The sequence below is a fragment of the Cibotium barometz genome, chromosome 40 (assembly GCF_041138505.1).
Source record: "Cibotium barometz isolate CiBa-2024 chromosome 40, ASM4113850v1, whole genome shotgun sequence".
NCBI classification, from domain to species: domain Eukaryota; kingdom Viridiplantae; phylum Streptophyta; class Polypodiopsida; order Cyatheales; family Cibotiaceae; genus Cibotium; species Cibotium barometz.
This window is the reverse complement of record NC_141085.1, coordinates 18,216,658-18,338,112: the sequence shown is the minus strand read 5'-3', so window position 1 is coordinate 18,338,112 and position 121,455 is coordinate 18,216,658. Positions and strand designations below refer to the sequence as shown.

General features: G+C 43.3%; 1 protein-coding gene across 1 annotated transcript; it reads right to left on the bottom strand.

Annotated features, from left to right (window-relative positions):
• Positions 1–27,496: 27,496 nt before the first annotated feature.
• Positions 27,497–101,761, bottom strand: NPU (ATP-dependent helicase/deoxyribonuclease subunit B). The gene is made up of 9 exons (XM_086779345.1): positions 101,560–101,761; positions 100,940–101,002; positions 100,793–100,848; positions 100,363–100,456; positions 71,403–71,463; positions 53,774–53,855; positions 51,084–51,139; positions 50,904–50,967; positions 27,497–28,041 (listed from the first exon to the last, which is right to left on the bottom strand). The coding sequence occupies exons 1-9, from the start codon at positions 101,680–101,682 to the stop codon at positions 27,981–27,983; spliced, it is 660 nt and encodes a 219-aa protein (XP_086635471.1). The 5' UTR covers positions 101,683–101,761; the 3' UTR covers positions 27,497–27,980.
• Positions 101,762–121,455: the final 19,694 nt, after the last annotated feature.

Here is a 121,455-nt window from a genome sequence, read left to right as displayed (position 1 = left end):
TAATTAGTAGGTAGGTCAATTGTTAGCATATGAGTGGTTACTTATAGTCACCGCCCTATACCACCTTTAGCCCCTCTCGTTGATTGAAGGGGTTGCTAACATTCCTTGGCTAGACCTACGATCTCTACCCCAGCTCTACCTCTCTACTGCCCATAGTATGTGAAAGTAAGGAGCTCTTTGGCTTTACCTTTGTAAGTGAAGTTCTCTAGCATTTAAGCATTGTCTTTGAAGGCAAGTTTAGCATCAAGTTTTCTGATCTGTCACTAGTTTTCATGCGTGTTAAGTTTATAATTAGTATCAATGGGACATAGAGACGCGTTTCTATTTTACGGCGGTGTTTGTGGCATACAGTTTGTATATGACAGGTAAAAGTGTATGGTTGTTTGCCATTTTACTTGCTCGATTGGATACTTATCTTTTGTAAGATAGTGCTGGAACATATAAAGTGGCTTTCCTTGAGCTTATTGACAAATAGGGAAAGTCTAAGGACTTCGTGTATATACTTGCTTAAGACTAGTAATAGTGGTTGGACTCTTTTGAAGTTTGGTTCTCCTAGTGTGAAAACTAGTCAGATGTATGTGAGTGAGTTTTGACACTAAGTAAAGAACATTCATTTCCTTGCAATACAATATTTGTGAGCTCTTCTCTTTCTTTCTCTTCTCTTGCTTGCTTGTGCTCTTTTTGATTCTTGCATGTTAGAAAGATGCTTGTTTGAATAGGTTTCATTACAAGTGTTTCTCTTTATTAGCTTCTTTCTTATCCACCTTTTGTGAGAGAGAACCATTGTGAAGTAATACTCCTTTTGTTGCCATCTAGGCATATAGAGCTATATCTTCCCCTCCTTAGCAAGGAGTGTTGTGTGAAAATGGAGTGAGGATCAAGATGGACAAACTAGCGTGTCCACATCAGAGAGTTGTATTGTGGTTTAAAAGCAAAACCCGGCAACACATGATCTGGCATGGCTTTCCTATTCTACTAGCTTCTTATCTTTTGTGAGAGAACCACCACGAAGTATATAGACTTTTTGCTTGCATCTAGTCTTAGAGAACTCTATCTTGACGTCCTTAGCAACAAGCATTTTAGCGTGACAACGGAGTGAGACGAGCTAGCGCACTCACATTGGGGAGTTGCACTGTGGTTTGAAGGCAAAACCCAGCGACACATGATTTTGTAAGACTATGGTAAGCTCTTATATATTTGGTGTTGTGGATAGGACTAGCCTAGCGTTTAGTTTCTTTCATCCATTCATTCCAAGCCATTGGAATTACCCAATATTGTTCGATGTAAGTTAGGAGGTCACACTTTGAAAAACATGATTTTAGCGTCTTGAATGTGATTAGTTTGTTGTTTTTTTAATTTTGTTTTGAAGCTTATTTGTATTAGGGCATTTCATTTTTGTAACTAAAAAATGGAATGCTTTGGTTTCTTGGTGTTTTATATGATTTTGGAGTCTGTAAAGTTTAGATTTCATTGCATTCAATCAAGAGTAGCTTAGCAATTGTGATTAAGCGTGAAATCCATTTTGAAAATTTAAGTATTATTCTTCATTAGGTATGGATTAGAATGTGAGTTTTTGTTTATGCATTTAATTTTTTTAAATTATATTTTTTGTGGTGTTGAAATTGCTAGCTTACAAGTATACTAAAATAATGAAAAGTAAATAAAAAATACTTAAATCAATTGTATAATCACTATTAATATAGATTAAGAATCTTAATCATCACTCATCAAGTTAAAAAGCCAACACTTAAAAATGAAGCCAAACTAGCTCTTAGGTAAGCTCACAAATTCGTGAAAAAAGACGTAACTCAAAGTACGAGTCAACTAGACTTGTCTAGAGTTATTAATTAACTTGAAGGCTTGTAAGGATATATCTACTCATATTCTTTAGGAAGAAGAAAGAAGAATTATAGTCATAATCAATCACCCATTATCCATCCAACGGTTACCCCAAATTGAATTCACATCAAAGGTGGAACGGTGTCTAGCAAGTTTGAAATTGATTTTTGAAATTAGACTATATATATATACTTATTTTATGTTTTAATCTTTTTTTATTATTAGGCTCTTGTCTCTAGGTTCATTCTTGTAGATTCATGTCTCTAGGCTTGTGTATGTGAGCTCGCATCCTTAAACATACGTCAACAAGCTCATACCTTTTTTATATGAAATAGGCTCACATGCGTTTTTGTGAACTAGAATTACGTCACGACTAGTGGACGCATGCATGTTGGTTTATGCCTCTAGACACACCTATAGACTCACACCTCTAAGTTCACACCTCTAGATTCACACCTCTAGAGACGGAAGTTAGCTCTTGCTTATAGACTCGCCTCATGCCTTTTAGTACAAACTAAACTCGCAAATTTTATTTTTATGACTATTACAAACTTTTATAAATTAGAACTATTGTACACATACTTTTATGAAATAGACCTATGAGACGAGATTGATGTGCAAGTATTAGAATATAATAATACTTTAATGCCTCAATAATTACAAAGATCAAGAATTTTCCTAGAAACATTGTAGTCAGTGGAGGTTGTTTAACAAGACCCAATGGGAGAGAAACTGAGGATCTTGGAGAGGAGGAGCAAGGCAACACCATCACCATAAGAAGGAAATCTTGGAAGAGAATAATAATGCTAATTTGGAAAATTATAGAAAATAGACTAGTAAGATGATCAGAGGTGTTATACCCTTATCCTACCTCTCCTAGGACTCTATTCATTCAAGGAAAGCTAGAAAGGAATGCAATGATCATGGGGAATTTATGTTGTTCTCAAGCTTGGTCCTCTTGAATTTCATAAGCTTGACTTATTATTGAAGCTCCATTACATCCAAGATGTCACCATGTTAGTTACATCTTCCACCTCTATAAGAACTCACACACCTCACTCTCTACTCTCTCACACACCTCTCACTCTATACTCTCACACACACAAGGACAACACTAGACTTAATTGGCACAAAAAGGATTGTGTATTGAGAAAATAACTTATATACACAACTATCCTTTACACTTGAATGCCTAAACCCAATTAACTAAAAATCTTGGAGATGGCCAACTTCTCAGAAAGTTTATAAGTGTAACACTTCTTGACTTGCTCTCACATGTAGGAATTTGTCTATGATTGAAACCCAAATCACCAAAGGGCATTGCAATAGTGATTTTTGTGCTCTTGCAGCCTTTGTTGAAGGGTCTTTGAAAGTATGGCAATGGTGTCCAAAACCTTGTGCTGCCGATCATATCCTCAAAGGTTGTGTGCATGTAAGCTGGTAGGCAATACGTTATTATGCTTGGATCTAGACCTTTGTTCATGTCAAATCGGAGATTGTTGAGGTCATCTTTCCTTGGGTTGAGTGATTAGCACCACGATTAGCTTCATAAATCTATGTGCATGGAGATAGGGTTAGTGTGTAGCAAAGAACATAGAGAAGGTTTAAGGAGGAGGGGCCCAAGGAATCACCAATAGGATAGCCAAAGAAGAATTTCTATCAATGAGTTATTTCATTCTTAGTTTTTTTTTCTTGTGTCTCTAGCCTAGTGTTTCTTGCCAACCTTTACTATGGAGTGATCACTTGTTTTTCATGTGTTAGCAATTTGTTGGGAGATTACATCTTCCCTTTCTTGGCTTGTTTGTTAGTAGTTTGCCATATTTCTTATTAGTAAACTGTTTTTGCTATAGTAGGATAGGATTTATGCCTTATTTAGTTTAGCTCTTGCTGCAGTTGTCTCTTTCCTTACAAGAGATAGTTGTGTGGTCATTCAAGTGGGCAAGCACATCTTGGTGGCTTTTTAGCTTATCTTGCTTTTGTGGGTGTTGGGCCTTGTGTCATCTTGTGTAGGTCTACTCTTGGCATTTAAATCTTGGAGAGATAGGGCATGGTCTTTATTATGTCTCCCTTTCCTCTTGTATGGTTTTGCAATCTCCATATCGAGGGAGTCTTTAAGTATCTCTAGCTCTACTATCCAAATTTCTAGCCAATTCTTCATGGATGTGATGATGTCTTCTGCCACTGTGAGCTTGGCATGCATGGACAAGCCTCTTGAGTTGAAAATCATGATGATCGGCATCCTTATATTCTTCCTTTAGACCTCCTCCTACAATTCATGCACTTGTTGTTCTTGGGCATGCAACTCTTGCTCTTAATGCATGTGGACATGTCTTCTACCACCGCTTGGCATGCACTTGAAATGCATGGCAACAAGCCTCTTCCTGAGACTAGGAAAGATATAGTGAGTAGCACATTCATGTTTTGGCTTCAGAGAATGTTCCACACATTTAATTATCTCTTGGAGCATGTATTCCGAATTTAGATGGATTGGTAGCTTGGGCATCTCTTGGATTAGAGGCACCTTTGGAATACTTTCACGGGAACAATTTTCTTCTCTTATTCGTTGGCTCCTTTTTTGAGCCATTTTCTTGCTCGTCCTCCTATCATGCTTCTAAGTGGTACTGGCTTTGCTACCTATGGTAGATACATGGGGCATGTTCTCTATGAGTGCATATTTTTCAGTACCTAGGTTGTGGATGGGGCTTGATTGGCTTTCCTTCCCAACATAGCCACTAGGGTATTAATATCTATAATCAATTCCTCACCCTCTTGAATATGCAGAGAAGATTTGAGATGATAGAGTTTTAAATTATTGAATTGGCACACGCAATTGAGTATGATTTGCAAAACAAGAGAAAGTCAGTAGATACCACAAGTAGGCGACAATGGTGACACACTGATGACGATGATTCACTTAGTCCTCTTCTTGCTGTTACTATTGCAAAACGGCAATGGTACATAAGAGCATGCACCTAGGAGGCACATAGGGGGAATGGATGTGACAAAGAGATGGAGGTGACATAAAGCAATGGTAATGATGGCAACAACAAGCATAGAGTGACAGAAACAGAGATGAGGAAAGGGGTGGGACAGTGTCGACCAAATTTGCTAGTGGCGCGGTGAACACTAGCCAAATTTGTTAGTGGCGCGGTGAACACTCTAGCCAAATTTGCTAGTGGCACGGTGAACACTCTAGCCAAGGATGGTGCGAGGTTGACTCTCCCCCTCTGCTTGTGCCACAAGATGGGGTGGTGTGAGTAATGTCTCTTTGGAAAAAAAAACATAAATAAAGAGTTAGGGCCCAAAAGATAAGCTTTACACAACATAAAAACCTAAACACATGTCAGCATGGAATTGGCCCAAGATAAGTGACAATTCTCATGCATGAGAATGCCATCGACATAGGTGATTTTTACGCACTTGGTAATCCTTGAAAACTTTGTGTGATGATGATTTGACATATGCAAACCACATTTGATGAAAAGTATATATTATGATAAACTGGAGTGGATTAGGGAATTATGAGTTGAGACTTGAAAATGCAAGAGTGATTTTCATGCCTTCAAGAATGCATTCTCATACCTAAAAATCCAATGAAGTGTATGTTTGATGATTGGAATGGTTAGAAATGTAATAAACCCGTCAAAGTGAAATGATGGCCTATTAGTAGGTTAGTTTGATTTTCACGGTCGTGAGGATCATGATGAGAATTGAAAGGATGCTAGTATTTGCATAGTTAGAGAGTCATCTTTATTACCATGGGGCTAGATGTTAGTCCTTCTCTCGCTTAGCATGCTCATTAGGATTCTCACAATCATGAGAATCATCATGATTCTCACAACATGAGATTAACTTGTTGGATTCTATCCTTGGTGTTAGTACCCTCCCTTGTTAACACTTTAGGTAGCTTCCTCGAGATGACCTATAATCCTCAAGGCCTGAGATTGTAGTAGGTTTTCATAATGTGAGATAATTTGATGTTTTTCAAAGTTGGACCCTTCTCTGGATATGTTGAAGTAGAGAGATGGGGTCTCTGCTTCATGCACATTGATGGGGTCTCTGCTTCATGCACTCTTCATGCCCATTGATGCCTTGAGCGCTTTGATGGAAGATGCTAGTGGAGATGGGGTCCCTGCTTGATGCACTCTTCATGGATGTTTTCCTTGAGCTTGATGAAAGATGCTGATGGAGATTCTAGAGCTTTGTTTTAGAGAACTTGAGCTCTTCTTCCATCCAATGTATCAATGTGGCCATAGACACCATGGTAGTTTACATCTACCTTTTGTTTGAAGGTGGGTTCTTTTGGTTCTTCCATTTTCTCGTGCCTCTTTTGAAGTATCCATGAGCCTCCTCCCCAATACTTTAGCCTCTATTACTATTCTTAAGTAAGTATGTATACAAAGTCCTTAGACTTTCTGTATTTGACATTAAGTTTAAGGTAAGGCCATGGGGTCTCTGCTTTATGCACTCTTCATGCCCATTGATGCCTTGAGCGCTTTGATGGAAGATGCTGGTGGAGATGGGGTCCCTGCTTGATGCACTCTTCATGGATGTTTTCCTTGAGCTTGATGAAAGATGCTGATGGAGATTCTAGAGCTTTGTTTTAGAGAACTTGAGCTCTTCTTCCATCCAATGTATCAATGTGGCCATAGACACCATGGTAGTTTACATCTACCTTTTGTTTGAAGGTGGGTTCTTTTGGTTCTTCCATTTTCTCGTGCCTCTTTTGAAGTATCCATGAGTCTCCTCCCCAATACTTTAGCCTCTATTACTAGTCTTAAGTAAGTATGTATACAAAGTCCTTAGATTTCTGTATTTGACATTAAGTTTAAGGTAAGGCCATTTTATATGTTCCAGAGCAACGTACCCATTTGAGTGGGGGTGGTAAGATGGTGAAGCGCCTTATGCTTGGTCGGGCATATAAAACCATGTTAACCTATGAAGTGGTTAACACCATGGGTCAAGGAATTCTCGCTAATGAGTGATGTATAACTGTTGGGATTATTTCAAGAGATAGCTGCAAAGCATACAACGTAGAAACTCACACCATGTCAATGTCTCTAAAGCTTGTAACAAAATGCTAGTGGTGAAGACGAGGATCGAGAATATGAGCCCCTCCCAAAGCCTTCCAATTCCAATGATTGGATTCACATTCTAGAAACCATATATACTTTTCCATAGAAGTTTGAGTTTGGACAAAGCTAAATCACATCCTTTTTTGTGCTAGATGTATTTGAAATAGAACCAATAGCAGAGCTTGCTTACCTTGAGCTAGAGTTCCCCTAGAAATGTGGCCTGCCTTGGTTGACATCGGGGCTAGCCATAACATTTTATCTTGGGAGACGTGGACCTTATTAGGCCATTCACTGCCACACATATCTGTTACAGCAACTGCCATTACCTCGGTAAACAATTCCCAATCCATGGCCCCATTGATTGTTTTGAAGCTAATTTTTTAATTAGAACTAAACATGTGTCTTGCAAGTTTCATGTGACCTCCCACACAGGTACAATAAAAGAGAGCATCATTCTCATGAGGGGATAGATTATAGCCACTAACTGTGTAATCAGTTTAGCCACTAACTGTGTACAATGCCCATGAAAAGACCTAGCATCCAACCATTTAGCCTAAAGCCTACCCACCATGAGTGAAGATATGCCAAGCTGGAGTCTCATGTAAGGGATTTTTACCCACAACCCCACTGGTTAGAAGGTCAAGGCTTCTACGATGAAATCCGTTTTTCTGTTTGGACCTTAAAGGCCTCCCGGCTTGCACGCTCTTATCCAAAGTCAAAGAGAGTCAGAAGTAGCCTCCAACCCCAGTAGCCAACAATTCGGTGGGTCCCAACTAGGCTGTCAGAAGCATGAGGCTTCTATAAAGGGAACCCCTACATTTTGGATCTGAAGTCATGAAAACCCCATCACAAGCCTTTACGACCACACTATCAACAAACGCAAGACCAAAGATGGAGTGGAGACCAAAATTCATGCTTTTGATGCGAACCCAAAAGCTTAAGTAGGAATGGAAGAGCAATGGCACCTCAACTCATGTGTCGATATATCACCTCTCCTCCAGAGAAGTCAAAAGAGTCCATGGACACTAAGTAGCAAGAGGCAATTCCTTGTCTGCATGCAATGGCTCTATCTAACGTTATTCCCATCGAAGAAGAGCCACCTATGGTGCCAAGCCCCAAAGAGAGCTATGCGCCCAAGGTTCAAAGGGATCTAGTACCCGATCAATCATACATACACATATACCCAAGAATGATTAAAACTTGAATACTAAAACACATATTTACTCACATGTGCACTCACATACATGTATTTAGACGTATATACACCTCCCACTATCCACACACTACACCACATGTACACATACATTCACCAATGCACTCACAAACTCACGCATGTGCACACGATGCACTCAAACAACCACGTGCACACACCTACATGTGCATACACTTTTACTTATGCACACATGTGCTCACAAACGTACAAAATTTGAAAACCTAAATACCTGCACATGTACACCCCCTACACCACACACATGCACACACACACATTCACAAACGAACTCACACACAAAATACACAACACTGATTCATGCACACCCTTTGCACACATGATAACATATGCACATACACGCATGCACGCACAGTGCCCCCACCTCCCCGGGGTTAAAATTTTGAAAAAGAATCCCCCCCCCTCCCCCCTCTTTCAATTTTAATTTTTATTCATGGTTTTAATTTTATTTTTTATCTTCAATTTTTTATTTTTTAAAAACCTTAATTAATTTTTATAATTTATTTCAAAAAACCCCTTATTCTCTCTCTCTCTCTCTCTCTCTCTCTCTCTCTCTCTCTCTCTCTCTCTCTCTAATATATATATATATATATAAGTTAAAAATGGATCAAGTGCGTGTCAAGCAGGGGACGTGGCCGTGGCCATTGGGCCCGCCACGCAACGGCCGTGAGTCTCGATTGCCCACGGCTAATAAGCCCCGCCTTTGCAAGCCTCTGCCTCGCAGCTCCGCGACCTTGAGGTCGCAAATCCAATACAACAGAACCCAACGGTAAATTCCCTTTTATTGCTTGTTTTGCCTCCCAAACTGAGTGATTTAGAGGACAACAGAAGATAAAGATGGTCAAGCTAGGTTTACTTGCAGGTGCATCGTCCAAATAGTCCAAATGTAAAATAACCCACAAGTCTAAAAGCAAATCCCAATAACCATAAACCCAAATCAACTTCCACTTACAAACAAACCCTTGCAAGTTTTTGGTTTGCACTCAACCCCATTTTACCACCTGCACTTAAGTCGATAGATCCGGGTAGTCCGCCCTACCATGTGGTCTATCCGACACCATTCCACGCACCCATGCCTTCCTCTGGTTAAGCCCAATAATCTCATTTGCACCTCGCTCTCTAGACATCCCCCAACATCAAATCTCATTCTCGCAAGCCGCATCAATGCCCCATGATAACATTTTGTATGCTTGCCTTCGATTCGATTGTTTTCTTTGGTATATCAATTACAGTGGTGTCAAATCCATTGATCAATGAAGCAAAGGAGAAAATCATGCAGGACAAATTCTTTGCCCCTATTGCTACCGTCCATCCTCTCTTTCCAGCCATAACTCACAAGTTCGTCCCCTCTTTTCAACCATAACTCACAAGTCCATCCCCTCTTTCTAGCCATAACTCACAAGTTTGGTGTCTGTACGCTCACAATGACTACTAGCCTTCTAGCCCCTCTCTCTAGCCAAACTCACAAGTTCGATGTATGCACACTCACAATGACTACTAGCCTTCTATCTATGCATGTCATGCTATGACTACTAGCCTTCCATCCATGCATGGCATGCTAAGACTTGAAGATCCTATCTTGCCCCAATCAAATAGGCATCCAAATTGCCATCTATAGAAGCCTTCATATCCTTGCACTACAATGGAGATCTTACCTTAATCAAATGGACATCCAAATCACCATTTATAGGAGCCTTCAGATCCTTGCACACCAAAATGGAGATCTTTACACAAAGTGGTGATTCAATCAAAACCAGGCTCTATATCTCCCTTCAAGGCAAAAAATTTACCTTCAACCATGCTAATTAAGCGAAGTAGAGATGCCCAAAAGTTTAAAACAACCGTGTACCCAAGGTCGACATTGTCGGACAATTTCACCCCCCTCTGCAATGCTTTACTTCTTTCTGTGGCCATTGACATTATGCTACAAAAGTTCAAAACAAGCCACGTACCTAAGGTCGATATTTTTCAACAATTTCACCCCCATGTGTAATGCTTCACTTCTTTTTGTGGACATCACCATGCTTCAAGCATGAGGGCCGATTAGCCACCAACACTTGAAGAAGAGGCTTAAGAAATGCTTGGATCCATTCAGCCATGTTTGGCAAGCCACCCCCATAGGTCACAGTTCACCAATGTACATGCCATATTGGTTGTCTTAAATTCTTCCATTCTCATGGATAACCTGACCTCATTCACAACTGCCTTATTGGATAGTCTCGCTACACAAAAATGCTAAATTTTCTATTTCAAAGAATCATAGAAAGTAGAGGAAAATCGTTCACGACGTGAACTGTTTTTTGCAACTTCACACTATGAACCGCTCCCGGCATCAACGCCACGATTAATGTCGCAATTCATGGGATTACCTTGCCAAAAATAGGTAGCCTTGTCCTGACACCACGAGTTTTGAAAAAATTAAGAATTGTGAACGTGCAGAAAATCGTTCACAACGTGAACTATTTCAGAGCACTTCACGGCGTGAAACATTTTCATTTCACGACGTGAACCATTTTAGAACCCTTTACAATGTGAACCATTTTTAGTTCACGACATGAACCAATTCCTTTTCACGAGACATAAAACCTTATCTCTTTATGGCGTGAACTTTTTTTGCAATTTAATGCCTTAATCAAATCAAACTTACGAACTTGGTAGAGTCAGATTAAGGCTAAGGAAGTCTTGAGAAAATTAAAAAACATAACAAGGTAACGTGGAATCTGAGTCCAAAAGCAAAAAGTTTAAACACGTGAAAGTGCAGAAAATCGTTCACGATGTGGACTGTTTTCTGACACTTCATGTCGTGAACTGTTCTCTGCAATCTCACGGCCTCAGAAACAAGTCGACAGAATCTGACCAAAATTTAATTGGGACAGCAAAATAGCTTATCAAACCATATATACATGCACTTAAGGTCCAGAAAGCTCATCAAAGAACGACCTTACTCCTGACGATAGTGCATCAAATCACCCAGGATCTTCTTATCAAAAGAGTGTGGGTTCAGGCCACTCAGTGTAAGCACTCATTAAGGAATCTGACCACCGTTGAAACTAGCAGCAGTGAAGAATCCATGAAAGAAGGGCTGTGATACTCTGGATTTGGGGAAGAGGAGAAACCACCCTCCCCAACTAGATCCACAATATCATTGATATATCTCGAGGATTTTTGGGTGTCCGAACCAGCTATGACGAAGATGCACAATCTGCGGGCATGGGTCCGTCGACCAGCACTAGACTTGGTCCAAGGCAAGAAGTACCTATCCAAACTTCAAATTCAAGGCTGAATGAGAAGAGACATGGAAAGTGCAGCCAGGACTGGTTAAGTATTTTTCCCTTCCTTAGAGGAAGTAGAGTTAGATCTGAAAAGGATTGACATGGAACGGCAGCTATGAGAATTGAGCTTAAGTAAACAAGAGCTCGATACTCAAAGGGCTAGAGCCAAACAAAAAGAGATGGGAAGTGTAAACTTACCCCAATCATGGGGTAAAGAGCCGGAAATAGTCATGGGAAGAAGTGAGGAAGAAATTCCAAACTTAGAACCCATTAATGTGACAAGCTCAAAGCGCAGGAAGGGTTTGTAACCCTAGAAGAAGAGGATAATCTACCAAGAGCGCCGGACAAAGTGGAAGACCTTCTGTACACCAAAAAGTACATCGAACAGATGATCAATCATCCTATGTTCCTGCACAAGACATGGAACTCTTAATTTTGCAAAGGCGTAGAGAGGCGGCTAATGATGAGCTATTCCAAAGTGAAGTGGCAAGACCATCCCATAGACCGGAGATGCCTAGAAGAGCCAACATAAGAAGAGGAAGAGGTCTAGGTAGGGGGGAGCAATCCTTCAAAGAACAAGGGTGGATCCAACCATCGATCTTAATGCAGCCACAAGGATGGATCTATTGAATATGGCTATGAAAATGGGCCAACGAATGGTCAAAGAACTAGGCGCTACTCTAGAATCCCGACCCTCCCAAATGAAGCCACACATCATTTCCAAGCTCGTTCAAAAATTCTATGTGGATGGGGATTCTATTCAACATGTAAAGATTTTTGAATCCACATGCGAAACCTGCAGGCCAGTTAGTGATGTAACAATGATTCATGCTTTCTCACTGGCCCTAGAAGGGAAGGCACATCAGTGGTTCTGAACACTCAAACCCGAGGAGAAGGTTAACTTCACATGTCTCAAGAATGTGTTTGTGCCCAGCTTTGCCAGAAGTGGCGACAGATGGAGTCCTGTGGCACAGCTACACAATATCAAACAAAAGGAAATGGAGTTGATGAGACTATGTGTCTCGACTAAAGCACTTAAATTCAAGGTGCAAACTACGGGAAAGGTTAACTGACGATCAGTTATTACCTTGCTTTCGAAGAGGAGCTAGAGACCACAAGATGCATGATTATCTAGTATTAGCCTGACCGGTTGCTCTAGATGCATGTTGCAAACTAACAATTAAATATGAAGATAATATGCTGGAATTGCCACAACTAGAAGATGTCATATTATCCTTAGCAACGACTTTGCGTGTTTCAAGTCACCACACAAGAGATTGGAACTCGGAGTAAGCAAGTTGGAACTATGACTATGGACGAGCTCAGTAATGCAATACTAGAGAAATTGAAGGTAAAGGAGGGAAGAGAAACATCTGGACATGGGCATACCCATCTTTACCCCCGTAGGGAATTGGTGTGGTACTCTATGTGCAGATTGAATCACACTACCACACCAAATGTCCACAGTTAGGAGCAAGGCCACTAGTCTATTGTGCACACTGTGTCAAATTAGGGAATCATGACACTTCCATGTGCAGATATCCAAGGTTCCAACAATTGCACAGTTGTCGGCACCTAAAGCTCCATTGGCCTTACCAATACCACATGTGCAAATCACTGCAGCTGTAGGACAGCCCAACTTTTCCTATTTACCTAGGGGGATGTTTCGGGTAGTACTGGACACTTCACCTCTACCACCACAACCACCACCACATGCTAAAATCAACCAAGTATTGGTTGAAGAGCCATTAGAAGATATTGATATGGTGCATGAAGTAGAACTTAGCGGAGAGTACTACGAGGAAGTTATGGAGATCGCACTAGAATTCTATGTCCTACGGAATAACATGCCAGTATCTATGTTTCAAACCACGGTACAGTGGAAGGGGAAGGACATAAACTCAAACATGAGGATAGGACTGCTTATCGTCTCCCCACTCACCACCAACAGAGGTGTCTTTGAATGAAAAATGTTAATGACCTCTACTACATCAAGGTCCCGACTTACCCTGCTACTACAGTCACCACATGCTAATTCTTCCACCTCATCATCCTTGTCCCCCCACCAAGAACCAATGGACAACCAAAAAGGCACTCGTCTTCGATCTCAAACAATGAAGGTCCCAACTTCTACTAGAAAATAGATATTTACAATATGGTCAAATACTTCCACGGACACAGATTGTTCACTTTGAAGACATGCCAAATATGCGGTTCTGGAAACCCTTTGAGATCGTGCATTGATCCGATCATTAGCTTTCTTGTATTCATCACGTCCTTGTATATGAAATGGGTAGATCTTTGGAGCCAATACTAGTTTTGGCAAGTCTCACCTCATGCTTGGACCCATCTTCTACTTTCGAAAGTCTTCACAGAAGCAAAAATTTGCTACAAAATCCTCATCCCGAGATGCAGCACACACAAGTTACATAAATACCGAGTTACAGTTTTCATTGAAAGAAGCACACCTTTAGCCCCATGTCCATGCACAACACCTCTAATACATACATGGGCTTTGCATTTAATAGACATATCTAACAGGAATCGACACCACTATCTCAAAAGCACCTATGTTACACCTCATCAATATTCGTCCAGGTACATCTTTGAATGTGAACCATGGCTTGGTCCATCACTTGGATCCTCCTCAAATCACACTAACTCTTGATCCACCTTGCCTCTATCCCCAATGCTTGCTAATGGCAAATCCCCGAGACACATCAGAGGCCATCTAGCTCCATTATAGCTATGGGAAAATCCCGCTGCCATGAATCAACAATCTAATGATCTTGACTCCCCGAGAAAGGGATGTTGAGTAAATGTTGAAGGAAGAAACAAAGAGAGTCAAAGAAAGCACTTGAATTGGAGAAATCTTTGAGTTCGAGGAGTGTACACATAAGGACACACCTTCCAATGCATGTCCCACCTACACATCACATTTCTTTTCACATCTTGCATCTCATGACACACACAAAAAACATGCACCTACAACTAACTTCGTCAACACTAACCCTTCAAGTACATCCCTAGATGGGGGGACAAAGGCAGACACAAGCCTGTCCCATGGTACGAACTATCGCCTAGAAACCCTCAACTTTGCACGTACCTCCAACTTCCATACATACAACCTCTGCTTTGACAAGCAGACCTGAACCACCACCTACCCACCTAACCTCGTCAATGCTAACCCTTCAGGTACATCTCTACATGGGAGACCAAGGATGCAAGCCTGGCCCATTGTAGTACAATCCATCACCTAGGAACCCTCAACTTTGCAGGTACCTGTAAAGCACTTTCATGTATACAACCTCTGCTTTGACTTCATTTCCATAACCTCACCATGGCTAATGTATTCACCATGAAGAAGCCTAATCTCTAAGCATCATATTGTGAGATTGGGACATAATATATGTCATACCAAGCAAACCCGAAACACCATCCATGCAAAGTATTCCCTCCTTGGTGATCCTAATGCTTATTCTTTCACTCACAAGGTGCAGACACCTTCTACCAACTACCTAATTTTGAAGGGTCCAAGTCACATCCTCAACAAAAGGGGACTCGCATGAAGAACTTCTACATCACCTTTACCTTTTATGCTTCCTCACCAAGGTGCCTATCACCAAGGCTATCCAAAGCTTAAGACCACTATGCCATGCATGCGACTACAGACCAATCTTGAACCATAAAACTTAACCCAATAGAAGCTTCACCAGTGACTTGGGTGTGACAAGGATGTGGTCATCATTAGGAAACGGGGCATGTTAACCACTTTGTAGCTTAACATGGTTTACTCGCTTGACCTATCATAAGATGCTTTTCCATCTTACCCATTTGAACAAGCACTTATCTTTTATAAGGCGATGTGCTAGAATATATAAAGCAGGTTACCGTGAGCTTAATGTGAAATAGAGAAAGTCTAAGGACTTCGTGTACATACTTACTTAAGACTAGTAGAGGCTAGACCATTTTTAAGTTTGGCCAGTCTAGTGTGAAAGCTAGTCACTTGTATATGTCATTTTTTTACACTAATACACAATCATTTCCTTGCAATAGAACTTGTGAGCTCCCCTTCTTCTCTACTCTTGTTTGCTTGTATATGCCATTGGATTCTTACATGCTAAATGGATGCTTGTTTAAATAGGTTTGATTGTAGGTTTCCCTCTTCTATTATCTCCTTCCTTATCTGAATTTTGTGAGAGAATTACGACAAAGACGAATCTCTATTTGCCTCCATCCAGGCAAAAAGAACTCTTCCTACACCCATTGAAAAAAAAGCATTCTAGTGTGACAACATAGTGAGGACACAACGGACAAGCTAGCACACGCACATTGGGAAGTTGCAATTGTGACTCTAAGGCAAGACCCAAGAACACATGATTCAGCAAAGCTAAGGTAATTTATTAACTTGAACATATGGGATAATTCTTTTCTACTTTTAGGTCTATTTTTGAGAACTAGTTACCCTAGCCTATATAAATGTGATTGGTTTCCCAATAGTGAACTAACCTTTCTTCTCTCATGTAAGGTCTTACGATGGTGTATGGCCCTCTTCTTTGGGAATCTATCACCACGTCTTAATAATTGCATCGTGGAGGATGCCTGATGGTTTAGTTGTGTTCTCATCAACAAGCTTGACCACCCACCATGAGGCTTGTGCCTACAAATGGTGGACTTCCCCATACCTCCTAGCAATCCTTAGTGATTATGCTAACACCAGCACCACCATCCAAGGTTACCAAGACTATCATTCCTTTGTAAATGATAGCAGCATTCATTTCATCTCTTTGAAGTAGTGCCCTATCTTGTTCATGGAAACTTTTTTTTTCCTTTGGTTTTGGTTCTGGAGGGAGGGTGCTCAATGTGACATGGTTCATCCTCCTCCTCTTCGGGTTCAAATGTGTGGGCTCTAGTGTTCCTATTCATTCAATCAGATAACTGCCTCCAACATTAAGAATTCTTGTATACAAGAGAGCTTATTAGGACTCAGACCTCTAAGGAAAAAAAAGCTATGAGGCCTACTATGTCCCTTAGGCGAGGTACTTGTTGTGAAATTATAACATCATCAATCACATCTCAAAAAATGTTATGGTGACAGTGATGATCCATGGAAGGCTAGCATTCACCTCCCACTAAGTTCTCCTTCATTGCCTCTAGCAAGGCCGGATTCGGATGTATTGGTTCCAAGAGAAAAGGCTTTAGAATTGGCTCTTAGTAGAGCGACCTCTTAATAATGCTTGTTACATATTCAATTAAGACCTTTGGCACACTTTGGGTTTCCCTCATAGGCTCTATCATTATCTCTAGAATAGAATAAGGGATATGCGTAGGCAGAGTCAGTGGTTTGTACTTGATCACTTTCTCAAATACTCACTCTAGTTCAGCTTTCTTGCACCTTCCTGAGACAAGCTCTTGGGATTGTCTAGTTCTCTCTTTCTCCATTAGGATACTCTTTTAGTTGTTTCGTGAAAAGGTTCTCATGAAAATCCATGGGGTTCTTCTCTTTGGGAAGACTTGGTTTGAGCGAAAGATCGCTCATTATTGTCTCTGCAGAGTAGGGAGGCAGCTTTGGAGCTCTCGCCTCAACTACTTTTAATGGTCACGCCGCCATCATTGTCTTTGACCATTGTCGTGCGTTGTGTTTTTGTGTACTCTTCGATGTTAAATTCTTTTGGACCTCAAGTTCCAGTGTTTTAGTCTTTTCCAAAAGGCTTCTATGTAGCCTTTGGGGCTTGCCCCACCAAGCTCTTTAGCTCTTGGCTTCAAAAGGTTTTCATGAAAATCCATGGGGTTCTTCTCTTTGGGAAGACTTGGTTTGAGCAAAAGATCACTCATTGTCTCTGCAGTAGGGAGGCAGCTTTGGAGCTCTCACCTCAACTACTTTTAATGGTCACGCCATCATTGTCTTTGACCATTGTCGTGCATTGTGTTTTTGTGTCCTCTTCGATGTTAAATTCTTTTGGACCTCAAGTTCCAGTGTTTTAGTCTTTTCCAAAAGGCTTCTATGTAGCCTTTGGGGCTTGCCCCACCTAGCTCTTTAGCTCTTGGCTTCAATGTTGAAGGTTGAACTTTTTGCTTCTTTGCTGCCTTGATGTTTCCTTGGCTACCTCCCTTGTCTTGGTTTGGAAACTTATGATGGCATTAAGGGAGGCTATATGAATAAGTTCTCCTTGCATGCTTAATAAGTTCAAGCTTGTTGAAGTAACTCAAACTCTTGCCATTAGGTTGATTGTCACATTGTTGGGATAATCCTTAAAAGCATGCTTGAATCCATACTTGTAAAGTGTGCCTCTATATGGACTGACATTAGGGTTTGACACTGGTCTCAAGGATGGAGTTAGAATACCTAGTGCGATGGCTCTATGAGAACACTTAGCAATGCGGTGCAGACTCTTGCAATGGAAACACTAGATAGGTGGCATGTCTAACATCTTATTGAAGTCTCTAGCCCTTTATTGCACCATGGCTTCTGAACAAGGAGACATAGTTAATGGCCAGGGACTATTATGAATATCCATATGAATCGTATTGCTCATATAAATTATAGTTCTCTTGTTTCAGACTCTCCAAGTTGCTTCGTAAAGTCACCACGTACTGTCGTACTCGTGCGGTTCTAGAAGGAGCTGGTTGGGGTGGTAATAACAGAGGTCGGTATGGCATTGGCGGCAATCTATATATGCCTCTCCGAAAAGTGTTTTGATAAATATGCATTGGATTATGTGCCAATTGAGAAGTATTCGGTGTGGGTGGTAGAACTAACGGTTGCTTTGGCATCGAGAGTATAGGTTGTGGTGTCGCGTTTCCCTCGATTGTATCGTAGTTTCCATGGCACTTGCAATGAGCATAATACTATTGTCACCCAGGCCTTAGAACGAACACTCCATGCTTGTATGATTACAACGCATGGCAACAAATTTCACACCAAGACACATCTCTTCGTGGAAATAAGTATGGGTGTCTAGCTTGAGGAACTAGCTAGGGTTGTGTCCTTAAGGTTTCCCTTGGAGTTGGCGATGCCACTATTGGCTATTCAATTAGAAGATTTTTTACGAACTTATCCATGTTCATTTGCTTGACTCCAGTGCTAGTTGGGCAACCTTAGCCCGTTGAGGCTTTCATCGATGATGTATTCCCTCTGTTGGTTTGGGTGGATGACTTCTGTATCCTTATCTTGTAGGTTGTCTACTAGGTCTATTGCCTCACAGACAACACTCATCAAAGATATAGTGTTTAAACTTGTAGTTGTTGGGAAACATAGGCTCTAAGTAAATCTAAGGTAGTTTTATTGATAATCTTAATCTCCATTTTTTTAATAATAGAAGATGTGGAAAAGTCTAACTTAGTTCCTTAGTTCGAAGAAAGAGCAATCCCAAAATTATTGCAAAACCTAGTGTCTTTGTCCTAAACAATGACCCTTGGTAAACCATGATGCACAAAGATATGTTCATGGCTTCTTGAGAAGTCAAAGTCTTCTTATACAAGATAAGAAATAGGTGTGCTTACTCAAACGGTCCATTATAGTCCAAATCATATTGTTATGACCAAATATAGTAGGCAACACATTTTTTAAGAGGGCTTAAAATGCAATTTCATAACACTCCTAGACTCGCTTACTATTTATGAAAACTGTTATTTTTGGTAAGTGGCCTAAATGTAATCAAATTTTCTAGGTGAATAGATGAATCCTTGCTATCCCTTAGACCATGCTAACCATTATTTTCCACAACCTCCTATTTTTTGGCAGTAAGCACTTGGTCCCAAATTGTGTGTGATGATTACCCCTCTGACTTTTTTGACCTTTGACCAATGTTGTTGGTTAACAACATCTATATTCCTGCTATGATTTTCTTAAATAGCACAAAATATTAAATAATTTAATATTTTATTTCCAAGCATGCAAACACATGCTTGTGTCCTTTCCACATCCACACACATAGAGAGCCAGATTTTATATCAAGTTAAATCATCAACATAAGTTTTCTCATGTCAGCATGTATAACAAGAAACACTAGCTTGAGAATAAGCAATATAGTTTCTAATTTGACTCTATAGATGATAAATACATTGTTTTTAAGTTAAAAATTAAGTGAAAGTGAAATGATAGACATCGATCCTCCCATTTTAAACTATACACTTTCCATGATATTGCAAACATAGAGAGTAAGTTTATAAGAAGTTTCCTAGAGAATCAATAATTAATGGATCATGATGTTGGATGACATTTAAATACCTTGGTGCACTTTATTCCATTCACTTCTGTATTTTTGACTTCTTTTCATTTTCACTAACAAAAAGCATTACTTACCTCCAACGTGCCTTTTTTCCCATTAGAAGTGACGATATCTAAAAGCTAGAAAGGTGTATTTCTCCTATGCTTTTTGTACTTGCAATAAAAACTCTAGAAAAGTGTATTTCTCCTATGCCTTTTTGGACTTGCGATGAAAACTCTAGAAAAGTAATTCTTGGAAAAAATTACATCAATCTTATATGAATAGTATCACCTATCATATGCATGAAAACATTACCCACACCCCTAAATTTATTGTTATAAAAACAAGTAACGTATGCAGAAGGTCTTGCATAGGCCGCCACACAAAAGATTAAAGGTTAGTGTTCAAAGTATATATAGGGATCATTAGTTGTTGTCAATATCAAGATTAAACTTTAATCATTCAAAATAACAATGGTTAAAGTCTTAAGCTTTGCAATGCATTTTTATATCATTACTTAAAAGCTAGTGTGCATTTTTAGCATCAATTATGATATTAAATGATAAGATAAAATTGAAGGGGAGAGTAATTATTTTGAAATAAAAATCTTATCTAATATTAGGAAGGTAAAATTGCCTAGACAGAAGATGCACATGAGATGGAGATAAAAGAACAAGTAATATAGATAATGCAATTCATATTTGATAAGTTTCAAGGTAAAATTACCTTTAAAAAAGAATAAGTTTTTGGTGTAAAGAGAGCAATCAATATGAATAGTATTAGGGAAGCAGATAGCTTAATCTTAATAACTAATTTCAAAAGTATAGCCTCAAACGTTACCCATTTTTATGTTTTGTGATGTTTTAAAGAAATTCTAAATAAGCATAATTAGCTTATTCCAAAAATACTTTCCATTGTGGTTATTTTTACCACAATGTTTGCATGGCTTTTTCGAGTAACAATAGTGATCACAATATCAATATGATATAGAATAGACATTTTAGCATGATCAATCAAAGAAATATAGCATGTAATTCAAATTTATATGTTTGAAGTTTTATCTCCTTATTTTTGCCACTTTCTACAGCTCCAAATACAAATTTCCTTCAATAAGCTTATTTCAATTTTGAAAGAAAAACAAAATATGAAAGATGTGGGAACAAAAATCATTGCAGTTATGGACATTATAGGTCTATAAGGGAAAACTTACCCTCCTTTTGATTTGATATTGACATCATAATCATATCATTATCATTTTTGTGAGATAATGAGAACGATGATAAGATGAGATTATATTGAGAAAATGTAGAGGTAGCTTTACACAACATTGGTAATGAGGTGTTCGTAAACTTGGTGATGATCAACTTAAAAACTATATCCAATCACATATTTATCTAGAATGAATAGCTCTATTAATCATTGGTCTACCTATAAACATTAGGAATTCGAGTGTAGAAAACATGACTGCCAAATTTGGTGACCTTAAGGACATCATTATAACATGATTAGTGATTGAGCAAGATATTAAAAGTGTTAATGATAATACTTAATCACAATAGGAAATGTAACATGGTGGAATAAACTCTCACCCTTTCTGATGGAGCCTCTTATATAGGCTAAAAGTACAAAGCATATGGCATCATTAATGACTACATGTGTGAAGCCTAGAGTGTCTCCTATATCAGCTTCATGATTCTAGGGCTAGAAGTCAACAATGTGGCTCCATTTAATGTTGTGGAATCAATCCTGATGCCACTTGTTCTAGGTGCCTTCTCTTGGTGATTATGTGAGCTTTTACATGAGTAAATGCCAAAGGTTTGAGAGCCCCCATTAACCTTAGTGTATGGGCATGGATATTGGGTGTATCTTCCTACAAAACCCCCAACCAAAATCCATGACAATGCTACATCCCCCCAAGCTATGATGGCACTCATTAGAATTACTAGTTATGTTTGTAGTACCATTCCCATAGATCTTACCAGCTATAATGACAATGCTTGATGGTCATGTGAGAAATCCTATAATGATTCTCACAAAGCTTCAAGGTTGAGTAGTTATGTTTAGAAATGGTGGGGGCTTTGACCTTAGGCTACTCAAAAAGCCCAATTTATTTTAACAAAGTTAGCCTCAGTTGAGGCCTTTTCCTTATGTTCTTCATCTTCATTCGAAACTTCACTTGCAAGGTAGGATTTTTGACCCTTATTTCTAAAAATAAAATTCCTTCTCAACATGATTATATTTCCCACAAGTCACACGAATTCTTTGGAAAGTCTCTACTAGGTCCATTATGTGATACTTTGAGGATTCCCTTTTTTTTAATCCACCTTTGTCAAATCAGGCCTCATCTTTCATGTAGTGCCTTTGCTTCACCTTCTTCTCTTCATCAAGTAAAGAAGATTCCGCATCCACTAGTTTTACAGAAGAAAGGGTAGCGAGTGTGGTAACAATGTTACTATATGTCAATATATGCTCTTCATCTAGTTTAGATGAGTTCAGAGTGAGTCTCCTAGATTCATTTTTAACTCAAAGAACTCAATGAGAAAAGATGGATTTTAGAAATTTTTGCTTGAGCTCCAAACAAGACATCTATCTTTCTTCACCATACTCAAGATTTCAGTGGAAGCCAAGGCTCTTCAAAGGTAAGAATCAAAGTCACACTCTAATGTGCATCCACTCTTATGCCAGTAGGCCCAAAACTATCTCCAACTACCAAAGGCTTCATTTAGTGTTCTTCTTGGAGCTTCCCATTCAAAAAATCTCCAAATCACTTTAAGCTTCAATAATATAAACAAGGTAATCAAAATATTAATACATGTCTAATTTTACTTGTAGATAATTTGCATATAAGTAAATACCATAAATGTGGAGGCTCATCAATATGTGGTTAGTAGTCCTTGAAGAAAAATTATAATATCTCATCAAAACATAAAATCATAAGTAGAAATGTACAATTTACAAGAGGGAAAATCAAATCATGATAACTTATATGTAGACACTCATTGATAATATGCTATCTCCTACCATATTCAAAAAACAACATAAAGATATGGAATATAGTTTAATCTATATATTTTTGGTCGTTCAAATAGAAGATCCCTACCATTCACTTTTGATTGCATATTCCCTTAAGCACATCGTCTCTTTTGCCCCCCTTATCCATAGCATAAACTTTTTTTAATTGTTTCTTTCAATATAGCGTTAAATTACAATCATTTTCCTATTCAAAATAAAATGCAAGGCACCTCAATGATGTAATGCTCGCAAAACTGGTGACATTTGAAATAGTTTGTATTACACTCTTTCTTGGGTACTTCTTTCAAGTCCTTAATGCCCAAAAATAATTTACAGCGTGCAAGATAGCATGTCGAATGCTAAAATAAACCAATTTTCTCTTCAAATGCCTTCTCTTCTAAAAGTTATTTATTTTTAGACTATTAATTCTTCATGCCAAACTCCTACCTCATGAATTCATCATTGAATCTTTTTATTGACCATAAATATTATGATGTGTTTCTAATAGTTTAAAATATGTTATAGTGAGATAAAGAAGTACCTTATTCATTTTATTTATGTGATGGACTTAAATTATTGTACTCGGATAATTCTGCTCAATCTTGTAACGAATCCAATGCTTGCTCATTATTGGTGCATAAACTATGGGGAAGTGGTGAAGGTACAATGGAAACAAGCTAGGTAAACTACCTTCAAAAGTAGCCCTACATTTTTCAAATCATTGTGCCTATTACCATTGTGGAAGCTAAAGTTTTACTCACAAGGAATAAGAGGTACGTCTCCAACAGCACTAAAATGAAGTTCTAAAAATGAATCAAGAACTATTCACAATAAAAACCTGGGTAATACGAGCACAATCTCCTTCCAAAATATGGGCACAAGAGGTATGTGTCCTTACACTTTCCAAAATAAATCAAGAACTATTTATCACAATAAGAATATGGGCAATATGAACTCAATCTCATTCTAACAATATTAGGAATATAGTGGCCTATTTAAAGAAACCACAAAGAATCTTAATCAACAAGCATATTGTAAATTTGAAAGCTCTAAAAGAAGGTAACTTGAGTATAATGCATGGGCATGTACATACATGTGTGTGCATATGTGCGCAAACACATACACACACTACAAGAATAAGGGGAATGTAATGACGCTTGACAAGCTTTGCAAAAGCTAAAGAGGTTGTACTTTTTTTGTTTCAAGTAAATAGTTTGATTTAGCATCACAAATTATGACTCTAGAAGTGACGCGCAATAAACATAGCATCATCGAAATCATGCATTTTATCCCAACTAAAAAAGTATGGAACTTGTCAAAATTATCAAGATTTGGATTATAATAGCTTCTCATATCCTCCCAACCTTCATTTCTCCTCATCCTTGCCCTCCCCAAATTTACAATTTAGAGGCTCTTAATCTTACTCTTAGTAGGATCTCAACTTTCATATTGATGTCTTAGAGGATGTCATGGCTTTGATGTGAGATGCAATGGCGGAGCATATGTGACGATAGAGCAGATATGCCATTACCCATGCAAGAGAATCAAAATAAGAAAGTTGTGAGTCAATTGGCCATTTTTACTCTCATGCTTTCTCCATTTGTTCCTAGTGGAGGTGAGCTCCTGACCTTAGAATGGCTTCAAGCCTTTGACAAGATCTGCTCACCTTAGATGACTCCAAGCCTTCCAACAATGGTGTCACCCCTAATACTATGGATGTCAACACTTACAAGAGCTCCCTTGCCTTTCTCTATGTAGTAAGGGTTAAGGTTTGGTTCTCATGGAATGTAGTTAGGAGTAGGGCTCCAATCACCCAAAAAACATGACATCTTATGTGTTTTAGTACTGATACTCTATCTAGGTCTGTATTTGGATAATAAAAAGATGTTATATTCGTAGTTTATGGCCATATAATTTTATAGTGTGCATAGTGTTTTCATGCACATCTCTAAGCATGCATAAAATATTAAGTTAAGGATGCATTTAGGCTTACTTGTGAAGCAGTCCAAAATCTGGTAACATAAGCCAAGAGATTAAGGCCAAATTGCCAAGGGTTTTCAAATTGTCTTGGCCGTTTTCTTATTCATTGTTCACTAATTACATGAAGACACAAGAAGCTATGCTATTGCTTGTATGCTACAACCACCAATCAAAGAGAAGAGTGAACACCATAAAGAGAGAGATTGTGGCACCACAAGATTTGATGCACGACTCAAGAGCTAAGGGGTTTACATGATTTTTTGCCAAGATGCCCACTAATCTCCTTTTGGGGGAAGCTATCAAGCCAATTATAATGGTTAATGATATCCCCTTGGGGCAAGCTATCAAGCCATTGATATCCTTTACTTCCTCACATTTCTACACACTAAATCAAGGGATGCCATCATAGCATAGAGGGAATTTCCATACCAATTTTAGCCATTGAGTTGTGATTCTGAAGAAACATCTCAAGATGATCATAATGTAGACAATTTTAGCCATTAAGTTGTGATCATGTAGACAAACATCTCAAGATGATCGTATGCACATTCCTCACTCTTATATTAGCATTCTTCAAGAACTTTTTCAATCTGTCACTATTCAAATCAAAGAAGATGAGCTTCTAGTTGTAGTGTGTGTCTCCCTTTACCATCATATCCAATAGTAAGAGAAGTTGGGAGAAAAATGCCTTAGTTTTAGTGTGTCTCTCCCTTTACCATCATATTCTCTAGTAAGAGTAGTTGGGAGAAAAAGGCCTTAGTTGTAGTGTGTGTCTCCCTTTACCATCATATTCTATAGTAAGAGAAGTTGGGAGAAAAAGGCCTTAGTTTTAGTGTGCGTCTCCCTATATATGCCAGTGTGATTGTCAACCTATTTTTCCAACTTTTCTTGAATAGGATTTCCATCATTGGTTTATACTCCAATAATTCCTTCCTATCAACTACTCTTTTCCTTCCTATGGGTATGTAGGTAATGGGATCGTGCTCAAGGGAGCTCCCAATAGGCCATCCAATCAGAGATTTGATTTTACCTTCTTTTTTCCTCACTTATATTACCCTTAGCTTGGACATGCCCTTCTCCTTTTTATGTGGCTAATATACCTCATAGTCTCCAAGAAGCTGATGATGTGTGATTTTGAAGAATTCATGCTCGTATTGCCCTCTCAATCTTATTTTGCAGCTCTTTCTTCGTAAGCCAACAACATGCAAGGCTATCCTAGTGGCATCATCTATCCATGTATCCAACATGAATTGTCTTTGCTTATGATCCAATGGTGCCTTCAGCAAAACTTGATGTATCCTCTCATGAATAAACATCTCCCAATTGGTTCTTAGCTCATTTGAATAAACATCACAATTGATTTGGAACTTTCCATTTTGATTAAGAGATAAAGAGTCCCATTGCTTTGTTGTTGTTAAGCTTGACAATGACCTCTTTCTCTAGACTTGCCTTGGGAATATGATCCTCTACCACCTCGTGGACCATATGAAGGCTAAAATATCTATCTATCCAACCAACCATGTCCACCTCCTGTGTGTCCTCTAGATGACGATCTCCACCTGCTTCTTGCACCTTTGTATGTAGAATGTGTGGTCTCTTGCATGCCAACTAGATAATGTACCTAATCCAAGCTGTAACACACCCACTTGTGTGTCCTCAATGAGAATCTCCATCTACTTGTCACACACCTCTATGTAAAATGCCTTGTCTCTTGCATGCCCACAACTACTAGATAATGTACCTAATCCAAGCTTTAACTCTTCCACAATAAGCAATGAAACCAACTCTGCGAAGTCTAGGGTAGGGAGTCACCACCTCTCATTGTGATATCCTACCCAAGAATTTGAGTGGCACAATCTCACTGTGATATCCTACCGCACTATAAAATGAAAAGCCAAAGTAGCTTGACTACATTCATTCAAAAATTCAATCCCTCTTACTGTAAACGTTCTTGAGTTTAGTTAAAATAAGCATATGGTTGGAAAAAAATAATTATTGTTAACATTCTGCAAACCACTTGTGTGAGATCAACTCTAGCATATGATGTCAACCTTGTGCTCACCAAAATGAGCATTTCAAGTGACCTCACATTATAGGCTTCAAAACCTAGATGTGTGCTTGCATTGTCATAATTGATAAAGCATAATCATGTACTCTAAAAAATCATAAATGTAACAAATTCTAATATAGGTGTTGAATTTAGGGATTGTTGAACTTTTTCATCGAGTAGAGAATATAGCATGTTACGAGAGACATTGAACACATAGCTACATGCATTATTTGGTTGTAGAACTTTTTTAGTGCTAAGTAACACAATTCATACCTTTGATGCTAATCTAAAAAACCTACAATCATATTTAGTGCTAGTGAAAGTATAACCTATATATTTAAAACAAGTCAATATGACTTTCATACAACTCAATAACAACGAAAATACTCCCAATACAATTTCAAAATGTTGTCTCCCTCATTATATTTTTTACTTCTACAATCTTAGATAGTGCTTATGGATTTCAAATGGGAGACCAACAAGTTGTATAGAAGAGTGTGAACCCACAGTACTCATGTTAAGCATTTTTCATCTAGGGATATTGAAAAAAGTATCTAGACTACTAGTCTTGAAGGGTTCAGTTATTTACAAGTTTTTATAATTTACATACTATGTAGTGTCTTATGACAATGAACCAATAAACTTGCATAAAAGACACTATATTGTTAGCAATTATTTACTTCAACCTCATAAAAAAGACAACTTAGAGAAACCTCTACATCGTTAAGACTCAAAAGGGTATTAGCTCTGTGTCAGAAACGAGGATTATGGCATGTAGTATGTCATTTTTGTAAATCAAGTGAGAAAAAAAAGCAAGAACTACAAGGTGGTTAAAGTCATGAATGTAAGACTACAAACTGCATTTTGTAGTAGAGTTTACCGAAGGTCAGCTAGTTCAATGGCATACAAGTTATCCCACACATCAATGTAAATATAAATCCCTCAAGCTCTACTGTTTTACAGAAAAATGGCAGCAGAGGATGTAATGTACAGCACTCATAACATTTTTCCATTTCACTCACAAGCACATGGAAAAGGACTAGTCTACCATCAGTGGCAATCTGATGGGTTATGCATGGGTTTTGATAGGAGCATAACCAAGCTCATGCTACCTGGTGTTTAAGACATTCAGAGGATCAAAACATACACATATTGATGCTTTCTTGTGTGTGATCAGACATCGCAATGTAGTGTGTGGTGTAGACGTCAATAATCTTCAGCAAAGGATATTTGTTTTTCACAACAGCTTTGTCTATGCATGACCGCAAACCAAAGCCAGCATGAAAAACCTTTTGCTGCTTGTGGCCGTTACAATCACTCCACCTTAGCCTCTTCCCCAGGCAAGCTGTTATTGACAACCGTTTCCTTGACAAACCTGTTAAGCACAGAAATACAAGTAAAACAATCTGTAAAATAATTACATGACATACAAGACTGTGCACAACTTTTTCTAAAACCCTATAATTGTCCATCTTCAAAGTCTGCTGCTGTTAAGCTTGATGACAGTCTTGGTTTAATGTGGCCTTCTATATAACAATACCATATAGTTGCAGAGACTGAATACGCAACAGTTTCCCACCGTATAGGTATTTCCAGAGGCTCTCATAGGCCCATTGGGTTGGTAGACGCTCTCTCTCTCTCTCTCTCTCTCTCTCTCTCTCAATGGGTCCAGTTCCTAACTGAGATCCGGATTCAAATCCCATTCCATCCACTTCAACGTTGTGGATATGGGTCATTCCTAGTCTGCTGCAAGGTGGTCAGAAACATCTGTACATTCGTTAAGTACGCCACGCTTTTTCAAGTTTGAATAGTTTAAGTATAAAATATGGTCTATTGAAAACAATTGTGCACACAACGTGTGCAGATGGTATAGGAAAGCATATGGGATGATTGGATGGTGCACAATGGTAGAGCAAAGGACCATGAAGACCTTTGCACTGAACATTTGGCCCATGGTTGGAAGACCTTGGCTCCTATCCTAGCTCATGTCTTTAAAAGGGCTCTTTGTGAGGGGTTTCTCACATCCTGGACTACATACATCACTGTTCCCATCCACAAGGCAGGAGATCTGTTGGGCCCCAATAGCTACCGAGCCATCATGATTGGCAATATGTTGGCCAAGATTTACAGAGCAGTCTTGGAGGCTCAGATCAGATCATGGGTAGAGGAGTAGCGACAGAGGGCCATAGGACACGCAGGATTCAAGAGGAATTAATTGACCCTAGACAATATCTACCATCGAGAAGGCAAGAGTGCTTTGACACAGTCACCGGTTGTTCGCTCTCTTACAAGAGCTCCACTTCCCACCAGAAATGATGGGGCTAATGACCTTGTATGAGTCAGTGAGGGGCAGGGTTCAGGCTCCAGGCGGCATGTCAGGTGAGAATCGTAGTACCATTGGATCAAACAGGGCTGCCCACTCTCTCCCACTCTATCTGGGCTATAAATTGATGATATCTCAGATTTTATCAACAAATTGGGAGGTGCAGGATCATAGCATAGCTAGCCCAGACAATAGTCCCCATTCTCTTGTATGCAGATGATGTAGTCCTTATCTCAAATTTAGCAGAGGGGCTGCAAAGACATCTGGATGAAATTCGAACTTTTTTTGTGGAGAGGGATCTTTACGTGAATCTTGGTAACACCAAGATCATGCTCTAACATCCATCACAGATTTCTTTAGGCCCTCCTAGATGACTGTCACACATGCTCCTCAGCCGACCCACACGGCGTCAGATGACACAATGAGATCCACGACAAGGCACCAAAGACCACAACAGGGACCTGTTGTCTCCTTGTACACATGAAGTCATCTGACGTATTACTACAGCCCCTTGATCTGTGTTGGAGGAGGACAGCATTATTAGCTGCGTCTTGCTAGACTATCTCCCATTCATCCCCACATAGTGACATATTGTATCAACCATCTGGCTCTCACAGCACTCTTATCTAGTTTCTTTCTCCCATGACTCAATAATCACATGGACTCATTATACTAGTTTTTGGTCTCAAAGACCCTTGGTGTTTCGTGAAATGGTGTTTTATATTATATGTAAAAATGTACATCAGCCACATGGCTCACACAGAACCTATGCCCCCCCCCAAAAAAAAACCCCCACAAAAGATCCTCTAAAGGATCATGACCATGCAAACCTGTACACTAATAAGAAAGCCTCCTAGCCAAATAAGCATCCCAGATAAAAGCATCAAAGATGAGCCAGCCGAGCCGCTGTAGACCATAACGAAATAACATCTGCATCCAGTAGCTGAGCTGAGAGAAGAGAAGAAAACTGCCAAAGCAGCAAACCGCGGATACGTAGAATGTGCCCATGTATTCCAGACAAGGAATCAAAGATGAACCCATTCCATGTAGTCCAAATATGCCAAAGTCCTGTCCATCTAAGGAAATGGAATATCACAAGGTGACTGTCCGAAGTAATGACTTGAGGACAAATCCCAAATATCCACTGATGAGCCGAAACAGTAGACCTCTCTACTGCCTCCCAAACGAGAGAGACAAAAGACCAAATCTGACGGGCCACTCGACAGATGCATAACTGTTTCAGTGCATGTCGTGCAGAAGAAGCAAGAGGCCAATGTAATTTTACGACGGCTGAGCTGATCCCGTGTAGGTAACCCTCCCACCAACATCCTCCAAATGAAAACCTTACCTTGGTAAGGGAGTTTAGACTGCCAACCACACATAAGAGTTTTTTGCTACCATGATTTAGACTTGTGCAATCCCCACACCTTATTGGCCTTGGTTGAAACCCAATCTTTCTTTGATACGAGCTTATGATAGACTTGGTTAGCTGAAAGTGATATCAAGTCACCAAATTTACATAGTGCCCAATCAAGCCAAGGCTGATCTGCAAATGGCCGAGGCAATGGAGTAAAAGGCTCAACTGCATGCATGATGTCAACCCCTAGTGGCTCAAATGTCCAAGGAACCCTAAAGTGCTGCCGAATACGATGAAACGAATATGGCCTGTCACGACCAGGTATCACAACATCTCGGATTCTAACCAAGCCTAACCTGACCATGCGGTTGAGTCGTATGCGTGAAGCATCTCTGTCTGGCCAAACAATGACACGCGACTCCACAAATGTTTCGAACTGCAAAGAGTTCAAAAGTAGTCTTTCATGACCAGGATCCCACCGAGCCAATAGTAGAACTTCATGCCAAGAAAGGAGAATATGCGATAAAATGTGAGATGAGCGAATACGGACAGGATGAGCCGCATTCACAATGTCCCACCATGAACCCTGCACACGTGTCTGTCCATGTGACAATCCCTCCAACTCAATCCAGTCAGGAGCCATGAATACCCAAGGCTGCTCCTCCAAACACATATCCTGAAAAAGCGCCCACCTACGCGCCACCATATGCGAGCAGACATCCAATAAAGCAGCCCCACCCATTCTTTTGGGCGTCGTAATGTGATTCCAAGCTATCCATGTTTAACCCATAATATTTCCTTGCCTCTTCCACAGCATAAACCGAATGGGAGCAACCAAACGGAGAAGAGATTTGTGCGTCCAAGGTAGCAAAGGCAAAAAATAGGAAATAATGCTAAGCATAATAACCTGAGCTACCTTAAACCTCACGTGCATAGGCCACCCTTGAGCTTTCCAATACACAAATTTATCCGAGATCCGAGCAGAAATCCAAGCAAGAAGCGCTTGGGGGCAAAAAATAGGAAATCATGCTAAGCATAATAACCTGAGCTACCTTAACCCTCACGTGCATAGGCCACCCTTGAGCTTTCCAATACACAAATTTATCCGAGATCCGAGCAGAAATCCAAGCAAGAAGCACTTGGGGGTCCACATCCACACCCACCGGATATCCAAGATGACGAACAATGTCGTATGCACCACACGGCCTTGCCACCCTAATGCCTCAAGATCAAATTCCGTGCATACAATGAGGGCTGATTTTGTTGAATTTATTTTCAACCCAGAAGCCAATGCAAAATTATTCCAAGCTTCCATTGCTCGATCTATATTGACTTTTTCGGCCCTGAGAAACATAAAAGTGTCATCCGCAAGGGCTTGAGCAACCAATTGCTTGCCATGAGGGAGATGCAAACCAACCACTTCACCATGCGATGCCATAGCATCTAGGCGAGATAACATAGGATGAGTGGCAATGGCAAAGAAAAGAGGGCTAAGAGGACAGCCTTGCCGGAGAGAACGGATGAGAGAAATACCATCCGAAAGTCCTCCATTGAGCATAATCTGCCTGATAGAGCCAGAGCCAAGTAAATGCACCAAATTAGCCATTTTGGGACCAAAGCCCATGGCTGTCATTAACTGAGAAAGGAAAGACCAGCTGACATGATCAAAAGCTTTTTCAAGATCCAGCTGCACCATCACAATCTCTTGCTTCTTTGCCTTGGCATAATCCACTCCAATTTGAACATTAAGAATATTATGCAAAATATTCCTGCCATGCACAAATCCATATTGATATGGATGAATAAGAGTAGGAAGCACCTTCTGCAAGCGATTGGCAAAAATCTTTGTAAAGATTTTATACATAATACCCATAAGTGAGATCGGGCGCCATTGAGCCAAAGAAGTAGGCGAAGGGACTTTGGGCAACAAACGAAGTATGCCCAACTTCCAATCGGCAGGCATATATCCCTCATCCCAACCCTTTGACAAGTAAGCGTCAAAGGCTCTGCAAGCTGATCAGCATATTTTCGGAAAAACTCATTTGTCAAACCATCCCAACCAGGGCTCTTTCCCATGGGAAGTTTGGAGAGAACAACTTCCACTTCCCCTTGAGTAACAGGAGCATCAAGCTAAACCGCCACATCAGGGTCAACTTAATATCGTACTTCAGCAAACAATGACTCCCTTGCAGCCAAGACAGCCGTCGAGACATTCTCTCGAGGGACAAGCAAATCTTCATAAAACCTGATGCAATGCTGAAAAACCTCAGAAGGTTGAGTAACAAGGTTGCCTTGGGCATCCATCAACCTAACAATATTCTCACGCATATGTTTTTTATGCAACTTATCATAGAAGCGATGAGATTGACAGTTAGCATCCCGCAAAGCATCAAGACGTGCAAGTAGTTTAAAGCGAACATATTGTGCTTCCTGCACCCTAGATAGCTCCTTTTTCAGCCATTCTATGGCATCCACAACTTCATCATCCATAGAGTCAGTAAACATGAATGCTTGCAAGCCCTTTAAAAGCGACTCAAGAAGAGCCACATGCTGTTTTTGTATAGAGGCATTAGCAAGACCATAATGCCGCGCTAATTTTCGAGTGTTGGTAAGGAATACTGGCCAAGCATGATAATCAGCCATGGACACTCTTGTGGAGAAATGTCGTATCAACTGACGCATATAAACATCAAAAACTTCATGCTCCAAAAAAGTGTGATTTAAGCGCAAAGGCAAGCGTCCCAACAACAAGCCTTTATATGCATCCACAAGATGATAGACCATTTCAAACACAAGCGGCCAATGATCCGAGAAAACCTATTGCTAATCAACCATCATAGTAAGAACCTCTGGCAAAAAGAGATCTTGATGTAAGTGCCTCGAAACTGTTGTGAGGCATAAGTGTAACCACATGTCTTGTTTTAGCGACCTTGCTGCAAAAGCTTCCCACGCCATTCTCTCCGGGCTATCCATTACAGAATGAGGCGACGTGGCTTGCTCCTTGGAGACACACATATTAAAGTCTCCCATCACAAAGCCAGGATGAGAGATTGAAAGAGCACACAAGTCATTCCACAGCAAACGGCGTACACGAGCATTATTTGGAGCATACACCCCTAACAACCATAAAGGCGTATCATCCCAAACAATTTGTATCACTAGAAATCTTCCATGAACATCTTGAATCACAAGAGAAGGCTGAAACTGCGAACGAACAGCAAACATAACACCTGACTGCGAAGCAGAATGTCCGCTGTAGAAAACATGAAACCCCTTATATATATAGGCTTTGCCAGCCAACTTATGCTGCTTATGTTTAACTGCACAGAAAACATCCCAACCATGACAAAAAGTTGTACGCCAAAGCCTGAACTGCTTTTGGCGCGAAGAAATACCCTTTACATTCCATTGTACAATTTTCATAAGCCTGAACTGCTTTTGGCGCGAAGACATTAATCTCTCTCTCTCTCTCTCTCTCTCTCTCTCTCTCTCTCTCTCTCTCGTATTCCATGATGAGTTAACATGGACAGTTTTGTATCACCCCAGTGAGATAGCTATGTTTATGTTTTGTTTCTGTTTTATTTTCCATTCCATGATGAGATATGCCATGGACATTATTGTATCACTTGATCTCATAGGCCCTAAAACCGGCCTCTGGTGGAAACCAAAGTGCAGTAGACTAGCAGTCACCCAAACCAATTGTAGTCCAGCAGATAAAACAAATAAATGGGAGCTAGAATGCTCCAACACGAAAAGAAGAACGACAGTTGTTGGCCCCAAAGCTTGGCGTCCCTTTCGGTATTTCTTTATTCAAATTCAATGGAAAAGTTTAAATGAGTATAACATGGCCATTCATGGCTTGTACGTCTGCATGTCCAATCTGCCAATCCTCTGGACCTCTTAGCATAGAGGTTACACACAGCTTTGTGTCCCAAAAACACCACACTGCTATCTCCTCTAATCTACCAAGACACTGCATCCATGAGGCCTTGAATATGCATCTAACTGGCCCATGCACATAGCCACAAACTCAGCCATGAAAACAGTCCACAAACTCTTCCAAATCAGTCCAAAAACTTGCCCTGTTTCCACCCTCCAAACTGCCAACCCCTTCCTTCCCCACCCCCCCCCCCCCCCCCGGAAAAACGATCCTTCTATTAGTTAATGAGAAAACGCCATAAGGCTACAAAGCTCACCTCACAAGGAGGGATAAAAAACACACAGTGAACACCTGAGCTCCACCCCCGTGGCTGGCCGCTCTCTGGGGGGGGGCTACCTAGTAGTACATGTGGGAGGTGAGAAAAGCCAAACTGGAGGCCTATAGTGCCAAGTGACATCCTCGCCCCTCGCGATGAGGAAAGGGCCAAGCTACCAAGTGCGGAGGAAAGCCTTGCGGCGACCTCTCATGCGATCCGAGTCGCCCTGAAGTTTCCCCCAGTGTCCTCTCAAGGTGTGTGTGATGTCCACCCAGAGGGCCTGTATGACCTCCGCCGGTGGAGTCGCCTGGCGGTCAATGGCCTCCCTGCATTGGGCTCTCCATATGTGCCAAGCCGTCATGCTGCTGATCATCTCCCATCTGTGCCCGACCCCCTCCTGAGGGATTGCCGAAGAGAAGTCTGGCGTCGGAACCACCGCCATCGCCCTGTCAGAGACTTGGATGGTCGCACTGCCAGGGACGTCCTCATATCCAAGGGCCAGGCCGCTGTCCGTGGCCCAAGCCACCGCACCCCACGTCACCAGCATCTCACCTGGCGAGCCTGCAAAAACCATCCTGAGAGCGCGCTGCCAGACCTGCTGTGCCTGTGGGCAATCCCATAAGCAGTGCCGCTGCGACTCCTGTGCATGGCCGCACCGAGGGCAGGACGTTGGGTGTCTGCCAAAAGCTAGCCAAGCCCCCACAGCCAGTCCTCTATGCACTGTGAGCCAGAGAAAAAGCGTCACCTTCTGGGGCCGGAAGCTGGCCCAAAGGCGCTGCCAGAAGTCCCTAAGAAAGGCAAGGGAGAGCCCCTGTCGCCGCCAATGCTCGGCCGCCGCCGGGGTGCTCGCTATCCTGTGCCTCTGAATCTGCCGCCCCAGCCTCGCTGTGTACTGAAAAAAGGGGATGCCTGGGCTGGTAGGGGCCGAGTAGGGATCTCGCCAAAACCACTCACCTGGATCCCACTGAAGGCGAATAAGAGGCCTGCTGTCCCAAGCCCATAATCTCCAAGAACAGTCCTCCCCTATCGAGGCCGGTGAGGGGTCTACATGCCACTGTCTCTGATGAAAGCCGACCACCCGCACCCTCTGAAAAATACAACCCTGGAGCTCATCCAAATCTAGTCGTGTCCTCTGAAGCTGGCCACCCTCTCCCACCTCGAAAGTGAGTGGGGCGACTCTCTCCGCTGTGCCGCAGACCGCTAGAAGGATCTCATGCCGAGTAAAGACGCCAATCCACTGTGGAGGTGGAGGGTCCTGTACTGGGGTCCGCCACTCCCGGGGGATGGCCGCCTCAATGTCCTGTCTCATCAACTCTCTGCCCCTTATCCCACTGAGTCTCCTCTCCTGAGCCTCTAGAGGCAGCTGCTGAAAACATATCCAGTCGTCTAGGGACTGGGCTGGGCCGGAGCTCAACGGGCCCCACGACACGTGAGACCGCGATCCAACCATATGGCCACTGGGAAGTCGAATCAAGGGGTTCCAGATCAATGGCTGCCTCCTCAGGCGCTCCTCATCGGTGCCCGGGGGAGTCTGGAAGAGTGACGGCCTCAGATGCGCCCAGGCCCTCAGAAGGCTAGCTGCAAAACGCTCCTCGAAGCCAAGGCCCACTCCTCTGGATCGCTGCTCTGTAAAGATCCACCTGATGCTGGGGGTCCAGGGGCCGCTAAGAGAAGGAGTGGGGCTGAGCATTCTGGAAACAAGAAACTCCTTCCACGGCTCAGCGCCTGGTAGGAGGCCACGAACCACCAACTTGCCAAGCAAAGCTCGGCTTTGGCAAATAGGATCAACAATGCCCACGCCGCCTCTCTCCCTGGGCTGAGTGATCACAGCCCATGCCACCTTGGCCCTGGCGGGCCGCCCGTCACCACCGGACCAAAGAAAGTTCCTGATGAGCCTCTGCACCTGGCCAATGCACGCCCGAGAGAAGGCCCAGCAAGAAGTGATGTACCACATGGTAGCAAGCAGAACCTGGTTGGCCACAACTACTCGGCCAGCCAGAGATAAACGAGCGGTACTCCAATACAGAAGCTTCTTCCGAATGCTCAGAAGAAGGGGGGCTATCTGCTGCTCCGGAGATATGTCAATGCCCACATAGCATCCCAAATAACGCACTGTAGTGCCGGGGGGCAGCCACTGAAAACCATCAACTGGCCTCCAAGTCGGGGGGGGGCATAGAACTGACCCACAACCCACACGACTTGCGCCAGTTGATCAAAGCGCCCGAAGCTCTGCAAAACCTGTCCATGGCTGAGGCGAAGCGGCGGAGGTTCTCCTCTCCTCCCTGAAGATAGACAGCAGTGTCATCCGCAAACTCCGAGTCTAGGAGCTCCTCCGAGGTGCGGATGGGGAGCCGGAGGCCCCGCAAACCTGTATCCTGTGCCGTCAAAAAAGTGCTCATGGCCGCCGCCACAAAAAGAAAAAGAAAGGGCGCCAAGGGGCACCCCTGCCGCACCGAGCGCGAGAGCTGGAACCTCTCTCCGCGCACGCCCTGTATCAGCACCTGGCTATGAGCCGATGTGTAGAGTGCAGAGACCCCACGGATCCACTGAGGGGGGAAGCCCATCCTCTCCATAGTGCCTTCCAAGAAGGCCCAGTCCACCCGATCATATGCCTTCTCGAAGTCGAGAAGGAGCACTGCCAGATCCTCCTGCCGAAATCTAGCCAAAGCCGTAGCCTCCCAGAAAGAGAAGATGTTATCCAGGATGCTCCTATCCTTGATGAAGCCTGTCTGCGTGGAGTGGATGATGTCCGGAAGGTGAGGCTGAAGCCGCCTGCTGATCGCCTTAGCTAGGACCTTGTAGGCCGTGCCTAGCAAGGTGATCGGTCTCCACTGTCTAATCTCCAGTTTGTCTCCTCCCTCTTTGGGGATCAAGTGAATCAACCCCTTTGCCATGCTGTCCGGCATGACTCCCGACTCCATAATCTCCTGGAATGCCAATCTGAAACCCCTATGTAAGAGACCCCAGTACCTCTGGAAGAAAGCCACTGAGAGACCGTCCTCTCCTGGGCATTTGCCCCGAGGAAGTGCCTGAAGAGCCTCCTCCAGTTCCGTATCCGAGAAGGGGGAGAGAAGGGAGTGCTGCAAATGGGCCAGCACAACCGGTCTCGTGAAGCTCCAGACTGCCTCCCGAGCCTCTCTCACCCTGTCATCTGCTGGCTCAGCAGAGAGCAGATCCCTGTAAAAATCTGTGGCTATCGCCCGAACCCTGGGAGGATCCACCACAACCTGGCCATCAGCCTGCCGAAGACGCCTGAGACCCTCTCGTCTGAAGCGAGGCCCTGTCGCCTCAAAGAAATCTCGAGTCACTCTGTCTCCAGCCTGAGTCCAAAAAGAAGCCCGAGCATGGAATCGGAACTCCACCCTCCTCTCCTCGATGGATCTGATCTCTGTGCGAGCTGACTCCATCTGCTCTGAGATCCAAGGGCTCGTAGGATCCCTCTCCTGGAGTCTCTGAAGGGACGCTAGACTCCTCCGCAGGCTCCTCTCCTGCTCTCTGAAGGCCTCCAGACGGTCCAGGGCAGCCTGTCTGAGCACCCGACTGATCTCCTGCAAGCCCCTGGCAAGATCGCTGGTTGCCGATCCTCTCCTGAACTGCAGCTCCTGCCAGACCTGCTCAACTCTGGTCGCAATCTCCGGCTCCTCTATGAGACAATCTGGAATCCGGACGCTCTAGCCTCGCTCTCCTCTCGTAGGGTCCTCGATCTGGAGAAGCACTGGAAAGTGGTCTGAAAACGAGGAGCCTGCAAGTATGCCCACAGTGCCACCTCTATCACAAGCCCACTCATCAATGTAAAACCTGTCGATGCGGGAAAGGTTAACTCCTGTGGCCCGTCTATCCGAGCGCGAGAAAGATAAACTCCCCTGCAACCTGCCAAACTCCGGGAGAGTCCACGGATCTTGGCCTCTCACCTGCAGCACTAGTTCCTCCCAGGCAGCGAGCTCCGGCCCATGAATGGTCTCCTGGCTGCCCTCCATCCTGTCCTCTGCATCCTCCAGCATGTTGCAATCCCCCCCTAGGCACCAGTGGTCTGCCAAGGGGAGGGACTGCCTAATGGTGCTCCAGAACTCGGCTCTCCCGGTCGCCCCATTAGGGGCGTAGAAGTTGAGGAAGCCAATGCGGTCTTCCCCAACCCGAAGGATGATCCACTGCAGGGTCGAGTGCCAGAGTCCACAACCTCGGATAGAAGCTGCTCGCTGACTGAGATGCATACTCCACCCTGGTTCCCCTCGGAGCCATATGCCGGTGACCAAAAAGTGTGACTCCTGCCTGGCAAGATCTTCCCGCAGGTGCGGGTACGCCCGACAGAAAGGTGGTGCTCCTGGATGAAAAGGATATCTATGGGTCCTCCAACGAGAGCCCTCTGGATCTCCTAGCGAAGTCTGCCCCGACCAATGTAGCAGCGATGTCCACCGAGACCCTGGATGTTCCATGAGAGGATCCTCATGGATGAGCTATGGCAAGTGAAGCAGCCGCCACTGGCTCACCCCTCTCAGCCGGCCCGGATGATCTGCCCTCCACTCTGTGAGTCTTGGGCGCCGGCTTGGAGGGAGAATAGTCACTGTCTGTCCGGGTGCGGAGTCTCTCCAAAAAGAGGGTGACCTGTCTCTGTGTCCAGCCCCACTCCGCCTTCGCCCTGTCCAGGGCATAGGCGTGAGACCAATCCTCTGCATATATGTATCTAAAGGTAGGCTGCACCCTCGGGGCGGCATGGAGGAGAATCAGTAGCACCGCCTCAACTGAGGTGTGGACCGGATCCGCCCGCCAATCTCCTATACCAAACAAGCTCATGCGGGCTGAGTGTAATCGGGTCTGCAATAGGTCCGTGAGCCCCAAGTCACTGAAGTGGTGAGAAAACTCCAGTATCTGATCACGCAAAACTTCCTCTACAGAGTTGCAATCCCATGCTGTGTCTGGGGCAACACTGAGAGGAAAGGAGAAGGCCACCATGCTGCTCACCACTGAAGGAGAACGAGAGGGATGGCACACCACGCAAACTCGCAAGGGCGCGACCAGTGTCTCAAACGGGCCAGCATCCAGCTGGAGGCACCTGAAAAAAACGTAATCCACTAGGAGCCCCATCACTCGCGGGGGCCCCCCCGGGGAGGCTGGAGAGAACTCTGTGGCGGGCGAAGCTAGGATCGCCATCTCCACCGGCCCGGAGTGGCGGTGGAACAGCCGCTGGACTGAACTCTGGCCTACCCAGCTGCGCTGCCCCGGGGTAGTGGCTGCCAACCCCTTCCTCTCACAAAGGGCCAAAGAAATGACTCCAAAACAGTCACGAGCCAAAGAGAGACTTAGTTTGACACTTCCTGCAGTCCCACCTGCTCACAAAGAGAGAGAGAAACTTAGAGTCCTTGTGTCGCTTTTCACAAGAGAGAGGAGGCGTGAGAAAAGCTCTATTCTATCCTACCCTCCTGTCTTGCAGCTGCCTGCAGTCCAGCACCTGATTCAACGTGAGAGAGAGAGAGAGAGAGAGAGAGAGAGAGAGAGAGAGAGAGAGAGAGGGAAAACTCGTGGGTGAACCTGCTGTCCAGCCCTGCACTCCCTCCTACAGTCCACGCCTCTGTGTCCAGCTCTGCCTGTATGTACAGCAGCGCAGCCCGACAGCCAGCCTCTTGCCAAAAGCAAAGGAGAAAGAGAGATTCAGCTAGCGCCTGTATATACTGTGACGCAGCAGCCAGAGAGCCTCCTTCCAAAAGCCACGAGAGAGAAAGAGATTCAGTCTGCACCTGTGTATTCTGTAGCGCAGCCCACCAGCCCCTCTTTCCCAAAAAGAGAGAGAGAGAGAGAGAGAGAGAGAGAGAGAGAGAGAGAGAGTGCTAGTCCAACTCTCTCTCTAAAAGAAGTGTAGGTCCCCCAAATTAGCCTAGGGGCCACGATGCTCCAAAAAAGGGTTTTTATAAAGGTTATACACCTTTGAACCTTTTGTCCCCTCCACACATGGGGTTGTCCACACACGGGGTTATAAACATTAGTTCCCTTTTGTCCCCAAGTATGAACCTTAAACATATATCTTGCTCACCGACCACCATGCTCACACTTATGCTACACAAATTCACAGGGTCATGACATACCCCCCTCTTGAAAAATGGCAAGCGTCCTCGATTGCATTCTGGTGATACAAAAAGACATCCAAAGCAGAATCACACTGATAACGAAGGCTGCCCAATACAATAAGATATCAGCCATGAGAAGTGAAAAGTACAATATGGCAAGATCAACGTCCCAATCTCTCTGTGCCGTGTATATGTAGCAACATTCACTGCAAACCAATGGTGTAGTAATAGTCCAAGTTGTATACCATTGTGAACCATACACAACCACAACATCCAATGTGACTAGTACACATATATCATAGAAGTCCCATAGGCAGATGTATTGTCAGTACCTTCGGGTGAGACAAAAGCTGCACCAAGCGACCTCTAGATGACATCTGAGCCTGTTTGTATCAAGGGAGCGGAGGTGCTACCCCCCTCTTGAGCATCAGGCAATGCTCCAGACCTATGCTGTGCTGAACCTAAATGAGCCGTAGCAAGAGTCCGTTCCAACTCAAAGATATCAAAATAAAGCTGCAATACCTGAGGTGAATCTGCTAAGTCACCCTCCTCCATCCACTTCGCATCCATCGGTGAACAATTCTTGAACTTCACAAGATAGACAGGAAACTTTACCTCGTACCTTTCTTTCCTTATGTGCAAGTATCTGCTCGGGAATAAGAACCTCATCAAGTTCCTCAACTTCCGGCTGAGCCTCATCTGATACATCCTCAGGCACATCTCCTCAGAAAGGTCTAAGTAGACTCACATGAAATGCATTGTGAATCCTCCAGTGATCTGGTACCTTCAAACGATAGGCCACCTCACCAATCTTTTCCAATACCTGAAAAGGTCCATAACATCGCATGCTCAACTTAGGGAATAAGCGCTCTTTACCCTTCATCTTTTTGAGCCTAGCTTTCTCAAATCGCAAAAGAACCCAGTCACACAATGCAAACTCTAATACACGCCTGTGACGGTCTGCTGCCTTCTTTTGCTTTTGTTGAGTTTTTTGGAGTGCCAACTTACTCTCCTATAAGCTTCATCCGAGTTCTCCACATACTAGTCAGCCTGAAAGATCTTATCCTTTGAATGCAAAATGGGTGGTACCTTCTTCCCTCCTTCCACAATCTCAAAAGACGCCTTGTCCGTCAAGGTACGGATGGTGTTGTTATAAGCGAGCTCCACCAAAGGAAGATACTTTTCCCATTGTTGCTTGTGCTCTGACACATAGCACTTGAGAAGATCTAACAATGTGGAATTAGCCTCTTCCGACTGCCCATCTGTCTATGGATGAAACGATGATGAAGACTTGAGAGTTGTACCCATGTTGTCAAACAACCCTCTCCAAAATAAACTTGTCATCCGTGGATCACCGTCACTAATGATAGACGAAGGCATGCCATGTTACTTGAAGATGTTCGCCATGAACAACTTCACCATGTGATCAACTTTGATCTTCTTACGCACGGGAATGAAATGAGCCTGCTTACTGAACTTGCATATAATAGTCCAAATGCCATCATTCCCCGTGTGTGTCCTCGGAAGATCAAATATAAAATCCATGGCAATGCTCTCCCATGGTCTATCTGGAATAGGTAAGGTTGAAGTAACCCTAGTGTCTTCTGACGGTCAAACTTCACCTTCTGACATACGATGCATTGCCTAACAAAAGCATCAACATCTCTTCTCAAGGTCGGCCAATAAAAGAAAGCCTCAAATGCCTTTATCGTGGCCTCAATGCTCCTATGACCTACATACGGTGGAGCATGACTTTCAATCATAACCTTGAGTCGTAACTGCCTGGTAACACATAGTCTACCATGCATCAACAAGAAGCCATCCCTGAGAGTATAATGATCATGTGGCTGACCCTCAGACATCTGATCATAGACCCTACCAAAATCCTCATCTTGGGCATACTGCTCTTTCATCTCATCAAGCTCATGATGATAAGCAAGTGAAACTGCTGAGACCTGTGGCTTGCGTGACAAAGCATCTGCCACAACATTCTCTTTGCCTTCCACATGTACAATCTGAAAGTGGAACAGACAAAAAATTGACCCCATCTCATATGCTTCTCAGAAAGTTTAGTTTGCGTGAGAAAATAACGCAAGGTCTGATGATCTGTCTCCACAGTGAAATCAACCCCAAGTAAATAGTGTTTTCATGTAGAAAGAGCATGAATTACAGCCAACATCTCTTTCTCATAGACTTGTAAATACTTCTCGGCATTCTGCAATATACGACTCTCATAGGCTATCACATGTCCTTCCTGCATGAGAACTGCCCCAATGCTTTTCCCACATGCATCACACTGAACAACAAAAGCCTTTCGGAGATCCGGTAGTATCAATACGAGATCCGATTGTCTCCAAAAAAGAACCTGGATGGGTAATGCAATACCAAAGGTCTCCCATTGTAGCGTTTATGACTAAGGGACCGTCCTTGCACAAATACGAGTAGTGCTCTAGGGTGATAGGTTTAGGGACTCCTCTAGATCAAAATGGCCATGTCCAAATCTTCTCCCTCGTACATAACTTGAGAATCTAACTGTCTAGCCTCTACCTATACCAGGGATCTCCAAGTGATGTAGCAAGATTCTCTCATTCTACCAATCAAGTGTACACTACCAGTCTACCTCGCCCGATTTTTTAGGTCTCTCAACAACCCCATATGGAATACTGAGTGGACATGAAAGTTGCGAAGTATTGCGAGCATTTGGGATCTTCATTAAGCAGGGTTTCTAAATTTTTTTAAAGCATTTGGAGTTTTTTTTTCAAGGGAGGGGAGGGGGGAAACCCCTCGTACCGTACGATATCGTACGGTACCGTACCGTACGAACCCATTCGTACCAGTACGAGAAACAACTATGCTCCCCGGAATAAGATCAATAGCATGATCTTCTAGCCTTTCCGAAGGAAGTTCTCCTGGTAATGACTCGGAAAAGCAATCTTGATACTCACGTAGGAAACCAATCCTATCTTTATCTAACATTGACAAATTAGATTGAGATTCATCATCTTTTGCATCCTTTACAAAACCAAGTATGCGGAAAGATGCTTTTGCATTACTGATGAAATGGCCAAAGCCGATACAATAGAAACAGATTCCCCTTTAAGCTTTACATCCAAAATATGCTCTTTATCTCTATGAGTCAAAGTAATCTTCCTATTGTACGTATCCACCACTGCATGTACTCTATGACACCATGGCATACCCAACAAAACATCACACCCATCAAGTAGCATGATATAGAATTCCTCATTGTCCACATAACCCTCCCTACACATGAAGCCTCAACTTCCCAATATTAGGGGTAACGGGTTCTGCATACTCAGGACAAGCCATATTAGCCTCATACAAAGGCCCCATCTCCTTTGCACGGATCCCCAATCTACCAGCCAAATCTGGTGAGATAAAGTTGGCTCTAGCACCTGTGTCAAAGAAAATCAAAGCATTCTGATCTCTAACTTTGCCCCATGCCCTACACAACTCAGTCTCCTCATTCCCCAACAAGATCAGGAACTAACCCTGCAGAAGGCTTTGCTTTCTTAGACTTGGGCTCCCCCTTAGTGTCAGAGTCCTTTGGGACAATTGAAAGATATTACATACGTAAATTTACAAAATCCTTGCATTCATGCCCATAGTAGGCTCAACATTGCCAGTTCCCACATCTTGCATACCATGCAATCTTGCTGATCCTCCCATGTTTCCAAACATACCACTATGCATACCGGGCTACATACCCCCATACATGTTTCCTTGCATTCCGGGCTGCATGCCCCCATACATATTGCCTTGAATTCCAGGTTGCATACCTCCATACATGTTGCCTTGCATACCATGCTGAAAATTAGCTCCAAAATTCCCTTGCATTCCCATGCCTTCCTGAGGGTAACCCCCAATCATAGATTGGAACACGGAACCACCACCAAAATAGCCTGGATGCATAGATTGCTATGGAGGAATAGGTGGCTGTCTGAAAAAGGAACTCTGTGGGTTTGCACAATAAGTGTTCTGCATGTTAGAAAACTGTCCAAAAGCCGGATCCTGTGGGAAGGCACCACTATTGCCCTGAGGTGGGTTCCTAGAACGCACCTTCTTCTTCTTCTTCTTAGGCTCAAAAGGGACCCTCATAAATTCAGCAAGGGACCCTCATAAATTCAGCAGGATCCTGTGGGAAGGCACCACTATTGCCCTGAGGTGGGTTCCTAGAACGCACCTTCTTCTTCTTCTTCTTAGGCTCAGAAGGGACCCTCATAAATTCAGCAAACTTCTCAGTTTGTGTGAGCTACATAAGCACATCCACTGCCCCTGCCAAACGGGCTTTCAACTGGGTATCATCTTCCTCTTTACTTGGCATATCTTCTGGTTGCGTTACATCCTCATAACGTTCATCTTCTACAACCTGTTCTCCTGCAAGTTCATATCCTCAGATTCAATCCTCTCAGGACTAGTCTCCTGCTCTTCCTCATCATCATAATCATAGTCATCCTCATAGTCTGACATCTTGCTAAAATTTTCAGCAACAACTTTCCTGGAGACAACCACGAGCTCACCCCCTTAAGAAAGTTGGTGATGGTCCCGACAACGGAACCTTGAAACCGGCCTCTGGTAGAAACCAAAGTGCGGTAGACTAGCAGTCACCCAAACCAATTGTAGTCCAGCAGATAAAACAAATAAATGGGAGCTAGAATGCTTCAACACGAAAAGAAGAAGGACACCTGTTGGCCCCAAAGCTTGGCGCCCGTTTCGGTATTTCTTTATTCAAATTCAATGGAAAAATTTAAATGAGTACAACATGGCCATTCATGGCTTATGTTTGCATGTCCAATCTGCCAATCCTCTGGACCTCTTAGCAACGAGGTTACACACAGCTTTGTGTCCCAAAAACACCACCCTGCTATCTCCTCTAATCTGCCAAGACAGTGCATCCATGAGGCCTTGAATATGCATCTAACTGGCCCATGCATATAGCCACAACTCAACCATGAAAACAGTCCACAAACTCTTTCAAATCAGTCCAAAAACTTGCCCTATTTCCACCCTCAAACTGCCAAACCCTTCCTCTCACAAAGGGCCAGAGAAACGACCCCGAAACAGTCACAAGCCAGTGAAAAGAGAGACTTAGTTTGACGTTTCCTGCAGTCCCACCTGCTCTGCCTGTATGTACAGCAGCGCAGCCCAACAGCCAGCCTCTTGCCAAAAGCAAAGGAGAGAGAGAGATTCAGCTGGCGCCTGTATATCCTATAGCGCAGCAGCCAGCCAGCCTCCTTCCAAAAGCCACGCGAGAGAGAGAGAGAGAGAGAGAGAGAGAGAGAGAGATTCAGTCTGCGCCTGTGTTTTCTGTAGCGCAGCCCGCCAGCCCCTCTTCCCCAAAAAGAGAGAGAGAGAGAGAGAGAGAGAGAGAGAGAGAGAGAGAGCCTGCTTAGCCTAGGGGCCACAATGCTCCAGAAAAGGGTTTTTATAAAGGTTATAAACCTTTGAACCTTTTGTCCCCTCCACACATGGGGTTATAAACATTAGTTCCCTTTTGTCCCCAAATATGAACCTTAAACATATATCTTGCTCACCGACCACCATGCTCACACTTATGCTGCACGAATTCACAGGGTCATGACAAGCCCATTGGGTCTTTAGTAGACACTTAATATATCTTTCTTTCTTTCTCTCTCTCCCTCTCTCTCTCTCTCTCTCTCTCTCTCTCTCTCTCTCTCTCACACACACACATTCTTTGTATCATAGGCGAGTTGTTCCCTTGGCACTTCCTACGCTGTTTTTGGCTTTCGGCTCTAATTGGGGTTTTCATTATGTTTTTTCCATGATTCTTTCACTTCATGAACACGCTGTGAAACTTTTGGTCTCATAGACCCTTCGGTTTTTGGTAGACATTAATCTCTCTCTCTCTCTCTCTCTCTCTCTCTCTCTCTCTCTCTCTCTCTCAGCCCGCAGGAGACAGAGGACACCTGCACACCCAGATTCAGCTTTTTTATTCAGTACTTTTTCATTTTGTTGGGATGACAGAGGATAACCCCATACAGGTACTCCGATTTGTCTCATAGGCCGAGTTCGGTCTTTTGGAAGACGTTAATAAAATCTTTCTTTCTTTCTCTCTCTCTCTCTCTCTCTCTCTCTCTCTCTCTCTCTCTCTCTCTCTCTCTCTCTCTCTCTCTCTCTCTCTCTCTCAGCCCGCAGGAGACAGAGGACACCTGGCTTTCGGACACCACGCCTATACCAGAGAGAGATGACAGAGATCAGAGCTCAGTTTCACAGAGAGGGTGTGGAGCGACAGGCTCGCTTCAGAGCAGACCCATGCATGTTCTTCAAGGAGCTGTGGACACCCCCTTCATTGATGTATACCATTTTATACCCCCAACATGGTACATGATGGAGCTAGCTAGGTTGCATATCATGATTGTATACTCCATGCATATAGCTTTGCATTCTCCTAGTAGACGAGCTCCATCCCCTCCCCCACTCATTGTACTTATTGCACACCCAAATTCAGCTTTTTAGTTCAGTACTTTTCATTTTGTTGGGATGACAGAGGATACCCCACACAGGTACACTGATTTGTCTCATAGGCCGAGTTCGGTCTTTTGGAAGATGTTAATAAAATCTTTGGGCAGGCCTACTCCATCCTACGTGCTAGGCACCCCCAACCCAGAGCACCGAGGATCTCCACCACACAGAGGCAGATCCATAAGATTCTCTGATGACATGACATACCTCACCATAGCCACATCTGGCATCACGAGGCTTATAGAGTTATGTTTCAGTTTTCACTTTTCAGTTTTCATGTTCTTTTTTAGTTTTTCCATGTCACTGTGTACCCATGGTATCATTGTACTATTCAAGTCTCATAATGTTACTTCCCAAGGCTAACCAAGGTTAAGACCTTCAAGTTAGGTTAACCATAGCCTAGGGGTTAGGCATCTTAAGTGGGGGCTTTTATGAGACATGTGCTATATTTGACTCATGGTTTATAGGAGGCCTATATAGGTGACTTTATGAGTCAGTTTGAGGGAGAGCTCTCAGGTCCTGGACTCGAGGCCATGAGACTACTCCGTGCTTACATCCGATGGGTGTGTACTGGTGGTATGGGACGCTAAATTAAAGAAGTTACTTGACTCATTTCAAGATGTATTTCCTAAGGAGCTACCATCGGGTTTACCACCCGAAAGGGCAATGGATTATTGTATTGATCTAGTCCCTGGTGCTCAGCCTATTAGCATTCTGCCTTACAAGATGAGCCAAGCTGAGGAAGATGAGTTCACTAAACAACTCGCAGACTATTTGAGGATAGGTAAGATCCATATAAGTAAATCACCTTGCGATGCGCATGTGTTTCTTCAAAGAAAGAAGGATAACACCTGGCGAATGTACATTACAAGAGACTGAACGAAGTGACAATCAAGAACCGCTATCCTCTCCCTAGATCAGATGACCTGATTGACCGTTCAGTAGGAGCGAAGTATTTCATGAAAATCGATTTACGTATTAAGTACCACCAGATACGTATTCATGAAAGGCACGTCGAAAGAACCGCCTTTCGGACTAGGTATGGCCATTATGAGTTTCTCGTATTACCTTTTGGGTTAACCAATGCTCCAACAAATGATAAACAATCTTTTTCGTGAACATTTAGGGAAGTTCGTGGTGGTGTTTGTGGATAATATTTTAGTATACAGTTGTACTCTTGACGATCATGTTCGACACCTCAGGCTTGTCTTGATTATTTTAAGACAGAATCGATTGTATGCTAAATTTAGTGAATGTGAGTTTTTCATAACAGAAATCATTTACTTAGGACACGAGATCACAAGAGACGGGTTGACCATTGACTATCACCAAGTGCAAAAGGTTTTGGCTTAGCCAATACCGCAGACAGTGAGACAACTTCGTTCTTTTCTCAGTTTTGTTGTTTTTCTTCGAAAATCTATGCACGAGTACTCTCAACTCACACTTCTGATGACCGACTTGTTGAAAGGTAGTGGACATAAGTCGAATCAACCTATCACTTAGAATAACAATTTGGATACAGCCTTCAGACTTTTGAAAGATAAAGTCAAGGAAGCACCTACCTTAGTACTGCCTGATCCTAGTCGGCCTTATGTTCTTGAGACCGATGTGAGTGACTATGCAATCGAGGTTTCTCTATACCAAGATGGTACACTTGTTGCTTTCGAGAGTCAAATGCTGGACAACACTCAATCTCGTTGGCCAACTCTTGAGAAGAAGCTTTATGCTCTCATTTACGCTCTCAAGGTTTGGAGGCATTATTTATATGGCTCCAAGTTTGTGGTATTGATTGATCATTAGTCAATCAAGTATGCATGTGATGCAGATGATTTGAGAGGACGAAGAGCTAGATGGGCAGAGTTAATGCAAGATTTTGATTTTGAAATACGCTATCGCAAGGGGTCCATGAATAGTGTAGCAGATGTGCTTAGTCGGATAAGAGATGAATACTATCGTTCACCGAGATTTCCACTAACTTATTTTAGTCATTGAGAGGGCTTTGCAAGACTGATAGTTATTTTGGTCCATATTGGTAGAGGATCCAAGACGGAAGCTCATTAATTGACCAAGATTCAGTGACTGAGTAGTCTACGATGCAGGCTGCGGGAGGCTAGCGGATGATTCAGAATGGTTTACTGTTCCGTAATGACAAAATTTGTGTACCGCAGATCCCGAACATTAGATCCAAGATTCTTAAGGAGTGTCATGACACCCCTTCTGCTAGACACCCTGGGGTACACAAGACATTAGCTTTAGTGAGACACATTTCTATTGGCCAAAGATGAAAGAGTATGAAGAAGATTATGTTCTCAAGTGTCAAATTTGTCAAGCATATAAAGCTAAACGCTTTAGGCACGCGGGGTTATTGCATCCTTTGCAAATCCCCGGTAATAAGTGAAAAAGTATATCCATGGATTTTATTACAAGATTGCCAAGAACACATCAAGGCCATGGTTGTGGTAGACCGCTTAAAAAAGATGGCTAGATTTTTACCTGCACGGAAGACTGTTATAGCTACGCAATTAGCACGACAATTTATCGAGCAATTGTTTAGACTAAACGGTATACCGCAAGACATAGTCAGTGATAGGGACTCGTTTACCAGTGACTTTTGGAGGCTTATTTTTGAGAAGTTGAAAACAACTTTGAATCTGAGTTCCTCAGATCATTCTCAATCCGATGGCTAGACTAAAAGGATAAATCGGACTTTGGAGGACATACTTCGTGCATGTCTCCAAAAGACATGGTTCATAGGAGGATTATCTTCCTATGTTAGAATTTGCATACAATAGTACTAAGCATACGAGTACAAGTTTTAGTCCTTTTATGCTTATGTACGGATTTCAACCTAGATCACCTGTTACCATGGGATTTTCAGGACTTCAGCATGATGCAACGCGTACTTTTTTGCAAGACATACAAGAAATATTATAGGTTGCAAAGGAATCTATTAGAAGCGCTCAAGAAATAGACAGATTTTATTCTAATAGACATCCTTCACCGAGAGAGTTCTCTAAAGGAACGAAAGATTTTGAGACTTTACGGGTAGGCCCATCTCCGAAATTATTCCCTAGATACTGCGGACCATTTTGGATTAAACGCCGGATTGGTTCAGTTGCATATGAATTAGACTTGCCTTCTCATGTAAAAGATCATCCCGTATTTCATGTCAATAGACTTAAGGAAGTACTGGGTGGAGCAGACCCAAGGTGGTTCCAAACGTAGTGAACGATACTTTTAGTACGTTTGGAAAACGTGCTGAAAAGCTTCCAAACATAGTTAACACCCTCCTCGATATATATATATATATATATATATACAAAATTTATAGTTTACTTACAAATTTTTGAAATATGAAGTTCGAAGATTCATCAATGAACACTAAAGCACGTTCATTGACCTGCGTCTGTTTCTTTAACATATAAAATCAAAAGTGCACGTTCACTAACATTTCCAAACGGTAAGTGAACATTTCAAACGTTTGGATTACATCCAAACGTCGTTTGGATACAACTATGAGCAGACCAACTAGTTACTCCTCAAGAAATCGTAGATGTCGAGGATATGACATTTGTGCCGCACGAACCGGATGTTGTTTTAAAACACAATTTACTAATGGATCATATGTAACATTTGACATACAATTTATTGATGGATCAACATTCTCTGGTCTACTAGACCCTTGGATCCTTTGTAGATGTTAATACAATCTTTCTTTCTTTTTCTCTCCATGCACTTACATAGAAATTAATTCAAATCAGGATACGAAAATGACCCATAAGAGTGAAAGAAACAAACCTTGCCAACTTCTCCTTAGATGATTGGAGTATATGAAGAGCAGTAACAAGTGTCAACGTGAATCCTGCAATAACAAGTCATCTATCACAGAAATTAATTTCATCCCAGTTTCCTTTGACTCTAAAGACAAATCTCCCTTCTAAGTTTTGAGGTTCATTGAAGCACGAACATGTGCCTTACCTGAACCAAAGAGGATGTAGAGACCTGTTTCTACATCAACAGTTGATTTCTCTTCCCTGAAAATAGAGAACAAAATATAACCAACATATCTCTAAAAGGCATTATGACTGAAGATGCTTTGAGTCAACAAAAACCCACTGAAACGACAACTCATGCTGCATTATGTGAATCTTCCAACCCAATGTAATGCTAGTTGCACACATGATGGGTGCCCATCAGCCCCCTTTTACACAGAAAATGAGCATCTAGCAATTGATGGGACAGGCACTTTCCCTTCACACACTGAAATTCGGTCTCCCTTCTGACTGCTAACTAGGCAGCCATGTTGTGCCCAAAAGTGAGAAAATGGGTGGCCAACTCCAGCCAACATTAGCAGCAACTAATCATAGTGCTGTGCATCCGTAATCATCAGGAGCCCAGCCTGTTGGGCGAAGACTGTGGACAGCAGGGGGTAGTTTTTGGGTTCCTTGTCAATAATAAGGCTGCTGAACAGGCTGATGTGGGGCCTGCACATGATTACTGTGTGTAAAGGGGAGCCTTGGCCTCGACGCCCACACCCCACTAGTACATGCCAGCACTCACACCCATAGGATGGGCAAGCAAGAAAGGGTGCCCAGGCTGTGTGTAACCGGCTACAATCAATGGGAACTTCTTTTAATAATTTAGTATATTTTTTAGGAAAAAAGATACACAAACATCATTGGAAGGCATTGACTTAAAAGCACGTGAGAAACGAAGAGAAAATATCAGCACAAAGCATCACACACACACACACACACACACACCATGTGCACAAACCACATAGCATGCATCTAGCCCATGTGACCCCATGACATCACTCGCACTCATAGTCACCAAAAATGTTTCGGGGTTTTTGACGTTTCGTGGTTTTTGAGGTTTCGGGACAAAACGTTTGGTCCTTCGGCTAAGAAACGCGGAGGTTTCGTAGTTTTTCTTACATAAATACAATAAATTGGTTTAGAACTTGTAGTTTGTAGAATTATTTGTAGGCCTACCTAGTGCTAGCTAGGCGCTTAAAATTTGGTAAAAGCTTAGGCAATTGTGGTCACAATTGGGCAATTGGGGAGTTGTGGAATTGTGACTCCTGAGAAATTGGGCAATTGTGAGAAATTGGGGATTTATGAGAAATTGGAAAATTGAGAATTTAGGGAATTGGGAATATTGGGAGGAGGAGGAGGAGGAGGAGGAGGATAAGAAGAAGAAGAAGAAGAAGAGGTGACTACAGATGAGAGAGAGAGAGAGAGCCCAACATTTTTTTTAAAACACAGACAATTCTTTTTAAAAAGACAATTTGTTTTTTTAGAAACGAAAAAAAATCCCGTTTTTGAAACGTGTTTCGGCCGTTTCAGGGTTTTCAGCCCAGAAATGCATTTCTATGTGACAATGCTCGCACTACATCATCCATGGCCTCATTGGTCCCTACATTCACCTTTCCTCACCCATTTACAATGCTTAGAACAAATACACCAATGCAATTCATGCATTTGGAGTATCCTTGCCTCCCCGTAATCACAATTCAAGAGAACAACCTGCCTCCTCTCACTCATGATTTGTTGATGCAAACCCAGTACTTCAACACTAAAGGCATCATGGTGAGCCATATTATGGAGTCCATTGTGCAAAGAGCCAAAAAGCCAACAAAGACAAAGACAAGCTGGTTTCATACATACTTCCTTTACTTTGGATCACAGTGAGGGTACTTATTGAGACAACATCACAAAGAGGGTACTTATTAAGATGGGGAATTCTCTGTCCTAATAAGTATGTTTTCACAAGACTTTTGGTACTCTTCTACGCAAAAAGCTCTTCAATGGGCTTCCACAAGCTTGACTCACCTGAGCTGTGATTTGGGTTGCAACAAGTTCAATAGTTGCATGCAACAGAAGCGGCAACGGAAATGGATGATGTCTCCACAACGGAAACGGCTTGAAACTAGGGAATGGCACATCTTTAATATAGTAGATGTAATAGAAATGATGAAAAAAGTTGAGAGAAACACGGATATATTATAGTTTAAAGAGATAACAAGAAAACTTGGGAATCAGGTCATATTAGGAAACAGGAGAAACAGAAATAGAAACAGCACCTCCAAAGAAACAGAGTTTCTACAATTTGGCTCGTTTCCTATTACTATGGCAACAACCCTTTATCAACAGGTTACTAATTGTGTCAACTCTAGAGGAGATGTCCAAGGAGACTAACCGACCATTGGAGTTGAATAATGATAAGATGGCTGATTTTATTGAAGAGTCACAAGGGGTTGGTTCACCATAAGCTAATGCACTCTATGCAAAGGATATTGTACCAATTTCTCTTCATTGGAAGGGCATCACAAGCAATTGGTACATATACACCGTTTGTGAGCAGCGAATAAACCTAAATAAGAACAATGCAATGATCTTCCATACCTCTCAGGGTGAGCAGGCATATATTAAAATACAAAAACCTGCAGAGGTGGTAGATGACTTCACATATCTAGGGGTAGTCTTTTCTGACCTCCGACCATGGTTTTCTATTAATGATTAGGAAAGGAGAGGAATCGCCAAAACATTTTGTGCAATATAGGTCCTTGGTAGAGAAAAGAACTTCGAAGTCAACCTCGACAACAAAAGGCTAGTCATATTTCCAAATACAATCAAGTCATATTTAATTCCAATGACGGTCTATACCATTGATATTGGACCAGTATATGTTTAGGCCAACTCTGGACATCCCAAAAGTGTTTCATCACAGCCTCATGTTGCTTCAAATCTGCAAGGTCAGGAAAATATTAAAACTTCAGTAAATGTAAAAATTAAAATTGCAGATAAAAAACAGAGCTTTGAAGTTGATTATACACGAGTGAAAGAAAAAAGCATAATGTACGCATGAAGAACAAAAGCCTCAGATGGGTTTATTTTTAACTTAGAGTAGTCAGTCGTAAGCGTAGTAATTTCATGGAAACTGCATTTCAAGGACCGCGTATCCGCGAGCTGAGCCAGAGTCTTCATCATTGCACGATTGGACGGCAAGCTCTATGATTCTAGCCCAAGGGTGCACCAAACATATGAGGGAAAGGGAAAGAAAAGAATGCATTTCAAGGAATGCTTATACACGAGCTGGGCCAAAGTCTTCATCGTTAAAATTGGGACAGCAAGCTCTATGATTCTAGCTCAAGGTCGTGCCAAACACATGAGGGAAAAGGGAGAAAAAAAATGCATTTCACAGGACCGCTTAAGCACGAGCTGAGCCAGAGTCTTCATCGTTGCAATTGGGACAGCAAGGATTATTTGATTGTAGGCTACCTGGTATTTACCAGATGAGGATATGAGGGAGTGGTAGCATGGACGTGGCTACCTTCATGAAACTAAATCACTTTATTGATGCTTTGGCCCCCGTGTTACAAAGTAAGGTTCAAGGATGAAGGCCTGCCACTCTTCAAGATGCAATTCGGATTGTCAAGGAGAAAGAGAAAAAGATGCAGTTGGCTTTGCATCCTCCATCATTTTTTGAACCAGCTCCTACGCAAACGCAGGTTGTTGCTCCTCCAAGTGAGAGTTCAGTGGATCATTTGGTTAATAAGTTTGCTAGCCTTCGAGTTGAGTTATTGCAGTACCGACGACCCAGAAATACCCAACCTAGAGAAGGGGGGTAGCCCAAGTGGAGTGTTTTCATTGCTGAGAGTGTGGCTTTGTGCGGCACAATTGTCCAAGGCTCTTGGAGGCCAATCCATCTCCTATGCCAAGAGCTAATGTCTTGGGTGCGCCAAACACATGAGGGAAAGGGAGGAAGAAAATGCAAACAGGAGTCTCAAAGTGGCCCCAGAGCTAGTGGAAGGCAAGATGGTTTGCAACTCTCAATTGAACCGAACCCATCCTAACATAAGCAAAGGAAAATCCAAAGCAGAATGAATTGGAGCTCCCCCCATTGCTGCATGCCTGTGCAGTCTCGAAGTGGCCCAAGAGCTAGTGGAAGCTAAAATGAAGGGATTTGCAAATCTCAATTGCAAAGGCAAATTCAAAGCAGAACGAGCTGGAGATTCCCCCCACCCCCTTTCTGCATGCCTGCTCCCTGCATCATCACACCCCCCTCTGTCCTTGCCATAGGCATCAACTTTGCCATTGCCTTCCCCTTCTCCGCCTTCCATGCCCTTGTTTCCGCTCCTGCCCATCCTCCTCTGCTCCCCTGTGCAGCCTGCCTTCCTCTGCACCGCCCCCAGCCCCTCCTCCTGTGCGCCATCCCACCCCCCCCCCCGGCACGCACGCCCATGCGGGCCTTCCTCTGCACTGCTGTGTTGTCCGCCTTCCTTTTCGATGCCCCCCGTCTCCCCCCTGCATGTGTGCCATCTTCGTGCCCGCCTCCACCCTCCTCCTTCGGGCTGTCCGCCGCATAGTCACAAGGGAATGGGAACGTTTTGGGGAACGGATGACTGTTTGGAACGGGAACGAAAAGCTTGAATAAAAGGGAACGGAATCGGGAACGCCACATCATTGCATAAATGTGTTTATAAATTTACTTTATATATCTGTAAATGCTTTGGAAAGAGGCATAGTAAAGAAAGAACCTCAAACCATCTCAGTAGTGGCCATGATAATGCATAGATGTGTTCTACATGATACATAGTTCACTTATATTTCTTACATGGTCTGCGGTGCCATTTTGGAACGGGAACGGGAACGGCTATCTCTATGGAACGCGTTCCCCCGTTCCAAGAGCTTAGAACGGCGTTCCCTTGTGACTATGGTCCGCCGCCCCTCTTCCCCCTTGTTACATCTCTTCGAGCTCTCCTCCGCCACTTTCCCTTCTAGCCACCCTAGCCTCCCGTTTCCTTCATTTCTCTCTGCCCCCCTTTCTTCTCCTTCCTCCCGCCCCTTGCCGCCGTCGTGCTTATCACCCATCCGCCACCCCCCTCCCTCCCCCTCTCCTTTCTTCCCAGCAGGTTTCTGTCTGCCTACGGGCAATATTCTTCTTCGGCAAATGCAGCGCCTTCTGGTCTTCACCTTAGCAGGAGGACACCATGGCAGAGCCGCTCCATCATCCCCGACAAAAGCCACCGCCCTTTGCCATTTTTCTGAAGCAGACCTCCAGCTCTTGGTTTCTACAGTATCCTCACTTGTGGCTTCTTCATTGGTATGCAAGATTGTCATGAGCCACCCAGCGCTTAGACAGATTCGGTATTACTGCCCTCATTGGCCAGCCCGGAAAAATAACCGACATACATATTCTTGGGCACGGCTTATCCCAGGTCGAGGCCACTATTCGTGCGATGCATCATAATCACGATACAGAGCACTAAGCCTTTTTTCGCTCGATGGCACCCTGGTTCCGACCCCTTAGCAGGTGCATCCCGCTTCCCCCTCACAATCTGCTTCCCATGACTCTGAAAAGAGTATCTCCCCCTCCTTCCATTGATAGGCCAATCAATTGGACAAGTTTTGGAGACCCCCCAGACTGTCGCTTCTGTGGTAGCCACAGCAACAAGGATACCAATCATTCAGGTTTGTGTAGCCTTTCCGGAGGCTCTGCCCCAGTTCATTCCGCTACCCAGCCTTGAGGAGGTCGACCCAATTACACAACAGGTTGAGTATTCAGGCCTCCCTGGACAATGCTTCATCTGCAGAAAGATGGGACACCTGGCCAGAGCTTCCCTTGACATCATGCCGCAGAGGACGTCCTATAGACCCGCACCCGCATCCGCTCTGTGACTCTCCTAAAGAGGAGATCGGTGGTCAGCCCCCCCTTTTTTCTAACCCCGCCCCAGGTGTCATGTGCACAGTGTGTATCTACCGTGTGCTACACGCACGCAAGACTAGCTTCGAGGTTTGGGGAAGCTTGGAGCGAGGCAAGCTGATTGATGAGCTGAGTTAGGGATAAACTAACGGGCGGGCGCCCAAGTATGGACGGGTGGACACCCAAGTGTGGACGCCCGATGACCGGCCAAGAGCCTATGAAAGGGTGGCCAAGGTTAGTTATTGAGATATAGAGAGTCTCACGAGTTTGTGAGAGCTCTATGGTCTTGGAGCCTGGATCTAGCGCAGACGTGCACCTGCTTTACGCAGCCGAGGCCGGCAGCAATCTCGAGGCCCGTGAGGGTAGCTTCGTGTGGCGGTATGGGACGTCGCGAAGAGGAGATTGGTCGGTACGTCAAACTAGTTAGCTCAGCTCGTGGCTCGGTGGGGACAGCCAAGACTATGGGCTTGCCCACAGCTGTCATGGTTGGGAGGTGAGTCAGGCCTGCACCCCCTTATTATTTGTTTGTTTGTTTGCAGGTTTCGAGTCTCGTACCAGGAACGATCACGAGGAGATTTTTGGGGATTTGACAGTGGTATCAGAGCATGCCTCGTGAATGAGCAAGTCGGTAGGTAGAGAAGATGAGGTCGAAGAAAGGTATGTGTTCAAAAAGCTTGCTGTTTTTTCTGTGCATACTGCTGTTTTCAGATTCAGTATGTGTTTTTTTCATCAAAGAAACCCATGATGATGGAGATGGTAGTCTAAGAAGGGTTGTTTGCTTTTCAAAGAAGAGGAAAGATGGTTTTGAACTGTATAAACAGTTTCAGCAGAGAGAAAACAAAAAAAAGGAACATGTTCGTTTGCTTTTGATTGAACGCAAAAGAGAGAAAGAGCGAGAAAAGTATTCGGTTGTTGATGTGTGTCGTTTGTACTGCTGTACTGGTTGTAGGCGCAAGTGAGTAGGTGGCCAGTAGGCTGGCAGGCGCCTAGGCCAGGCGGGCACGCGCCCAGGCTAGGCCTACGTGAGGCTGGCGCAGGCCAGTGCGGCCAACTCTGCGAACTAAGGCGCCGACAGGAAAGCAAGCACCGACAGTACCGCAGGTGACGACAGCAGCTACTCTATCGGGTATGGATACCTTGGCCTCTACTTTGGGCCCCAACATTACTCCGGAACCGTAGGGACGAGCAAAAGCAGCGCACCAAGGAGATCGTGGACACTTGGCTACATAAGTGGCAAGTTCACTTTCAGTTTCATCCATATGATGATAAAGATCCACTTAGCAACAGGTTTCCTCTCAGGCAAAGCTTTGCTTTGGTGGAAGGAACTCAACCCTAAGCCAACAACTTGGGCACAATTCGAAGACATCTTCAAGAAAAATTCCTCAAGAAAGAGGATGATTATGATGTTGTTGCCCGGTGTGATGTTGTTGCCCGGTTTTCAGCTTTGACCATGACCTCGCAGCACCTCACTTATGAGGTCTACCTCCAGAAGTTTAGGGACTTGCAGATGAAAGCTACAAAGATGGATCCCACTACTCTTTTGGGGTTCTTCGTAGCTGGTTTACCAGACTCATATCGTTTACAGGTTAAAAATAACAAATGCAAAACATTGGACGAAGCCATTCATTCAGCTCGTATCTATGATGATACAATTATCTCTTCCAAGTCGAAACCCGTTACCGAGCAGGGGAACAAGCACAAACGCAAGTTCTCCGCACCTATGGCTAACACGACTGAAGGAAAGTCTTCGGACCAACCTTCGAAGAATTCAAGTTCAACACCAGCGAAGAAGAAACGACTCCTTAGGGCTTTAAAGCTCAAGAAGAAAGGACGTTGTTTTATCTGTGAAGAAAAAGGACACATGCGTAACGAGTGCCCAAACCAAAAGGGTGCCAAGACAAACGCAGGACCCAAGCCAAAGGCAGCTAACCAGTTGTCTTTGACAGGTACGTCAATTACTGTACTTTCTCGCCCTAGTACTTGTTCTGATTGTCTGTTCAACTCTAAAGTCTTTGGCTTACATGATCTTCTCCGCGTTTATGGAGAAGTGAATGGCCATAAGATTCACATTCTTCTAGACCCTGGCAGCTCACACAACTTTGTTAACCACAAACTTGTGCAGAAATTGCGTATTGATACGACACCCACCGATCATACCTATGAGGTACGCCTACCTGCGGGAAGGCAAGTATGGGATCGAAAGGTGGAGATGCTTCCAATCCAGATTCAGGACTACAAAGATACTCTGGAATGCTATGTAATGCACCTAGAAAATGTAGACTTGTTATTAGGGATTGAGTGGTTTAAGACTCTTCAAGTCCAGATAGATTGGTCTAGTCATATTTTTTCTTTTCAACATAGGGACACCAAGTATAGTATTTAAGGTGATTGTATACATCCCTCTCAGGGACCTCTTGTAAATACAATTGATTTTGAAAATATAATGGATTCTTTTTTGTATACCGCTTTCCATTGTGTATTGATTCCACTTGCTTTCTTTCTCATCCGTTCCATGGATGTAAATGAATTAAGTGTGTTTGAAAGCAAAGAATTACAGAAGATACTTGATTCGTTTCAAGATGTATTTCCTAAGGAACTGCCATCAGGTTAACCACCTGAACGGGCAGTAGATCATCGTATTGACTTGATCCCTGGTGCTCATCTTGTTAGTATTCCACCTTACAGGATGAGCCAAGCTGAGGAAGATGAGTTGGCTAAACAACTCGAAGATTATTTGAGGATGGGCCAGATCCGTCCAAGTAAATCACCTTGGGGTGCACCTGTGTTGCTTAGGAGAAAGAAGGACAATACCTGGAGAATATGTATAGATTACAAGAGATTGAACAAGCTGACCATTAAGAACCGTTATCCTCTCCCTAGATCAGATGACCTGATTGACCGGTAAGCAGGAGCGAAATATTTCATGAAGATAGATTTACATAGTAGCTATCACCAGATATGTATTCATGAAAGGCATGTCGAAAGAACCGCCTTTCGAACTAGGTATGGCCATTCCGAGTTTCTCGTATTACCTTTTGGGTTAACCAATGCTCCAGCCACTTTCCAGCAAATGATGAACGATCTTTTTCGTGAACATTTGGGAAAATTTGTGGTGGTGTTCCTGGATGATATTTTGATATATAGTCGTACTCTTGAGGATCATGTTAGACACCTCACGATTGTCTTATCTATATGCTAAATTAAGTAAATGTGAGTTCTTTATGACCGACATCATTTACTTGGGACACAAGATCACTTGAGATGGATTGAGCATTGACTATGACCGAGTTCAGAAGGTTCTGGACTGGCCTATACCGCGAACAGTGAAACAACTTCGTTCTTTTCTCAGTTTTGTTGTTTTTCTTCGGAAATCTGTGCGAAAGTACTCTCAGCTCACACTACCGATGACCGACTTATTGAAAGGTCGTGACGTAAGTCAAATCAGCCTATCACTTGGAATAACGATTTGGATATGGCCTTCAGACTTTTGAAAGATAAAGTCAAGGAAGCACCTATCTTAGCATTACCCAAGTCGGCCTTATGTTCTTGAAATTGATGCCAGTGACTATGCTATCGAGGCTGCTCTATTTCAAGATGGTAGACCGGTTGCTTTTGAAAGTAAAAAGCTAGACGACACTTAATCTCGTTGGCCAACCCTTGAAAAGGAGCTTTATGCTGTGATTCATGCTCTCAAGATTTGGAGACATTATTTATATGGCTCCAAGTTTGTGGTATTGACTGATCATCAGTCAATCAAGTATGTGTGTGATGCGGATGATTTGAGAGGAAGGAAAGCTCGTTGGGCGGAGTTAATGCAAGATTTTGATTTTGAGATCCGTTATCGGAAAGGGTCCATGAATAGTGCGCTTAGTCGAATTAGAGAGGTGAATTCTTTGTCGTTCACCAAGATTTCTACTGACTTATTTCAATCATTGAGAGGGCTTTGCAAGACTGATAGTTATTTTGGTCCATTTTGACAGAAGATCCAGGACGGGAGCTCATTTATTGACCAAGACTCAATGACTAAGCAGTCTACCATTCAGGCTACAGGAGGCCAGTGGTGGATGATTCGGAATGGTTTACTATTCCGTAATGACAAAATTTGTGTACCACAGATTCTGGACATTAGGTCCAAGATTCTTAAGGAGTGTCACGATGCCACTTCTGCTAGACACCCTGGGGTACACAGGACACTATCGTTAGTGAAACACACTTTTTATTGGCCAAAGATGAAAGGGTATGTAGAAGATTATATTCTCAAGTGTCAAATTTGTCAGGCAAATAAAGCTGAACGCTTTAGACAGCCTGGGTTGTTGCATCCTTTGCAAATCCCAGGTAATAAATGGGAAAGTATTTCTATGGATTTTATTACCGGATTGCCAAGAACACATCAAGGCCACGATTCTATTTGGTTGTGATAGATCGCTTGACAAAAATGGCTAGATTTTTACCGACTCGGAACACTATTACAGCTACGCAATTAGCACAGCAGTTTATCGAGCAATTGTTTAGACTGTACGGGTTACCGCAGGACATAGTCAGTGATAGGGACTCGAAGTTTACGAGTGATTTTTGAAAACTTGTTTTTGAGAAGTTGGAAACAACTTTGAATTTGAGTTCCTTTGATCATCCTCAATCTGATGGCCAGACTGAAAGAGTGAATCAGATCTTGGAGGATATGCTTCGAGCATATGTATCCAAAAGACAGAGTTCATGGGAGGATTATCTTCCTATGTTGGAATTTGCATATAACAGTACTAAGCATACGAGTACAGGTTTTTGTCCTTTCATGCTTATGTATGGTTTTCAACCTAGATCACCTGTTACAGTAGGATTCTCAGGACTTCAGCATGATGCAGCACGTAATTTTTTGCAAGATATGCAGGAAATGTTACAAGTTGCGAAGGAATCTATTAGCAGTGCTCAAGACCGAGACAGAGTTTATTCTAATAGACATCGTTCACCCAGAGAGTTCTCTGAAGGAACAATGGTGTATTTGCGAGTTCCGAAAGATTCCGAGACTTTACGGACAGGTCGATCTCCGAAATTATCCTCTAGATATTCTGGACCGTTTCGTATTACACAACAGATTGGTTCTGTTGCATATGAATTGGATTTGCCTTCTCATGTGAAAGTTCATCCTGTATTTCATGTCAGTAGACTTAAGGAAGTACTGGGTGGAACAGATCAGTTAGTTACTCCTCAAGAAATTATAGATGTCGAGGACATGACATTTATTCCGCACGAACCTGAAAAGATTCTTGGATTTCGTGAAAGAAGATTGCGTAATACGCTTATCACGAAATACAAGATCAAGTGGAAGGATGAAACCGGCCTGACGGGCGGTGAAACAAACACTCGCACATAAAACACTTCAACGCCATTGAGGACCTAGAAAAGGAAAACAAACAGGGGGAGCTAGAGTGCTCCTACAAACAGTACACAGACACCGATTGGCCCCAAATCGCAGTGGTGCCCCTTCCGGTATTTCTTTAATTGAATATAAGAGCTTTGATTACAATATAAGGCTGGGAACTCAGCCGTCACAGTAGAACCCCTGAAGCCTGCAAAGATCCTGCATCTGGCTTCTTGTCCACTCGGCATCCACAAACAAATCCAACCATTGTTCACATCGAAAGACTCTCATATTGAGTCTGCATACAGAAGCTTTCTCCCATGATTAGGGCTGCCACAACCATCCATAGCCTCTCACACTATGAACAGCATCACACCCTGACACATCCAGTGCTTCTGCATCACAACACAGACTCCCAAACTATCTCTCAAAAGAGTATCACAGCACAGCATACCATACAGTCGACACACCTGTACAAACCCTCTCTACCTTCCAAGGGTACTATCCATCTCTGTCATGGATTCCTTGTCCCCTGTCCAATCAGTAGCAAGGCTGTACCAAACATGTGTCCATTCCTGTACCTTCTGCCTGCATGTGACCTCTCTCCTGGAGAAACCCAAAAACATGTTTCCTCGAGAAACCTACGACCTGTTTCCACATGAAACCCTTAGGCCTGATTTCCTTTGAAACTTTTGTCATGTTTCCATACAGAACCATTCATGGCATCATTCAACAACAGTGCCAACAACGGAACGGCATACATCTAATTACCTGTTCCCTCATGAAACATCTGGCAACATAGAGATGCCCATAACTGTAGGTCCCACTGTTCCTTTCTAGCAAGAGAAAACAATCTGCTCCATGAGCACGCAGCAATGCGAGCTTGCATCACTCCCATGCCAAGAAACATAACCAAATAACCTGTACTTGCAGCCAAAAACCCAAGCACATAGCTGAATTTGCTACCAAACAAAAACAGCCCATAAACAGTCCTCAGACTGATCTCAAAACAGTCCCGAGCATTGCTCATGTTCATAGCCACATGAACTGCCACGAAACAGTCCATAAACCCTTTCCAAAACAGTCCCGAACCCAAAGCAAAGAGAAGCTGAAAGTTCCATCAGTTGAACGCCATCGACATGATGTCTGTGTTCATGAAAAACCAGCCCCTCCTTTCTGTAAAGACACAGCGTCCTCCAAAACGCACACACCTGGCTGCCTGTGAGATGCACTGCCGCCTATACGATGCACTGCCTGCACAGTAATCAACCTGCAGCCACCTGTACGATGCACCTACACCACCTATCCGTACAGGTCAACACCTGCAACCATCCGTACCAAATAGTGTGCAGCTGCCACCTGAATCAGCTGTCGTACAACCTCTGTACTTGACTGTACCTGCTGTCCGTACAGGCCTGCAGTTACTGCCTGTACCAGCCGCCAGCCAATCCTGCACAGTAGGCGTCAGAACCTGCAGCACCCGTACCCTGGTCGTCAGCTCTGCCTGTACATCCAGCCACCAGTAAACATGCAGCCGCCTGTTCTATACGACCAGCAGTTCTATAGGGGTACTCTCCACGTAGGTGTGGTTCTCTTCTTCTCCACGTAGCCAATATGCACGCCTCCTCCCCAAAAGCAAGAGAGAGAGAGAGAGAAGAGAGTCGTGGGCCTCCAAAAGTGGAGTAGCCTCTATAAATTGCCTAGGGGCCTCCCAAGGCTTAAAACCTTTATAGCATTAATTTTTGACCACCAAAGGTTATAAAACCTTTTTAAATCAAAATCTCTTTGCCCCCTTCACACTTGGGGTTGTCCACACATGGGCTTACTTTTTGACTCCAACCTGATGCCATTCACACTGTCCACCATGTCCCCGTGCACACCTGCATGCTGTCCAGAGAAAAACACAGGGTCGTGACAAAGGATCGTGTTGAGGAGGACGCTACATGGGAGACATTGACTACTCTTCAGAGAGATTACCCTGGCTTTTTAGTGACCTCAGGAGTGAGCTCTTAGAGGAAGGGGAGTATGTCATGTGCACAGTGTGTATCTACCGTGTGCTACACACGCGCAAGACTAGCTTCGAGGTTTGGGGAAGCTTGGAGCTAGGCAGGCTGATTGACAAGCTGAGTTAGAGATAAACTAACGGGCGGGCACCCAAGTATGGACGGGCGGGCGCCCAAGTGTGGACGCTCGATGACCGGCCAAGTGCCTATAAAAGGGTGGCCAAGGTTAGTTATTGAGATATAGAGAGTCTCGCAAGCTTGTGAGAGCTCTATGGTCTTGGAGCCTGGATCTAGTGCAGACGGCTTTACGCAACCGAGGCCGGCAGCAATCTCGAGGCCCGCGAGGGTAGCTTCGTGGCGGTATGGGACGTCGCGAAGAGGAGATTGGTCAGTACGTCAACCTAGTTAGCTCAGCTCGTGGCTCGGTGGGGACAGCCAAGACTGTGGGCTTACCCACGGCTGTCGTGGTTGGGAGGTGAGTCAGGCCTGCACCCCCTTGTTGTTTGTTTGTTTGTTTGCAGGTTTCGAGTCTCGTACCAGGAACGATCACGAGGAGATCCCTGGGGATTTGACACCAGGCCCTCTGCTTCCCCCTTTTTCTACCCCCACCCCAGGTTGAGTATTCCGGCCTCCCCCGACAATGCTTCATCTGCATAAAGATGCGACACCTCGCCAGAGCTTTCCTCGACATTAGGCCCACAAAGGACGTCCTCCAGCATCCACTCTGCAACTCTCCCGAAGAGGAGATAGGTGGTCAGCCTCCCCAATCCCTGCTCCCTCTGATTCCAAGGCTTCCCCCTCCACTGTTGACTTCCCTACCCCCACGCCAGGCCATCCCCACCCCCCCCCCTTCTCCTTAATGTCCCCTGATCCATTAGTTCTCTCACCCACTGGCAATGACGATTGTTGTTTCTTCAATGGTGGCCCTACCCCCAGGGTCGCTTGGCAGCCAACCCTATGTCATGGGGGAGCCACTGCACTATTGTTTCTTCCGGTGGATGCGAGCGAGTTCTCGGAGTATGTGGCCCCGCTCTCAGTCAGTGTGACCTTCCATCCTTGTTCCGTTGCCCCCGAAAGTGGTGCAATGGTCCTCTCCTTCCCCCTCACTATCACCCCTTGCAATGGTCCTCTCCTTCCCCCTCACTGTCACCCCTGGCAACGAGTGGGACTCTGAGTCGGCATCCTCTACTCTGCATTCTCAGGCAGTAGCGACGGTCGCCTCGTTGATATTGTTTCACTTCTGGCCTTTGGCTCGCATGGAGCTAGGAGGATAAGGGCACCACACTCCTAATGCCTAGAGTTTATCCTCTTCATCTTCCTACATGTTTTAGTGGCAATGCCCCTCACACCGACATACCATTACCTCTGCTGTGATTGGTGGAGCCCAGAGGAGGGCAGCAATAGAGTGGGCCTTCATGGAAGGCAAGACAAGGCCCACCTAGCTCCCAGCCCAAGCCATGTAGATCATCTTTTGGAACATTCACGGGTTGGGTGGCCCTCGCTTTCATATCTGAAGGGGGGGCCCTTCGTTAGGAGGAGCTGCAGAAAGAAAGAAAGATATATTAAGCGTCTACTAAAGACCCAATGGGCCTAAAAGACCAAAGTGATACAATAATGTCCATGGCATGTCTCATCATGGAATGGAAAATAAAATAGAAACAAAACATAGCTATCTCATTGGGGTGATACAAAACTGTCCATGGAAACTCATCATGGAATACGGAACATGAGATGAGCATCAGCCCCCAATAGATGGTATACCACCCTCCAAAATATCAAGCATGGGGCTAATGTGAATGGCCAAGAAGTCTCCCTCAGGTACATCACGTGGAAAGGTAGCTCGATGGTGGTGGAGCATGTCTTGGATCTGGAGTTAATGAGGGAATCGTGGCCGACATCCGGGGGCCAGGAGCATCGAGCACGCTGGAATGCGGAGGCCCAATCCGAGGTAACTCCTCTCGGGCGAGGCGGGTCTCGAGCAGCTCGAGGTGTGTCCATAGGATCCACTATATGGGTGTCCTCCACCTCCTAGGTCCGGAAGAAACTAGTGATGGTTGCCTAGCAAGGGAGGGGTCAAGTGGCTGGGGCCGAAGCTCTCTCAAGAAAGTGTCCCTGTGTTTGCAGAGCTCAAGCAAGAAGAGCCCTAGGCAACGCTAGTCCAGGAAGTCAATGATCCTAGAGAGTGGACCAAATCCCTCATGAAACAGACAGTGCAACCTCCCACAAATCTCATAGTATACTGGGCAACGGCATATGTAATGCTCCTCTGTCTCAACCTCTGTGTGGCATAATCAACAGATCCTCTCCTCTCTAGGTCTCTGTATGAACTCCCCAGCTCTGAAGATGCGCACATCTCCACCTGTCCACTCTGAGGCGATGGGATGAAAGAACCTGTATCTAGCCAATCGCAATCCGCATGGCATGGGACATGTGAATCAGGTAGCCCGACTGCTAGATGAATCGTCAGGAAGTGATCTCTGTAGAAGTGCATCTTCGTTGGGAGCTCCAAAGGTGTGATACATGTGCAGTGGGTGTAGAGGCTAAGAAGAATAACCTAGTTGGTGTCCTCATTAGAGAGCCGGAAAAAAGGGGAATCCAAACTGTAGGGGTGGTAGGTGGTCCATGCGGAGCCCATATACTAAGAACCAAGTGGAAACTAAGGCATACCATACTCTAGAGTGGCCCTCGAGTGGGCACTTGCAAACGTGCCTGGAAGCACTGCCGCTCAAGTAAGCTCAAGGCTGCATATCCCCGTGTCACTCTGGCATGTGCTGCGGGAAGCATGGTGAAGCGTGGACCACTGAAAGTGACACCAAGGTAGACATAGGATGAGACAATCTCCACAAGATCCCCTCTGTATGTGAAGCTCAATATGGATCTGAAGGGGCCGGAAGTATTGGAGACCATTACCTTGGTTTTACCAAGGTTAATAGAGAGGTCTGCTAGGTACAGAAGTCCTGTAAGGCATCCAACTGTCTATGAATCCCCTCGGCTGAATCTCAGAGGAGGACGCAGCCTAGACGATGTCATCTACATAAAGTAGTATGGGGATCAATATGCCTGCCAATGTGGGACCAGCCCCGCCTAATCCGTCAATGAAGCTCGAGATCTCATCAATGTAGAGGCCAAAAAGAGTGGGTGATAGAAGGCAACCTTGTTTCACGCCAATAGCGTTGGAAATCTCCTGCAAACCTCCTAGGGCTCTCACTCGTCCAATGACAGACTCATAGAGGGCGATGATGCATGATGCTCCAAACCATGTCAGATGGGACGCCTATCTCTTGTAGACAGTGTAGGAGGCAAGCTCGGGGTACAGTATCAAAAGCTTTGCAGAAATCCACAAGGCAGTAATTAAGCCTCTGATGTCATGCTCTACTCCCCTCGATGGCACGGAGGGTGAAGATGTGGTCAAGGGTTTCGAAAGCCTGCCTGTCCTAAGGCTCTGCATCCCTGTCTCTTTGCAAATGAACTGAGCTCCACCTCTAGCACCGATCCATAGAGTTTGGCCAATGTGTGGCTAATCATGATTGTCCTGTACTTATTAGGATCCAGTGGATCTCCGGCTTTGAGGATGGGGATGATGGTGTTAGTGGACCAAGAGGGTGGAAATCATTCACAAAGGGCTCTATTAAGCAGGTAGGCTACTAGGGGTGCCACGCTATCATCGGCATGTTAGATGTACTCAGCAATGAGTCCCTCATGATCCTGGGCTCGCCCATTCCGTAGTCTATGAATGACCTTGAGGATCATGCCCTTTGTGAAGAAGGTGGAGGTGGTGGGGCAGGGATATGGTGGTGGGAGTAGAGGTGGCTGATGGGGGATATGATAGAGGGAGCATACATTGTACAAGCTTGCCTTCCACATGCTTACGCTCCTTGTGGAAAACTATCTACTCAGGTTGTAATACCTCCTCAAGTTCATCCATCTCTGGTAGATCTTCCAAAACTATTTCCATAGGAGGTGGTCCCACATAAGGCCTCAACAAGCTGACATGAAAAGCATAATGTATTTTCCAATGATCGGGTAATACCAATCTATAAATAGTTCCTTCTCATAAACCTGCAAATACAGTTCTACATGTTGTAGGCGGTGGCTTTCAAAAGCCACTACATGACCTTCTTGATTCAAAACAGCCCCCAAACAATCTCCACATGCATCACATTCGACCACAATGGGTCTATGCAAATCTGGAATGATAAATAAAGGCCCTGACATAATGGCATCCTTCAACTTTTGGAAAGTTGCTCTCCTTGAATCAGACCAACGGAATATAGCTTTCTTCGTTAAATCATGTAAAGGAGAAGCCAAGAAAGCGAAGTGTCAAATAAATCGACGGTAGTAAGAACATAGGCCAATGAAACTCCTTACTTGATCTACATTTTGAAGCTCTGGCCAATCCTTAATGGCCTGGATCTTGGCAAGATCCATGCGTACACCCTCTTTCAAAACAATATGCCCCAAATAGTGAATCTCTGACAAGAACTGCTCACTCTTCTTTCCATTGATGAAAAGCTTGTGTTTCCTAAGTTCTTCAAACACAATGGCGAGGTGTTCTTTATGCTCTGTTCATTCTTTGAAAAGACAATAATGTCATCAAAGAAAGTTCCCGTGCGCTCTCGATGAGGTCTAAAAATCCTATCCATCATTCTATTGAAAGTGGCGGGTGCATTTGTAAGACCGAATGGTACCACCAAGTATTCATAGAGCCCGAAAGATGTCCTGAAAGCAATTTTATAAACATCTTGAGCCATCACTCTAATCTGATGATAGCCACTCTTAAGATCAATACGACTTAAACACGCAACTCCCTCAAGTTTGTGAAGAATGTCATCGATTCTAGGAATCGAAAACCTATTCTTGATAGTTATCTTGTTTAGAGCTCTGTAATCTACACACATCTTGTACGAACCATCTTTTTTCTAAACAAGTAATACTGGAGAGCGGTAAGGCGAGGAACTCGATCGAATCAACCCTTTCTCAAGGTCATTCACCTAAGTCATAATATCCTCGTGTTGGGCCGCACTTACTGTGTAGGCAGACCGGTTAGGAGGGGAGGCATAGGGAGATGCTGGAGAGGGGACAGGAGCTTGGTAGTCACAGCAGAGAAGCGGCAACACCCACACAAGAAGCTCGCCTAGCAGAGAAGTGACGAGAAGTTGATCTGGCAGGGAAGCGACAGGATCCCAACCACATATAATATCAAAGTACAACAATAATAAAAAGGTGGGTGTCCTTTCACACAATGTGTGCTAGGGAAAAAAAACCCAAAGGAAAAAAGTGTCCCTAGTTATGCCATGTTCACATGTGGCACTATAACCATGTAATATATGCCAATAAAGAGCACTTGATGAACATAATGAACTCGATGATGAACAAAGGCTGCCAAGCTAGTCTATATGTAGTGCCCAGGGTAGGTCGGAAATGTCGGTCAACCCACGACTTGGTCCAAAATGACAAACTGGCCATATCATCCGACTGGGACCATATTAGACTACAACACAATCCCATAGAGACTTTGGGTAGCTCCCACGGCCATCTAAGACTGTCTCGACCCTTAAACGGGCTCCGCAACCTGAGAACAATGTGTCCCTGTTAGTTGTCAAGCGCTCAAAAATACAGTCACATAAGCCCGCAAGCACAAGCATGCAACCTACTAGGCAAAGTGTCAAGTTCATAATCCATCTCCTAACCATTTGGCCATCCAGTGTCTAAACTGGGAATTGCCGGGTGCACCACAACGGCTACTCCTCATATAGAGGGCCTTACAAAATAGAGCACATCCATCACCCACAGTGACAACATGAGGGTGGAGCATTGAGCAAATGCTTTTCCAACAAGCTTAGACCCCTAATATTTTGTGCTAGACTGTTCTGTATAAATTGCCACTCTTTTGGATCTGCCTCTTTTTAAACTCAAGAAGGATTCAATTCTCCTCCATCTTGCCAGCAATGTCTTTCAGAAATCTACTCGTCTCTTTTAAGACCCATAAACGGCTCTGCATAAGCTCGATATATTCTTTCCAAAACAAAAATTATAAAATCAATCACCAATCCTGGACACTTAGCCCATGGTTTTTGTATAGCTATTATTGACACGGGACACAAACGTGATTCTCCATACTGTTCATAATAGTTTGAAGAATTGGATTCATTGAAAACACCACCATAAAAATAGCCTTGCTTTTACTTATGAGCACACTGCCACGTCGCATATGTGGCCCTTCAATAATGTATGAACCGATTCAGGGACTGCAGCAGGTTGCACATGTGTTACCAAATCCATACAGATAAAATGATGCAGACTGTGTAGTGCACAACTGCTTTGTATAGAAACCTGACGTTAGCGTGCTGGGCACTGTTCTTGCCCAACACACAAAAGTATTATAAGACATGGTTTTGCATACCCATGGAATACCACATACCCCAAAGGGAGAGAGGAAAATGAGGGGGAGGAGGGGGGTGGTCTCAAAGCCTCTGTAGTTCCTAGTGTAGTGTGAAGAGTAGTCGTGGCAGAACATACTCGTGTGTCAAATTGGACACACTATTCTACCACATCCACTGCACATCTATTTTAATACTTTCTGTGAGTACCATGAATCACTATTTCGGTTTTTTTGATTTTTTTATTGATTAAGTGAATAATTAATGAGCTCCTCAATGGGGCCAACCTATTAAAGCATGCCATGTCCGGACCACATGCAGCTGAAGGATGCATGGAAAATAAAGTAGGCACAACAAATGGCCCCTTTATGCCTAAAATATGGCTGAGGCTTTTACTCTTGGAGTATTCTAAATTTAAGGCTAATAATAAGGGCAGTTAGTAGACCCATCATTACCAAAAAAAAAAAAAAAATCATGATGGGGCTTTAGATTTGCACTTGAGAATTACTGGCTTGGATCTCGAATCTTAATTAGAAGCTTGGATTATTTAATTATGTGTCATTAATTATGTTGACCAGTCATAACGTGTTGCACCCGCCGCCGATGGGAATGTAGCTCAGCAGTTGGAGCATTCGCTCGGTGAGAGGACCTCCCGAGTTCGAACCCCGCTTGAGCTCCCTATGCGGCACCTCCACCCCTCAGGCAGGTCTTTATATCCAACTGCAGAAGGATCTAATCGTGTTAAAAAAAACATGTTGTACCCATCATGACAAGAGTTCGGCACAAACACTACAGCTGATTATGAAGAAATGGATTTCTTATCATATCATAGGGCAAGGTCAATGAGTACATTGATGTGGCATATTTTCCACTTTCGCAACAACTCCTTGCAAATCGCCCCCTGCATATCTCTACACAACAAGAGAAACAAAAGAATGATGAATGTTTTGAGATGTACACAAACCCACCAATCAGAAATTATAGTAAACTTCACTCATGGCAGTACAAAGCAATAAACTTCACATCATAGTGGGGACTGATTCTCACTCCCAGCTGCACCTCCACCCTTTGATTGGCAATGGAAATCAGTACCTCTACCTTCCCTTGATACAGTTAAAATATTATTGGAAAGTCCATCCAACATTTTGGGCAATATATCAATCATAACTCCTATCTAGTTTCATTGTCGCTTGCATTAGATGTCTCATGCTTGTACATCTAGCTTGTTGACAATGTTTAAAAGATAATTTTAATCCAACCTTTCAAATAACTAAGAGTTATATCCCAACTAAAACACCTTGATGAAATAAGTACTATAAATCTCAACTTCAAAACTTAATTAATGTACATTCAGCATAAAAAAGTTATGCTCCAAAACAATTTCCACATCATACCGCAAAAGACATGGCTCGCAGTCTGTACTGATATGGTAAACCCATCACTCACTTGTATATACCTTCATGCAATTCATCAGGAAACCTTTGCACACAATACATGAATTTAAACTTCTTTGGACTTTTAAGTTCAGTCAATCGACTACTAACCATAATTAAAAAAGCAAACTCTAATAAACTCTAATGATTCTAGGATTTCTATGACATTTACTAATAGGCATCTTCCAGCAAGTCATATGTCTGCACTTGTTCCCCTTTTGTCCATGCATTAAAGTCTCCTAATAGGAGGACCTCTCCTTGTTGGGAGAACTCTGCAATGTTTGCAAATAATGGTGCATATGGAGTCTCCCCTTTCTCTGTCAACCTGCATGCATATTATGATTTCTTTGGTGGGAAGTAGAATACTACAATATGCATCACTCTCAAGCCAGGCTTGGCTAATCGCATCCACATAAAGCGAGCCCCCTCATCGTGTCTAACCATTGTGAGCATGCCTCTCAAGTGAGGGTGAAACAAGCATGCCACTCCTCCCGAGCCATGCACCCCCCCGTGGTGCGTGTTTGCCCTCTAAAAGCTGACTCCCATGTGTAACCCTCCACTTTGGGTAGCCCTCTCTCACGGCTTTGATGTGTTTTTGTGTAGAAGATAATATCCCTATCTATGTAAGTCTCTGTGAAGCCTCTTATGTCTGACCATAGAGTTCCATTGCAATTCCATACTCCCATCCCCAATGCATCCGTGGTCTAATAGACCCCGCACCATCATGTGGGGCGTTTATCCGTGATGATGACTCCATCATCACGATAAATGGCCCATTTTCCTGCCTTGCAGGCTTCCATAACCTGAACCATCCCAGCTTTCCTATGTTCCACCTATAGGGGGGTGAGGTCATCTCCAAGGTATATTTTCGTGGTTCGGAGGGTGGCCCTCTTCTTCAAGAATGCCAAACGGGACTCCGTATCTTTGAACTTGAGAAGGAGAGGCCTCTCCCTCGTCAAGTCCTTCTTGGCTCGCCAAGCATCTACAAAAGGGGTGTCAGTGAGGCCCATCTGTCTGCATAAAGTCTCACCATCCTCTTTTAGTGAGTTGCCCGCTTGCAAGCTTGTTACTCGCACATGTAGAGCCCTAGATTGGCGACACTTCTCTTCCTCAAGCGTGGCCGTCATGATGGATGTGGCATTTGGGGTGTGGATTGTTTTTTGCTTTTTCACAACCTCAACCCATTTGGAGGTTTCTCCAACCTCCTCTTTGGTTGCTTCCATGTCTTTTCAGAGGCCTGCATGCTCCTCCCAGAATCCTGATTTGGCCTCTTGAATCTCTGTTGTGATTGCCTTCTTAGCCTTCTCTAGTTCCGCCTCAAGTTTGGCATTGGCATCTCGCAACCGGGCAATCTCTAGAGCAAGAGCTTCTTGTGTGGCTAGCTCTCCTTCCTCTTTGCCATGCTTGTGCATCTCTTCCTTGCAGAATTCCATACATTTCTCCATGCATGCAGCCAAACATGCGTCGTTCCAGGCTTCCAAGATCTCCATGATAAAGAAAAAGGGGGAACGAAGACCCACTACAACTGTCATATTTTTTACTATACACGTGGAGGAACACCCACAGAAGGGTAGGTATAGACCCTGGTGTGTGTTCCAAGTATGGTTTAGTACATGTAGAAGGACTCCATGGAAGGATTGTGATCCTGGTGTGAGCTCTTGGCATGGTTTGTTACATGTGGAAGGAGTCAGGACTCCATGGAAGGATTGAGATCCTGGTGTGAGCTCTTGGCATGATTTGTTACATGTGGAAGGAACAAAAGCAGCGCACCAAGGAGATCGTGGACACGTGGCTACATAAGTGGCAAGTTCACTTTCAGTTTCATCCTTATGATGACGGAAAGAAGATCCAGTTAGTAGCAAGTTTCCTGTCATGACCCTGTGTTTTTCTCTGGACAGTATGCAGATGTGCACGGGGACATGGTGGACAGTGTGAATGGCATCAGGTTGGAGTCAAAAAGGGAGCCCATGTGTGGACAACCCCAAGTGTGAAGGGGGGCCAAGTGATTAAAGTCTTCTCTCATAACCCATGGGGACAAAGGGTTTTGGAGGGGACAAAGGTTTAAAAGCCTTTAAAAATAAAAGAACCCTTCCCCCTTTTTAGGGGATAATCGTGGCCTTTATGTTTTTCTTAGAGGGAGTCGAGCTGCAGCAAGAGTGGCATGTGCTTTTTGGGGAGAAAACAGGGCTGGCGAGCTTTGCTTCCAGGTGTGCTTCAGGGCTGCGCTTCAGGCTGATTGTGGGGAGAAAGTTGGCACACAGGCGGCTATAGCAAAGAGGTGCGCTTTTCTCTTCAAGAGGGGCTGGCGGCTGGACTGGAGTTACACGCAGATGCTGGGGATTGTGGGAAAGTAGGCAGGCTAGTTGAGCAGCAACACTGGCTGGTTTTTCTCTCTCTAAGCACACAGTCGGGCAGCAAGGCTTGCTTGGTCTTTACTTGTGCACAGGCAGCTGCAGCAGAAACGCACAGTGGATAGAGAACAAGGCTGGACTGTACGTTGGTTAGGCAGGCGGTGCACAGGGGCTGCACAGCAGGTGTTTTTCCTCCTTGCAACAGGCTGGCGCACAGGGGCTACATCTGCACGTTTTCCTTCTCTCTCTAGGCGGCTGGCTGGGCTGTTTTCCCTGGATTCTCAGGTGGCCAGGACTACAGAGGTGCACATGGTGCTGATCCTCCTTGCAACAGGGATGTTTTGGGACAGTTTATGGGCTGTTTTTGTTTGGCTGCAAATTCAGCTATGTACTTGGGTCTCTGGCGGCAAGTACAAGTCATTTGGTTATGTTTCTTGGCATGGGAGTGATGCAAGCTCGCATGGCTGCATGCTCATGGAGCAGATTGTTTTCTTCCTGCTAGAAAGGAAGAGAGGGACCTACAGATATGGGCATCTCTATGTTGCCAGATGTTTCATGAGGGATGAGGTAACTTGATGTATGCCGTTGTTGGCACTGTTGTTGAATGGTGCCATGAATGGTTCTGTATGGAAACATGATAGATGTTTCAAAGGGAAACAGGCCTAAGGGTTTCATGTGGAAACAGGTCGTAGGTTTCTCGAGGAAACATGTTTTTGGGTTTCTCCAGGAGATAGGTCACATGCAGGCAGAAGGTACAGGAATAGACACATGTATGGTACAGCCTTGCTATTGATTGGACACGGGACAGGGAATCCATGACAGAGATGGATAGTACCCTTGGAAGGTAGAGAGGGTTTGTACAGGTGTGTCGACTGTATGGTATGTTGTGCTGTGATACGAATTCTCTTTTGAGAGACAGTTTGGGAGTCTGTGTTGTGATGCAGAAGCACTGGATGTGTCAGGGTGTGATGCTGTTCATAGTGTGAGAGGCTATGGATGGTTGTGGCAACCTTGATCATAGAAGAAAGCTTTTGTATGCAGATTCAATGTGAGAGTCTTTCGATGTGAACAATGGCTGGATTTGTTTGTGGATGCCGTGTGGACAAGAAGCCATGATGCAGGTTCTTTGCAGGCTTCAGGAGTTCTACCGTGACGGCTGAGTTCCCAGCCTTATTGTAATCAAAGCTCTTATAATCAATTAAAGAAATACCGCAAGGGGCGCCACTGCGTTTTGGGCCCAATCCGTGTCCGTGTACTATTTGCAGAAGCACTCTAGCTCCCCCTGTTTGTTTTCCTTTTCTAGGTCCTCAATGGCGTTGAAGTGTTTTATGTGCGAGTGTTTGTTTCACCGCCCGTCAGGCCGGTTTACATTTCCTGTCCGGCAAAGCTTTGCTTTGGTGGAAGGAAGTCAACCCTAAGCCAACGACTTGGGCACAATTCGAAGACGTCTTCAAGAAAGAATTCCTCAAAAAAGAGGATGATTATGATGTTGTTGCCCGGTTTTCAGCTTTGACCATGACCTCGCAGCACCTCACTTATGAGGTCTACCTCCAGAAGTTTCGAGACTTGCAGATGAAAGCTACAAAGATGGATCCCACTACTCTTTTGGGGTTTTTCGTAGCTGGTTTACCAGACTCATACCGTTTACAGGTAAAAAATAACAAATGTAAAACATTGGACAAGGCCATTCATTCAGCTCGTATCTATGATGATACAATGGTCTCTTCCAAGTCGAAACCCGTTACCGAGCAGGGGAACAAGCATAAAAGAAAGTTCTCCGCACCTATGGCTAACACGACTGAAGGCAAGTCTTCGGACCAACCTTCGAAGAATTCAAGTTCGACACCAGCGAAGAAGAAACGACTCCTTAGGGCTTTAAAGTTCAAGAAGGAAGGACGTTGTTTTATCTGTGAAGAAAAAGGACACATGCGTAACGAGTGCCCTTTTATGGAAAAAGTGGAAGATCTTGTCAGGGAAGAGCAAACAGCCATAGACACAGCCAAGTCAGTGCCAAGATGGTTGCTGAAAACTTTGCAAGAAAGCAAACTTGCAGCTCCACTCACAGGTAGAACAAGGTCTAATTCCAGCCATGCTTTGAATATACATCGTGGGGAGTCTGCATTAGCAATGGGTGGTCTCTTTGATTCAGAAGAGCCTTCTTCTTATGAAGAAGCACGTGAGAATGAGCATTGGTTGCAAGCTATGCAAGCTGAAATTTCTTCTATAATGAAGAACAATACATGGGATCTTGTGGAATTGCCTAAAGGCAAGCATCTCATTGGAACAAAGTGGGTGTACAAAGTCAAAAGAAAGTCTGATGGTACTATTGACAGGTACAAAGCAAGACTTGTGGCTAAAGGCTACTCCCAGAAAAAGGGAATAGATTATGAAGAGACTTTTGCTCCTACTTCGAGAATGACCACAATAAGATCAGTGATTGCATTGGTTGCACATAAAGGATGGATAGTGCATCAATTGGACATCAAAACTGCATTCTTAAATGGGGATTTATAGGAGGAAGTATATGTAAATCAGCCCATTGGTTTTGTAGTTCCTGGTGAGGAACATAAAGTATGCAGGTTACACAAAGCATTGTATGGGTTAAAGCAAGCTCCAAGAGCTTGGTATGATAAGATACATGCTCATCTAACCAGCCAAGGTTATGAGAATAGTCCACAGCTGAAAGCACATTGTATGTGAAGAAAACCGATGCCGATATTCTCATAGTCATCTTGTATGTAGATGACATGCTCATTATACAGGTACTAGCAAAGCACAAATTTCAGATTTCAAAGCTGATTTGAAAGCTGAATTTGATATGTCAGATTTGGGGCCTTTACACTACTATCTCGGCATACAGTTTATGCATACAGATGATGGCATTGTTATGCAGCAAACTAAGTACATAAAAAGTTTGCTAAAAAGGTTTCACATGGATGAATGTAAGCCCATTTCTACTCCGGTAGAACCAGGTGTACGGCTTACTATGCATGATATTGGAGAGCCTTTTGAGGCCGGCATTTACAGCCAGGCAGTGGGATGCCTCATTTACTTGTGTAACACGAGGCCAGAAATATCTTTTGGGGTGTCTTTGTTGAGCAAATTCATGCACAGCCTAGGCACAAAGCATTGGCAAGCAGTCAAACGCATTTTTCGTTATCTTAAGGGTACCCTGGATCTTGGTTTGTTCTATCCCAGGGGGGGCAGCTTGCAGCTTTATGCATACAGTGATTCAGATTGGGTTGGTGATTATGATACCAGGCAATCCACCAGTGGAAATTGTTTTTTTCTTGGCAGTTCATGCATATCTTGGTTGAGTAAAAAGCAACCCACTGTTGCTACATCTACTTGTGAGGCTGAGTAGAGGGCAGTCTTTACAGCTACAGTAGATTGTGTATGGTTGAGGAGACTATTGGCTGATCTTCGTGAGTGTCAGCAGACACCCACCACCATTCTCACTGATAGCCAGAGTGCTATAACCGTGGCACGAAATCCAGTATTTCATGCACGTACCAAGCACATTGAGATTCATTATCACTATGTGAGAGAGAGGCTACATGCAGGGGAGATCAGTTTATCTTACTGCCCTACACAGGATAATGTTGCAGATATATTCACAAAGGCTTTACCTCGAGAAAAGTTTGAAGCTTTCCGTAAAGCTTTGGGCTTACTCTCATACAGAGAGTGATCTGCTACCTTGTACAGGTTCACACTTCCACTACAGGGGGGATTTGTAGGCATATGCTCACTTATGGTAGTGCTATGTGTGAACAGGGCTTAACCAAGGGCACTTTTTCCCATGTGGTTTTGTCCCTTGGACATCAAGTGTGAAAGGACACTTTTTGTACTTCTATATTATATGGATGTGGCACACATGCAAGGGTTGACTTGCATTTTGTGGATACCACACTTTTGGCTCTCTCTCTCTCTCTCTCATTTCTGTGTGAGCTTCTCTACCCTGCACCTAACCCTAACTTGCAGGTTTGTGTGTGTGAGTGTGTGAGTCCAACACCCAACAGTTTTCGAGAGGGATGCGAGAATGAGAGGAGGCATCATCAAACTCCATAGAGTTTGCATGAATGCCATGATGAGACACATCCTTCGTCATCTCTCCTTTTTCCTGCAAGTAAGGCTTGACCAATTCCTTGGGATTCGGATATCCCAACTGGGCAGCTATGGCCTCGAAGACCTCTCCATTTGTATTGCTCTTTCTCTTAGACTTAAAAACCCTCTGTACATCGTGATCTTCTTGTATGGCCCTCAGTGTTGCAGTCTCATCATGATATCGCCTAACCTGGTGTCTCAAGAGTTTCCAACTCAGACAATACATCCGTAAGTGGTGCGGCAAGTGGTGTGTTATGTACATCCCTGGGCACCTCGTCCTGCATGTGCCTGCTGGGTGTATTCATCACATGCTCATCACTCACATGTTCAGCCATGATTGCTGACCACAAATTTTTGCCAACACAATAATCTTTTGTGCCTGGAACGCTCTATCTTCTACCCTCAACAAGAGGATTTACCATAGACTAGAGAACCAAGGCTTTGATACCATTGTCACAAATACGGAAGGGTGTACACAGACAATCTTATCCAATACATAACATCATGGCACAATACATAGGCATCTGACAATACATAATCATGCTTTGAAACCACTGAAACAACAATATGAGAAACCTGCACAATACACAACACGAGGGGCTGAAGTTGGGCCAGCCCCCCCGAGGTATCTTTATTAACAACCGAGTGTTCTAGATCAAGAGAACGGGTGCCAAAGACTAAATACTCTATAGACTAGCTCCAAATACATCCAAAATATGATGAAAACAAATAAAACAGTTGCATAAGACTTCAATCTCAGCCTTCCTCGGGCACAACCATACTCTAGTATGTGATCACACCCTCTAGCAGTAGTGTTGTCCTGAATAACCAGCCATGAAACCCCTAGCTTTGGCCACCTGAAGGTTCCACCCTTAGAGCCACAGGCTTCACGAAGGTTTAGATACTGTTTGCCTTTGAATTTGTTTGCGAAGAACCTTGCTGATTTGGACTGAACAACACTGTTTTCAGTCCTCAAACATGCTGTACAGGTCACCCCAAGAGATGTTGTTGGCCTTTGAACCCAGAGACTTTGGAGCATCAAACACAACCCTGAAATCTTCCGTACAACAGTCGACCAGCCCTATAGGGGAGCTAGAAGTAGTCACCTGCTCTGAGAGAGAGAGAGAGAGAGAGAGAGAGAGAGAGAAGAATCACTTCTATCTGTGGCAGCTATGGAGGCAAGCAATCAGCTATATATTAGCCTTGGAAGGAGTCGACCAGCCCTAGAGAGCTGTTGTGCATGCCAAACTGACACCTGTCCTCAAACCCTAGAGTGTTCCACTCGAAAAATAGTTGGAAAGGGGACGCGTAGCTGCTTTTGGCTTCTCCACCAGAATAGCAACTCCTGGAGCTATAATTGCATGATGGGCTGCCCACTTTGAGGTTTCATTAAAAACTAGTCCACTTGATGTGAACAGTTTATAAACTGTCCGCCCAAACTTAAGTGCATGACACATGTGAACACTTCATAATTTGTCTGCCCAAACTTTGTCGGAATGGGTAGCAGAAATGAGACAAACTGCCTTGAGAAAGAAACGCATAACTGTAGGAGAGAGAGAAGTTGTACAAACTCTACTATATACACGTGATCCGGTACAACATGGTGTGGGGGCAAGGGTGGTATTTATACCACCTTGGGTTGCTAGTCAGCCACAACAAAACAGGCTGACAACAGCACATGCCACATCTCCATGACTGGAAAATACCAATCGGCCAGCACTTGGATCAAAGTCGGCCAGTGAACAGATCAGGTCGGCCAGCATAGAACAGTCCACCACGACCAGAAAAAACAGAAAAAAATATGGACAATGAGGAAAAAATGTAGAAACTCCTAACCGGGTGGGCACACCCACAATAGAGGCCCTCACTCCCTATGGTACAGACATGAGATGACTACTGACACCCCCTCTCAACTCTTGGATGTGGAACCAACCCCAATGAGCTGGAGTCGTGATGGAGCATCTGCTGAGGTAGAGGCTTCGTGAAGAGGTTTGCTGCATTGTCTGCTGCCGAACAAAAGCTAAGCAAGATGTCACTAGCCAAAATCTTCTCATGAACAAAGTGATATTGTATCTCTATGTGCCTTGTCCGGGGATGGAGGACCGGGTTTCGAGTGCAGCTCTGGTTATCGCACTGGATGACTGTGGGTTCCTTCTGTGGAAACCCAATCTTGCCAAGTAACCTCTGCAGCCACACCACCTCGCAAGCAGCACCACTAGAAGACAAGGCAATAGTTGGCTGCCTCTTGCTGCTCCAAGAAATAACTCTTGAGCCAAGGGTAAATCCGTAGCTTGATGTAGAATCTCCTCGTGTCTGAATCTCCTCCCCAATCAGAGTCACTCCAACCTCGGAGACTGTCTTGGTCCTTCGTTTCCCCTCCAGTGTCATAGAAGAGTCCAAGATCCTTCGTACCTTGCAGATACCGCAAGATCCGCAATCTTGCGTCCCAATGAGTCTTGAAAGGTGTCTGCATAAATGAGCTCAACAACCCCACTGGAAAACTCAAGTCCAATCTGGTGTTCAGCAGCCAAATCAATGAACCAACAAGCTTCCAATACAAGGAGGCATCAACCTGCTCACAAGGATCATGTACTGTAAGTTTGGTATTCGGGTCCATCGGAGATGAAATAGGCTTGTAGTTCTCCATCCCAAAGGCCTCCAGCAACTCATGAACATTCCGCTGCTGAGAAACAAGGAACCCCCTTAGGGTATGCCAAATCTCCAATCCCAAAAAGAAATGATAGAGCAAACCTAAATCCGTCATCTCAAACTCCTTTGACAAGGTAGCCTTTGTCACAGCTATGTGCTCCACATGACCGCCAGTGAGAATAAGATCATCCACAATCCAGACTCCTTTTCCATTATAACATGCCAATCCTTGAACCGAGCAAAGGCGTGGTCCTTCTGGGAAAGAAAATACAACCATGTGAACCTGCTACAATCATCCACAAGCAGCATGAAATACAAGGAACCTCCCAAAGATGGGGTCTGCATAGGTCCACACAAGTTAGTGTGTACCAACTCCAAAGGTTTCGAAGCCCGCCTGGTAGCTTGCTTCGAAAAAGACTTCATGTGCTGCTTCCCATGAATGCAAGAACTACAATGTCCCTGCTTGTTGCCAACATCTGGCAAGCTATCCACCATGTGGTCCTGGAAAGCCCGCTGAAGCGCATCCACATTGAAGTGGCCAAAACAGAAATGCCACAAATCACCGAGCTGAGTACTTGTCAAGGAAGAGAGTGTCGAGAGTTTGTAGATCCCATGCCTTCCGAAACAACCTGGCCAGTTGCTTTGTCCCAAAGAGCAACAAAATGCTCATCAAACTCCACCCGCATGCCAGTCTTGCAAACATCATGCACTGACAAAAGATGAAAGCCAAGATAAAGCACCCAAGAGGAATGCTTCTCCCCTCTGCTATCGGGAATAATCTTCAACTTGCCCTCACTGTGAATCGGGATAGTGGATTTGTCACCAATAAAGATGTGACCTGTCTGTTGTCGAAGATCTTGTACTAACTCTCGGAAGGAGTCATGTGTCTGGAAGGACCACTGTCGAGAATCCACTCCCGAGTATCCCTAGTGGTGAGACCAACTGCATCCTTGCTCGAAGAAGATGAAGGTCCGGTGTCCATAATCTCCAAGTGCACAAAAGCTGGAGTCTTTGTAGCTGCAGCTAAGGAATCAACACCTTTCTCGGTGCTCTGCTGAGGACACTTCCTCCAACAGTGACCCTTCTGGCCACAATGGTTATAGGTCCGCTCGGCCTTCAGAGCATCACTCTTTGAGTCGGGCTTCTTCTCAGAAGACTTCGCCGGTGAAGACTTCCCTTTGCTCTTGTTGTTGGTGTTGTTGTGGCCTTTCGATCGCTGGCTAGTCAAAGCCTTAGAACCTCCGCCCTGTGGAGGGTTCATAAACCGTTCTTCTTGGTCCAAAACCATCGGCACAAGCTCCTCCCATGTAATGGTGCTAAGCCTCCCACTGGCAAACAAAGAAGAATAGAAAGCTGAGTATTGAGGGCTAAGATGAGACAACAAAGTGATGGCCATATCCTCTGAAGATATCTCCTTCCCAGCCTGAAGAACCTCCTACTGAAGAGCCTGGAGTTTGTTGATGTGCTCTCGCATCGTCGAAGACTTTGCAAGATTCATCACTCGCATATGCACTTCCAAGGAAATCCCTTTCATGGGCGATACCCTATTGTACAAAGAAGCCAAGTGTTGCCAAATCCCTCGGGCCAGCGTCATGTGTTTGATGTGGTTGATCACTTGGGGTGTGCAATTAAGGAAGATGAAAGAACGCACATGGGCATTGACACGATCCCACAACTGTGCCTAAGCCTCCCGCTCTTTCCTAGTAGAAAGTGAAAGCTCCTTGGCTGGCGGACTTCGCCGCCGCCCTGTTCGCCGCCTCGTCCCCTCCTGCGTCCAGACTACCCTTCCATCCATCTGCGAGACTGTGTCCATCTGCAGTTCCCTCGCCATCCTGCTCGCGCCGTCACCGGCTGATCATTCTGCAACAGCCCCTGGTCATCTCAAGCACTTCATCTCAACTGCAGGTGGCACCATACGTATTTGATGCAGAATTGCCAAAAATTGAACATGCTGCTTTGGTTGGAATTCGTGTAGGAAAAAGTTGTTAGGGTTAGGGTTTTGGAAGGCACACCAACAGGAGGCGTGAAAGAGAGAGAGAGAGAGAGGAACACGTTTGCTCATATATTGATAATGATAAAAAGGAGTACAATAACCACATATAAAAGATGTGGCCTAAAGTGTGTTCACATGGTCCGGCCATAAACTGTGCCAGGTGGACCAAACCACTTATAAACCACTATAAGTGAAACTAAGCTAAACTGGGGGGGAAAACCTCCACTAACTGAAGTAAAAAGTACCCCAGTAACCTCCTGATGATCACTAGCACTCCCCTGGGTGCATACACAGCATAAAACCCAACAAACCCCCTGGAGTGATATGTGATCATTGTACATCATCCACCAAAAGGAAACAAATTCAAAGCAGTGGGGAATGCTTCGAATTTCGGACGTGGTAGTGCCTTGGTGAAGATGTCTGCCACATTCTGATCTGTAGGACAGTAAATCAAACTGATATCACCTACTTGGAGTCTCTCCCGAACAAAGTGATAGTGAATCTCAATGTGTTTCGTGCGAGCATGAAACACAGGATTCCTGGCCACGGCAATGGCACTCTGACTATCAGTATAGATAGGTGTAGGCTCCTCCACTGAAATATCCATATCAGTCATAAGACGACGCAGCCATACACACTCAACGGTAGTGGTGTAGGTTGCTCTGTACTCTGCCTCACAAGACGAAGTGGCGACTGTGGTCTGTTTCTTGCTTAGCCAAGAAATACATGAAGAGCCAAGAAAGAAACAATTTCCACTAGTGGAATGTCTGGTATCAAAATCACCCGCCCAATCTGAATCGCTGTAAGCATATAGCTGCATGTCACCCCCCTCAGGATAAAGCAATCCAAGAGACAAGGTACCCTACAAATACCGAAATACACGCTTCACAGCTTGCCAATGTGACAATCGCGGGCTGTGCATGAATCTGCTCAACTGAGATACGACATACTGAATATCTGGTCGTGTAGTACACAAGTAAATAAGGCACCCAACAGCCTGAGCATATATAGTGGCATCAAATAAAGTACTGTCATCTTGTAGTGACAGTTTCATCCCAGGCTCCATAGGAGTGCTGATAGGCTTGCAATCCTGAAATTTGAACTTCTCCAGAAGTTTAGCAACATATCGAGATTGCAACAACCCAATGCCTCTGTTATCCTGCACAAACTGTATGCCCAAATAGTAGTGTACGAGCCCCAAATCAGACATGGCAAATGCCTGTTGCAGTATCTCTTTAAAAGCTGCAATTTTGTCATCATTTGATCCCACGAGCAAAAGATCATCTACATAAAGACTGATGACCAGCAGATCTTTCTCTTCTTTCTTTACATACAAAGTGGCTTCTGATGGATTGTTCACAAAGCCTTGAGTGAGCAGGAAAGCATCTATCTTTGCATACCAAGCTCGTGGAGCTTGTTTCAAACCATACAAGGCCTTTTTCAGCCTGCATACTTTCCCTTCATGACCATGTTCTGCAAAACCTATGGGTTGATGTACATAAACTTCCTCCTCGAGGTCCCCATGTAGGAAAGCAGTCTTGATGTCCAACTGATGAACAACCCAACCACGATGTGCAACCAATGCAATGACACTCCTAAGTGTCGACATACGGGATGTAGGAGCAAATGTCTCCTCATAATCAATGCCCTTCTTCTGTGCATAGCCCTTTGCAACTAGACGGGCTTTGTACCTGTCAATGGATCCATTTGCATGTCTTTTCAACTTATAGACCCACTTAGTACCAATGGCTTTCTTGCCTTTGGGCAGATCAACCAAATCCCATGTTTGATTCTTTTTAATAGAATCAAGTTCATCCTGCATGGCTTTGTTCCAATGCACATTGTCTCGTGCATCCACAAATGAATCAGGCTCATCATCATCCTGTAAACTAGCTGCCATAACCATATTTAAATCCATGATGTGTGCATGCTCATTGGTCCGTGTCTCCCTACGAGTACGGCCAGCAAGAGGAGCATCTAGATGGCTGTCTTGTAATGTCCTCAAATACCATCTAGGTATATGTCTGACCTGTGGAGCCTGTTGCCCCATATTTGGCTCAACTTCTGGCTCAATCTCCTGCTGAATTTCTGCACCACCTTCATGATTAGCTGGCTGCCCTGCACCCTCATGGGTTGGATCACCAACTGTGGAATGAGACACCATAGGTAGTAGGCCTTCAAACACATCATTTTCAGCTTGATTTGCCTCATAACTAGCCATGAATATTTCTGATTTTTCATCAAAAATCACATCCCGACTAGTGAATATCTTCTTGGACAGTGGGTCATATAACCGGTAGCGCTTGCTCTCACGGCTGTACCCAACAAAAATACATTTTGTGGCTTTATCATCCAACTTCCTCCTCAACTCTTTGGGTATGTGTGCATATGCAAGACACCCAAAAGTACGAAAGTGTGATACCGAAGGCTTGCGGCCATGCCAAGCCTCAAAAGGAGTAATGGAAACCAATGCCTTTGTGGGACATCGATTCAAAATATGACAAGCACACATAACAGCTTCCACCCAAAAGACATGTGGTAGCTTCTTTACCTTTAACATACATCTGGCCATCTCCATGAGTGACCGATTCTTCCTTTCTGCAACCCCATTTTGCTGTGGAGTATAAGCAGTAGTATACTGATGCTTGATACCTCTACTCTCAAGAAAGGAATTCAACATGTGTGACACATATTCCCCCCCTCGGTCAGAACAGAGGGTCTTAACCTTGCATCCTGACTCTGTTTCAGCAAGTGCTACAAAGGCCAAAAATGCATCATATACCTGTGATTTCCGTGTCAACGGATAGACCCAGCATATACGAGAGAAGTCATCAATAAATGTAGCAAAATAGAAGCAACCTCCTAATGACTTCGTCTGCATGGGACCACAAAGATCACTGTGTATGAGCTACTTTGCAGTTGCTCGTAGAGCCTGATCACGTGGAAAGGAAAACCGATGCATTTTTCCCAAAATACATCCTTCACATATATGATCTGGAGGCTTCTCCATAAGAGGTAGGTCTGTCAACATGTTATGTCGCTGCATAAGCATAAGACTACCAAAATTTACATGCCCCATGCGAGCATGCCATAACTCCGCATCAACCATAGCTGGAGTAAGAGTGAATGCATGATAAGCGGACTGATCCACTGGCTGAAATGCATCCAACTGATAGAGTCCATGACATAATGTACCAGTAAGCATCAAGGTCAAAGCATTAGCTTTGTCTCTGACCATGCATTTGTCATCATCAAAGTTGACTTGCATACCACACTGTGCTAAAGAAGAAATGGACAACAGATTCTTCTTTATCCCTGGTACATATAAGGCATCTGTAAGGCGAAGAATAGAGCCATCAATGGCTGTGAGCTGAATCTCCCCAATGCCACGAACTGGATATGAAGCATTATTGGCACACTGAACGGACTTGCCAACACGGGCAGGGCTTACATTACAAAACAAATCCCTGCGAGATGTAATATGCTTTGAAGCACCACTATCAAAATACCAAGTACATGCATGCTCAGTCACACTGAGTGCCTATGAAGACCAAGATAACTGCATGTGTAGAAACAGTAATCCCTGTCTACAACAAAGGAAGCAGTCTCCGGAGGAGCTTTAGAGGCATCGTTTATAGACATCCCAGACTCCTCCTCCTTCTCTCCTACACTCTGTGATGTAGTGACTTGGCTTCTTACAGTAATGGCATTTGCCTTTCTTCTTGGGCTGTCCATCACCTTTCTTGGTATCCTGAGATGAACCACCATCACCTGAATTCTGATTTGAACTCTTTGGCTGAAACTTGCCTTTCCCTTTTTGACCTGTCACAAATGCTCGTTCAGCACTTGTGTTCATGTTCATGTTCTTCTTCCTGATTTGCTCTTCCTATAACAAGAGAGCAACAAGTTCTTGATACTTTAGGGGCTCAATAGCATTCCTTATGCTAAGGTTCAAAGAGGTATGAAAAGCCAAGTAGGATCTTGGCAAAGAGTTTAAGATGGTGGATACAAGCTGTGTCTCAGGAATAATCTCATCCACATTGATGAGTTGCTCTCTCAAATCCTGCAGCTTGTTCAAGTGGCTAGACATATCATCTCCTTCACGCATCTTTTGGTTTTCCAGCTCTCTTTTCAAAAATGAGATCCGTGCCTCATTACGAGCAGCATACATTTGCTCCAAAGTCACCCATGCATTCCGTGAAGAGCCAGCTCAACGAATATGAGGTATAATAGACCTCTGTACTGACAATGCAATAAGTGATAAGGCTTGTGCATCTTTGGCATCCCATGTTTTTTGGGCATTTGTTCTTTGAACAGGCTGTGGCTGAACCGGTGCCCATGCATGTTGTCCTCTTCCACAAGCACCCCCTTGAGGAGGAGTCTCTAGAGCCAATGGACCTGGACGTGGTTCATCACCACTAACAAAATCCCAAAGACCTTTTGCCACGAGCACATTTCTCAGCATGAAACTCCACAAGGAGTAATTCATGCCATCCAGCTTGTCTTCCTTAGACAAGTACGTGAACACATCACTTTTCGTTTGATTTGCCATTATGCCAGTGCACAATGTTGTACCTGTGTATCAAAAAATCCAAAAACAAAAACCCTGAAAGCAATTGTACTCCACTGAGTACAACTGACCCAAATATGCTTGCACTCTCAATCCTCTGAATGTGCAAAACAATGCACCACTGTGATTGAGTAGAGCAACAAAAGTGGCTCACACAGTGCCAAAATGCCCAAAATTTCTGCACCCAAAGCCTTGCAAAAGCCTGTAGAGGTTTCTTTGCAAGAAAACCTTCCTGTATCTGCAAGAAAAGCTTTCACAGAAAAAACGCCCAAATTTCAAAACATGTAAAGCTTTAAATTTTACCCATGTGATTTTGTAGGTACTAGTCGGCTGTACAGAACAGCTGTCCGGTGTAGTGTACGGAGGAGTGTACGGAGGAGAAGCGGCGACTGTATTGCTGCAGGTATACGCAGCAGGTGCTAGTTGTCTGCTGTCTGCTGTACGGAACAGCCGGCGCCTGTATGGACAGACAGCAGGCCTGTACGAACTGTACGGCTGTCTGTGCAGGACTGTACGTGGGCTGGAGATTGGGCAGATGAGTGGCTGCAGCTGATGGCGAGGGCCTGTACGGGCAGCTGATGGCGAGCTGTATGGACAGGGCAGGCGAACCTTGCTCTGATACCAAAGTGTAGGAAAAAGTTGTTAGGGTTAGGGTTTTAGAAGGCACACCAACAGGAGGCGTGAGAGAGAGAGAGAGAGGAACACGTTTGCTCATATATTGATAATGATAAAAAGGAGTACAATAACCGCATATAAAAGATGTGACCTAAAGTGTGTTCACATGGTCCGGCCATAAACTGTGCCAGGTGGACCAAACCACTTATAAACCACTATAAGTGAAACTAAGCTAAACTGGGGGGGGGGGGGGGGGGGAAACTCCAATAACTGAAGTAAAAAGTGTCCCAGTAACCTACTGATGATCACTAGCACTCCCCTGGGTGCATACATAGCATAAAACCCAACAATTCGGGGGGTTTTTCAAATTAAGTTCAAAATCAACAAATTAAGCCTCTTTTGATTGCAAAAATTTGGGGCTTTTGTGAAAATAGGGCAATTGATTGCACATTGAAGCAATTGCAGTGCATAAAAATTGGGGCTTTTTAGATTGGAGCATGTAATTGGGGGATTACAGCGGTAATTTGTCACATATGTATACACATTGTGTGTAATTAGACAATTTGGTGCAGGTTTATACTTGCTTCAGGTTGCAGGTAAAAATTTGCACAGGACATTTGGTTGCCTGGCACTACACATTGATGCTTGGTTTGCTTGGAGGTGTATTTTGTCGACATGACTCAAAATGCTACAAATGTATTTGGTGTGCTCAACCAGGAGGACAAGTTGGATGGATCAAACTACTCCTTGGAGTTTCATGATCCGTAATTTGCTAGTAGCCAAAGGACTTTGGGGCATCGTGTGTGGTGATGATACACGCCCACTTACCATATCCAGCAACGCCTCAAAGGGGAGGTGCTCAAAGAGCTCCTAAGGTAGAACGTGCTCCCACACAAGAGCAGAAGAGATGGGACTCTAGGGATGCACATGCCATGTCTTTGATAGCCCTTTCAGTGAAAAGGACTATTATTCCACACATTCGGTCTTGCAAGACATCGAAGCTTGCATGGGACACATTGGAAGCAATGCATCAGGTACGCAACGAGGCAAGAGTTGCCTACTTGAAGAGGCAATTGGATCTTCTTTCTATGGATGAGGGTGACTCCATGTCAAATCATCTCACCAAAGTGAAAGATTTGCAGGAACAATTGCTCAACATTGATGAGGTTATCCCAGACAGACAGCTGGTCACCTACACACTTCATTCTTTACCACCTTCCTACTTGGGCTTTCACACCTCTCTCAACCTCTCTATGAGAGGAGGTGGTGATCCCGTCACTTTTGAAGAGCTGGTGGGTTTACTCTTGCAGGAAGAGCAAACAAGAGCAAACCTATCTAGCAACCGTGGTGGAGACAAGGCATGTACAGCCAAGGATAAGGGTAAAGCAAAGAGCTTTAAGCATGGTGGACAACAATCTAGTAAGGCTGGTTATGGACAGCCCTCTTTTTGTGGTGAAAAGTCTGACAAGGGGGATGCAAAAAAGCCTAAAAAGAAGGGCAAATGTCATTATTGCCATAAGCTTGGCCACTACATCAATGAATGTAGAAAGCGGATTGCAAAAGAGAAAAAGAAAGATGCAGGCAATGCAGCAGCAGACTCTTCTAATGACAAAGCAGACTCTTCTAATGACAAAGCACAGCAATCGGCTAATGTAATTCAAGAAGAGTACACTTTTTTGGTCACATGCACTAGTGACACACCAAGTGCTTCAGACAATGATGTGTCTTGCATTGCATCTGACAGACAGGATGTATCATGGTATTTTGATAGTGGTGCTTCGAGCCACATCACTTGATGCAAGGATGTATTTCAGCACTTGGTTTATGCTTCAAATGGCCGCACCGTATCATGTGCAGATCATACCACATATCTTGTAAAGGGAATTGGCAATGTCATACTTGTTGCAGCCAATGGTGCCAATATATGTATGAAAAATGTGTTGTATGTTCCAGGGATAAAGAAAAATCTGCCCTCCGTCTTAGCCATAAACGAGCAAGGTTTAAAGGTTGAATTTGAAGATGGGAAGTGTTTGGTAAAAGACCCATCAAAGGGTTATGAAATAGTCACTTCTGGAACACGATACAAAGGACATTGTGTTCACATGCTTTTGACACTTTGTAGCGATGGCTGAAAATATGTGTGGATGTAAAGTCCAAACACTCCGCTCAGATAGAGGTGGAGAATACATGTCAAATGCATTCAAGGATTATATGCTTCAAAAGGGCATCAAACACCAATGTACTGTGCCTTATACACCGCAGCAGAATGGTGTAGCTGAGAGGAAAAACAGATCTCTCATGAAGATGGCAAGATGCATGGCGAAAGCACAAAAGTTGCCTCACAATTTTTGGATGGAAGCTATAATGTGTGCCACTCACGTGTTGAATAGGTGTCCAACAAAAGCTTTGAAAACCATAACACCATTTGAGGCTTGGTATAGCCGAAAGCCAAAAGTGGATTATATGCGTACATTTGAGTGTTTGGGGTATGCACATGTGCCAGAATACAACAATGAGAGGAAAGGATATCGTCTTTATAATCCAACAACACGCATGATTTTTGTCAGTAGAGATGTGGTATTTGCTGAAAATTTAGTACAGCCATGATACAGTCATGATACAGGCATGCAGGACATGTTTGATGGACTATTACCCATTGCAATTAGGGGGGATTCAGATCAGCCAGCCCCTACACAAGAAAATCCTCATGTAGAACATGTGGAACAGCCAGCAATTCAGCCCCCTTCTATGGAAGAAGTAGAAGATCTTGTCAAGGAAGAACAAACAACCATAGGCACAGCCAAGTCGGTGCCAAGATGGTTGTTGAAAACTTTGCAAGAAAGCAAACTTGCAGCTCCACTCACAGGTAGAACAAGGGCTAGTTCCAGCCATGCATTGAATATGCATCATGGGGAGTCTGCATTAGCCATGGGTGGTCTCTTTGATTCAGAAGAGCCTTTTCTTATGAAGAAGCACATGAGAAAGAGCACTGGGTGCAAGCCATGCAAGATGAAATTGTCATGTGCATAAGCAATGCCATGGACCTTCTCAAGGCTTAGTCCAGAAGGGGGCAAACAGATAAAGACCATGAACCAGTAGAAGATAGGTAGAACCAGAATGTAAGAGCTTTAGGTGTAGCATCTGGGGTGGACATGGAGCAGGACTTGGAGCAAGGCATGGAAGAAGCAGTCGGCTGGTTCCAGATAGGACTGTTGGCGGCTGACATCAGCAGGGCAAGAGATGTGTCGGCTGCAGGACAAGTGGTGTCGACTGCCCATAGCCATGGTCGGCTGAACCAGCACATAGGGGCAGCAGTAGGCGCATCAAGAACAAGGATCAGATCTAGTCGGGCTGCATTAAAAGGACTTTAATGAACTTTTCACTCGCCGACCAGCAGTCGGCCAGTTCCCCATGTATTCCAAGGGGCTATAAATAGCCCCCCTTGCTCAATGTTTTATTCATTCTCTCCCACTAGGGGATTGGATCATTAGAGGTCCCATAGGGGACAGTGTAAGGCAGCCCATGGCTGCAGATTCAGATACCTTTTTGTATCATAGAAATATATTGAATTTCCAGCACCTCTCTCTCTCTATATCTGCGTTTTTGCATCAGATGGTGCATTTTTGCATCAGATGGTTTTCCAAGAGTGTTTAGGGCTGAAAGAAGACTCCCAGAGCTTCCGCGTGTTACATCTCTTCTATCATGAAGAACAATACTTGGGATCTTGTGGACTTGTCGAAAGGCAAGCATTTCATTGGAACAAAGTGGGTGTACAAAGCCAAAAGGAAGGCTGATGGTACTATTGACATGTACAACGCAAGACTTGTGAGTAAAGGCTACTCTCAAAAAAAGGGAATAGATTATGAGGAGACTTTTGCTCCTACTTCGAGAATGACTACAATAAGATCACTGATTGCATTGGCTGCACATAAAGGATGGAAAGTGCATCTATTGGACATCAAAACTGCATTCTTAAATGGGGATTTATAGGAGGAAGTATATGTAAATCAGCCCATTGGTTTTGTAGTTCCTGGTGAGGAACATAAAGTATGCAGGTTACACAAAGCATTGCATGGGTTAAAGCGAGCTTCAAGAGCTTGGTATGATAAAATACATGCTCATCTAACTAGCCAAGGTTATGTGAATAGTCCAGCTGAAAGCACATTGTATGTGAAGAAAACCGGTGCCGATATTCTCATAATCATCTTGTATGTAGATGACATGCTTATTACAGGAACTAGCAAAGCACAAATTTCAGATTTGAAAGCTGAATTTGATATGTCAGATTTGGGGCCTTTACACTACTATCTCGGCATACAGTTTATGCATACAGATAATGGCATTGTTATGCAACAAACTAAGTACATAAAAAGTTTGCTAAAAAGGTTTCACATGGATGAATGTAAGCCCATTTCTACTCCCGTAGAACCAAGTGTACGGCTTACTATGCATGATATTGGAGAGCCTTTTGAGGCCGGCATTTACACCCAGGCAGTGGGATGCCTCATTTACTTGTGTAACACGAGGCCTGACATATCTTTTGGTGTGTCTTTGTCGAGCAAATTCATGCACAGCCCAGGCACAAAGCATTGGCAAGCAGTCAAACACATTTTTCGTTATCTTCAGGGTACCCTGCATCTTGGTTTGTTCTATCCCAGAGGGGGCAGCTTGCAGCTTTATGCATATAGTGATTCAGATTGGGTTGGTGATTATGATACCAAGCAATCCACCAATGGGAATTGTTTTTTTCTTGGCAGTTCATGCATATCTTGGTTGTGCAAAAAGCAACCCGCTGTTGCCACATCTACTTGCGAGGTTGAGTATAGGGCAGTCTTCACAACTATAGTAGATTGTGTATGGTTGAGGAGATTATTGGTTGATCTTCACGAGTGTTAGCAGACACCCACCACCATTCTCATTGATCCCCAGAGTGCTATGGCTGTGGCACGAAATCCCGTATTTCATGCACGTACCAAGCACATTGAGATTCATTATCACTATGTCAGAGAGGTTACATGCAGGGGAGATTAGTTTATCTTACTGCCCTACACAGAATAATGTTGCAGTTCTATTCACAAAAGCCTTACCTCGAGAGAAGTTTGAAGCTTTCCGCAAAGCTTTGGGCTTACTCTCATACAGAGAGTGATCCGCTACCTTGTACAAGTTCACACTTTCACTACAGCGGGGATTTGTAGGCATATGCTCACTTATGGTAGTGCTATGTGTGAACAGGGCTTAACCAAGGACACTTTTTCCCATGTGGTTTTTTCCCTTGGATATCAAGTGTGAAAGGACACTCTATCCATATAACTTTTGTACTTCTATATTATATGGATGTGTGTGACCGCTTCCTACAGCAGGCCTACAGATCGGAAGACAATATACACATATTTAGAACACTTAATCTAATTATTATTAATCAATGGAAACAACACCAGCAACACAAACACTGGAAATACTCAAAAAAATACAAATGACACCAGCACTGGGGCCGGAAAGGGCCGCCCCCTCCCCCCTCAATACTTATTGTATTTCTTGGAGTATTTATATTTGTACAAGTGTCATGGGCCTGAAAAGGTCAGATTTCTCCACTAGGGAGTGCAAACAACCAAACAGATCTGGTTCAAACCGATAAAGAAAGTGTTGGTATCACAGGCTAGTTCAAACCAATAAAGAAAGTGTTGGTATCACAGGCTGGTTCCCACCTTCACTGGGTGTCTTCCAGGACCGTGCACAAACGGGCATGCCCGTACTAACGCAGGCAACAGTGTACACCACGGAGGGAACGTTTCCCGGTTCTCCCAATTAAGCTTTGTACTTGGTTTTTCCTTATACCCTCTTGACCTTCACTGGCTCCTCTATAAATGAGGGCGCGGTTAGGGCAGTCATGGGAGAAACCTCTTCCCAATGATCTTCTAGAGTGTATGCAACTGGAGAAGAAACTTACCTACACAAAGCTTGAAATAACAGCATTTAACTTGAATTATTATCTGAATTTGAGATAAATTATTGAAATAAATACCTGGCATGGATTTTAAGTCAAATCTTAGTAGTGAAGACCATTTCCCTTGTTTTGTACTCCAAAATGGAAGCTTCAGCTACTGTAAACAAAGCAACCAGCCGGTACACAGGGCAAGTACAACAGGTACATATGGGCAGCCAACAGGTACACGTGGGCAGCCAACAGTTGCAGGTACAACAGGTATTGGTCAGGTACACGTAGGCAGCCAGCAGGTACACATGGGCAGCCAGCAAGTACTTGTCAGGTACACGTGGGCAGCCAGCAGGTACAACAGGTACACAAGGCAGTAAATGAGCACGTACTGCAGGTGGTACAACAGGTACACAAGGCAGCAAATAGGTGGGTACTGCAGGTGGTACAACAGGTACACAAGGCAGCAAATAGGCGGGTACTGCAGGGGTAGCACACAAGCGTGGAGGAGGTGTGAAGGGGCTGCTATAGCAGGCGTGGAGGAGAAGGCGGGTAGCAGCAGTGTAGAAGGAAAGATCCACCACCAACCCACACGTGGGTTTTTTTTCCAAATGAGTTCCATGCAAAGCTTTTATTTAAAGGTGATAAAACCTTTAATCAAATTATTACTTTGGGCCCCACCCTCATTAGCAAGTGTCCAGCCCCTATTTAAATTGAGTGTGAACACAATACCTTATAAATACTAAGGTTCCCTCAAGTTTATGGATTTTACATTTAAAAAGGCGAAAATGAAAATCCTTACCACCTGTTCACACGCCACACCATCGAGTCAGCAAACAGCACTCAATAGTACACTGGGGGCGTCCCCATCCAGTGTACTGGCACGGCATAACAAGCAGACACACGCAAACAAGTCATGCAAAAACAAATTTACGCATCCAGGCATAAATGCATGTGCACAAATAATGGACGAAATCTCCCTTTCATGAAACTTGTACAAGAGGTTCCCGTCGGGCACAAAACTAGCGCAACATATATAAATAAATATGTCCTGGTCTTCCTATGGAGTGACAGTCCCATAGGTAAGACACCATCTTGGCCATACACGGGTGGCACCAACATGCTCCCGTCCATACAGCACAAAGCAAGTCATACACGGGTGGCACAAAATTGGTTCCTGTCCATGTGACGCAGCACTCGTCACACATGGGTGGCGTTGATCTGGCTCGCGTCCATGTGACACCATAAGAATGGCCCTTTCACATGGGACACTGGCCTGGCCCCACGTGAACATGGCACAAATCTGGCCGCTCTATGGAGTGACAGTCCCATAGAAGTGGCGATGGACCAAATGGTGACATCCCCCCAGGCTTCTGAACAGTTGACCTGAACCGAAAAGCCTCAAGATATGCCTGCAGAAGCTAAGGGTAGTCAGCAAAATAATCCTCATCTACCCACTTTGCATCAATTGGCAAATAATTTTTAAATTTCACAAGGTATCTCTTGGAAAGCTTCCCATGTGGTGGTAACTTTCTCTCCTTGTGAAATACAATCTGCTCTGAGGTAACAGTTCAAAAAAATCATTATGTATGCTACCTATATTAAGCCAAACAGTTGTACAAGCACAGAAGCTACAAAGCAAACAACTACAAGACAAAAACATTGAATAGATAACCATGACTACACGTGGTAGCCCATTCCTCTTCGAAATTCAATGTTTTGAAAAAACGTTTCCAACGTTGAAAACATTAGGAAACGTGTTTCCTTGCTACTATGTGCTTCACATAAGAAACGGTAAATCCCAACACAACGAAGTTTCCAATCATGCCGAGGAACCCAATTTGCCTTCCACCCTTTGTGTCTACCTACCTCAATGTAACATACCCCACCAAGGAGATCAAAAATACCTTGATGATCAAGTCTTGTGAAAGAACCTCTTCTCACATACAATGAACTGTAGCATTTCTAGTCCAGAAACACTAAGATGAGGGGAAGGTGCATGAGAAATGCACCTAAAGAAACCCGCTATCAAAGAATATCATGTAAGAAGGCATACAACAAATATATTGATCAATTATGTGATCATCCAACATTTGCTATAAAGTTGGGCTAAAGCATATGTGTGAACCAAATGTATCACAGAAATCACGTAATGGTCATTATGTGTATTATACACTATCATAAAGACATCTCCTCCTCGAGTATACATCGCATGGTATAAACCATTACGTTGTCGAACTTTGTTTTAAAAAAAACCTGAACACTTTTTTATCCTCAATCATTCATTCTCATAAAGGAATATCTTTTCTGTGGAACCTTAATCCCCACCATATTTTAGAAATACCAATAAAACTGGTGCACCTCAAAGAAAAACAATGGACACAACAGCCCATACTCAACATGTTGGTGACTGTAAACCTATATCACACATGGTCATAAAGCAATCACATCAATGTATCAAATCATACCAGTGAGTTGATCTAGATGATAGGCAAGACTTAAGCTCTTCGTGGGTTGGAACTTGGAGTCATTAGAGTCACACAAAAAGACCAAACAAGATGAAGCACATTGAAATCCCAACGTAAAGCTGGAAAACTCTATCAAAGGATGTTCAAACAAAACGTCCCCAAGATCATCATGCACTTCAACAAAAATGTATCCAATCGCCTCCATGATCCCTCTGTACAACAGATCATGGAAACCAAATTGTGGAACCAAGGTTACAATAGGTAATTCCAAAAACAAGGAAGATCAATGATCATAGTAACTACAAATAATCCATTTCCATTGGTCACTAGCATGACACATTTTGATTGCCTAGGTGAAATTCCTTCATCAATGGTTTCACATTGGTATCTATCACGTTCATGGACAATCTATCCAGAATTAATTGACATTATTCCACAATCTAAGGGTGTAGGAAGGAATAATTGTGTCAATCGTGGCAATCATGACAATGCCGGCAAAAGTTTGGAAAGTGCATATCACCATCCAAAATCATGTTATCCACCCTTCACATTATTCCCTCGTACACACCAGGCAGCCTACAATCACAAGGATCCAAGGTCCCCTAACCCAAGATTAGACCGTGTCATGTGCATGCTAGGGGCAGGTAGATTGGCGGGCTAGAGTGTGATATGTTGTGGGCGGACATGTACTTTTTGGTCCGCTATTGATAGCGTGTGCTTTTTGGGCGTTCCTTCCCTATTTATTGGGGGGAGGGGTACCAGTTGGGCACACACCGACGGATGGAGCACAAGAGTGCAACGCTCGTGGAGCAGGAGCACCATCGCGCAGGAGGCCGTCTGTGAGGATTATGTTGTTAATCCCTCATTGTGTACTAATTACTACTTAAGTACTTAACTTAGAGAACAAGAGACTTCAGGAAAACACTTGAGAGCAGATTGAATTGAATTGAATTGATTAAACTGAGTACAATAGGTCTCTTATATAGGAGATGAAGAGACACATTTGAAGAGGCATGTCCTTTGACGAAAGGACATGACCATAGACGAAAGGATACAACTTTAGGCTAAGGGATGTGTCTATTCGATGTAGAGGCACAACCATTCATCAAGGGATACAACCATTCGTATGTCAACTTGCGGGCTGCTGACATGTATGCGGTACACCTGTGAGGTCGGGGCTACTAGGATAGGAGAGTCCGGGAGACTTGGAATCCACCCAGCATACATCGACGGAAAGTGGCACCAGTTCCGGAGTGGGGGCACGAAGAGGGCTGTGTTCGGGAAGGAGAGCCTTGGGGATCTCGTCGATGTAACTCAGGTAGGAGATGTGCATGTAGGGCTCCTCCGAAAAATTGTCCATGAAGCATACACGTGAATGGCAAGAGCGCACACACAGTGTGACGTGGGTAGAGCCGGGAGAGAGGATGAAGGCGAAAGTGCAGTCGGCGGCATCCTGATAGCCGCGGGGGGGGGGGGGGGGGGGGGTAAAGCGTCGAATCACCAACGGAAGGGGGGAGGGATGCTTCACACTCGCGCACACTCTTTCTTTTTTTTTATTAGAGGCCCAAACGCCACGTAGCGTACCCAAAAAAAAAAAAATTGTTTATGCCTTAAGGGTGACGGTGGCTTGGAATCGTCACGTACCCGACCGGAAGAGGGGGTGCGCCTCTTCACAAAGGCGCCGCCAGCTACATCTGCACAATGTGAAGAGGGGGGCGATCGATACTCAACAGCGAGGGGGGCTTAGGGTCGGCAGCTGCACGAAGCGGGGGGGCTCATGGCCTGCAGCGAACGAAGCGAGGAGGGGGGGTGCTCCATACTCAGCAGAGAGGGGGGGGGGTTCCTGACATGCAGCGAACGGCTACCACCGCAGCAGGGAGGGGGTAATCCAGGTATGCAGAAAGGGTTCCCTCTCTGAGACACACAATGTGTGTGTGTGTGGGTGTGGATTTTTTTTTTTTTTACATCACCATGGGCAAAGCTTTACGCCAAGTCCACCATCACTCCGCTGCTTCCATACAACACTGAGAAGAGGGATGGAAGAGGGAGAGCCGCAAAGAGGATGAGGGCTTCACAACCCACGAGTAGGAAAGGTTTTAGCTTTGATACCACTGTGAGGATTATATTGTTAATCCCTCATATTGTGTACTAATTACTACTTAAGTACTTAACTTAGAGAACAAGAGACTTCAAGAAAACACTTGAGAGAAGATTGAATTGAATTGAATTGAATTGATTAAACTTAGTACAATAGGTCTCTTATATAGGAGATGAAGAGACACATTTGAAGAGGCATGTCCTTTGACGAAAGGACATGACTTTAGGCTAAGGGATGTGTCTATGCGATGTAGAGGCACAACCATTCATCAAGGGATACAACCATTCGTCGAAGGGATGTGGCTATTCGATGAAGAGGTACATCCTTTGGCGAAGAGTCGCAACCAGTCGAGGGTAGGGGTTCCCTTGGCTGGTTACTCTTTGCATCTGCAACAAGAATCAGCAATGAAGAGAGGATCTGATACATACATACATCACAATCGTGACACCGTCATCCTTGGGAGACAACCCCGGGTGGTATGGGACGCCAAATGAGGACGATGGCAGGGCACTCACGAGGGCATGACGCTCTAGCTCGTGGCTCGGTGGGGATGGCCAAGATTGTAAGCCTCACTCACGGCTGTCATGGTTGGGTGGCGAGTATGCCTGCACCCACATATGTTTCTTCCACTTTGCCTTCTAGGATTAGGGTTTGTTGTTTTGTCTTGCTTTTCATGGCTTGTATTGCAAGTTTCCTTCTCAGAGCAATCTCGTGGGATTTGACAGACCGGCTAACCCTACTGTTAGCATTAGGTACATAACACCCCCATTCATCATCTCATCCATTCAAGACCAAAAGCAATGAATGCAACCCTTCCAACGCCCAACAGAGGTCAAAATCATCCAAGAAAATGCAGCAAAACTCTAGCTGGAAGAATCCAGCTGACGCAACTGACATAAGGCAACAGGAAATGACTCAATAGGCCCACAGCAAGGGGGCCTTTTCCCTCACATGTGATAAGCGCCACATTTATGGCTATTTTGCCCAGTTGTGACAGGCTGACTAGCATGTTGAGGCCATATATAAGTGATGGGAAGCAACAAGCCTAAATAATCTCATAATCTGCAAGTGTTGAAGTCCAAGGGCTCAAGGCAAGCCAAGTAAAGGGCCAAAGCAAGATGGAGATCAACAGATTCATCTTCAGGCTGAAAGCTATCTCAGCCAAGGAAAGACAATCCAAGTCAATTCAGCCCTAGCTATTTACTGCCAAAAATCTGTCATTCTACTCATTCAATAAAGCAAATACATAATACGCAGTGGGGGCCTTCAAAGGCTATTCGAGACCAAATACTCTTCTCTCTCTCGGATTCGGCCTCCCGTGGACGTTAATATAACTTTCTCTCTCTCTCTCTCTCTCTCTCTCTCTCTCTCTCTCTCTCTCTCTCTCTCTCTCTCTCTCTCTCTCTGTGTGCACTCTTATATTCTCTACATTGTGCTATTCATTGTCAAGAACCAAAGGCTAAAAGTATTTATCAAAGTGTATGTTACGAAAACACATTGAATCCCAAAAATCATTGACTATTTCCAATGTAAGGAGCACAAAAGAGTTAAGCAAACCCATTTTTCTCACATTTTATACTTTTTTTTTATACCATACCAGTTTGATGCTGATCATTGGAACTTCAGAGCTTTGCCGTCCAACCACAAATAACCAGGGAGTATGGAACTTTTCTCTTCCAATTTGAAGAGCTCTACAAAGCAAAGAGAAGCGTGGAAAAATGTCAAAAGCTGATAAAGGTTAGCAACCTCTTTTCCAAATGCCAAACATAAGAATGCCCAATTTCCAAAACCGCAGCTTTTTTTTTTAAAGTTATGTGTGCATGCGCGTACACATGTGCAGGCACACAGAGCTAGGTGTCAAGGTTCAAGTTCACACCCCTCCTAGAGATGTGGACTCGGGCAAGGGCCAGCCCACATCCTATCCAACTTACAACTTTAAACCATATTCTTGTTGGAAGCAAGCGTGCCTCACATATTCTGGACCAAAAAAGCAGAAAGCAGCAGTAATCACTTCACAAAGCACTTACATTTTGTAAGCATCTGCTCCTGTGTATCCTGTAGGCTTGGTAATTGGTAAAAGCACCTGTAAACTAGAGACGATATGAGATGATGAAGCTGAGATGGTCACAGCAGGTATGAGATCCCAAAACAATATAACTCACACAGCAACTCACCTCTCTATCGATTCCAAATCGAGGGCAGTGATGACCTAGCATATCCTCCCAAGGACTTCTCATCTTTTGCACAAAAACACTAATGGTTATAGCTTGCAGTCAATTTGCATGATACTACATAAATCATGCAAGTTGGCGCTGATCACACATCCAGAGGCCAAGGTTTTGCAGGCTTTCCAAGAATGTTTAAAAATCAACCATAGGCAATGCACCAGGTGTATTTCACACTGAACCTCTATCAATACAGTGAGACCTTGGGTCTTAGCATCAATACAATTTTGACACTCTACTAACAAATTTGACGTTTGACATGCCTTTTCAGCAGTCTACAAGGCCTTGATTAGAAAACTGCCCTGACCCATGAACAGGCAATTAATCGTAGACGTCCTAGGATACTAGCAAAAAATAGCCATGAACATTGTGATGATTATTCATATTGCGGTTGCCTTGCAAAATTGCCAATAACTCTAGCATGCCCATGACTAATCGATTCAATTACTTTCTAATCAAAATGATTAACCGCTAATCACCTGTATTTTATTGAATTTTGATGGGTAAATTAGTATGGGAATCCCAGGATAAATTATGGCCCATGAAGGTAAAGGAACGGAAGCACTTACAGCATGATACTGGGTCTGTAGAGACATGGGGACAAAATCTCCGGGCCGGTAGCTCAGGCAGGGGGATGCAAATAAGGAAAGAAAGACCACAAGCATCAGGTATTTGCTGTTGATGTAGGCCATCTTCTTGCTCCGTTTTCTTTCTGCAGAGACTTGCGAGGGTTCATATGAGGAACGTTGGAGGCCCTTAAATATCTCGTGTCCCCACCCAAGGCCCGGATCACAAATGGACGTCCGCCCAAACGTCCTGTGGAGCGGACTGAAGCCGCCCAAGGCCTAAGTGGCATCCAAGCATTTGTCACACAACAAAGGTGCATATGTTTTCAGGTAGTAGTGTTTAAAATGTAATGGCTTCTTGCCAATGAAGATACAGCCTAGTGGTAAGGTGTTGAAGTCCCATGCAAGAGGTGCTAGGCTCAAAACTTGCTTGTTGACGGCGGCATGGAAGCACACGAGCACAAAAGATCCCAAAAAAAAATTTGTAATGGCTTCTTGTCACCCTTGCCATGCATGGTGGTCTCCATGAATGTGTGTTACTTTTTGATTTAAATAGCCAGTCAAAAGACTCAAAGCCACTCAGCCTTTACAACCAAGTTCACTTTCCTAACCCTCTTTAGGAACAAGCTTGAACGAGAATTACATAGGAGAAAGGCGTTTTTAATTTTATACCTATGGGAGTATGAGTAGGGAGGGCTCCACACCTTAGGCATGGAGAAGTGATGGATGATTTGATGAGTTATACCATTAACAAGTGCACTCTCTCTTTGTCTCTCTATATGGTGGTCTCCATGAATGTGTGCTTACTTTTTTATTTAAATAGCCAGTCAAAAGACTCAAAGCCACTCAGCCTTTACAACCAAGTTCGCTTTCCTAACCCTCTTTAGGAACAAGCTTGAACGAGAATTACATAGGAGAAAGGCATTTTTAATTTTATATCTATAGGAGTATGGGTAGGGAGGGCTCCACACCTTAGGCATGGAGAAGTGATGGATGATTTGATGAGTTATACCATTAACAAGTGCACTCTCTCTTTGTCTCTCTATCTGTGGATCAATATGTTAAGGATGAACAAGAGGCCTTTGAGCTAGAAAAGGTGTACATGGGAAGGAGTGAGGGGGTGAGCTAGAGAAGGCGAGGACGGGATGAGTTTTAGGAGGGTCAGGTTAGGTTATCCTTATAAATTAGTGTAATTTATTTTTCCTTATTCAAAACCTTAGCACTAATTAAGTGGGCGTACTTATATCTTGCACTCTTAAGAAGCGTGTACTTATAGATGAGCACTACAAGAAGTGAGTGTTTGAATAGGTAACCAATTTTCCCTTTCAACAAAGAAGTAGGGATAGTTCACCCTCCCCTACAAAGGGAAATATCCACTAATCCAATCACTTATACAAGCTTTAAGTGAGAAAAAATATGATTAAAAAATATAAGGCTTTCTCCTGAGGAGAGTTAGATAATGAATTGAGAGAAGGGAGGGTAAAGTTAATCCCAAAGTAGCCTACCTGTACCCACTTCAACCACCCATTGGATGCCTATCACTCTTCTCAATGTGATATACAAGATATTGGCAAAGTTCATAGCCTTAAGAATCAGCCACCTCTCCAAGAGCTAATTTCTAGCAAACAACATGGGTTTATTAAAGGCAGATCTATTTATGATAATATATTTGCAGCAACGTTGGGTAAGGACATAGCTCAGAGGCCAGGACAAGAGTGTGTAATATTCCAACTGGACCTAGAGAAGGCCTATGACAAAATGGCATTGGTCATTTGTGGCAAGAGTGATGGAGAAGATGGGATTTGGTTACAAGATTTCTTCATGCATCTATACCCTCATAGCTGGAGCACATTCTAAGTTACTATTAAATGGGACGCTAGTTGGGACACTATGCAAGATTCATGATTGCCTTTGCATTCAGAAAGTGCATTATGAAGAGAATGAATGGATAAGGTTTGATTGGAAGTAAAGAGTTGTTAGAAATTGTTTGTTTTTTGTGTGTGGGTGAGTACTTGGGTTATCCTAGAGGAAAGCTACATTGTTTTTCTTTTAATTTTGATGTTTGTGTCACTAAACTTGCTGTCGTGAACGAGTAGGTGTGATACTCTATTTTTTGTTTTTTCAAAAAAATCAAAAAAAATTTACAAAAATAAGGAGCCAATGGCTATGCTTATAACGTGCATTACACTCCTTACACACCTAGCACAACCATTGTAGAACATTTGGATATGTAAATTACACACAAAACTTCATTTTGTCGATGCGAGGACTTAACACCCGAAAGTGTAGAAGGTGTGAACCATTTCCTGCTACTTTATGGTGCGAACCGCCTTCTGCAAATCAGCGACACGAATTTTGAGATTACCTTGCTAAAATAGGGTACCTTATCCTAATACCTTTAACACAACGGATCTTATGGAATCTTATCTCATGAATTAGCAGAAAGGTACTTCACGACATGAAACCGCGAACCATTTCGATTTCACGACGTGAACCACCTACCTTTTCACGGCATGAACTATTCGATACTTCACGACATGAGACATTTCCTATTTCACGGCATGAACCCTTGCTTACTACTTCAAGATGTGAACTTTTTTCTATGGTTTCATGGCGTGAACTGTCAATGATGGGATGTAGTTCATGAACCAAGGACTGTCGGATTAAAGTTAGGTAAGTGCCTTAATTGTCTAAATTGAGACCAACCCACTCGAAATTTGAAGTGACTTGAAATTGGCAACACAGATTTGAAATTCGAAATGACCTTTGAACACGTGCAAGTATAGAAAATAGTTCAGAACGTGAACCATTTACAGTTTCATGGTATAAATAATTCCCTGCTATCTCACGACATGGACTACACTCTACAGTCTCACGGCCAAAAAATTCAGATCAAAAGAACCCTTCGAAAATCTAATTGGGATAGTGATTTAGCCTATCAAATCATATTCTCATGCACTTGAGGTCTGGTAAACTCATTGGAGACGACCTTACTCCCGACAATAGTGCATTTAACCACCCATGATCTTCCTATCAAAAGAGTGTTGGTTCAGGCCACTCAGCACAAAACACTCAATTGAGTGTTTCGGCTCAGAGGAATCTGACCACCATTGATACAAGTAGCGAAGAGTCCATGGAAGAAGGGCTACGATTCTCTGGGTTTGGAGAGGAAGAAAAACCATCTTCCCCTACAAGGTCCAGTGGTATCTTTAATATAGCCAGGGGATTTTTTGGTCTCCAAACCAGCATAGAAGATGAAGTGCAATCTGTGGGCATGGGCCCATCAACCAGTGCTGGACAAGCTCCAAGATCGGAAGTACTAGCACAGCCTTCGAGTACCACGCTTTCTAACACGGTGAGGATCAATGGAACCCCCAGGGTTAGGAGAGGTAAGGAAAGTGCAGCCAAGATAGGTCAAGTCTTCTTCCCAACCTCAGAGGTAGTAGAATTAGACTTGAAGAGGATTGAAGTAGAGCGACAACTGCGATTATTGAGCTTAAGCAAACAAGAGCTCGATACTCGAAGAACAAGGGCTAAACAGAAAGAAATGGAGTATGTGTTGGCCAATCACATGTCTAGAATTCCAAAATGGGAACCTGCAATTGGTGTTAATTATGATCTCCTAGATGCTTGTTTGTTCAAACTGAACATGGTGCTTGAATGGAGTAAGGAGATATCAAACTATATAGCTTATGGTTTTTCGCAAGAACGACCTTTGAATAGGGACAAAATGTGTCGGCTTATTAAGTTAATGGTGCCTTACCAATTGATTGTTGGAGAATTGTACAAGCTAGGTAAGGAAAATATCATAAGAAGATGTGTGCGGGAAGACGAATTTATCACAATACTAGATGAAGCACACTCAAGGATAGCTGGAGGAAACTTTACTAGGGAGGTTACAGGTCGCAAGGTGCTTCAAGCAGGACTATGGTGTCCTACGTTATTTGGGGATTGCATGGAATTTGCGAAAAGACGCGAAGAGTGTCAAAGATTCACTATTCCACAACAAAGGGACAGGATGCCGCTCACCCCTGTGATTGTGAGACAACCTTTTAAAAAGTGGGGTATTGATTTTATTGGTTCCATTAGTCCAGCTGCGCATTCGTCTCACAAGCTCGATATGTGATCATGTGTTAATCCCATTTTGGATTAACAAGTATGCTCCTCCATTTGAGGACATTAATAAGTGTCATGCAAAGGCACTATAAAAGTTGTACATTATGAGATATTGATCACCCGAGGCCTTAGTTAAGTAAGTTTTGGGTGCCCAAGTGTGAATAAGGGCCAAATGTATGTAAGGCATTTTCTCATATGAATAGACACAATCCCCCTTTGTGCTATTGAGAGCTCTTCTTTGTGTCTTGAGAGAGATTGAGAAAGATCATTCTAGCACTTGTGCCTCTTCTATGCTTGTATGTTGCATGCTTGTGTTGGAGAGTGAGCGAGAGTGATTGCCTTATGCGATGGTGCAAGCGACTCTATGTTGACAATGTGGAGGTGGAGCTTGGAGGATTGGAGCTTAACAATTGAGCTTGGGGGCCTCAAGGGACTCAAGTTCGAAGCATTGGTAAGTGCCCTACAATAGTTGTGTTCTATTTCTCTTCCCTTAGGTGAATGCATTGAGTTCCCTCTTGGAGATGTGGTAGACCATAACCTTTTTGGTTCCACTCTGACGAGGAAACACCTTTATTTCTTCCATGCTCTTGGTGTTTGAGCTCCCATTACATAAGATTCATGATTACCTTTGCATTCTGGTAGTGCATTGTGTAGGAAATGAATGGATAAGATTTGTGTGGAAGTGAAAAATCGTGAGAAATTGGTTGTGTTTGTTGTGTATTTCTGTGGTGGAGTGGTCTGAAAGAGAGCTTCACTGTTTTTTTAATTAATTTTGATGTTTGCATCACCGGAATCATCAACGTGAACGAGCAGGTTGGGGTTCTATTTTTATTTCTTTTGAAAATCGAAAAAATAAGGAGCCATTGATTGTGCCTTGAGTTTGTATTACATTCCTTAGGCGTGGCACAATCATTTTGGAAGCAGTCTGATAAGGATTTTGCACCAAAAATCATCTTAATCGACGCGGGAGTTCCCATGTGAAACTGTAGGAAAATCGTTCACGATGACATGAACCATTTTTACAACTTCACGCTATGAACTGCTCCCGACATCAACGCCGTAATTCACGAGATTACCTTGCCAAAAATAGGTAGCCTTATCATAACACCTCTGACACCATGAGGTTTGGCAAAATTAAGATTCGTGAATGTGCAGAAAATCATTCACGACGTGAACTATTTCAGAGCACTTCATGGTGTGAAACATTTTCATTTCACGATGTGAACCATTTTAGAACCTTTCACGGCGTGAACCATTTTTAGTTCACGATGAGAATCAGTTGCTTTTCATGACGTGAAACCTTTTCTCTTCACGCTCGTATTGTCAGATTAAGGCTAAGGAAGTCTTGAGACCATTGAAAATCATAACAAGGTAACGTGGAGTCCAAAAGCAAAAAAATTAAACATTTGCAAGTGCAGAAAATCGTTCACAACGTGAACTGTTTTCTGACACTTAACGTCACGTGAACTGTTCACTGCAATCTCACAGCCTCAAAAACGAGTCGATAGAATCTGACCAAAATTTAATCGGGATACCAAAATAGTTTATCAAATCATATTCACATGCACTTGAGGTCTAGAAAGCTCATTGGAGATGACCTCACTCCTGACGATAGTGCATCAAATCACCCAAGTTCTTCCTATCAAAAGAGTGTGGGTTTAGGCCATTCAGTATAAGCACTCAATTAAGTGTCTTAAGGAATCTGACCACCGTTGAAACTAGTAGTGAAGAATCCATGGAAGAAGGGCTGCGATACTCTAGGTTTGGGGACGAGGAGAAACCACCCTCCCCTACCAGATCCAACGGTATCATTGATAGAGCACGTGGATTTTTTGGTCTCCAAACTAGCAATGATGAAGAAGCGCAATCTGCACGCATGGGTCCGTCAACCAGCGCTGAACTTGGTCCAAGGCAAGAAGTACCTATCCAAACTTCAAGTTCAAGGCTCTCAATAAACACTGCCCCCCCTCCCCCCCGAATGAGAAGGGACATGGAAAGTGCGCCAAGGACGGGTCAAGTATTCTTCCCAACCTCAAAGGAAGTAGAGTTAGATATATAAAGGATCGAGGTGGGACGACAGCTACTATGAGAATTGAGCTTAAGGAAATAAGAGCTCGATACTCGAAGGGCTAGAGCCAAACAAAAGGAGATGGGAAGTGTAAACTTACTCCAATCACGGGGTAAAGAGCCGGAAATAGTCATGGGAAGAAGTGAGTGAATATAGCTGCGGAAATGAGCCGAGGAATGGTCATGGAACTAGGCACTACTCTAGAATCCCGACCCTCCTAAATGAAGCCGCACATCATTTCCGAGGAATGGTCATGGAACTAGGCACTACTCTAGAATCCCGACCCTGCTAAATGAAGCCGCACATCATTTCCAAGCTCGTTCAAAAATTCTATGGGGATGGGGATCCTATTCAACATGTAGAGATTTTTGAATCCACATGCAAAACTTATGGGCCAGTCAGTGATGTAACAATGATTCATGCTTTCTCACTGACCCTAGAAGGAAAAGTGCATCAATGGTTTCGAACCCAAACCCGAGGATAATGTTAACTTCACATGACTCAAGAATGTGTTTGTGCCCAACTTTTCTAGAAGTGGCGATAGATGGAGTCCTGTGGCACAGCTGCCATTCGACTAAAGCACTTAAATTCAAGGTGCAAACTATGGGAAAAACTAAAGCACTTAAATTCAAGGTGCAAACTATGGGAAAAACTAACTCTGATGTGATCAGTTATTGCCTTGCTTCCACAGAGAGGAGTTAGAGACCACGAGATGCATGATTAGATGCATGTTGCAAACTAGCAATTGAATATGAAGATAATATGCTAGAATTGCCACAACCAGAAGATGTCAGAATATCTTCGGCAGCAACGACTTCACGTGCTTCAAGTCACCAAGATATTGGAACTTGGAGTAAGAAAGCGGAAACATGACTGTGGTGGATAAGCTTAGTAATGTAATACTGGAAAAAATGAAAGTAAAGGAGGGAAGAGAAACATCTAGGCATGGGCATACCCATCTTTACCCCCGTCGGGAATTGGCATGGTGCTCTATGTGCAGATTGAATCACACTACCACCGAATGTCCACAATTAAGAGCAAGGCCATTACTCTATTGTGCACACTATGTAAAATTAGGAAATCATGACACCTCCATGTGCAGATATCCAAGGTTCCAAATAGTTGCACAGCTGTAGGCACCTAGAGCTCAATTGGCCTTACTAGCACCACCTATGCAAATCACTGCAGCTATAGGATAGCCCAACTCTTCCTATTTACCAAGGAGGATGTTTTGGGTACATGACACTTCACCTCTACCACCACAACCACCACATGCTAAAATCAACCAAGTATTGATTGAAGAGCCATTAGAAGATATTGATATGGTGCGTGAAGTAGAACTTAGTGGAGAGTATTAAGTTTTACCTATGTACTTTCAAAAGTACGGGAAGGGATTATAAAAGCAAACAGAACCAATGTCCAGCTAAATCAAATACTAAGAGAACTCAAAAATTGGTTTGGAGGAAGAAGCCCATTTAACCCAGCAAGTAGAAGGGAGAAATACCGCCAACTACACCCATCGAGATAAATGCGAAAAACAAAGTCGGGGAGAAGAGAAGGGAAAGGGAGCACCCACATTCACATGAATCAAAAGAGGATCAATAGGATTCAGTGGATGCAGTCTTCAATTGGATGGAGAACAAAATCAGACACTCCCATTCTGAACTGAAGCAGCTACAATAACAAATTCCCATAAGTGCCAAAGTACTAAATTGGTTTCCATGGTAATAGGAGGAGAAGCATTACAAAGGGTACCCATTCCTCAATAATGGGTACAAGGTAAAAAGTTTCAATTTTCATACTGTGAAACATGATCATTCATTTCATATGTATTCAACCATTCTCTGAATGCATGATATGGGGAATTGAGTGTTTGAGCATATAGCATAGGGTATCAACCTTGCATGCACAAGATCAGATAGCTTCACATCGTGAAATGCTTTAGTACTTCACGTTATTAAATGGTCATAAACAGTTCACATCGTGAAACGCTTAGTACTTCATGCCACATGAACTGGTGAGAAATGGTTCATGTCATGAAATGGTCACAAACCAATCGCAAGATGACACGTGGCATGCTTCATTAAGTTAGCCGCTGAGGCTGATAATTGAATCATCAAATCAATTTCTTCCCTCTTTTGTGCATTTTTCCTTGTGTGCTCTCTCGATTCAAGCTTCCTCATCGCACTCGTGCGCTTATCATTCACGGATTTGTGCTCCAAGGTCTTCCGTCTATCATAGCTTGCGGCCTTCAATTCTAGGTGGGAGCTTATGCTTAAATCTCTTTTCTTTTTTTCTTTTGAAATAGTAAAACACTGGAAAAAAAATTACGTCATGTTCGAATCTTGTGAACAATAAAACTTCATTGCCTGTGTTTTATTTGCACGTGAAAGTAGATGCAAGAAGGTGTCCAACAAAATCCATCGAAATGTTGTGAAACAGACCCTCAAGAATGGGTAATGGTCGAAGCAACCCTGTCTGTTTGGTATGAGGTACTTTCACTTTTTGACATATAGAACATTGCGAAACATAGTTGTACACATCTTTGGTGAATAAGACGATCATTCTAACTTCTCCAAGGTTCTATTGATCCTGCAATGACCACCAACAAGTGAATCATGGGCATCATGGAGGAGTGTCAATTTTTTCTTCCTGAGAACACATAGTCGCGACCCCCAACCATCCTAAATGGTATAATGAACCAATTCTAAATAAAGGGCCATACTGTAAGGAGTTCCAAATTTTGGACAATCTATATACTGTGTCTTCATACTGTCAATCTTTTCCTTGTATCTTCAACACAGTGGACTCCTGTACTATTTGAATACTACCTTTATGACTACCCCATATATACTCAATCATTCTGCCAAACTGTTGGAACAACTAACTCCACCGGTGTTGTATATCACTCCATTGGGCATTTTGCATAGTTTGTAACCACTTTAAGGCCTGGTGGATTGTCTTCACAGTAAATTTCCTTCCATAAAGAAAAGGTTTCCACTTATTGAAGGTTGTGATAACCCTTAGTAACTCTTTGTCTCATAGACATAATAATTCTTTTTTGCATTATTCAACTTTCTACTCTAATAAGCCACGGGTTTGCCTTCTTGTTTACAAAACTGATCCTATGGCAAGATTATTGGCATTGGTGATCACCTCTAAGGGATCATCCCATGGTGCAAGTTTAAGATCGGTGCTTCCGAAGATGCCTTTTGTAGAGCAAAGAAAGCCTCTAAAGCCTTGCTTGTGTGACTGAAACTTTGTCTTCTAGTCTTCACTCCCTTGAGCAAATCTGTCAATGGTGCTGCAAGGTTAGAAAATCAATCCATATGCAAGCTATATGCTTGGCACAAGCCCACGGAGTAACGTATCTCTTGGGTTGTCTTTGGAATGTCCCAATCAAGAATTGCCTTTATCTTCTCAGGGTCAAGGCAAATGCTATCCGAATCGATCACATAGCCTAGGTACTGGACTTCTTGAACTCCAAATATGCTCTTCTTTGCATTAATGTAGAGTTCGTTGTCTCGCAAAAGCTGCAAGACCTTCTTCACATCTTTCACGTGTTGTTCTGGAGTAGCTAAAAAATATAAGAATGTCATCCAAAAAAACAAATAGACATACACATCGCGACGATGAGTACGATGAACACTCATGACATCATCTTGTTGAATGTCGCCAATGCATTGGTCAAACCAAAAGCAATGACCACAAACTCATAATGCCCTCGTTCTATTCGAAAGAAAGTCTTTTGGATATCTGCCTTGAAAATTTTGAATTGATGATAGACACTTTTGAGGTTGATCTTGGTGAAGTACTGAGCACCGTTGAGCCTTTCAAGGATGTACTCTATCCCTGGCATGGGCAACTTATTCTTAATTGTCAACTTGTTGAAGGCTTAGTAATCCACACAAAGGCGTGTGGTCTTATCTTCCTTTTGCATGAATAGAATCGGTGCAACAAATGGAGAGGATAAAGACTTGATGAAACAAGACCTTAGCAACTGTGCTAGTTGTGTCTCCAACTCAACTTTCAACACCCTGGAAAGACGATACAGAAACTTATTGGGTGGCTCAACTCTAGGTACCAAATCTATACGATGGTCCTCAAGACGAGAGGGTGGGGGTCTTGGTGCCTCAATATGATCTCCTGAACTATTAGAGGAGGCCTGTCATTTATGGCTCTAATGGAGTCGCGGATGGATGACGCTCTCTGTCATGGGTGGATATAGATCATTGCACATTCAGCTCCCTTTGTAATAGCTTTACTAGCTTGAAGATGGAAAATACCATGATTACTCTGATCCCCACGAATGATAGTAGACTCAAGAAAACCTTCGATGATCGTGAAAGTGTCCTGCCTCCAATCAGGATTAGGTGCATATTGGTGGAATCACTGAATTCCTAGGATCATGTCGCACCTGAGAATGGGCGAGAGAAGGCAAACTGTTGAGCTTTTAGGGAAATATGGGTACATAGCCTGGGAGTGAACTTGTCCATGTCCAAATGATACATCATAAGGGCTCATTTCATCTTGGTCACCAACTTTGAAGAGATATCTTCTGAACTGCCCATATGTTGAAGAGCACAACAAACTGTTCCCCTTCAATTGTGCCATAAGCTTTGATAAGACCTTTATGACACTCCTCAACTTTGCCCTCCTACTTATAGTTGAATACCACTGCAAGTACCACATTCAAAGCAGGTAAACGTTGAACAACATTGGTGGTTGGGGAGAGGGTGGTACAACTATGGTAGTAGCAACTGTAGAGGCTAGTTGTTTGTCTTTTTTGCTTGCTATTTGGTACCATCCTTCTTGGCATGTCCAATGTGGTGGTGGCGAAAAAATTCTCTTTGAAGTACCACTCCTTTTCATCCGACTGTAAGAATCCTCTAGTAAGACCCTTCTTGATCTTTTCTTTAGAGGTCTTCTTAGGTCCATCTTGTCGCTCCTTCCCACTAAAAGAGCTATTATGGTACTTCTTCTTTTGATCCTTGTTGTTGGGAGCCCCCTTACCTACTCGCTAGTTAGATGCTTAGTTTTGCTAGGTGGTTTGCATCTGCTGCTGTTGAGGTTTTGGGGTTGAGCATCATCTCATGATTCTGCGCAAGAGTCAGAACCTTGTCATACGTTTGGGGTTTAAAATTTCAAACGGGGAACCGAATGTTTGGATCCAATCCCCAATGAATTACTTGAGCTTCTCCCCCTTGGACTTCCCCAACTGGTGAGCTGATGTGATCACTTTGTTGGAGTAGGTGAGCACAGGGGAACCGTTCTAGGTGAGTTTTTAGAACTCAGCTTCAAGATTTATATTGTACTGCAGAGGTAGAAACCTGGTCTTCAAATATAACACAAAGGTGTCCCAATCATAGTCCGATAAGCTAGTATAAGAATCTATGTGCAAACGGGACCAATGTTGCCACCAAGTGACTACATCACTTATGAGGTGTGGAGTTACCACATGGACTTTGTCTTGGGTTTTTGTGATCTTGGAAATAAGAAAGTGAACAATGAACTGGTGAATAAACTGAGTCACAAACTGAATGGTCGCACTTACCGTCGTACTTGGGTAAAGTTCGATGAGGCACAAAAAACTATTGTCAATGCTATGGCTAGGATTGTGGAGGATTGAGAAGGGTGGAAAGAAGTTACCACAGTCTGGAGTGTCTGGTGGAACTGGTCTCTCAAGTCTTCTCATGCATGTTGCTTGTGGTTCACCTTCGCTTCACGCTCCGCCTGCAATCTCTCCTCTTTGGCCTTGGGTTTGGCTTTCTCTGCGTGCCAGCTATTCGACCAGTCTTGCTTCATGGTCTCACTCTTCCTTTTTAGTCATCCATCGACACCATTGTTCCATTGAGGAACTTTGTTGTTTAGGTGTCTCCTACTGGGCTATAATTCTATTAGTTTTTTTTTTCATCTGCACTCTTTCGAGTTGAGTATGGAGTTGTCTTATCTTCTCCTTTAGTTTTTGGTTGTCTTTATCTTCTTTTTGTAGAAGTGTTTCTTTAATTGGTTCTTCTTTAGTGATGTCTTTGAAGCTTGATGCCATTGTGGATGAGATGGTTTTTCTCGATCTCATCTTTACCATCCATAGGATGACCTCACCCTAGGTTGCCTAGTTGAATCACGTCCCAAGCTTTGATACCCATGTAGCATGCGCCAAGCTAGGACCGTGTGAAATAATGAAGCCTTTCTTTAAAGTTGAGTTTAGTGAGTCTTTATCAATCCTTTAAAACAACATACAAAGAGTGTAGCAGAGATGACACCATATGGGTTCCCAAATTACCCACCGAAGGACCCCTCCTGTAAGCAAGAGTATTTGCTTTATTTCTTCTTCTACAAAACTGTATACAAGATGAATTGTGTTCACAAGATTGGGCAGACAAATTGATCGACTGACCGCCAAAATGCAAGGACAAAGCAACCAAATGCTAGGCAGAACTGTGCATAAGCTTTAGGCGACTGTGAAGCGATCTTCGAGAGAATACAACAGCCCGAGATTGAGGGTAGGTGTGCTAAATAATCTTGACGAGACTTAGCTTCTTTGCCTTGGGTTGAGAGCACATGAATGGCTGTAGGTATAGAGCCTAGGCATACATGCTTAACTTCTATTAATAATCTCTTATTTGTACCTGATGATTTATGGACTAAACTAGACGTGCCCTTTTATATGCTCCAGAGTGTTGGTCGGCTGCCTCAAGAAGCTATCGGTCTATAGGGAAATTCCCACGACTGGTGCATAAAGGCTTTTGTCTGTCAGTCGACTGCTGGGGTTGGTCGGGCTGCTGGTCGCTGCGACTAGCTGCACAGCCTAGCCAATTAGTTCCCAATCCCCTAAGGGGCTACAGTTAGGGCCTAAGAGATGGCTAGGGCGTATGGCTACCCCTTGCAAGGCTAGCCCACCTTTAATGCAACTAAATGCTTACATGCAAATGCTTACATGCAAATGCAACTAAATTACATGCATCCTTGTCATCTACATGTGTCTAAATGATGAATACTTGCTGAATTCTCCACAATGGGTTAAGAGGATTGACTTGACACTCTAAGGCTGGGAGACTGACCTATGTAGCTTGTGCATGACATGTCCTGGACTAGGCTCACAAAGGGGTCACACTATACGACAAAATTTCCTACTACTTCTATACATGATTCTTGCACTGTTGATGAGCTAGTTTGTCACCGTGTACCACAGTGCATGGGTGCATGTGACATAAAGTAAGGGTCTATGTATTGCAGGTTCTTGAATGAAAGGTTCTTGAATGAAAGGTGGTGATGGCTATGGAGTGCAAGGTCATGGCTAGAGAAGGCACATGAGAAGTGAACAGTTCTGAGACTGCAACGAGGAAGTGGTCTTTAATCTCTAACAAGGATCCATGTGGGTATTATCTCCATGCTCTTCCAACTCTTTTCTTAACTTGGAGAAACCTTGCAACATTTACACAACATAAAGCTCTGTGCATGCACAGCATACCACTAACAAAAATGCCTTCACTGTTCACTAAAGGGTTCTTCCATATACGTCACAGTTGTTCACACATTAGATCACTTGATTCTTGTGCAAGGGAAAGCATGCTAGCTAACCAAATTCTCACTCCCCATAAAGTAAGGTCCTCCCTCCTACATTGGGCTTACAATTAATCATCATGTATGGCCAGAAAATTTTCTCATCATCTTTGCAAATGAAAGGAGCAACCTTCAGGTTTCCTTGATGCTTAGCTAGATTTGCTAGGTTCTTCATAATTGCACATAGGCAAACAAATCATCAGTAGCTTAGGTAAGGAGAGAAAACAGAAAACCAATACCATTAGGCAATGGAGTCACAAGATGAAGAGTGACAGCAATGTTATAGTTTTAACGTAATGAGAATACCATCTTGTAAAGCTACCATTACTTTGGGTTCCTGAAATGTAGCAAGAAGCTTTGGATCTTGATAGTTCAGGATAAAAAGAATTATCAAGAAGTGCTTTAAAACACACTAGCCAAATGCATTGCAAACAGAAGATACTTACGCTAAGAATTTTACTGACTAAATTGGTAGATTTAATTCTATGTAGAATGTTTTCTAGTGAAATAATTGTAAAGAATTAGTCCATAAAGACCTTGAATTTATTTTAAATTCTTAATAATTTTAACATAAATATAAAAATCTCTTACATCTTATCTAACCCTTAAAACATAGGCTAATATTATAACTTGAACTCTCAACTAGCCTTAAATAATCAAATATGTTTTGAAGAAGCGACATACACGTGCTTATGCGTCATATAGTGCATCGATTTTGAATATTAAGTTTTCAATACCCTATGATCATGGACATCAGTGTAAACATGCCTTGACACATGCCCTTTAACCTTTAAAACTTATGGTGGTAGGTATGAAGCCCACTCACTTGCATTTATGTGCTTTGGTCTTGGTCTCCTCTAATGATGCATTTTTTCCTTACATCATAATAATTCTCTCAGCCCCTCTATCTTTCTCTCTTAAGTAAATTTCTTATGCAAACTCCTCTCTCTCTCTCTCTCTCTCTCTCTCTCTCTCTCTAATAAATATCTTTTGATTTCTCACCTCATTCTCCCCCATCCCTTCCTCCCACCCCTATCTTTTCAAGTAAAATTCTTTTGCATACTCCTCTTTTTCTCCCTCCCTCCCCCGTTGAGATGTCAAGCTCAACATGAGTTGACACTCACGAGGTGCCTACATGACCGTTCGATATTTACATCACTGGCGGGTTTGGTAGTTGGCACGACATATCTTCGCCCATAGATTCTACAGTTGGACTACATTAACTAGTCCACATCTACCCACTCCTTTTAGCGTGTTCACATTATGGACTGCTTGTATATACTCTATTATGTGTGTTAGCCACTTTATCTTCTTTGTAGACCTCTTTTGTTGTGAAGAAGAAGAAGAAGAATGTTCAGCCTCTCACCTTATGTGTTCTCTTCTAGGGTTTGTGTGAGTGTGTGTGTGCTTACAAGAGCTCAATCTCCCTTCACCCCTGCGTCTTTTCATGGTATCAGAGTCTGGTTCATGCTAAGGGTTGAGCGGCAAGCAAGAGAAGCACATGAAGTGGTACAAGGGTAAGAGCTTCGTCTACTCTTCCCCCTTTGTGTTGGCTACTACACCGCTCTTGAGGAGCTATCTTCACGGGAGGAGAGCTACAGGGAAACTATACCATCCACCATTGGACAAAGGTTTTTGGGCCAAAAACACGTTTTGGGTGCGTCTGGACCTTCATTTGTCAGTCCTAGGCATTCACGCGCACTGTGGGTAAGTTTCAATTCTCTTCAAAACTTTGTTTTTGGAACTACAGGAGGGGCGATTGGTTGTGCTGCAAAGAGGTCTCAAAGTTGCCATTGGGTGTATGTATGCAAATTGAGGTCACTGGGGTTGTGACAGTTTGGGTGCAATATAGTATCGGAGAGAATACAACAATTTGTGCAGGTCAAACAAGAGTGCTGTTTTTGGTAAATTTGTGTTGCAAAAAAGATGTCGAATGATGGAATAAACTAGATTGTTGCAAATAAGCTTGACAAGAACAATTTCCATGCTTGGAGGTTTAGATTGACAAATTTCCTGATGGGAAAAGGTTACTGGGACTACATTGAAGGCGAATATGAGGAGGCACCGGAGATACCAGAGATTAATCCAACTGTTGCAGATGTAAAAGAGTTTAAGGATTGGAATTAAGCAGCAAGGAAAGTCATGTATTGGCTTTCTATTAGTATACATGATACCATGATTGGGCATATACAAGATGCCAAGTCACCTAAGGAGGCATGAGACACCTTGGTGAAGCTATATGAAACTAACACCAAGGCACGAAAGATTCAGTTGAAGAATGAGCTTCGTACTGTGGAGAAGAAGAATGTTTGTGAATGATTAGGCCTTGAAGATTAAGGGCATTGTGGAATCCCTTGCATTAATTGGTGTTTCTATTGATGATGATGATAAGATGGAAGTGTGTCTACGTGGTCCCAGGCCACAATACAAGGCATTTAAGACGTCTATTCAGACTCGGGAGAACATTCCCAACTTCACAGATTTGGTGTCAATGCTGATCATTGAAGAGAAGAACTTGGTTGAAGATCAACAGTCTTCATAAAACAAAAACAATTCAGAGGAGCAGGCCTTCTATACAAGTGTAGGTAGAGGATGAGGTAGAGGTCGTGGACATGGCCAAGGTGGTGGCCGAACAGGTAATTAGAATTATGGTCAGTAGCAGCAATAGTCCCAGGATTCACAACAACAACACACACAGGTGGAAGAGGCCAGTTTAGAGGCAGGGGGAGTCAACGAGGTCGTGGTAATTGGCAAAGGCAGCATAATGATACACAAGGGTAATTTTATTGTGGTAAGCCTGGACATGTGCAGGCAGATTGCTATAAGAAGCAGAGTGACATGCGAAATGGAAAAGTGCAGCAAAATAACTATGCATCCTCTAGCAGAAATAATGAGGACAACAAGAGGTTGTTTGTTATGCAACGTGGTTAATGCTATGTTTGGAAATGATGTGTAGCATGTAAGGATGATGTATGGTATGTTGATTCAGGTCCTTCGAACCACATGACAAGTCATGGTGAGTGGTTCAAGGAAATGAAAAGTCTTGAGAGACCAGGTTTTATTGAAACAAGGATGACACTTCTCATCCAATAATTGCCCATGTTGGAGATGTGCCATTATCTATGCAGGATGGTAAGATAAAGTACCTTGCAGATGTACTTTATGTTCCAAACATTACAAAGAATCTGGTTTTCGTTGGCCAGATTCGGCGTAGTCACCCCACCATTAATCATAAGCCTAGCCACTGCATGTTGGCTAATAGTATGAATAAAAGAAGACATGCGAGGGCAAATGATTGAGTAGGGTTTGCAGGTCCGGTTTAACCTTGATGGCTATTATGTAGAAGACTTTAAAGATAAGTGCAAGTTGGTTGCAAAAGGTAACATAGTGGGCAGAATGTTTACATTGAATATAAATATGCCTTAAGTGAGTGTTGCAATGTTTGCAAATGGTTTAGGAGTTGTTGCAGATACATACATTTGGCATAAGAGAATTGGGCATGTAAATGTGCAAATAATAAAGTCTATGCACACTAAAGAAATTGTGATAGGGTTGCCTAAGTTTAAAGTTGAAGGTATGTAGAAAGTTTGTGAAGCATATCAATTTGGAAAGCAAACAAAACATGTATTTCCACATGACAGAAATGTGAGCAAGAATGTCCTAGATGTTGTGCATTCAGATGTATGGGGTCCTGCGAAGACTATGTCTATGGGTGGCTGCAGGTACTACATAACATTCATTGATGAGACCACACGAGGAAAGTGTGGGTGTACTTAATGAAGGAGAAGAGTGAAGTGTTCACTCATTTTTAGAATTTTAAAGTTATGGCTGAAAAACAGACCGAAAAGCATGTGAAGTGCCTAAGGTCAGATGGAGGGGGAGAATACTTTTCCAATGAGTTCTCTGAATTCTTACGAAAGAATGGCATTCAAAGACAATTTACATGTAGATATACTCCACAGCAAAATGGAGTTGCTGAGAGGAAAAGCAGGCACATTGTAGAGATAGCATGAGCATTGATGGTAGAGAAGAATATGCCACATAGCTATTAGGCCGAGGCTGTGTCTACAATAGTTTATATCAGGAACATGACTCCTATTAAAGCCATACATGATGTAACACCAGAGGAGAAGTTTACTAGCAAGAAACCTACTTTGTCTCACTTGAAAGTTTTTGGATGGATTGCATATGTGCATGTGCCAGATGAGTTGTGTACTAAGTTGGATCCAAAAGTAGAAAAATGTGTGTTTATTGGGTATTCCCATGAGCAAAAGGGATATAGATGCTATAATCATGTTACACGTGAATTGAGGGTAAGTAGGGATGTTGTATTTGATGAGATGAGTAGTTGGTATACTGCTGAAAAAAATGCTGTTGGGGTTGATGTAAGGGGAAATGTGGTTGCACAAAATGTAACTCAACAATCCCAGTCATTGTGTAAGATTCCTCCCCTAGCCCCTCAAGATGTCTAGTTTCTCTCCCTGTAATTAATCCCCTTTTCAGAATAATAACAGATCTTGTTTTTCTCTGTTTTGGCCTAGAGAGAGAAAATATTCTAGAGAGAGATAATTTAGTTTCTAGATATCTTTGGATGGAAAAATATCCCTTCTTATTAAAATGATTTCCCCTGAAAGAGAAATTCAAAAAGAACTCTCCAGTGTGCAATTGGAATAAATTGAAAATAGGTAAAAAGGACCTTAACCTGGGGGTCCAGATTTTTTAAAAATTTTGGATTAAGGTTCCTATGGACCAATAAGATTATTCCAAATGTAGGGAGGAGATAAATTGAAGAATAAAAGAAAAATCCCCCAAAAATGAGTAAATACTCACACATAAGATGAAGATTTGACTAAGAACAAGGTTTATTAGTTAAAAAAGAAGAGATATTTAGAGGAAATGATGCATTTTTTACACCTCAGTGTGGGGAATTCCCCTCATGAAGGAGGCACCTATTTCACATGTGTGGATGAGTTGTAAACTCACAAATAATGAGATATTTTCATCTCTCCTCTCTCTTATTTCAAATAGATCCAAAAAGTAAGCTAAACTGACCTAAAAATGGTCAACCATTAAAATTGAATTTATGCATAGAAAGATGCATAAAAGATTTATTTTTATTTCAAAAGAGTTATTCTCATTAATTTTGATTTTATGCATAGAAAGATGCATAAAGGAATTTATTTCTATTTCGAAAGAGTTATTCTCATTAATTTTGATTTTATACATAGAAAGATGCATAAAGGAATTTATTTCTATTTCGAAAGAGTTATTCTCATTAATTTTGATTTTATGCATAGAAAGATGCATAAAGGAATTTATTTCTATTTCGAAAGAGTTATTCTCATTAACTTTGATTTTATGCATAAAAAGATGCATAAAGGAATTTATTTTTATTTTGAAAGTGTTATTTTCATTAAAATTAAATTTATGCATAGAAAGATGCATAAAGGATTTATTTTTATTCCAAAAGTGTTAATTTCATTAAAATTGATTTATGCATAGAAAGATGCATAAAGGATTTATTTTTATTTTAAAAGTGTTATTTTTCTTAAAAATTGAATTTATGCATAAATAGATGCATAAAAGAATTTTGTTAAAAGTGTTATTCCCACTGAAGTTGATTTTATCCATAAATAGATGCGTAAAGAATCTTTATATCAAAAATTAGAATTCTCTTAAATTCTATGTTTAAACGAATGTGATGAGATGTGATGAGAATCAGATAGATGTGAATGAATGGATGGATGGATGTGATATGAATAGAAGTGATGAGAATGTGATGTGGACAGATGTGATGAGATGTGATGAGAATCAGATAAATGGGAATGGATGGATGGATGGATATGATGTGAATAGAGGTGATGAGAATGTGAGGTGGATAGATGTGATGAGATGTGATGTGAATCAGATAAATGTGAATGAATGGATGAGATGTGATGTCATGTGAATCAGAATATAAATGAGTGATATGGGATGTGAGTGAATGTATGTGATGATAATGAATGTGAATGTGTATGTGAGGAATGGATGTGAATGAGTATGTGAAAGAATGGATAAGGATGTGTATGAGAAGAATGGATGTGAATGTGTATGTGAAGAATGGATGTGAATGAGTATGTGAAAGAATGGATGTGGATATGTATGTGAAAGAA

Bases quoted from the DNA above. Each gene is read 5' to 3' on its own strand.
- NPU (XM_086779345.1), bottom strand. From the start codon at position 101,682: ATGGCCTACATCAACAGCAAATACCTGATGCTTGTGGTCTTTCTTTCC. The intron at 100,849-100,939 runs GTGAGTTGCTGT...TCTAGTTTACAG, and splicing joins GATTTGGAATCGATAGAGAG to GTGCTTTTACCAATTACCAA. The intron at 53,856-71,402 runs GTACTCATTGAC...CTGACCTTGCAG, and splicing joins GGAAAATATGCCACATCAAT to ATTTGAAGCAACATGAGGCT.